General features: G+C 44.2%; 4 protein-coding genes, 2 long non-coding RNA genes and 1 pseudogene across 23 annotated transcripts; 4 read left to right on the forward strand and 3 right to left on the reverse strand.

The window, feature by feature from the left end:
- Window positions 1-240: 240 nt before the first annotated feature.
- LOC118499081 lies at window positions 241-1,566 on the reverse strand. Its single transcript, XR_004901586.1, has 2 exons — window positions 1,425-1,566; window positions 241-1,253 (listed from the first exon to the last, which is right to left on the reverse strand). It is a non-coding gene; the product is annotated as an uncharacterized LOC118499081 (long non-coding RNA).
- POU6F1 (POU class 6 homeobox 1) lies at window positions 1,247-25,561 on the forward strand. 8 transcript variants are annotated; one of them, XM_036019018.1, is made up of 12 exons: window positions 1,247-1,383; window positions 1,972-2,077; window positions 10,938-11,032; window positions 12,539-12,734; window positions 16,728-16,849; window positions 17,734-17,959; window positions 18,493-18,746; window positions 19,421-19,549; window positions 20,182-20,385; window positions 22,426-22,567; window positions 23,111-23,279; window positions 24,270-25,561. In XM_036019018.1, exons 3-12 carry the CDS (start codon window positions 10,985-10,987, stop codon window positions 24,613-24,615), a joined length of 1,836 nt encoding a protein of 611 aa, XP_035874911.1. In that variant the 5' UTR covers window positions 1,247-1,383; window positions 1,972-2,077; window positions 10,938-10,984; the 3' UTR covers window positions 24,616-25,561. The 8 variants fall into 8 exon arrangements, with proteins under 8 accessions (XP_035874911.1, XP_035874910.1, XP_028389220.1 ...); XM_036019017.1 differs by lacking the exon at window positions 1,247-1,383 and adding an exon at window positions 4,396-4,500 and having other exon boundaries at window positions 1,565-2,077; XM_036019019.1 differs by lacking the exons at window positions 1,247-1,383; window positions 1,972-2,077 and adding exons at window positions 2,141-2,431; window positions 4,396-4,500.
- On the reverse strand, window positions 8,461-9,511 carry LOC114513035 (annotated as a pseudogene).
- Window positions 25,562-37,267: 11,706 nt separating the features above from the next.
- On the forward strand, window positions 37,268-84,943 carry TFCP2 (transcription factor CP2). Of its 3 annotated transcripts, none has more exons than XM_036019023.1 (16): window positions 37,269-37,709; window positions 37,924-38,073; window positions 59,932-60,083; window positions 62,621-62,697; window positions 63,799-63,904; window positions 66,675-66,781; window positions 69,966-70,118; window positions 70,863-70,973; window positions 71,290-71,378; window positions 73,624-73,672; window positions 74,082-74,175; window positions 74,945-75,035; window positions 79,526-79,650; window positions 80,080-80,222; window positions 82,611-82,662; window positions 83,060-84,943. In XM_036019023.1, exons 2-16 carry the CDS (start codon window positions 37,952-37,954, stop codon window positions 83,095-83,097), a joined length of 1,509 nt encoding a protein of 502 aa, XP_035874916.1. In that variant the 5' UTR covers window positions 37,269-37,709; window positions 37,924-37,951; the 3' UTR covers window positions 83,098-84,943. The 3 variants fall into 3 exon arrangements, with proteins under 3 accessions (XP_028388229.1, XP_035874916.1, XP_035874917.1); XM_036019024.1 differs by having other exon boundaries at window positions 37,269-37,396; XM_028532428.2 differs by having other exon boundaries at window positions 37,268-38,073; window positions 83,063-84,943.
- A 3,144-nt stretch (window positions 84,944-88,087) lies between these two features.
- CSRNP2 (cysteine and serine rich nuclear protein 2) lies at window positions 88,088-105,861 on the forward strand. 4 transcript variants are annotated; one of them, XM_036019027.1, is made up of 5 exons: window positions 88,088-90,518; window positions 95,231-95,467; window positions 96,714-96,772; window positions 100,167-100,463; window positions 102,446-105,861. In XM_036019027.1, the coding sequence occupies exons 2-5, from the start codon at window positions 95,317-95,319 to the stop codon at window positions 103,367-103,369; spliced, it is 1,431 nt and encodes a 476-aa protein (XP_035874920.1). In that variant the 5' UTR covers window positions 88,088-90,518; window positions 95,231-95,316; the 3' UTR covers window positions 103,370-105,861. The 4 variants fall into 4 exon arrangements, with proteins under 4 accessions (XP_035874920.1, XP_028387897.1, XP_035874919.1 ...); XM_028532096.2 differs by having other exon boundaries at window positions 88,090-90,518; window positions 96,714-96,973; XM_036019026.1 differs by lacking the exon at window positions 88,088-90,518 and adding an exon at window positions 90,554-94,604 and having other exon boundaries at window positions 96,714-96,973.
- A 1,143-nt stretch (window positions 105,862-107,004) lies between these two features.
- LETMD1 (LETM1 domain containing 1) lies at window positions 107,005-115,212 on the reverse strand. Of its 6 annotated transcripts, none has more exons than XM_028532943.2 (9): window positions 114,947-115,178; window positions 114,282-114,433; window positions 112,187-112,302; window positions 111,485-111,567; window positions 109,976-110,162; window positions 109,779-109,880; window positions 109,522-109,674; window positions 108,960-109,056; window positions 107,005-107,606 (listed from the first exon to the last, which is right to left on the reverse strand). In XM_028532943.2, coding segments are annotated over exons 1-9 (963 nt in total). In that variant the 5' UTR covers window positions 114,949-115,178; the 3' UTR covers window positions 107,005-107,535. The 6 variants fall into 6 exon arrangements, with proteins under 6 accessions (XP_028388744.1, XP_028388743.1, XP_035874923.1 ...); XM_028532942.2 differs by having other exon boundaries at window positions 114,982-115,151; XM_036019028.1 differs by having other exon boundaries at window positions 107,399-107,603; window positions 114,947-115,212.
- A 170-nt stretch (window positions 115,213-115,382) lies between these two features.
- LOC118499083 lies at window positions 115,383-119,273 on the forward strand. The gene is made up of 2 exons (XR_004901587.1): window positions 115,383-115,473; window positions 119,145-119,273. It is a non-coding gene; the product is annotated as an uncharacterized LOC118499083 (long non-coding RNA).
- Window positions 119,274-134,746: the final 15,473 nt, after the last annotated feature.

Below are 134,746 nucleotides of genomic sequence, written 5' to 3' on the forward strand. Positions count from 1 at the left end.
CCTCTCTCTCTCTCTCTTTTTTAGAGATTTTATATATTTATTTTAGATGGGGGAAGAGAGGGAGAGTAACATCAATGTGTGGTTGCCTCTTACCGGCGCCTGGCCTGCAACCCAGGGCGACTGGGAATCAAACCAGCGACCCTTTGGTTCACAGGCTGGTACTCAGTCCACTGAGCCAGACCAGCCAGAGCCTTCCCCTCTCTCTAAACAAACAAACAAACAAACAAATATATTTTTTTAAGTTTCAACCATGAGAAGTAGTGATTACAGATATTATTCTCATTTTATTCTTTTTAAAGACTTTATGTATTGATTTTTAGAGAAAGGCGGAGGGAGGGAGAAATAGAGGGAGAGAAGCATCAAGAGGATGCCCAAACCAGCCAGGGACCCTCCTTTTTAAGTATTGAAGAAGTTGAATGACTTGCCTGGACTGCTAGTGAAAGAGTTGGGACTAAAACCTAAATATTGTACTCCTAACTCTTCGGTTCTCATAAATCTGACATCAGGGGCTTCTCCCCACCCCCAGGTGGAAACAGCAAGCTGACGGACTCCGAGCTCCGCGGGCCGGGCTTCCAGAGGGAGACGCCTGTGAGAGGGGCCCGGGTGTGAGCGAGCAGCAACGAACTTTCTGCAAAGGGTGCGGTGGTCTGGGGTCACCTGGTGCTACGCCCCCTCCTGCCCTCCTCCGCACTGTCTGGGGAGGGCTGAGGCTGCACTTCCTCTAACTCGGCGTGCCCACCTCACCGCAGACCCCCGATGGGGGTGGGGTGGGGCAGCCTAGGCTGCCAGCAGGCTGCCTCGATTCGGGGATCTACGTTCACCGGGGGTGCAGAGGCTCCCTCCTCCCGGGTTTCTACGCCCCTTACTCCACTTCCTCTAGGTTCTCCCAACCCCTCCGCTTTCCCTCGGTCCCAAACTCTGCCTCTTATCCCTGCCTCCTCCCCTACCTTCCTGAGCCTCCACACGAGCCAGACCCTTCCCACCACCACCACCCCAAGGCGGACATTGTGTTTTCTCCATTGCACAGAACTTTTGTCTATTTTCTACATTTCCTTGTCTTCTTGGACAAGAACGCAGGCCAGCTGCCTTCAGACAGCACAGCCCGCAGCCGCCCCCCCCCCCTCCCAGGGTGGCGGGGAGCGTTGCGGACCCGGGTCCCCGCCCTGAGATGAAGGTGGGGCACAGCTGCTCCCGGCTCGGCAGAGCGACGCCGAGTTCCCTCTCCGTTCTCGCAGAGACGTCCCGGCCTGAGGCTTGGGAAGGACACGAACTTGACTTTCAGTGTGGAGAAGGGCAGATGACTAACGCAGGGAGGGGAAGGTGGCAGCCGGGAGTCGCAGCCGTGCCCGCCCCGACCCCAGGCTGGAGGGACTGTGGCTTAGGGTCCGAGTCCGCACGCCCACGCTCACGCTGCACTCGCGCACCTTCCGAACCGAGACACGAGACGGCCTCCAGCGGTGCCTTGCAGGGGGCTGCCAGACCCGCCCCGCCCGCCCGCCCTCCAGTCCGGTCCGGGTGCGAGCCTCTGGGGGCCTCCGGACGCGGCTGGAGGCGGAGGGTCCCTTCCCCGCCCCCACCGCTGGTTTCTGGCTCCGCGATCCCCTCCCTTCCCCGCCCGCCCCCGGCGGCTGGCGAGCGCGGTGCAGCATGCGGCAAAGCTCTTTGCATAAATTATGCTCATGACGCAGCAGCTAAAAAAATCCAAGTAGCAGAAGGAGGGAAAAAAGGGGGGAGGGAAAAAGGGGGGGCCGTGGAAGGGGAAAAAGAAGAAAAATATATATACCTGACCACCCCCCCACCCCAGCTTCCCGGGCCCGCTTCCCCGGCGTCCCGCCCCCGCCCAGCGCAGCCCGCGGAGTCCCCTCCGGCTCCGTCCAGCCCGGGCTGGGGGCCCGGGGGCGGCGGCGGGTCCCGGCCGGTTTCTGGGCCGAGCCGAGCCGAGCCAAGCCGCACTGGCTTCTTTGTCTACAGGCGGCGGCCGCCCCGGGCCCCGGCCTCCCGGCCCGGGCTGTGAGATGAATCTCTAATCGGTAGCCACCAGGCACCCGGGGCGAAGGCGGCTCGGGCTCGGGCTCCGGTAAGTAGCGGGGTCCGGGGCGGGGAGGGGTTTGCACGGAGGGGGAGGGGGCCGGGCAGGGGAGGTTTCGGGTTTGGTTAATATGCAATGCCCGTAATTAGCATAATTTATATATTTATGATAAAGAGAAAAAAAATGCCGCGGGGCCGGGGCTCCAGGTTGCTGGGCCGGGCGGCCGGGAGCTCTGGGAGTGGGACAGCGCGCGGTCTCCCGCTTGGGGCCGGGGAGCCCCGGGCCGCGCCCTAGCCTGTCCGCGGACTGGCGGAGACCCCGGGAGGGGCGGGGGCGGCCACCAGGTGGACCCCGTAGGAAGCTTACACCTGGCCCCTCCCCGTTTCTGCTTCTGGAGCCCAGGTAGGGTACACACCGTAGAGCACAGTCTGCACACAGTCCCCGTGGCGACTAGGAGCGGATTCTTGCCCCACGGGAGAACCCGGACGCCTGGGTTCCCGGCGGTTAAGGTCGGCTGAGGCGGCCAAGGCTACCTGTCACAATTCTATCTGATCACAATACACCGGGAGGGTTGGTGGGACTCAGGGTTAGGGACCTGGCGTTGCTGGAAAGGTTGGAGGGTCACCATTGAGCAGAGCATGAGTACTTCATAAATATTTAATAACAATATTATTATTAATAGATCGTCATAATAATGGGCCCTATATATGCTCTCTGGGCACTCTCACCTGGCAAGGCCCAGGGGGCTCCAAGGTGCCTAGTAACCTCCACTTTAGTGTTGGGATCCCTCATTCAAATATGACCGGAAGCCTAAAACCTGCACAAAATAGCCTCAGCTGCTGGGCAAGAGAAATCAAATGCAGTCAGAAAGCCTTCCTGGGCAAATGAAAAGAAGTTCTTTGCAGAGATTTTAGCCTCATCTGCTCTTTCTGCATCCTTGTTCCAAAAGTAGAGGCCTGGTCTTCAGTTGTTCCTGGACACTCCCCGCTCCCACCCTGATCTTGGTCGTCTAAGGCAGCCCACATTGATGGACAAGCAGTGCCTTCTGCGGAGGGATTCCATGGAGGGTTCCATTTGGATTGAAGTCCTGGTGCTCCCTGTGATGTTTCTGTGACCTGGCACTTTGCTCTCTGCAGTAGAACTTCATTCATTTGTTCACTGGCCGCACAGGAATACCTACTGTGTGCCACATTCTAAACAATACAGATAGAACTTCCTCTATCATGGAGTTTTCATCTCAGTTTGGGGGACAGGCAGATCATGAACACGGAAACAGACAAGATACTATCATGTGATGTGACATGTGTATGTGATGGGCTATTTCTTCTCTTGGAGGTACTACCTGGCAATTAAAAAGCCAGAGAAAAATTGCTTCTCTAAGGGTTTTCTGCATTATTAAGGAATATAAGATTAGATCATTTGCCACTCCCCAAGATTTACTCACTATAAAGTCATAATAATCTTTTGCATTTTTATAGCACTTTATAGTTAAAACATTTTTATGCATGCTTATTTCAATTACAAATAATAGCAGCAGCAGTAACAATTACATGATGTTTGCTGTGTGCCAGGCCCTGCTCTGAGTGCCTCCCATGAATGTCATCAATTTAATCCTCACAATTATCCATGAGATGGGTAGTGTAATTTAGCCCCATTTTACAGATAAGGAAACTGAGGCTTAGAGGGCATTACTTGGGGCAGAAGTAATACTCAGCTTGGGTCTTCTGCCTTTAAACACCAAGCTCTTTCTGTGTCAAAATGAGGGACAGTGAGGCCAAAGACCGAGTGATACCCTGGGAGAAACTGGCCAGGGGAAGGAGGGCTTGGGAATGAGGAGCAGGACAGGCATGTTAGGATGGGGTTAGTGCGACCAGGGTTGTCCAGAACCCAGTACTACTTTGAAATCATTTTTGGTAGCCCAGAACTGGAAATAGGGGCAAAAGATATGAAATAGGACATGTATTTGAGGGACAGCATAGGAAACATGAGGGGGCTAAGCTGTATGATCTGATTTCTACACTATATTATATTCATCGGCTCCCTGGCGTGTACCAGGTATTACACTAGGCACTGGGCTGTGAGGATAAGTAAACACACCTTCTTGGAACTTACAACCTGGTGAGGGAACACACCTACTTTTTATTTTTCATGTTTTATTTGCCCCCTCCCTTCACCTTGCCTGGGATGAATCAAGTTTGGGCACAAGGGAAAAGGGGCAGAGGGATAAACTAACCCTAACTTTGTCCTTACAAAACTAGTCGTTACTGTTTGACTCTATATGTCTAAGATCACAAATGGTATGCTGGAGAAGGGGAAATAAAGTTGTTCACTCCTTCTCTATCACTTTCCCTAGCCCTTCCTCCCAGCCCCTGTGTGTGCCTAGCCAGCCTACCACCAGCTTGGCAAGCCACCCAGGGCTGCCCAGGGCTCCATGGTCTGAGGCCGGAGGTCTGCGAGCTACCTTTTTCCAAGTGTCTCAATCTTTGGGTGCCAGGATAGCCCCTACCGGCCGTTGTTCCACTTTCCGAGAGGAGGCAAGGTGTGGTGTGAGGAGGCATGGTGTGGTGTGAGGAGGGTAAGGGTCTGGGTCAGGTGAACACCTGTCGAAGTTTGAATTGGCCACTGCCTCTCCTGTGCCCTTGGGAAAGTCACCTGACCTTTCTCTGTCTCCATTTTCCTGCAGATAAAAATGGGGATCATAATAAGAGCACCATGCTAAGCATTTTAGTTACATGATCTTATACCATCATTATAACAACCCCATCAGGCTTGCCCATTTAATCACCATTTACAAATAAGGAAATTACACTTCAGAGGGATTAAATCAGCCGCCCAAGATGGCACAGCTATTTCATGGCCAAGCTGGGATTTGAAGCCTATACCCTAACCTATCTTTGATCCTCAACCTTCTCATCTGTGAAAATGGGGGTAATAATAGCTAATTGTCCTTAGTCCTCTGTACAATAATTCTAGGGCAAGCTCTGTTATTACTGATCCCTGAGAAAACAGAGAGGTAACTGCCCTGCTGTGGACAGTCACACTATTGGTCAAGCTTCAGTTTGTGTTTGCTCTGTGGCCTCATGAGGCTAGTGTCAGAGCTGAATAATAATAGTTCACATTTGTTGAGCCCTTATACAACTTACTATAGCACCATCCACATTTCAGATATGGTGAAGGGGGACATGGAGAGGTCAGGCCTTTGCTCAAGCTTTCCCAGCTAAGAAATGGTGAAACTGAGAGATGAACTTAGGTTCTTAACTGCTACGCTCAATTGAAATGAGATAATGTATGTAAATTTTATAATAGCTACCATTATCTGAGCACTTATTAAATGCCAGGCATTGATCTAAATTTTTTACATGCATTACTTTATTAGTAGGTGCCATCCCTCTCATTGTTACAGATGAAAAAACTGAGGCATTAAATCATTTGTTCCAAGTCCCACAGCTAACAAGTATCAAAGCTGAGATCATGAAAGAAAGCTGTCTCTAGAGGATCCTCACTTGTGATACTATGTGTTAAGGGCCTGGGTCCCCATAAACTGGCAGTGATTATTATTCTTCGCCGAGTGGGAAGGGAAATCTGTGTCCTGGGACCAGAAATGGAGAAGGGTGGGAGGACATAGAGAAAGTCCATCAGGCAATGACAGCTGGAAAGAGGTGGTGGAATGCCTGGAGTCTGGCCATTTAAAAACAGGGCAAGTAGCCCCAGCTGGTGTGGCTCAGTGGATTGAGTGCTGGCCTGTGAACTAAAGGGTCGCTGATTCGATTCCCAGTCAGGGCACATGCCTGGGTTGTGGCCCAAGTCCTTAGTAGGGGGTGCCTGAGAGGCAACCACACATTGATGTTTCTGTCCCTCTCTTCCTCTCTCCCTTCCCCTCTGTGTAAAATTAAATAAATAAAATATTTAAAAAGGAAAAAAGAACAGGGTAAGTAATAAAGAACAGGGCAAGTATACTTGTGTGCAGAAGGGCATGTGGTGTTCCTTCACACTAGGTACTAAAGCTGCATGGGCCAGGGGAATAGTGATAGGAAGGGGGGGATTCTAGGTATATTGGAAGGGAGAGCCAACAAGATTTGCTAAATGAGTAGACGAGGGATAAGAGAGAAGGCAAGGATGATGGCAAGGTTGTTGGCCCGGGCATCTGGAAGGATAAAGCTTTCATTTGCTGCGATGGGGAAAGCTGCATGCAGGCACAGCAGATCTGGGGTGGAAAGCAGGAGTTTTGTTTTCGATTCGTTGAGTATGAGATGATGTAAGCAACCTGTAGGCCATTGGATATATGAATCTAAAGTTCCCAGGTGAGGTCCAAGCAAGATTTAGACTTGGTGGTTGTCAGGGGCGGAGGGGAAGAATGAATTGTCTGCCCCGTTTTGCTCAGCCCCAGCTACCCGTCTGTACCTATCTCCTACCTATTTCCTGTGCTTGTGGCCTGTTTGAATGGCAACTCTGCAGAAGGTGAGTGGGTGCACAGTTTAAATATGAAAATGGTGTAGAGCTGAAGGTGCTGATGTCTGCAAACAAACTCCCCTGTGAGAATTATATTAAAAAGGTGAAATGTAATTTCCCCTGAAAAAAATGTGACTTGTGACTTTCTGTCAACTGGATATCAGTAAAACTAATTTCAGCTCAAGCAGCCATTCCTTGGAGTCAACTGACTTCACACAGAGTACCCTCCACCCCCCAAAATGACTGTATATTGAGAAGGTGTTTTACACCTTGAAAACCTCAGCCACATGAAATGGTAAGGGAGCAAAACCACAGAAATGAGTCTGAGTTAAAAGTCTGAATGCCATACAAGTGCCATTTTCCTGTACATGGCATAAGATTGTTCATACCTAAAATTTCATGTCTGAAACACATGTCATTCTAGAACAAAGGGGAAAGGACCACACAAAACTTCATTGGGCATCATTTCTGTACATCCTCTACCACTCTGTATGCACCTACCGTGACCCTTAACACCCTGTATTGTCCTTATGTTTTCATTTCCTTGACTGTCATGCAAGGGAGGCTATAGACTTCTTGACAAAGCTGGGGAATGTGTTTTTCCCCTATGGTATTCCCAACACTCAGCATATAGTAGCCCCCAAAATGTTTGTTGAATAAATGAAGGACAAAGCATTTCAGATTTTTCCTATGTGATCTTGGGCTATTTTAGGGGGTTCTGATTTATTCGAGATTTCCCAGTGTTCCTCTGGGTGTCTTGGAATGTGGCCCTTAGCCTAAAGCAATTCCTAAAGGAGAATGATAAATAGAACCAGGTCCCCTAACTCATCTCAGTCCCCTCCACTGCAAGACCTGGATGGTCCTGGGCCTCTGGATTTTTAGGTTTTGGCAAATGCCTCAACACCTGCTGTTCATTCCCCCCTGAGATTGCCTGCATCTTTAGATGTTAGCACAGGAAAGCCAGAGATAAATGAGCCAGCTGTTAGCCAAGCAGGGCACCTTGCCAGGTTTGCCTCAGGTTGAGTTTTCAAACTCAACTCCCTGGAGAAAGAAGGCAAAATAGGAGGCTCTGGGTAAGCTCTGGCTCCCCAGCCCCCAGCTTCCACTAGAATTGTCCAAATCATTTTTGTCATTATTTACATTTTTAAATATTTCTTCAAGCCCTGGCTGGTGTGGCTCAGTGAATTGAGCACCAGCCTGGGAACCACAGGGTTGCTGGTTCAATTCCCAGTCAGGGCACATGCCTGGGTTGCAGGCCAGGTCCCCGGTAGGGGGCACATGATAGGCAACCACACCTGATGTTTCTCTCCCTCTCTTCCTCCCTTCCCCTCTCTCTAAAAATAAATAAATAAAATCTTTAAAAAAAATAATTGAACCAAATTTATTAAAAATATTTCTTTAAATGTTGTTTTATTTGTTGTATTTATTCAAGATACTAAATTTTCATTTTAGAACTCGGTTTATAGAACCAAGCCCTAAACTGATGATCATCAGGATACCTTTACCTAAGCCAGTGATTTTCAACTGGTGTGCTGCAAGGATTTTTAAAACATGCAACATCTGACTATTTAGTCAGGAGCACTAACCTCTTTTCCCTTAGATTGTCAAATGAGAAAATGACAACAGCCCTGGCTGGCGTAGCTCAGTGGATTGAGCGCAGGCTGAGAACCAAAGGGTCACAGTTTGGTTCCTAGTCAGGGCACATGCCTGGGTTTCAGGCCAGGTCCCCAGTGTGGGGCGCGTGAGAGGCAACCACACATTGTAGTTCCTTTCCCCTCTTTCTCCTTCCCTTACCCTCTCTCTAAAAATAAATAAATAAAATCTAAAAATAAAATAAAAATAATAAAAAATAAAACTTAAAAAAATGACAACAGCCAACACAATAGCTGTTCAGTGTAAATGAATCAAAATTATACTCATTTTTTTATTGTCAGATTGGCAAAAAATATACTATATTCTTTGGTGTGCTACAGAATTTTAGAAATTAGTTTATGTGTGCCATGAGATGAAAAAGGCTGAAAATTGCCACTCTAAGCCTTAGTGTTTTTTTAATCATCTCCTTAAAATATATAAGCATCTTTTTTATTACATTGTGATTCTCAAAGATATTCCAGAGAAAAAATTATGACTTAAACACCTGTAAGTTTTTCTTCATTTCTGTTATGTCAATCAACCCTAGCAGCCCGAGCAGAGCTGCATTTCTCGTTCTCAGTCCGAGCCCCGACTGCACCACTTCTTCAGCAGCAGCCGCACGTGCAGCGGGTTGCTCTGTGGGCTCTGCATTCTGACCCTTGTAGTTTTAGCCTCTGAAGAAGGTCCTCTTTCTCCTGAACCTGCTGCACCAGTTTTGCCTTTTCCTCATTTGATTCTTGTTTGTAAAGATCCTGACTCACAAGATCTATTTGGAGACCACTGCGTGACCCGGTACCAAGTGACTGAGATTCACAGCATTTGATGTTCCAGAAGGTATTTTTCAAATACATCATTTTTTTTAAATTCACTGTCTATACGTTTAAATTTTTCTCAAATTTCAAACTTTTTGTTTTTCTGTGGAAGATGCTGGTTTCTCTGAAAAGTTCAGATTGTTTTCTTCATTCTCTACTTTAAGATGTTGTACCACTCTGTAACAGGGATTAAATGACATTCATATTTTCCTTAATCATTCTCTAAGTGTCGAATTCATAGGTTGTTTTCTTGACCTGCTTACATGGGGAGGCGGTGGACTGGCGGGGGCCTGTGGGTTAGGTAAAGTCACAGCTGAGTCTGATGGACTGTCCATCTTGGAAATCAAATCTGGATTCGCCTGTCCCTGAGCCATCCTCAGAGAGTACGGCAAACCCACACAAGGGAGTATTACCCAGCTATAAAAAGGGATGAAGTGCTGGCACATGTTACAACATGGATGAACCGTGAAAACATTCTGCTAAGAAGCCAGACACAAGGGGCCATATATTGTAAGATTCCATTTTATGAAATATGGAGACTAGGAAAGCCCGTAGGTCATAAGCAGATTAGTAGTATCCAGGAACTAGGGGGTGGCAGGGAATGGGATTTTGGGTGGGATAGGGAAAATGATTAAAATATTCCAGAACTAAATAGTGGTGATGGCTCTGGCTGGCGTAGCTCAGTGGATTGAGCATGGGCTGCGAACCAAAGTACCAAAGTGTCGCAGGTTCGATTCCCAGTCAGGGCACATGCCTGGGTTGCGGGCTATGGCCCCCAGCAACCACACATCGATGTTTCTCTCTCTCTCTCTCTTTCTCCCTCCCTTCCCTCTCTAAAAATAAATAAATAAATAAATAAATAAAATCTTTAAAAAAATAGTGGTGATGGTTTTACAACATTGTGAATGTGTTAACATCTACTGAGTTTGTATGTTATGTGGGTTTTATCTCATTCAATAAAAACACTCATGAAAAACTAAAACAATGCAGGATTGAGGAGGTTGGGAAGGGCGAGGAATCCAGATCACTTCTCTGTGCCTGGTTTCCTCATCTATATGGTGATAATAATGCCCCTAGCCTCCAGCTGGCATGAGTATCACATGAATTAGTTACACAAAATGCTCAGCACAGTAGGCACTCAAAATAAAAATTAATTGCCTACTTTTCTATATGCCTATTTGTCCCCTTTATTCCTTTTATTTCTTATGACTGTGTGGTTTGTGACTCCAGCCAGACAGCCTGGCCTTACACGGGCTCCTCCCACTCCTCACTGTATCTGACAGGCTGCTCTGCCACCCAGCTGTTGTTCTGCCTGAAGTGTGAAAGGCCACTGTGGGCCTTAGGCCACCGCACAAAACCACCTGAGCGCTGACTCTGTGGGACCCACCTGCTGAATCAGACGCTGTGGGAATGTTTATTCAGGACGAATCTGGGGCTCTGTGTATTTTAATAAGTGCTCCAGGTGATGATCGTACATATTCAAGTTTGAGGCTTTTTTTTTTTAATTTTATGTAAATTTTTTTAAATTTTTTAAATTTTAATCATTGTTCAAGTACAGTTTTCTCCCCCCTACTCCCATGAGGCTGTTTCAATTTAATGCTGTCTTTACCATCTCTACCAGGAAGTCTGCTCAGACTCCTCCCCTGAGAAGCACTCTGACACCCAGAGCGCTCCTTATCCACGTCTGAGCTTCTGAGTGTCTGGGTCAGAGTTTCCTTGGACTCTGCTGAGTATTTTCTCTCCCAGTAGATGGGGGAACTCCCAGGGACAGATGCCTGCCCCTCTCTGTCCTCTTGTCACCCTGGTTCTTCTGAGTGTAGGTTCTCCTGGGTTGCTGTAAGGAGCAAGACATTTTAGTTTTAAAGCTCTTAGAATCCTTTCTGTCTACAAATTCTTGAGAGAACTTAGCTTCTCTCACTTCCTACCATTCTATTTCTGACTTTTTGAGATAGTATGGAAATTGTATTACTGTGTCATCTCAGCCTTTGCTTTTCCCATCCCATTTCACTCTACAGGATGTGTTAGGTGTAGGTCGACCCCCACTCTGCCCTGACACGTGACCATGGATCCAGGAGCTGGTCCAGAGTCATCTCTGACTGTCAACGAGCAGGTACTTTCTGGGGCAGGAAGGGGGAGGTGTGAGGGTGATGGACCAAGGGGTATTGGAAAGTGGGAAGACCCTATAGAGCCTCCTTATTTTCTGTTTCTTACCAAAACTCATGGTCACTTCACCTGTCCAGGTGTACTTGCCAGGCAGGATTTCTCAGGGGTTACATTTGGGGGTTTAAGCTGTGACTCTAAAAAGTAAAATTGAAATATACAAACATATAAGTTTACCTGGGGAAAAATTTGAACATTGGGTAATTTGCTCCTGATTTTTCTTCTTGTTTATATATATTTTCTAATTTTTCTTCAATGACCATTTATTACTTATGTAATTTTTAAAAGAAGAAAAAAGATGAACAGTTCTTAGAATGTAATGGGCCCTGGCTGGTGTGACTCAGTGGATTGAGTGCTGGCCTGTGAATCAAAGGGTTGCCAGTTCGATTCCCAGTCTAGGGCACATGCCGGAGTTGTGGGCCAGGTCCCCAGTAGGGGGTGCATGAGAGGCAACCACACATTAATGTTTCTCTCCCTCTCTTTCTCTCTCCCTTCTCCTCTCTAAAAATAAATAAATAAAATCTTTAAAAAAAGAGAATGTAATGAGAGTGAGGTCCTTCATGAGTCAAGTTTGAGTCAGAAAGGCAATTGCTTCTGGGTGTTTATTTTATTCCCGCTCTCCTGATGGGTCACATTGTCACTTTTTTCAGCAGAGTCTCTGGCTGAATCCAGTTTTCAGGCTTAAGGAAAGTGTTGTGGGGGTGGCGGCTTCAGGCACAGGGCAAATGCAGGGAGGCCAGACACAGAGCTTTCAATGTACAGAGTGTCCCTGATGTTGGAATGGCCCGACTGGAAGCATTTTAGTGCTGGAGGTGAAGAGCGAGTGCTGGTTGTTTGAGCAAGAAGGCCGTGTTCTGAGCCACCAGCCCATGGGTACCAGCTCCAGCCCAGGGGTGTGGGGTTAGCTTGTAGGGAAATCTTGGCCTTTACCCCAGAGTTGTGGAAATAAAGGAATCATGAGCTGAAAAATTTACTCAACGTTGTGGAGCATTCATTTTCCACTGCTTTATCTTTGACAGAACTTCTGTAAGGTTTCAAGGGTCATGAGGCAGGATTCGCTTCTCGGCCCAGCTTAAGCTGGGGATACTGTGGCAGAGGACCTTGTAGACACACACCAATATCCTAGCAGCCAGAGGACACCCTTGCAAGGCTGCAGGATAGACCTTTTACCACTCCCTGAACTGAGTCCAAGAAAGGGAGCAAATGGAAATATCCCCAAATGGTTTGGCTTCATGGGACTTTTTCCAGCTAGTGTCATGCCCTGGGGCCTACTTCCTCCTAGCCTGCAGCTTGCGCCAGGCTCTGGAACTGTCACAGAGCACACAGTCCTTGGGACAGGAAGTCTGCACCCTCAGGTCTCCTTTCCTCTCTAACCCCAACCATACCCAGAGCTCTAGTCCCCAAGGGGGGTCTATATCAGCCCCTCCTCCAGCAGTGTCCCGTCCTGTCTTTGCAGGTCATCGTGATGTCAGGCCATGAGACTATCCGTGTGCTGGAAGTTGGCGTGGATGCCCAGATCCCTGCTGAAGAGGAGGGCAAAGGACTGGAAGCTGTGGCCGCTGAGGGCTGCCAGAGCAGAGGCCCTGCTGAAGCCAATGAATCTGCTGGTGAAGCTGGGCCAAACAACCCAGACTCCTCTGCAGAGGCAACTGGTACGAGGCCATTGCCCCCATCTGGCTGGGTCCCACTTGGGTCCCTTCTTGTGGTTCCCTGGCACCTAGATGGCTTTAGGACCTCATTGTCTTCCTCCCCACTGGATAGCCTTTGGCCATGATGGCCTGCACTTCAGGCCAGCTGCTAGGGCTGCCCTGTACTTATTGTCCCTAGAGCTTTAGTTCTGGTTTCAGTCACTTCCTGGGATGGGTCAGCTAAGAGAATGGGTCAGCTAAGAGGACTGAACAAATCTTAGAGGGGCCTCCTAGGTCTAAACCAGACCCTTGGGCCCTGTGCGGAGAGGACTAGACCTCCAGGATCCTGCCAGCCCTTCCAAATTAGTACCTGCTGTGGTGAAGCTGGGAAGTCCCAGAAGCTGGGGATGGGAGGGCATCTTACCTACCTGGGACTAAGAATATAGGTTAGGTAAGACCTTGCAGAATGCCAGCTGGGCTGGTGTGAGTCAAGCCTAGTGGGCTTACTTCTGCTGTCTTCCAAAGATGAGTTGAGGGCGTGAGCTTGATTCTCCTACATGGGAATGGATGTGGCTGATTCACCCACATTGCCTTCCCTAATTAACCACAGGGGGCTGTTGTTCTAGAGCCTGGGGCTGGTACCAGGCACAGATTTCTGGCCATTTCAATGAGGACACCATTTCAATGAGGGACTTTCCTCATTAACACCTTGCAGAATAGATACCTCCTTTTGCAAGAAGCCTAGGGCCTCCCTTGCCAGTTCCACCAGAACATCAGGATTCATCACCCCTTGCTTTCTGCTTATCTTCCCTTCCCAAGATTGGAGATCTGGGCTGGTGGGGGTGGGCTAAGAGAGGGAGCCAAGAAGATAACAAATGAGAATAGACAGGCTTCAGGGAAACAGCAGCTTCTCAACCAGGAAACTGCTAGACCTCACATCCATCACTCTACCTGCAAATTGGTGTGCAGACTCAACTGGGGCCCTAGTAACTTGGCCTTTCCCCTTGCCCCCTAGTAATATGACCATTTTCCCCTTGCCTGGAAATGCAGTGCTTCCATGCTGAGGCCAGAATGGGGCATTGCCTGAGTTCCTGGGGGCCAGCGCCCTGCAGAGCAGACAGGAAAGACAAGGATTCTTTCTGCCAACCACCTTTTATTCCTTTCCATTGTGGGGATGAATCCCTTTTTCAGAAAATTTGAGAGGTTTTCCAGGCTTATCCACAGTGTCTTAATTTCCCTCTTCACCCTTTTAAGGATATTCCACATCTCATTTCTTCTGGTGTTTTAATTCTGCTCCTTATCCAAACCTGCTCTTGGAAATAGATCCTAAGTCAATTATTTACACCTTAGCACGAGCGTTTATGGTAGCGTGCATCTTCTTCCAGAGGTTGGTGTTTCACGAAATTTTTCTCTGTAAAGGAATTTTAATTATCGTCACACAGGCAAGCGAGGTATTCTGATGGTACTTCCTAAGAAGCTGCTGGGTTAGATTGCGGACTTAAGGGGACCTTTCTAGATATGCAATGTTAAGAAGCATTTCCTCCTTAAAACAAAACAAAGCTAAGTAATAGAAATCTTTTTCAGGATGAAAAAAAATCTAGTGGTTTCTGGCACTCGAAATTACCTCCTAGTCCTTGTCACACATGCATGTTTTTATTGTGGCCACCGAGGGCAGACCATGGAGCGTCACACTAGCCACCGTGCTGGTTCAGATGCCCGCTTCCTTTTTGCCATAGATTCATAAACCTGTTCTGGTTTTGGCCATTGTTAGACTGTCTAGTTTTTTATTGTCATAACCAGTGCTGCTTTGAATGGCTTTGTATTGGTCCTTTGAAAAATCTTTTCCTTTGAGGTATAGTCCACTCAAATTCCTTTTGAAGAGAAATTAATTATTTATGTAGGAAGAAGTCATCACATGAAAAAGTACAAAAATCTTGCTATCGATGAGAGGCAAAGTAATTGGCTATGAGCTACTGCATGCCGGTTAAGCCAGCAAAATCAACAGTGATAAACACCAATTTGGGGGACGCTGCGGAGGAACAGGCGCGCTGCCCGTGCTTCCGCGCATTCGTCTTTCTGAAAGGCTGTCTCGCGGGAAGTGACAGGAGCTCTAAGCGTAGGCAAACTGGGATCCCTCGGTCTTACTTTGGAAATATATTTATTTTTTAAAGATTTAATTTATTTCTAGAGACAGGAGAAGGGAGGGAGAAAGAGAGGTGGAGAAACATCGATGTGAAAAAGAAACATTGGTTGGTTGCCTCCCGTACATGCACCCCCTGGGGACTGAACTCGCAACCCAGGCATGCGCAGGGACCAGGAATCAAACTGGCGGCCCTTCACCCTGCAGGATGACGCCCAGCCAACTGAGTCACATGGCCAGGGCTGGAAATATATTCTAATAAAATGAATAGTTCATTTCTTTGGATTGTAAGCTTTTATCATTCATGCTTATCATATTCCTGTTTTCACTTTCCTATTTATAATTCATTATTATTTGTCATGCAAAATGTTTTTTTAATTTTTCTAGGTTCAGATTATCCTTATCTTCTTTGATTTTTTTTTTTTTTTTTAGTAGTAGTTAGAAAAGTATCTCCCCTCCATGGGGGAGAGAAATCTGCCATTTTGTTTTCTCTTAGTATTTTATAAGGCTTTTGTTGCTGCTTGCTTGTCTCTTTAACTCCTTAAACAATCTGAATTTCTTTTACAATGTACTATGAACAGCATAGTCCTGAGTTAGCGTGGTGCCTTTCCGGAGTAAAATACAGGCTGGGAATGCAGGGCTGGAGGGTGATCTCATTCAGTGGCTCCCACTGTGGCTGTGTGCTGTGTCACAAGGGAGCTTAAAAGAAGACAGACTGAGAAGTACCAGCCACCGGTCGCACAGACAGCCTCGGGGAAGTAAAGCACAGCAGAGGGAATATAGTCAATAATATTGTAGTAACTACATGTGATGTCTGAGGGGTACTGGACTTCTAGGGGTGATCACTTTGTGAGTTACATAAATGTCTAATCACTGTGATGTACACTTGAAACTAATATAATATGGAATGTCAGCTGCAATTGAAAAATTAAAAAAAAATTTTTTTAAAGAGAGAGAGGAGAGGTGGCTGCCATCCACTCCCAGACATTCTGATTCATTAGGGCCTGGAAATCTATGCCCAGCCAGGACTAAGAGGCCACTGATCTGGTCTAATACCCATCACCCAATACCTAGACTCCTCTTAATGTCTCACCACATATAAAATAATAACCCTTTTCCTCATTGTGTGGCTTTGAAGAGGCTTCCTGGTGGAGATCCCCAGTACCTGACAAATCAGGACAGCATGAGGAAGCTATAAGCTGGATGAAAAGCTCTGGTTCATGGGAAGTTCCTTTAGAAGCTCACTGAAGCTGCTCATCCAGACTTCAGATCTCAGGGACCGGCATAGAAAAGCTCCCTGGCCCAGAGAGCCGCCGTGATCCTGAGTGTTGCAAATGCATGCCGGTTTCAGGGACTGTCCTTTTAAGGGCTACACCCTGTAGAGGCCTTGCCCCTTCCCCGAGCTAGCACCTGCATCCAAAAAGGAGCCTGGAGATGGGCTGAGCAATGGTCTAGTTGCCGGATGAGCCGAGGGAAGCTGCTCCCACTGATTCTGTCTAGCCCTTCCCTCCCAGACGTTCCCTGCAGGCCCCTCTACTGATTATGTGATAGGTCACAGTGCTCTATAGAGCCAGGAAACGAGAGACTGATACCCAGCTGTGCATAGGCCTGCATTTTCTTCATCTAAGTGTGGGAAGGAGAAGGCCTATGTTCTAGGTCTGGCACAAGGCTCTCCAGTCTCCTAGTGTCACTACCAGTAGCATTTGGGAAGCTGCCTTCTGGGCCAGGGAAAGCCAGTGATAGGTCTTGGGTTGTGCAAAAATGCAATGGGAGGCTGAGAGTTGCCACTTCAAGCGGCAGACAAGACACTCTAGTCTGCTGACCCCTCTGCTCACACCAGGCTCACTCTTTGTCCTCTCTCTCTATGCCACATGAAGTGAAGTCACTCCCAGCAATCCCTTCAAGCCCTGTCCCTGCGGTTGCCACCTTCAGCCAAGCCCCAAGCCAGCCTCAGGCATCGCAGACCCTGACGCCGCTAACTGTTCAAGCTGCCCCCCAGGTAAGAGCCACCCCTGGGACCTGGACAGAGGGCAGTGGGCAGAAGCAAGGCATGGGGTCTGGCAGCTTCACAAGGCAGGATAAGGAAGGGGCTGTGGCTTGAGGGAGGGAGGGAGTCCCCCATTAGGCACCCCTGGCCTTTCCCCTGCCCCAGATGAGGCCCACTGGGAAAAGCAGGTCTGCGTTTGCCAGGTGGTCTTGGGTCCAGCAAGGGTTGTAGAGTTACATTAACTCTTTCATGCCACAGGCCATCTGTCTATCTAATGACGGAATGAGTAACTACCCTTGTCAGTTCCTCCAGTAGGTGCCTGGAAGAGTTAATGCACTGCTCACAGTCCTTGTGTAGAGCCCAGGGGCAGCCCCACAGCACAGTGAGCTGTCTCCAGGGTCCTCAGGGAGTGCTGGGCTCCCTGTGACCTTTCCCCATACGCGCGGATTTCCAAGGCATTCATCAAGGGTAGCCTCCATCAGAGCTGCTCGGAAGCCTCTGTGGGCCCTTGACCATTTGGTTCCATCAACCCCTACCCCCGGCTCTCTGGCCATAAAACGCTGATCCTGTGGGTGAGGGCCCAGGGAAGCCTGGGGGGCAGCACTCTGCAGTGGCAGAGGCCTGCGCACGCTTGGCCATCCTGTGAGCAGGGCCGGGTCCTGTCTTGACTTGGCGGCTTCTCTGAAGGCAGATAGTCTGTCAGGCACCCCCTCAGGGTCGAGCCTCCGGCTCAGGCCAGGGCTTGTCTCTTCCCCGCCCTCCTCGGCCTTTCCCCCACTGCCCTCAGAATGCTTTGTTTGTGCTCTGCTGGGTCTGAGAGACCCAGTGTTTGCGCTGTCAATGTTGATTTTTTTTTATTTTTTCTTTTCTTTTTGAAATCTTGTTTGCTTTTGCAGGTCTTGACTCAGGAAAACTTAGCCACAGTTCTGACAGGAGTTATGGTTCCAGCAGGGGCAGTTACTCAACCTCTTCTTATCCCCATCAGTATTGCAGGTCAAGTGGCTGGTCAGCAGGGGCTGGCCGTGTGGACAATTCCTACAGCAACCGTGGCTGCCCTCCCAGGACTGACCGCCGCTTCTCCTACGGGGGGAATTTTCAAGCCACCTTTAGCCAGTCTCCAAGGTAACGGCAACTCTCCCCAGGACTGCACCTGGCCCCCCACCACTCACCACCACCATTCGTGCTCGTGGGCTTGCCATGTCGGACTCAGAACCCACGGCCTGCCCAAGACAACAGCCCTGGAGTCTGGATCCGGTGTCCCAGGCACCCAGCCGTAGAGCTGCTGCAGCACCTTGGGACTCTAGGCCGTGACACCATGCTGGCCCAGCAGGCCTGTCTTACTTCAGCCAACTGTCTAAGACTGCCCCTCTCCCCCCACGCCAGAATTCACCCCATGACCAGCCAGCCTCCTGAGAAGGACTGCAAGAAGATGCAACTTCTGGTTTCGAACCTACACATCTCCAGGCCCAAGGGAGGGGGGATGAGAGATGTTGGCCTGTGCTGCCCCCCGCAAGGATCAAGGGAGTCACAGCTGCCTGTCCCCCTGCCCCACCACCCCAGCCCCCTCTCGTTCTTGTGCCAGATCCCTTGGGATTGGAGCTGCTCTGGGCTGCGGCTAGGCATTTGAGCACCTCTGTCTCTGCCTTGCTCCATAGCAGCCGCCGTGCTGAACACCGCTCTCCCGGCACCTGTGCAAGCTGCTCCACCGGTACAGGCCTCCTCGCCTGCCCAGCCCCGGCCACCAGCTCAGCCTCAGACGCTGTTCCAGACCCCACCGCTGCTGCAGACCACGCCTGCCATTCTACCACAGCCCACTGCTGCCACTGCTGCTGCCCCCACCCCCAAGCCAGTGGACACACCCCAACAGATCACCCTCCAGCCTGCGGGCTTTGCATTTAGCCCAGGAATCGTAAGCTGCTGCCCTCACCCAGGGCTGACCAGGGATGGACCGAATCTTGGGCCAGGGGTAGAACTGGCAGGGGAGGAAGGAGATGGAGTACCAGTCCCCTGAGTGTGGCTCTTTTCCAACACATCAGCAGAGATGGGCTCCCTCTGAAGCCTTCTCCTTGCAGCTGCCAGCCCGCCCATCCCAGACCAGAGCAGACAACCTCTGCCAAGAGGGCTGGGCACATTCTCCAGAGCCTGAACCACTGGACCAGCCTTGGAGGGTGGGATGATGTCTGGGGATTGCAAACTAATGAGCTGTCACTAAGGTGGAGCTGGAGGCTCACAGCCCACTGTCAGTGTCGTCCACGGTGGCTCCGAGCTTGGCAGTGGAGCTGTTAGACGTGACTAGAATCATGTCAACCCCTCCAGCCTGACCCTTCTACCCTCCCAGGCCTGGCCTGAAAGATTAGCCAGAGTTACTCTTCCATGGCTTTGACCCCATCCTTCTTGGCCGACCCCCTGCCATCCCTAGCCCTGGATGCTATTCAGCCTGAGGACATGGGCCTGTAGCCCACGTTCCTGCATATCTGCCCCACATCCCTACCTCCCCACCCCAGTGCCTTGAGCCCTCTTCCCTCTGCCTTGGGCTTTTACTGTTGCCTCGGCTTCTGAGCAAGGCTCTTCCTCCACCCACAGATCAGTGCTGCGTCCCTCGGAGGACAGACCCAGATCCTGGGCTCCCTCACTACAACTCCGGTCATTGCCAATGCCATTCCCAGCATGCCAGGGATCAGCAGTCAGATCCTCACCAGTGCTCAGGGACAGGCAAGTGGTGAAAGCCAGGGCTGTGGGATGGGGGCTGTGGAGAAGCTGGCCAGAGGACCAGGACTCGGGCTGAAGGTCACAGAATCTCAAACAGGGTGTCAGAGTGCTGTTCCTGTCTCCCGTGTGGCAGCTCTCTGCTGATGCTGAGACCAGGCATGGGCAGAGCCACTACCTTGCCCTAGAGGTGCCCACTCTAGTTGAAGTGAATGCTTACTTCATTTTTGGAGACCTACTTTGTGGCCAAGATCTGTACTAGGTGCTTTCTCATACATCATCTCACTTCATTCTGGGTGTAGATGTACTGGGTAGAGACTTTTGTTCACATTTCACAGGGAAGAAGGCTGAGGTTCAGAGAAATGAAGCCGCACTGCTAAACTGTGGCAGAGCGGGGATCCCATGCAGGCCTGTCTGACCCCACGCGCAGACTCGTTCCTGCTCCATCACAGCTCTGCAGACAGGGTGATGGAAGCAGCCCCCACACTGAGTCCTGCACTTGACTGAGGAGGAAACTGAGGCCCATAGGGGTTAAGTGATTTGTCTAAGTCCCTTCCCCAGCCAGTGTGGGGATTTGGGTGCAGGGTGGAGCTGGATACCACCCTCGTACTGAGGGTCCCTGCCTTATTTCCTCCCAGGTTATTGGAACACTCCCGTGGGTAGTGAATTCGGCCAGCGTGGCAGCCCCGGCACCAGCCCAAAGCCTGCAGGTCCAGGCTGTGACCCCCCAGCTGCTGTTGAATGCCCAGGGCCAGGTGATTGCAACCTTGGCCAGCAGCCCCCTGCCTCCACCTGTGGCAGTCCGGAAGCCAAGCACGCCTGAGTCCCCTGCTAAGAGTGAGGTACAGGGGCCTGGGGTGGGGCTGGAGGCTGGCAGTGGTATCTGGCATGACTGCAGGCAGGACAAGGTTATATTCTCTGAAGCCCCTGGGAAAGTGGGGCACCTCCTCAAAGTTAGGGAAGGTCCAGGAAAGAAGGCTCACACGAGTCACACATACTCTGCCCAGGGAAACTGCACACGCCCCCACACACCAACCCCTTGTCCGTGTGCCCTCAGAGGCCAGTGCCTTTCTGAGAAGGCCTGGGAGGAGGCGGACAAAGCAAGCTGGGTCTTCACCAGCTCCGGGGTGAACAAACTGCTGGAAGAGCCCCGGGAGAGTCGTTCTGCACCCCTCCCTCTTCCTCCTGCACCCCTCCACCCCTCCACTCTGTGCTGTGGCTTTGATTATTCATTTCTTTGCTCATTCTAAGAGCAGTTTTTGAGTGCCTACTGTACCTCAGGTACTGAAGATGTAGAGATGAATAAGACGCCCTCCATAACCTTAGGTAGCTCAGTGCTGGAGACAGTGCAAGGCAGCCTGACAAAGACTATGAAGGGGCATTGTAAGGAAACCCAGAGGAGGGTGCTCTTGACAGACTGTGAAGTTCATTACAAAGCTTCACGGAGAAGGGACATTGAACTAACCTTAAGGGATGAGTTAGATGAGAGTCTTTTACCATTAGGAAATTGCAAGCAGTATAGGACACAGGGGTTCTCAAATGGGAGTGTGCATCAGAACCACCTGGAGCGGTCTTCAGAATGCAGACTCCCAGGCCTTGTCCCAGGCTTTCTTATTCGGTAGGTCTCAGGTGCAGCCCAAGAATTCCCCTTTATAACGAGTTCTCAGGTGTTGAGACCCATGGTTCTCAAACGTGGTAGCTGCTTCCCAGCTTTGAGAATAAGCTCTTCGCCTCATCTGAAAAATGGAAGTTACAAGAGGACCAATTGCAGAAGGTTATGAGTATGAAGGACATATTGCACGGAGGCAATTAACACTTAGTTCACAGGAAGGGCTTGAAAAATAGTGTTTTTATTGTTGTCGCCGTTAAGAGCTAGCTAGTGAGGGTTCATGGAAGGGTTTTTAGCAGGAAATGGCTGATTAAACTTGCATTAAACAATTTCCTGTCAGCAGGCGGAGCCAAGAAGTGAACTGTGGCGAGATTTGAGTCCTTGTCACCTGTTAGGAGGCAGGCAGCTTCATCAGTTCTAGCAAGAGGCAGGGGACTTGACCCCAGCCTAAGGCCCTGAGAAGCAGGAAGGACCGGGCTTCAGAGCTGCCAAGAGGTAGAATCCAGAGAACAGGACCCATCCTAGAAAAATCTGAACTTTTCCAGACGCTTTTTAAAAACACAATACTAAAATTGCTAATTTCATATAGTTATAGTTTCTTGCGATTGTAAATAATACATGACTTTACAAACATTCCAAGATCATGTGTAGTGTAGAAAAGTAAAAATGCCTTTTAATTCCACCTCTATTTTTTTCCTGGAAATTCATATGTATTTTTAAAAAGAATTATTCCATAAAACCCAGTTTTCACTTGCCTTTTTGTTTCCACTTAGCGCTATGAGCCTGAGCTCGCTCCCTGCCAGCAGTGGAGAGAGATACCTGGCTCTTTTGAATGGCTACCCTGTGTCTCCTTGTAGGGAGGTCCCCGACGTCGTTTGCCAGTTCCCTATTAAAGGATGTTTGGGCTTGGGAGGCTCTAAAATAGGTTAGGTTTCTCCTCTGAGGACAGAGATTCAAGAGCAGTTATCTCAAGGGGGGACGCTTGTTGGGGCTTTGACCAAGTGTACTGAGCCTTTTGAGCCTCGGACCTGCCTGTGCCACAGGTGGCCATGAGGCTCCAGCTTGGTGGGACAAGTTGCTGTGTGCTTGTTTCGGAGGTCATTATCATCGGGTGGGTGATAAGAAGTAGCTTCTAGTCTTGCGTTTTGATGGGGCACAAGTGGGAGTGTGGACATCATGCCTCTTTTTGCCCCTGTCTCTGATCCATGCAGGGACTCCGACCCCCTGAACTGGGCAGGTGGGCAGTAGGGGCTTGTTGGCTCTCTTCTCACAGGTGCAGCCCATCCAGCCTACGCCAGCTGTGCCCCCGCCTGCTGTGGTCATTGCCAGCCCAGCCCCAGCGGCCAAGCCATCTGCTTCTGCCCCCATCCCAATAACCTGCTCAGAGACCCCCACTGTCAGCCAGCTGGTATCCAGTAAGTGGCTCCCAGAGGAGGTTGTGGAGAAGAGGAGAGGCATTTGTTTGGACACGCTGACCTCTTTGAATTCTGCTCTCCATATAAATTTACTGGAGTCTAAAGGGCAAGGGCAGACTCGTGATGCCAGGGACTGCATTTCTTATTCCTGTTGAGCTGGATTCTAGGCATGATGAGAGTGGAGGCTGTTTTTCTGAGGAGCCAAGCCATTGACTATCTCTCCCACAGTCCTGAACCCAGTATCTCAGGGATGTGGATGACCAGTGGGTGTGCCTGGGGTCCCGGAGTGCGGAGAATGGGGAGGGTCAGCAGTTAGAGCTGGGAGAACTTGAAAATAGATCCCTACCTCCAGACAGGTTGGTCCAGGCCCCTTTCCCCCCAGTCCCGTTTGTCTTGGGGACAAGGTTAATGAAGATCTTAGGGGTGCATGGGCGTTTTGCCAAATATCCTCACCCCTCTGTACCAGGCCAGGCCAGTGGGTTAGGTAAGCAGTGATGATTATCTTCCCTCCGCACTCACCCCTGGTCCCTTCCTCTGGCCTAGAGCCCCATACCCCGAGCCTGGATGAGGACGGGATCAACTTAGAAGAGATCCGGGAGTTTGCCAAGAACTTTAAGATTCGGCGGCTGTCCCTGGGCCTCACGCAGACCCAGGTGGGGCAGGCTCTGACTGCAACAGAAGGCCCGGCCTACAGCCAGTCAGCCATCTGCCGGTGAGTAAGGCTCCTGGGCAAGGCCAGAGCCTGCTCAGGTGCCCGCTGCCACTAGGTGTTCACAGATACCTACCTGGGTATTTGACCTCATTCCTCTGCCTTGCTCCTGCCTTCTTCCAAACACGATGGCTGCTTTAAGCATAGACGTGAATACTTGGAGGAGCCAAAGACTGATCAGGTCCTTCTGAGGGGCCTCTGATGCTTATCCTCCAATCTCGAGCATTTCCCAACACATGGTCTTTATCTGGGATGCCAAGACACCCATCCACTCAGGAATCCTAGAGGGAAAGGAGCACAGCTCACAAAATTAGTCACAAAGGTGGGAACTTCAGTTCTGACTCGGCTCTCAATTGTACCCCACCAGCACCCCTACCATGCTTCTGTCTCCCCCTCATGTAAGGCATGACTGGAAGGTGATGCAGCTGGTTTTCTCTGTGCACAGACTGGTCTGGTGCCGGCACCATAGGAGGGGTAGCAGAGGGTTTCAAACAAGAGTGAGGGTGTGGCTTGGGGGCAGCCTGAGGGTCTCATTGGCCTTCCAGTTCCGCAGATACACTACGGCACCTCTCAGACTCAGCGCCACGGCGGGACCTCAGTAGTCACATCCGGGCTCACCAGGAAGAGTAGTCTGACTTAGCGGCACTGCTAGGAGAGGGTAATTAGAGGAAGACAGCACTGATGACATCCATTTGCCTCACAAGATAATACCTGAAAGGCCCTCCCTTGGTGAAAGTTCTGGAATGGTTGTTCATGTAGCAGTTGCACTGTTGTCACTGCACTGCTGGACTGAGGCCATGGGAACGGCCCCTCTGCTATGAACTGGGACCCAGGGCAGTCTGAAAAGTCTGGGTTTGCCTGAGCCGAGGCTGGGGCGGGGTGGGGGGGGACTTGGCGGGAGTGGTGAGGAGCAATACCTCTTGGAGAGTGCTCCCACCCAATGTGGAGGTAAGACACTCTCACTGTCCCTTCCTGGGCTTGGGTCACCTGCAGGTTCGAGAAGCTGGACATCACGCCCAAGAGTGCCCAGAAGCTGAAGCCGGTGCTGGAGAAGTGGCTGAATGAAGCCGAGCTCCGGAACCAGGAAGGCCAGCAGAACCTGATGGAGTTTGTGGGAGGGGAGCCCTCCAAGAAACGCAAACGCCGCACCTCATTTACCCCCCAGGCCATAGTGGCTCTCAATGCCTACTTTGAGAAGAACCCGCTGCCCACGGGCCAGGAAATAACCGAGATTGCCAAGGAGCTCAACTACGACCGGGAGGTCGTGCGGGTCTGGTTCTGCAATCGGCGCCAGACACTCAAGAACACCAGCAAGCTGAACGTCTTTCAAATCCCTTAGGGCTCAGCCCCCAGCCCTGTGTTCCAGCACTTTGTACTTGTCCCTTGGCACCCGGCTGCAGCCACGGCCGTGACAGCACCTGTCGTTCTGCTACATGTGGCTGTGCTTGTCCTGGGTCTTGAGACTCCACCGTGTGCATGCGTGTCAGTGGCCTCCCTCCCGCCCCCCACACAGTGCACACCATGGGGAGGCAGAGGAGCCTGCCGAGGGTGCCAGGCTCTGGCTGGTCATGCCGAGGGAGGGAATTGTGGTGTCACTTAAATAAGCACTTTGCTAATGTGATTTTGGAAGAGTGAATTCTGCCCTGTCTTAGGGGCAGGGCTGTAGCAGCCCCTAAGGACTGGTTATTAGCTCTTGTTTTCGATAGCATTCTCTTTCCACCCTCTCTTCTCTCCTCCTCTGTGTAAGTGTGGCAGGTATGGCAGTGTGTCCACAGGACCACAGACTCACCCCCCTTTGCCTACAGGCACTCTGTCCCCTGAAAGGACCTAAGAGACACAATTCTGAAAAGTGTGATGTGCTGCTCAGAAGGTCAGACTTGGTGTCTACCTTGACCTCAAGGTCAGAAGGTTCCACAGCCCTGGGACCAGAACATGGCACCTCCTCCCACCTCTGCCTGGTTCCTATGGAGGAAAATTGCACTAAAGCAGAACCTTTTCTTTTGTAATCCACGTTGGAAGGAAGCAACAGAGAGCTCTAGCTGTCCTGGAGTTGACCTGGATCTGTGGTAGGTCAGGAACTTAGTAAATAAGGCCATTCTTCCAGATTTTAATCTAATCTCTGTCCATGACCATCTCCTCCCAGAACGGTTGCAGCCTGGAAAACCCGAGGCCCCAGTAAGCAGACACTTTGGAGAAAAATGAGGAAAGATGTGCTGGCTCTTTCTCTTGTCCTCACATTATTCCCCAACCCCGGATCAGGGCCTTCTCAGAAGGGGCAAATTCAACAGCAAACTGGGCAGCAAGGCCTGGGAGGAAGGCCAACATCCAAAAAGAGCAGATGGCAGCCCAGGAAAGTCTCTTGTGGAAGGCGACTTAACTCTAACTTTCTTTGTCACGTTAAGCCTTGGATACTGGGGGAGAAATCTTGTTTTGTTCAGAGACTTAGACCCTGTGTTTGTGTGAGCAATCCCCCCAGTGCTCCACTGAACCAAGAAGGCCCCTGGAGCAGGACGGCTTTTGCCCCCAGAGAGGGTAACAGTGGCACTTTGGGGGTTGGCAGCTCATCCGGGCGCCTAACTGAGTGTCCCAACCCCAGTGTGGCTGGGTAACCCCTGGAACTCTGCATGCGGCTCCAGGAAGTCAGCGAGCACCGAGAGGTTTGCTTAGATGAGCCCAGCCTTGCTGTGCAGACCGTCTGTCCAGGGCCATGAGTCACGGGGGTCAGCTGCCACCCACCCCCTTCACTACTCCTGTCCTGACAGAGCCGAGTCTCTAGCAGTTTCCCTCCACTGCCCCTCACATGATCTACCCCGAGGAGGTGACTGCCCAGTGAGGGGCCTGTCACCAGCTCTGCTGGTCACTGCAGCCACCTCCTAGCCTAGCTTCCTCTAGAATGCTGTTTCCTGCCTACAACTGGTCCCTCCCAGGCCCCGCAGTGCCAGCATGGCCGCCCTCTGGGTAGCCCTGCCAGTGGGAAGACAGCTGTGTGTCAAAGTGCCACATGCACACACTCCCGCCCACTGTATTGGGACCAAGAAGCCAGCCCCAGTGCAGTGGTGGTGAGGAAGCGGGTGGGCATCTTGCCTGCCCCAGCTTCCCAGGAGAAAATGTCTCCAAAGCGGGGAGGTTCCACACCCAAGTTCAGGGTTATCAACCTGTCTCCATGAGATGAAGGGAGGGGTGTTGTAAACAAGTGTTCGGTAATAAAGTACTGGAGTTTGTTAAGGATTCAGTGATTTACCCTCCAATAAATTACAGAGATCCAGGTTCTCACCCTCAAACACTTGCGTTCAGATGTGCTTTCTTCCAGGTGGGTCACAGCCGGTATCCAGGAGTAATGGATAACCCAGGGTGTGTCCATGGCAGTGGCCACACAGTACACAGTCTGTCTGGTGTCTGGGCAGGAAAAGATAATGAACTGCTGGTCTAAATTAGGGCTGGCGTGCTTTCTCAGCTTCTCTCTCATCTAAATTTGTCTTCCCAAGGCTGGGGTACAGCGAAACCATTTTTTCCTCTGCAGGGAGGATGGCAGGTCTTCCAGAGGAACAGTGTCGGGGGTAGGATATTTGCAGACCGGATTCCCCAGGCAGGAGGGCACAGGGTGTCCCTGAAATGTGCCCGAAGCAGAGCTCACCAGCCTCAATCTCCTGCTTCCCCCTGTGGGGAACCCCCGCCCTCACCCCGGGAAGCACCTGTGGCCCTGAGGTGGGTTTTCTGTTTTGTTTCTGGAAGCATCAGACTCTGAAGGGAGTTGATGTCAATTTTGTTTTGAAAGCAGCTTTCTGGACTTAAAGCCAGAGCTCAGCATCTCCTTGCCATGGAAAGGAGGGAGAAATGACAGTTCTGGTCTCACTGTTTGCTTGTGGTTTTGTTTGTTGGTTTTTGTTTAAATAAAAGAAAGACCAAAACTTTCTATGGCCTGGTGAATTAGCCGAGACCTTTGAACCTGCGTTATGCATGGTATTTTACCTGGGTGAGGTCTGGGGAAAGGATCTGGCCAACTGGATTGAGGAATCCCTGGAACTGGAACTGGGATGAGAATCCCTGACCTTTTTTGGGTCCCTGGACACCCAGTCATCTTCCTATGGTTGGATTCCCATCTGGTCTGAAGGCCAGGCTTTGAGGCTGAGGTTCTGTCTGTCCCTGACATGGGGCCAAACCTACTGGGGGCTGGAGTGAGGGGTGGGGAGGGGAGAAACACTAGATGTCGTTGTGTGGAATAAACAGTATTTTTCTTCTGTACTGGTCTGCATGTTTTGCCTCCACCTCTCAGGGTGGGGAATGCAGGTCTTCGTGTCAGAGGCCCGGGAAGTATCAGTGAGCTGCCAGAGCGTATGGCCTGGAAGATCCCACTGCAAGAGGGTGCAGGCCCTGCAAGACCCGCACTCCCGCTTCAGAAGGCCCTGCCGCTGGCCCTCCAGCCACCCCCTTCTGTGGGGAGCAGGGTTGAGGGGATGTGCTCTTTCTCTTTCTAGACCACCCTCCTGGTACCTAGGACCTGGCCAAGCCTGCTTTTCAGCCCCTCTTCTCTGGGTCCCGACAACAGACATGTTGTGTGCGTGCTCCTAGGCTCAAGAGTGACCAACAGGCAGCTGTTTGTCAGAGACCTGGGTGCTCGGAACTCGGACATGCAGGCTGGAGTGTGTATACACACACACAACGCCCTTTGCAATGTGAGGTGGGGCCACGAGAGGGCAGAGAGGGCAGGCTAGAGGCTGGGGGCCAGGGCTGGGAAATATTCTAGCACAGAACTTCAAGGACTCTTAAAAGTAAATTCAAATCTGGCCTTCCAGGTTCTCATGAAGGTATGCCTGTCATTCATTATCGGCTGCTAGATCATTCATGATTACCTTGGTGTATACTTGATAAAATATAGATATATGGTACTAAGGGCTTCCTTTTGTGCTTCCCCAGGCCTGCAAACGTGAGGGATAGGCCTGATGCATGAGCTCGGAGCTGGGAGACCACAGCTGTCGTAGGGGTCCTCTCTGCTGGTCTACCTCCCAGGGGCAGGGTGTTTGCCACGCTCCCCTGGGGCCTGCCCCTCCCCCCTCCACCTACCTGGTGCTGATGTGGGCTAGACTCCATAACCTGAATTGGTGAGAGCAAGCCATCACCTTTGATTCCACCCAAACAGAATTTCTGTTTTTTTTAAATCTCACCCGAGGAGATGTTTATTGATTTTAGAGAGGGTGGGGGGAGAGAAAGAGACATCAGTGTGAGAAACATCGATCCCTTTGCCTCTTGTACGTGCCGCAGCTGGGGATCGGACTCACAACCTAAGTATGTGCTCTGACCAGAAATTGAACCCAAAACATTTTCATGTACAGGATGATGCTCCAACCAACTGAGCCACCTGGCCAGGACCCAAACAGAATTTCTGAGCCAGGCACTGTACTGGGTTCTAGATCATGCCCCACAACCCCAACTCTGCCCAAGGAACCATAGATGACTAGGATACTGATGTAAGGCTTAAGGATCGGAGGAGCTTCACAGCACTGTGAAATAATGGAGCAAAAAATTAGATCAAAGCCAGGACTTACTTCCGCCCAGATCTCACAACCCTAATGCTAGCTGTCCACACTAGGCTGTGACTTAGTACCCGGGCCAGGGGCACATTGTAGGTGCTTGATAAATTTCAGATAGATGACTGAATGTATTTCCTATTCTCTCCTTCAAGGAAATAGTAAGAGCTGACTTCAGGCTACGGGGTAAAAGCAGGTAGAGAAAATTCTGCTTAGCTGTGCAGGGTTTAGACTGTGACACAGGAGTGAATGGAGCCTGGACAGCAGCTGGCGGTGACTGGAGAGAGGCAGATCCCATCAGAAGAGTCAGTGGAAGCTGACAGCGCTGGCTCAGACCAGTGTGTGTGGTTTTTGGCAGTTGGCCCAGGAAGGTTTTAAAGAAAGAGAGGTGGGTTTGTGGAGAAACCATACTTTCTATTCCTAGGCTGTTCTTTTGGGTTCCTGGACCCAAATCCAACATGTGTATTTGTGTGTGCGTGTGCGTGTGTGTGTTCATGTTTGTAGGCTTCCCCGCACCAACAAGCAATTCTCAGACACCAGCAGGGTGTCCAAGAACTCAGCTCAGTTCTGACACTGTCTACCTGGAGGTAGCATCGGATTCCACAGATAAGCGTCTCAGTTCCTCCCTCCACTTCTGTTACCAGGTGAGAGCCCAGGTTATTTCCTGTCCTTCTGACCAACCTACTGCATATGGGAGGCTTCGGCTATGTCCTCCAACTCCAGACGCCAATCACAGGTTTGGGATGTTACCTGTGTTTCTGACCAAGTGGCTCTAAGTCAGAGGTTCCCATTAACCCCTCCTTGCGTTTCATTAATCTGTGAGAACTGCTCACAGAACTCAGGGAAACCATTTACTCACTGGGTTGCCAGTCTCTTACAAAGGGTACTTAGGGTGTGAACCACAGCTCGATTTAGACATACATAGGGTGAGGTCCTGAACAAAGGGGCTTCTGTCCTTGAGGGCTTGGGGCCTGGCACAATGGCCCCAGGAAGTGTTCTGGTTCCCCAACTTGGAACCGCTCCACACTGCTTCCTTTCGGGTTTTATGGGGGCTTTATTACATAGGCATGATTGATTAAGTCATTTGCCATAGGTGATTGATTTAACCTCAGCCCCTCTCTCCTCCCCAGACATCAGGAGGTGAGACTAAAATTTCCAACCCTCTTTCACTGTTGGTTCCCCTGGCAACCAGCCCCCACCCTTAGGAGCTTTCCAAAAGTCACCTTCATTAACATAAACCTAGTTGTAGTAGAAAGGGGCTTGTTATGAAAACAAGACCCATTTCACCTTTATGGCTCTGAAGATTTTCGAGAACTGAGGACAAGAGACCAAATGCTGTAACAAAAGATGCTCCCAATGCTCTTAAACTCAGAAATTCCAAGGGTTTGGGGAGATGCGAGTCAGGAACTATGGATGAAGACCAAGCATATATGAGAAATATATTTTGGTGGTGCAAGTGACCGAATAGATATGTTAAAAAACAAAACTTCAACTCAGTGAATTTGAAGATCTAATTGGCTTTATTCAGTGATTCTCAATCGAGCAGCATCCCAATTGGCACCTGGAAGGGTGCACCCAGGGACTGTATGAAATGGAGGGATTTTATGGGAAGATGGGTGCAAGGGAGCTACTAGGGAAAGTAAAGAGAGGATTGTTCTCAGGCCAGGACATCTTTTCTTTTCTTTTTTTTATGATTTTATTTATTTATTTTAGAGAGGGAAGGGAGGGAGAAAGGGGGAGAGAGAGAGAGAGAGAGAGTGTGTGAGAGAGAGAGAGAGAGAGAGAGAGAGAGAGAGAGAAACATCAGTGTGCGGATGCTGAGGGCTGTGGCCTGCAACCTAGGCATGTGTCCTGACTGGGAATCAAACCTGTGATGCCTGGTTCACAGCCCACACTCAATCCACTGAGCTATGCCAGCCAGGGCAAGACATCTTTTCTTTAGAAGAAGGAAAGCAGAAGGGTTTTTATCCTGGAGATTGTCTTGCCCCTTCTTTTTATGGGGGACAGACAGGGCCTGTATTACAAGTTAACTTACTAGTGCTTGACCAGAAAATTCCAGACTGGTTAAGGTTAATTAAGATTGCATTTTTTAGCCCTGGCTGGCGTAGCTCAATGGATTGAGCGCAGGCTTAGAACCAAAGTGTTGCAGGTTCAATTTCCAGTCAGGGTACATGCCTGGGTTGCAGGCCATGACCCCCCAGCAACCGCACATTGATGTTTCTCTCTCTCTCTCTCTCTCTATTTCCCTCCCTTCCCTCTCTAAAAATAAATAAACAAAATCTTTTAAAAAAATGTATTAAAAAAAAGATTGCATTTCTTGGAAAGTTTAAAACTGTAATTAGATCAGGTATTAAAACTAAGTGTGGTATTGTTACTGAACAGGGACCAAGCCAGAGCGGGTCAGCCTCGGGCCAGTCTGTAGTGCCTGGGTTCTTGACTGCATGCAGGCAAGACTTCACAACACAAGGCCATGTGATTTGAGAGTACTTTCATTAAAGCTGAGGACCTTGAAACAAGGAAGGTCCTAGGATAGAGGAAGCAATGGGAGAGAGACTAGGTGGGGTTGCTTTGGCTCTTTAGAAACGTTTGGAGATGAAGCGAGCCAGGATGGGGCTGCTGTCAGCCACTAGGGAGTCAGAGAAAAAGGAGTGTTGGAGACAGGGTTGGGGGGGGAGGGGCGTTTAGCCTAGGATGAGCTGCCGCTGCCCGTTGCTCCCCAGGTTGCAAGTCCCATGGGGATCCTTGGAGTTTAGGGGATGTGTACCTGTGGGGGAAGAAGAAGGGGATGGGAAGGTGTAGGTGTGCTCCCAGAGGTTCCTTCTTGAAGGTTTTAAAGGCTAGTACTTTAGGGGAGGTCTTAGGGAAGGATCTCAACAGAATATTCATCAGCTTTCCCAGGTGTTCCCTTTCAGGGTTGTGGTCCCCACTGATTGGTCAGTGCCAGGGCACAGGGTCATTAGTCATTGCCTTTGGCCTGGTATCGATCCCCCTGGTTTTGCTGCTTTTCTGGGCCTGGAGCTGAAATGCAACTGAGGCCTAGATGTTATCTCCAGGGAGGAAAGGCCAGAGGGTCTAAACCACATGGCCAGCTAAATGCCAGGGGCAGAAAGTCTACTTGGGGGCAAGGTCCGGCACCAGTTTTGCCCGTCACTTGGAACCTGTGGCTTTCTGTATCTGGCTGTAAATTGCTCAGCCAGTTTATTCAGCTGTCTCAATTTCCCCATTCCACTTACCAAGGAATTTTCCTAGTGTCTCACTATCCTGCCTCAGTATCATAGACTTTTAGTACTAATAATGCCACTATATTTGACATACATATTTCTTATAAACCACAACATCACATGTCCAATGTGCTGTGTATGGCAGTAAAGGAGGAACTCACTTTTTCTGAACTAGAGAGGACCTGGGCTGGTTCTGGGCTGCAGATGGGAGTTGAAGGGAATCTGATGTTGTCTGGAACTGTGTGGGTGAGAAAACATTTGATTTCCTTTTCTCTCAACTGCAAGGTCCTTCAAAGAACACAGGCTGGGTGGGCCTCACAGTCTGTGTGGGGTGTAAGAAAATGTAAAAACATAAAGCTAGATGGTCAGCCTAGTTTTACAGTAAAAAAAAAAAAAGCTGGCCTGGATAATGGTTTCCTCTTGTACTTAGAGAAAAACGCCCAGTGACTGGCCCGGGACCCCAGCAACAGGCACTGACTGGAGTTGGGGAGTGAGAAGGGGAGCCCTGGGTGCTGATCCAGGGAGCTCGAGCCCTCAGGTCTCTGAGAGAATTGATTTGTCTTAATAAGTAGGCAAGACAGGTGCTAGGGTCCCCTTTTTGTCAAATAATAGCTTACCCTCATTTATCACTTGCACTAGGCACTCTTCTAAGCATTTACCATGCATTATTTCAGTTAATCCTCATATCACTTCATAAAGTAAGAACTATTATGATACCCATTTCACAGGTAAGAAACTGAGGCATGGGAAAAAATGAGAAAGTGACTCAAGGTTGCTTTGCTTGTGAGCAGCAGCACCAAGTCTTGAATCCAGGTGAGCTATCTCTGAAGTCTGTGTGCTAACCCCACCCCACACAGGGTGGCACCTGGGGATTGCCATCTGTCCCAATCTTTTTGATAGGATTTCCACACACCAGGGTAAACCCTGGTTCCATCTAAACAGTCTGGTGTCAGGATTTAATCTAGGGAAAAGAACCTTTTGCAATGAGCCTTAACTTCACCTAGTGGTCTAGAAAAAGGATTTTGGAACTCTGTGCCACAGGTGCTCTGGTTATTTAGTCACATTTATTACGTCTAACAGGAGTCAGGATTTTTGTTATGGGATGAATTTATAAACACAAAAGTTTGGTTTATTGATAGATGTTGCTGGATTTCCAGGGGAACACTGGTGATCTTTTATTGGAGGCAGAACCCCCGAGGGTTGCCCCTGAAATCCCTGTTTCCAGCCATGGCATTTGGATTTCACTCTTAACAACACTGGGTAAGGGAGAGGAAGGGAAAAGTCCACTCCTGCCAGGCACAGAATTTCAAGGGACTTCTCCCCTCCAGGACGTAAATCTCAAGGCTGATCAGCACTCCAACTGGGAGAAGCCAAGGTTTGGGCCCCTCACCTCAGATTATTTTAGAATTAATTAGAATTAAGGTAAAGAAAACCTTTGTGAAGTCTTTATTTTGGTTCAGAAGTTAAATATAGGCTCAAACATTCCAAGAAGTACATGTCTGTCTTTTTCTAAATGCTTCCCAGAGGACAGAGCTCCATGAAGTTTCTAGATGTGGCACAGTCATCTCTTCCAAACATCTCATATGAGCTATTTCTCTGCATATGAAAAGACATGTATTGTCCAATATTCCTTCGTGGGCACAATTTTCTGAAAATTCAATATTCTTACCTCCACAAGCTTCAAACTCATCTCTAAAGAGAGTACATAGGAAGTAAATCTTTCTTAGGTCAGAACATCCACAGCGAGAGTACCGTGATGGCTAGATGCCCAGACTTCTGTACTGGCTCAGAATTTCAGTCAGTCAGGCTTTAATGCTCAAGCTGGGTGACCATGAACTAGCCAATTAACTTTCCTAGGCCTCAATTTCCTTATCTACAAAATTAATCTAGAAATGGTGCTTTTCTTGGAGAGGTGATGTGAGGATGAAATGAGATTATATACATAAAGCATCTAGTCAAGGCTTGGCACTTACAACGGGGCCAATAAATATGAGACTGTCATCATTATTAGTTACTATCGGCTGTATATCCCTGTGGTTTCTAGGAACTTGAACCAGCAGCAGGGAGGTATTGCTGTAGACAAAGCCCAGCTAAGAGAATCAGGGACCAGGAATGTAGTTTCTGGCTCAGCTGCTGGTTTATGTAACATTTGTTACCTACTCGAGGATACATTTTTTGTAAGTTATGAAGCATAATTATGAAACGATCACCCATGGAACTACTACTTAACTTGAGTAAACTATTACCACTGTTATTTTTAAATATTTTATTTATTTATTTTTAGAGAGAGGAGAAGGAAGGGAGAAAAAGAGGGTGAAAAATATCAATGTATGAGAGAAACATCAATTGGTTGACTCTTGCACACCTCCAACTGGGTGTTGCAACCCAGTTGAATGTGCCTTTACTGGGAATCAAACTAGCAGCCTTTTGGTTCACAAGCCAGCACTCAATCCACTGAGCCACACTAGCCAGGACCTATTACACTACTGAAGCTACTTTTGAGTTCTTTTCCTAGCCTACTCACCTGCCTTTCTTTAAAGTGACCATCTAGAACACAGGTGGCAAACACAAGGCCCGCAGGCCAAATCCGGCCCTCCACCTTGTTTCTACCTGGCAGCAGCGCCGAGCCCTCCCTTAACTGTTAAGGAGTAGTTACACTTATACAGTCCTAAAGTTACATTCGGCACTTTGAAGGCAACAACAAAGCTGATGTGGCCCCCAGTGAAAATGAGTTTGACACCCCTGTTCTAGCGTGTATATTTTAAAGAAATGTGTATTCCCCTAAATGATGATGGATTGCTTAATTTTGCTGGGTTTCGATCTTTAGAAAGTGACATTATACTGTATGAGGACTTTTGTACACCCCTACCTCATTTCTAGGATTGATTTATTCATGTCTTGCTGCTATAAAAAATGCTGCCATGAACATTCTCTGACAAGTCTCCTGGTATGTACTTGTATGTGCAAGACTTCTCTAGGGTATACATGTAGAGTGAAGTCATTGAATCACAGGATAATTTTCAGGATAATTTCTAGAGAGGTTGTAATCTACTTAATCACTCTGACTTCCCTTGGCCTGTTTCTTCATATTAAAGAAATGCAAAACAAAAACTCCTGGGAGGATTAAGTAAGAATATATGTTAAAGTGCTACTAAAACCATAACACATCATATAATGTCACTTAATGTTTTTAAATAGGACAATAATACTAACCCAATCTTTTTTTTTAAAGATTTTATTTACTTATTTTTAGAGAGGGAAGGGAGGGAGATAGAGATAGAGACAGAGAGAAACATCAATGTGCGGTTGCTGGGGGTTATGGCCTGCAACCCAGGCATGTACCCTGGCTGGGAATCGAACCTGGGACACTTTGGTTCCCAGCCTGCACTCAATCCACTGAGCTATGCCAGCCAGGGCTATACTGACCCAATCTTAACCGAGAAGTGAAAATTGGCGAGTGGGAGACTGAAGTTAACATTTACTTAATAATTAGTATTTAATAATAATTATTGGCCTCTTGGCACTTCATTTAATCCTCCCAACAATTTTAGGAGGGGTGTTATTTTCACTAATTTATGAATTAAAATACTAATTCTCAGAGAGGTAAAGTTACTTGCCTAAAATTATGTATCTAGTGATGGAACTATTGTTCAAACAAGGCATAGTTCTACCTAATAGATGTTTAAAAATACTTCGGACATAATACTTGAATACAAAGGGTTTTGATTATGACATCTTTCAGTGTCTGAGCTCAGGACCCATTCCTTTAGCCAAAGGCATATGTTTTGAGATAACAAGGGCTTAAGGGAAGAAAATATGGCTCGAAGAGATACTGACTGACACAAGAGTGAACCAAGACTTGGATGCCAGGCCTTATTAAGGAAAAAGATGGAGAAGCCTAGAGCCCTCAAAAAAAGAAGCCAATGGCTGAAACTGGGGGCATGCTGTCGACTTCATATCAACCTCTTTCCTGTAGCTCTTTCCTTTTATAATTCAATGAGCATTTTTATTAAAAAAAAAAGTCCTATTGGATGCAGGAACTGTATTAGAAGATATTTAGAACAGAAGGCTGTAAAAGGCGTCTTCTCTATTCTTTGGGAGATGGCAGTTTAGTAAAAAAGGCAGATTGTAAAAAATTCAATAATGGACTACAACGATAAGCCAATCCTTTAGCAAGTAGCCTATGTATTGTAGTGAAAAATGTCAGGCTTCGAAGTTGGTACATCAATTTAGCTCTGGCCAATTTAAGACCTTAGTCTCCACTACTTATTGATAAAATGCGGGTCACAATACTTACCTTTAGAATTATAATTCTAGATCAAGATTGTCTTGAGGATTACTGATACAGTAACAAAATTTCCCGGCATATAGATGTTGCTAAAAAAAACTATGAACATTATTATTTAATCCTCAAAGGAGGAAGGTGGAGCACGCACGGTTATCCCATTTCAAATGAGGAAATTAAATTTCAATGAGATTAAGCGATTATTCCGAAGTCACCAAACTAGTAAGTGAAGACGCAAACCCAAAGCTTGATCTTCATTAAGACCACAGCCTTTTCTTTTTTTAAGATTTATTTATTTTTACAGAGAAGGGAAGGAAGAAAAACAGGGACGTGGTAGATCTATCTCTCCGTTGCCTCTCGCACGCCGCCAACTGGGGACTGGGACCGCAACCCAGGCCGCGTTCCTGGCCTGTGAGTCAAACCAGCGACCTTTTGGTTCGCTGGCTAGGCACTAGGTCCACTGAGCCATACCAGCCAGGTCTAGACCACCACCTTTTAAAAACCATATTTTTCACCTATTTTATGCTTTCCTGTTCGAACGCATTAGGAAGAATGCAGAAGAAAGGAAGACCATGGAGGGAGTAGGGCTTAAACAAAGTCCTGACCTCCAGAGTGGTGAGTTTAAGGAGTGTTCCAGGAGCAAACGAATGTGGGTAGGCAGCGTCTGGGAAACGGCCCAGAGTCGTCAGAGGTGGGTGTGGGTTCCCTAAAACTAGAGCAGAGGCTCCACCCACGCCTTAAAATGCTGACTCGGTACCTAGCGGAAACAAATCGCAGGTATCGACGGGGAGAGACGTTTAAACCAAGACACCTGACGCACGCCACATCCCTTCCCACATCGCCCAACCCATTTTCGGGGCGGGAGGCAGTGGCGTAGTTGGCCTATCAGCACTGCCGGGGCCAACGAAGTCTCTTTTTCATTGGTGGAAGTTGGGGTGACGTCATGTTCGCCGGGCCGGCCTAGGAAGAGGGCGCCGTGATTGGTTGGCCTTGGGGCCGGGGGCGGTGGAGGAGCCTGACGACTCCGGGTGTCTTACCCGTGCTGGACTTTCCCTTTCCATGTGTCCAGGCCGTGGGGGGCCTGCAGAGGTCAGGGAGTAGGCTGAACGGAAACCTGGATTTGGTTCTAAGAGCCGTGGGGTTGACCGGAAGTGATCTTGGGGCTGACCGGAAGCAAGGCCTGGAGGGGAAAGGGAGCGTGGGTCCCGGGAGGGAGGGGTTTCTTAGCGGCGAGGGGCAGGGTGAAAAGGTGCGAAAGCGACCTGGGAGCGCCTAAGGCGGTGGGTCGCTGCTGTTGGTCTCTTTGGAAAGCAGCGAGTGACCACCACGAGCAAAAGGGGAGAGGCCAGAGAGTGGGAGTGTGGAAGTCCAGGGCTACTTCTGGGCAGTCTAGAATAATTAAGTAAAAGGGCCCTCACGCCGCTCCAGAGCGCTGGGTGGGAGGGACTTTGGAAGTCGAGGCAGCCCAGAACAAGGAGCCAAGGGTGCAGGAGATTAGTGGGGGAGGGCTTAGGGGTGGCTGGTGGGTACTGCGTGGGAGATCTTGGTTTGGAGTTTCCTACAGTCCTTGCCCCCGTTGGGTAGAATCACACTGCTCACCTTTGTGCAAGAACCAGTGTCGCCTGGGGCAAGGAAGGAGCCAGGATGGCTTGGGCTCTGAAGCTGCCTCTGGCCGATGAAGTGATTGAATCCGGGCTGGTGCAGGACTTTGATGCTAGTCTGTCCGGGATCGGCCAGGAACTGGGTGCTGGTGCCTATAGCATGAGGTGAGTGAGGTCTTCCCAGACCCTGCACTTTCTGAATAACAAAGGCAGGATAGAGAGTAGGGGTGGCGGTGGGGGGTGGCGCGCAGAGTAGTGTATAGAGTTAAAGCAGCTGTCTGCGTTTAGGGAAAAGGGACTTGTTTCTTTCGTTGCTTTGAGTTGTAAGTGTTGTGAAAGAAATGGAACACGAGATTGTAGGCAGTCAAGTCTGCAGGGTCAGTAGAAGGAAGAATGGCCCTTCATTAGCAGCCAGATAAATGTTGAGAGGCTGTTGTGCCTTGGAGAGACTTGGAGACTCGTGTTGTGTGTGTGTGTAGGTTGGACTGGACTTGTACGAAGAAGAGGCCACTTAGGGAGTTGGGGAGTTGGAAACTGGGTCTTAATGAAGAATACTGGTTGACTGCTCGTTGGAAGGAAATGTGAGACCTTGGTGAAGAAGTCCGCACGTCTGTATGTTAGCGTCCTTTTAAGGCTTTGCTTAATTCTACGGGGTTTTGAAACATAGCTGTGAAATGAAAAGTGTCCAAGAGAGCTTTTAGATACTCCTAGACCTTTCTGTATCAAGCCAAATGTTGATAATAAATAAAAGTACCCTTTGAAAGCATCACTACTCTTCCATGTAATTTATTTGCATGCATCAGCTCCTTTATTTCCCCAATACGGGTTGTTTCATATATAAGATGTGCAAGAATCATGTCTGGAAATGTTGAAATATCTGCATTTTAGGGTTAGATAGAATATAATTGGGTTTCCAAATGTATTATAAGACTTGATCTAAATAAGTCAAAAGAGGCTTTATTTTTATTGTATTTACTGAGGTGACATTGGTTAATAAAATTATATAGGTTTCAGGTGTACAATTCTATAATACATCATCTGTATATTGTGTGTTCACCACCCCAAATCAAGTCTTTCATCACCACTTATCCCCCCTTTACCCTCCTCTACCTTCCCCACCCTCCTTTTCCTCTGGTAATCACCTTAGTGTTGTCTGTCTGTGAGATTTTTTTTTCCTTAATTCCTTCACCTTTTTCACCCAGCCCCCATCCTCCTCCCTAAGACACTTTAGAACTTAACACTTTAATTGGATTTAGGGGTTTATAGGGGAAAGATGTTTTCTATGGGGAAACTGCAAAAATTTAAATCTTGTATTCTGGTACAGTATTGAGATCCTTTGAGAGTTATGTAAGGTATATTTCCTCTCTTTATCCCTGTAAAACTAAAATGAACTTTCCTTGTTGAAGGTAAATTATGAGTTACAACTTAGTAAATACTTCAGGAATCTCTGCTTACAGTTAGAATAATGAAGGCTACCTGTGTATACAATTTTTTGTGATTTTCAAGGAAATCTGAGTTCTGTCATGCAATGCTCTTGAGAAACTTAACTCTAGTTTTCCATCCTTGTTTACATAAGATAGAGACTAACTAGGTCCATAAAAATAGAGACTAACTAGGTCTGAACGTAAATGTCTGACCTTGCATGTTGGTATCTGGCATGATGTTTGACAATTTATGCTATTGTTCACACGAAGATTATCACAGCAAAGTTTGTTTTTTGTCAAGGTTATTAGAGTTTAGGATGGAGATACTTAATCATAACTGTAGTTGTTATAAAAATAGTTAACATTGTCAACAAATATTTGCGTGTCCACTACGTACCTTCTCTGCTGTATAACCTTCTGTTGATGAGTGCTGTGTTACACCCTGTGTGGTCTTCGCAGGAATTAGTAAGATTGGCTTTTTTTACACATTTAGAGTTTTTTTCCAACATCAAATCCACAAGAGTTTTCAAACATTATTTTATGTTTTCTCAAAAGCACAGTGTGCCAAATTTTTACTATTATTTTGTTTTTTCACCATTTTCATGCATTTTGCTCTTGTCACTATTCTTTTGGCTCTTGCATACATTTAATCATTTGCATTAATTTGTGTTAATTAGCTATTACTTCCCAAACTTTACTCTTCATGAGAATTATCTGGAGTACTTATTAAATGTAGTTTCCAGGGTCCCATAGTTGGTGATTATCTGGGACACAGTCCAGAAATCTGACTTTTTAAAAACAAGTTCTTAGATGATTTTGATTCAGGTGGCCCAGGAACTACATTTCAAGAAACACTGACCAGAGGAGTTTTTATAGATGGAGGTCATGGTTTTTTGCTCTTCCTGTTTCTCCTTTTAATTAGACCTTATGATTGCATTTTTACACCTTCAATTAGGGAAAATGTTCTCTTTGACAAGCATTTGTTTTGTAAAATTCTTTCCCTAATATATTTGTTTTACCCTAGTTTGTTTACTTTAATGATTTTGTTTCAAATCTGTTGATTTCTATTTTATAAAGATTCATCTTAACTGGATTCCTCTTTTTGATTCTTGATCTGCCATTATATTCAGTAATGTTCTTTTCATAAGTAGTCCTTTAATATTATTTACTTCTTACTTTTTTCCTTACATTTTAATACATGGCACAAACTTTGTGGTTAAAATAAAGGAGATTCCCTGAAAATATGCTGAGTGAAAGAAGCCAGTCACAAAAGACCACATAACATAAGATTCCATTTCTATGAAATGTACAGAATAGGCAGATCTCTAGAGACAGGAAGTAGATCAGTGGTTGACTAGAGCTGTGAGAGGGGAGGGAATGGGGAGTGACTGCTGATGGGTACCATTGTTTTGGGGAGGGGCAATAAAAAGGTTCTAAAGCTGTGAGGTTGCACAACTCTATGACTACCTGAAGACAATTGTGTTGTACATTCTAAATAGGTGAATTGTATGACATATGAATTGTATTTCAATAGAACAGTTATTTAAAAAGTAAAGATTAAATTTTGTTTTAAGATTTTACCTTTTTCTCATTTTTTAAGTTGAAGTGGAATTCACATTACTTGCAAGTAATCGTTTTAAAGCGAAGAGCTCAGTGGTATTTAATGTGTTCACAGTGTTGTGCAACCACCACCTCTAGTTCTGGTTTTCTACTTATTGCCCCCAAAGAAAACCTCTGCCTGCTCAACAGTGCTTCTCACTTCTCCCTCCCCTGTCTCCCTAGTAACCGCTAATATGCATGGTGTCTCTGAATGGATCTGTTCTGGATAGTTCACATAATGGAATCATAGGATGGGTGACTTTGTGTGTCTGGCTTCTGTCACTTAGCATAAGTTTTCAGGGTTTGTCCACATTGCACCATGTATTAATGCTTCAGTACTTCATTCTCTTTTTGTGGCTGAGTCATATGCCAATGTATGTACATATCACAATTTGTCCATTCATCTCTTAATGGACATTTAGGTCATTTCTACTTTTTGACTTCTATGAATAACGGTAACATAGCGTTGTGTTTATGAAGGAAATGACAACAGAATGTTTATAAACATTCATGTACAAGTTTCTGTGTAAACATTTTTTTTCTTTTTACTGAGGTATAATTGATGTATAACATTGTATCAGTTTCAGATGTACAATGTAATGATTTGGTGTATTTGTGAAATAGTCACCACAATAAGTCCAGTTACCATCCGTCACTGTACATAGTTACAAGAAGTATCAGCAACATTCAGATGTGCAACACATTGTCACTGACCATAGTCACCGTGCTGCCCTAGACGTGTCTTCATTTCTCGGGTATATATTTAGAGTTGGAATTGATGGGTCATATTAATGATTATGATTAACTTTTAATTCTTTGGTTAACTTTTTTTGTAATTTAAAGACTTTTTTAGTAGTTTTAGGTTCATAGCAATAGAGGATGATACAGAAATTTCTCACATACCTCCTGCCTCCATCCATGTAAAGCCTCCCCTACTGTCAACATCCTGCACCAGGGTGGTAACAGGACCTGCATTGATGAACCACAGTGACACACCATAATCACCCAAAGTCCATAGTTTACTTTGGGGTTCACTCTTCACTCTTGATGTTGTACATTCTAGTGTTTTAGACAAATTTATAATGACATGTATCCATCATGTCAATACGAAGTATTTTCGCTGCCCTAATAATCTTCCATGTTCTGCCTGTTCGTTTCCCCACTCCCATCCCTTGTAGCTATTAATCTTTTTGTTTTTATTTGTAAATGTGTTTATTGAGTTTAGAGAGAGAGGGTGGGAGGAAGAGAGAGAGAAACGTTGAGAGAGGAACATTGATTAGTTACCTCCCATACACACCCTGATTGGATATTAAACCGTCAATCCAGGTAATTGCCCTGATTAGGAATTGAACTCCCAGCCTTTTGGTGCACAGGACTGTGTTCCAACCAATTGAGCCACACTGACCACGGCTGGCAACTTTTAATCTTTTTACTGTCTCCATAGTTTTGTCTTTTTCAGGGGGTCATATAATTGGAATCGTACAATATGTAGACTCTTCTTTCACTTAGTAATATGCATTTAATATTCCTACATATCTCTTTATGGCTCCATAGCTCATTTCTTTTTAGCAGTGAATAATATTTCATTGTCTGGAAGGATTTATTTATCCATTCACAAGGACATCTTAGTTTCTTCCAAGTTTTGTCAGTTACGAGTAAAGCTGGTATAAACATCCATGTGCAGGTTTTTGTGTGATGATAGTTTTCAACTGCTTTAGGTAAATATCATTGAGTGTTATTGCTGGGTCATATAGTAAGAGTATGTTTAGATTTGTAAGAAACCACCAAAATGTTCTTCAAAGTGGTTGTACCATTTTGCTTCCCACCAGCAATGAGTGAGAGTTCCTTTTGCTTCACATCCTTGTCAGCATTTGCTGTTGTCAGTGTTCCAGATTTTGGCCATTCGGTGTGTAGTATATGCTTAATTTTTTTCAAGAACCTCCAAGCTATTTTTTTTTCAATTTAAAAAAAAGATCTTACTTATTTTTAGAGCAAGGGCTAGGGAGGGAGAAAGAGAGGGAGAGAGACATGGATCGGTTGCCTCTCATATGCACCCCAACAGGGGACCCAACCCACAACCCAGGCACATGCCCTGACCAGGAATTGAACCTGGGACCTTCTGCTTTGTGGAACAACACCCAACCAACTGAGTCACATGGGTCAGTTTTTGTTGTTGTTGTTTTAAATTAAAGCCATCCTACTGAGTCTGAACTAGTATCTCATTGTGGGTTTTTTCCCCCATTTCCTTAAAGTCCACGATGTTGAACATCATTTCATGAGCTGATTGACCATTTGAATGACTCATGTGTCTTCTCTGGAGAAGTGTCCCTTCAGTCCCTTGCCCACTATTCTCTAAATTATATTTTATTTTTCATGCCATTACAGCTGTTCCAGTTTTTCCCTCTTTACTCCCCTCCATTCAGTGCCCCGCCCCCCGCCACTTCCTCAGGACTTTGTATCCTCATGACTCTTCTGTAACAACCAATTTGTACTTCTTAATCCCTTTACCTGTTTCACCCATTCCCCCAACCTGCCTTCTCATCTGGCAATCATCAAAGCATTCTCTGTATCTATGATTTTGTTTCTATTCCACTTGTTTATTTTGTTTTTTAGATTCAATTGTTGATAGATATATATTGCCATTTTATTGTTCATATTTTTGATCTTCTTAAAGAAGACTCTTTTAACATTTCATATAATACCGGTTTGGTGGTGATGAACTCCTTCAGCTTTTTCTTGTCTGGGAGTCTCTTATCTGTCCTTCATTCTTTTTTTTTTACATTTTATTTATGTATTTTTAGGGAGGGAAAGGAAGAAGAGAGAGAGAGAGAGACATCAATGTGCGGTTGCTGGGGGTTATGGCCTGCAACCCAGGAATGTACCCTGGCTGGGAATCGAACCTGGGACACTTTGGTTCCCAGCCCGCGCTCAATCCACCGAGCTACGCCAGCCAGGGTTGTTCTTCATTCTAAATGATAGCTTTTCTGGGTAGAGTAATCTTGGTTCTTGGTCCTTGCTTTTCATCACTTTAAATGTTTCTTGCCAATCCCTTCTGGCCTGAAAAGTTTCTTTTGAGAAATCAGCTGACAGTCTTATGGGGACTACTGTATAGGTAACTAACTGCTTTTCTCTTGCTGCTTCTGAAGTTCTTTCTTTGTATTTAACCTTTGCCATCTTAATTATGATGTATCTTGGTGTGGGCTTCTTTGGGTTCGTCTTGTTTGGGGCTCTCTGCACTTCCTGGACTTTTACATCTATTTCCTTCACTAAGTTAGGGAAGTTTTCTGTCATTTTTTTCAAACAGGTTTTTAATTTCTTGCTGTCTCTCTTCTTCCTGCACCCCCATGATGCAAATGTTGTTATACTTGGAGTTGCTCAGAGGCTCCTTACACTATCCTCTTTTAAAAAAAATTATTGTTTCTTCTTACTTTTCTAATTCCGTATTGTTTTCTTCCTTATATTTAAAATCACTGATTTGATTCTCAGCTTCATCTACTCTACTATTGATTCCCTGTAAATTATTCTTTACTTCAATTAGTGTATCCTCCATTTCTGACTGAATCTTTTTTATGCTGCTGAGGTTCTTTCTAGGTTAATTGAGCAAATTTATAACCAGTGTTTTGAACTCTACATCTAGTAAATTAGATTGCTTGTCTCCATTTTGTCTAGTTCTTTTTCTGGAGTTTTTTTCCTGTGCTTTTATTTGGGCCATATTTCTTTGTCTCTTCATTTTGGCAGCCTCCCTCTGTTTGTTTCTATGAATTAGCTAGAGCTGTGTCTCCCAGGCTTGCTGGAGTGGTCTAATGTAGTAGGTGTCCTGTAGGGTCCAGTGGCACAGCCTCCCATCACCCAACCTCAGTACTCAAGTGAGTACTCAGTACTCAAGTACCCTGTGGGCTGTCTACAGCCTCCTCTTATAGTTGGTTCTTGATTGCTATTAGCACATCTATAGGAGGAATTTACCCAGGCCAGTCAGCTGCAAGGGCTGGCTGTGACCACTGACTACCAACCACCAACCTTTGACCACTGTGGAGGATCTGCTGGGCAGGGGCCCACTACACAGAGCAGGACGTACTTCAGCAGGGCCCTAATGCCTGCCGAGTCTGCCCCCTGAGGGTGTTGCTTGTGGAGATGGTTGGGTGGTGGTACTCTGATGTGGTCTGTAACTCTACTAGGTGTGCTGGCTCCGGAGCTCTTGGGAGGTCAGCCAAGGTCAGCCACTGCCTGTATTCTTCCTGGGGCTGCCTGGCATAAGCTACCTGCAGGTGGCTGCTACTTGTGCTGGGCTTGGAGGTGCCCAGGTGAGGCCAAGCTGTGAACCAAGGATTGTTCCTGCTAGTGCTGGGCCTGGGGCCACTTACCAAGAGAATGGGGCTTGTTAAGGTCAGATGCTGCTTGCTTGAGAGAATTTAGAGAAATCTGAAGCCTGAGCCAAGACAAGCTATTCATCAGGAATAACCACTGGAAACAGTTTGGGAGGGCCTGAAAGTTGGGTGGGGTGGGGTCTCAGGGCATCACCAGGGTGGGGCAAATAGCATGAGTTAGGTTGATGGATCTCAGATATGGGGCCTGTCTGCTGCCTTTGTGAGAGGTGGGCTCATCAAAGGAACAGCGGTCTCTGCCAGCACCTGTTTCTGAGAGAGGGCTGCCTCCCAGCTCTCACCCTGATGTGAAACAGTTCATTTCCTTCCCATATGCCACTGGTGCCTTTCAAGCTGTTGCCCCTGTGCTTGAGCTCAGAGGGAGTGAGTCTGAGTAAGTTCATGTGTGGATCCTTTAAGAGGAACTGCCTGGGACTCCAGAAATTTTTGTCTTCCTTGGCCTTGATTCTTGCTTTTTTTAACAGCAAGAAGTTATGGAGACTTATCACCCTGGTATTGGAACCTTGGGCTGAGGGGGCCTGGTGTGGGGCTGGCACCCTTGTTCCTCAGCTGTGACATCACTCCTGGTTTTTACCCACCATACGTGGGTGTGAGACCAGCCTGGTCGGCTTCTCTGCCCCTCCTACCAGTCTCAGTGTGGTTTCTTCTTTAGTTCCATAGTTGCAGAACTTCTATTCAGCTCAATTTCTGGCAGTTCTGAATGATGGTGTTTCTGTAGTTTAGCTGTAATTTTGATGTGGTTGTGGGAGGAGGCAACTCCTGCATTAACCTACACCGCTGTCTACACCAGAAGCCCACCTTGCCCAATTTTAAATTGGGTTGTTGTCGTCTTTGTTGTTGTGTTGTAAGTTATTTATCTATTCTGGATACAAGATCGTCATCAGATATATGCTTTGCAAATATTTTCTCCCATTCTGTAGGTCGTCTTTTCACATTCTTGAAAACGTTCTTTTTTTTTTTCCAATTTGTATACCTTTTATTTCTTTTTCATGCATTGTTCTAGGATTTCCAGTACAATGTTGAATAGCAGTAGTGCATCCTGGTCTTACTGCTGATCTTAGAGGGAAAGCTTTTAGTCTTTCATCATTGAAATTTGGATTTTTCATAATACCCTTTTAATGTTAAGGACATTTGCATCTAATCCTAGTTTGCTCTGTGTGTGTGTGTTTATGGTAAAATGCACATAATATAAAATTTATCATTTTAGCTATTTGTAAGCATACAGTTCAGTAACATTACGCACACTCACGTTGTTGTGTAGTCATCACCACCATCCATTTCCAGAGCTTCTTCGTCATCCCAAACTGCAACTCCGTACCCACTGATCACCAGTGCCCCCAGCCCCGGCAGCCACCACTCTACTTTCTGTCTGTGTGAACTTGACTGCTCCCAGGACCTCACATAATTGGAGTCATGTAAATTTGTCCTTTTTGGTTGCATTATTTTGCTTAGCATAATGTCATCAAAGTTTTACTGAGTTGTTTTGTTTTGTTTTTTCATCATAAAAGGGTGTTGAATTTTGTAGTCTTTTCTCTGTTGAGATGATTATGTGAGGTATTTCATTGATTGATTGGCTTGTGCTGAACTACCCTTGCATTCCTGGGATAAATCCTACTTGGTCATAGTTTACAATCATTTTAATGTACTGTCAGATTCAGTTTGCTAATATTTTGTTGAGGACTTTTGTGTCTTTATTCATAAGAGACTTGGTCTGCAGTGTTCTTTTCTCGTGATCTCTCCACCTGGCTTTGGTTTCAGAACAACGCAGGTTTCATAGAATGTGAGGAAGTGTTCCCTCCTCTTCTCTCTTTTGGAAGAGTTTGAGTAAAATTGGTGTTAATTCTTTAAATGTTTGATACAGTTCACCAGCGAAGGCATTTGGCCCTAGAATTTTTCAATGTCGAGAGGTTTTTGGTTGCTGATCCAATTTCATTATAAATGGTCTATTGAGACTTTTTTATTCTTCTTCAGTCAGTTTTGGTACTTTGTGTGTTTGTAAAAATTTGCCTATTTTATGTAGGTTATCTAGTTTATTGTGTATAAATTATTTATAGTTTTCTCTTATAATCCTTTCATTACTGTAAGTTTGGTAGTAATAGCATACTTTCATTTCTGATTTTATTTTTTTGTGTCTTCTCTCTTTTTTTCCTGGACAATCTAGCTATAAGTTTGTCAGTTTTGTTGATCTTTTAGAAGAATTGACTTGGTTTTTTTGAGGAGATATTTTGAGACTATGGAAATATCCCATTTTCAGACTTCCACCAGTTTGAGCATTTATTGATTATTCTTGACCTAATCAATTATCTTTATGATGGTTGCTAAAGGATGATTTTTCTAATCATATCTTCTACATTTATTAGTTGGCTTTCAAAGAGCTTTCCGTTATTTATTTATTTTTATCACTGTAGCCTCAGATTAGTTTATGCAACAGGTTATTACCAGGAAATTAGTCTTTTATTATCACTATATATTTTGATAAAATTGTTCCAGATTTGGCCAGAGGAATCCCTTCTATCTGGCTCCATGCAGAAGCCTTTTAAAATTAAGGTCTTGTTGATGCTTATTGTCCTGAGTTAACTATTAGTAGCACACTCATTTGCTCACCAAAATGTCCCTGATTGAGTGATAAATTGTATGACAAATTATGTATGATAACAGATCATGTTACTTTCCTCCAGAAAACTCTCCAATGGTTTTGCATCTCACTTTGAGTACAAGCCTGAGTTCTGGCACTGATCCCATGGACTGCCTCTCTGACTGCGTCTGGCGGCCTCACAGCCGCAGGTGCTGTGCGCACTCCCACCTCAGGGCCTTTGCGGTTGCTGTTACACTTCCTGGGGTAATAGTTGGGGGGAAGTGGAGTAGAGGGGAGAGCAAGGAAAAGGCACTTCAGTTATTCAGCCAGAACTTTCAAAAAAGAGAAAGGAAAAGTGGGAAGTATGAGATGAGACTGTACAGGTAAGCTGAGCCAGTTTAGAAAGGACTTGGGAGCCCTGGTGAGAACTATCATGATCTCACTGAGAGGCCACTGAAGCATTGTAAACAGAGTAGTGATATTTTAGATTTACATTTTTAAAGGTTACTGTGGCTGCAGATTGGAGGATAATGATAAAAAGTTAGTTATCATTGCTAAAAAGGGTTGATGCTTAGCAAATAAACTGGGTATCTTCTGCTTTGCATGTTCTTGATTCTGTATAAAAGAAAGGGAGCAGATAAGAGTTCTGCTTTGATTGCAGCATCAGAACTAATTGAGGACGTCTTGGAGGTGTTGGCTGTTTTAGAAGAGAGGGCCTTCATCAGAGTTGTGGTCTGAAGGAAGAGAAGGAGGAGGACTTTTCTAAGCCCCACACTGCGAGCATAAAGGGAGAGGAGATATCTGAAGCCTTTTACCATTTCGTAGGACTAGTGTTCTGGTACCTTTAGGATTTTCCCAGAAGTCATTATCAGTTCAAGTCTTAAAAAACAGAGAACTATCTGTGTTTGTCTTTCAGTGCAGGGAGGAATCGGGGTTAGGGAGATTCTGTGGCCTTGAAACTAGGTTTGGTACTGGGGATGGAATGGGCAAAGCAGAAGAACCCCAAAGGTGGTGAGTGATACTTCTTGCCAGCGAAGAGGGAGAGAAGCTTAACTGTGAAAGAAGAAAAAGGGGTGGCAGTGGCAGCAGCAACTGGCAGACATTTGGGACCTGCATGAGGCTTTGAGGCGTACCACTATGAGGGGCTAAGTGTGGTTTCCCTTATTCACAGGAAAACAAACACAGAAACTGTTGTTCCCCCAGTTAGGTCATATGATGATGGTAGATGTCAGATCTTTTAATACAGAAATGGGAGTTATGCTTTTCTCTCTCTCTCTCTCTCTTTTTTAAGTATTTATTTAATAATTATTTTTAGAGCTAGGGGAAAGGAGAGAGAGAGGGAGAGAAACATCAATTGGTTTCCTCTCACGTGCCCCCAACTGGGAACCTGGCCACAAGCCAGGCATGTGCCCTGACTGGGAATTGAACTGGTAACCTTTTGGGCTGAAGGCTGGCACTCAGTCCACTGAGCCACACCAGCCTGAGCGGCAGTTCTACTTTCTATATTGAAATTGTCAGATTTCCTGGATATGTAACCCATGAATACTGTGTCAGGTTGCCATTCATCACCTTGCCATTAATAAGAAGAGTCAGTAATTTCAGAAATTTAATAAAAGAGCCTAGTACTAATGATGCCACAGGTGATGTTTTCAATTAGCAGTGTTTTAATGAGATTCTTAGGCTGGTAAGAGCTAATCCTGTAATGTGGGGGGGGGAAAAAACTAAGAAAGAGCCTTGTATCTGGCAAATCTCCTGAGGTAGGGCTTTGCTGATTCAGAAGTCTTTGATTAAGCATTTAACATCTTAACAAGCTTTTTGGAAGTATCTGACATTGGTCAGATATTTTCCACTTCCAAAATAAGTAAGGCTTGCAGACAGATTTGAAATTAGAAGTTTTTAGTGACTTTCTTAGCTAAACTAAATTAAAAAACACATTGCCCAGAGGAGTAAATTGTGAATTGGCAAATAGCAGAGTAGAAATGAGGGAGATTCAAAGACTTGGGGGGAAAAGAAATTAGTGTCAGTGTTCAGTAAATTTGATAGGTACATGATGGCAACTGTTCAAACCTCTGGTCTGTCATAACTGTGCTGAAGAAATAGAATGTTTTATACCTAAAAGCACCTTCTTAAAGTATTTAAAGAATATTAAGCCCATATTGAGATCTGGAAAAAAGTTCCACAAACAGTATTCCTAAAGAAAGGCTATCAGATGACCAGTATCTCTATCAGGGGCAGCATCAGTATAAAGTCCAGATACGGTGTTTTTCATGTACTGCTCACTTGTGTTTTGATTTCGTATTCAGCAGTCTGTGTTCTGTGTTCCAGGTTTGAAGCTGGAGGGGAGTGGAGTTAAGCTCCTGAGAGCAGAGTTGAGTAAAATAGATACTAGAAACACACTAAGCCCTTTTGACTCACATCATTTTTACTGTATTTTTAAATAATTGATTTATGCTTCCTTGAGTATTAGTTAATACTGTAAGGACAATGAACTGGAATGTAGGAAAACAGTAGGTGTTTGTAGAATAGTATGATTTGTTGCTGTGGGGAGTTAGAAATTTAGATGACAGTGATACTATGCTTTGTAAAGGGATCTTACCTACAACTTGTTTATTGCTATATCCTGCTACCTACAGTAAGTAGGGCCTGGCCTGGAACACCATAGGTGCTCAAAGACTATTTGCTAAATCAATAGAAAAAATAAAAAGGTTTAGAAGGGATTTACTGATTCAATGTCAAGCTCAGTGTTTTTCCCTTGTGGAGGTCATGGAACAACTCCTTTGCCCTAACTAGTCACTTTCGAAGATGGCTGACTGAAGGCCTCTGTCAAATCAGGTCTTGGTGGAGAAAAGCAGTCATTGTAGATGACATAGAGATCAAACACATTACCTTGACTTATTAAGACACAGCACTCTAATTAAGGTCACCAACCTCTTCCTCCCAGTTCTGATTTAATTGGGATATGGCCTGGAAGGGATATTTAAAACCTTCCCTGGTGATTCTTGATACGCAGTGCAGCCACAGTTGAGAATCACTGGTGTTTACATGTCTCCCATACAAACCTGACTCCTTTAATTTAGTAAAGCAATCTGTAGGTACAAAAGATGACTCGAAAGCTATTTTATTTCCAAATATTTGCTGACTTAAAAAGCAGGATTTGGATTGCAGTTTTTAAGGCAGACTTTGGTATGAATATGTTGGCTGTTAGGTTTTGCAGAACTGTTTGTTGCTTTGCAGTGGAGAGTTAGGTACATATGAGTTTATAAATGAGAGAGTCAAAAGGGACCCAGTAAGGGTGGGTTGGAGGAAGAGTCACTTTTCTATTTGAGTACCGTCTGTGTTTACTCTCTGTGTGAGTCTCTGTGAGTATTTGTTTAGTTATTTATTAAAGTAGATAATATCCCTGTTTTTAAGTAGCTGAGTTACAGTCTGATACGGAAGGCTTGTCTTTTACTGTGTTAGTTTTTGAAATACTGGTAAATGGACTGTAAATAAACTTGATCAAATTTATTGCAAAGTTCTAAGAGAAAAACTAGAATAGTGTTTTTCAAACTGCAGATTGTGGGCGACATTTAAAAAATTTAAATAGAAAATACAAAAATTAATAAGTATTGTTTTGTTTTGTTTTAAGATTTTATTCATTTATTTTTAGAGAGGGAAGGGAGGAAGATAGAGAGAGAGAGAGAAACATCAATGTGCGGTTGCTGGGGGTCATGGCCTGCAACCCAGGCATGTGCCCTGACTGGGAATTGAACCTGCAACACTTTGGTTCGCAGCCAGGGCCTATAAGTATTGTTTTTGAAACTAGTTCCAGTTTTGTAGACACATATATATGTATCTTCTGGGCCTTAATGTAAAAATGATTTAATTAGCCCTGGCTGGTGTGGCTCAGTGAATTGAGCGCCAGACAGTGAACCAGGGGGTCACCAGTTCGATTCCCAGGCAGGGATTCCCAGGCAGGGCACATGCCTGGGTTGTGGGCCAGGTCCCTGGTGGGGGATGTTTGGGAGGCAACCACACACTGATGTTTCTCTCCCTCTCTTTCTCCCTCCCTTCCCCTCTCTAAAAATAAATAAAATCTTTTTAAAAATGACTTAATTAATGTGAATGGTATCCAGAGTTTGAAAGCCATAGGACCAGATCATTGAGAAGGTGGAGGAGAGAGGCGGCCGTCTTCACAGGTCAGGCTGATCATTGTGCGCGTCTTGTCTTCTTACACATATTTCTGTTGGTTTATTCTTTGAATCTGGCCACATAGTTCAAATTCTTTACTACTATTTCTATACCTGAAGAGTGAAAATAAGTATGCTTTATTGGCAATGTAGTTTTTGTAGCATCAGTTGCTGTTTTAAAAGGTAATATAAGTAAAGCAGTTCTGTGCTTTGTTGTTTATTTTTCCTTAAGTGCCATACTATGGCTTTTGGAATGTACCCTTTTGGGTTTTTTCTTTGTGTGAGGAATTTAATATCTTTCTTTATGTATTCAGCACTACTATTACATGTGGTTGTAAAGAATTCTTTAGAAACATTGGAACAGGGGCCTACTCCTCTATTTTATAACTTAACAAACCACCACTAAAATGTAGTGGCTTGAAACAACAATTTATGACTTCTCAGGAGCCCATGGATTGATTGTGCAGATTTGCTTTATGTGAGACATTCAAGATGGCTCACTTGCCCAACTTGCATCTGTCTGTCTCTTTGCATATACCTCAGGCCTCTCCCTTTTCACTATCTGCTCCAGGTGGTCTCCCCAGCACAGTAGCCAGACTTCTCACCTTGGAGGTCAGGGTTCCCCAAACAAAGTGCAAGCTGACAGTCCTTAAAGATTAGTTTCCAGGTCAGACCTAGCACACTGGTATTTCCTTCAGATTGTGTTTGTTAAAAGCAGTTTACCAGTCCAGATTCACCAGATTCACTGTGGAAGGAGGGCCACATAAAGGTGTGACTACGCGGAGATGCTGATCGTCCTTGGCCCTCTTTGGAGATTAGCTACTAAAGGAACATTTAGCAGCCGACTTATGAAATCTCATGCAATTTTTCTGGTACATAAAACTGAAGACTGTATTTGGATTGTCTAGATTTATTTATTTTCATTTCTTTCCAAGCTCTGTTTCACCATTTGTCCTGTTACACTTAGATAGGAATTGTCTAGCAACTATTTAGCTGTAGGTTAGGCATAAATGAAAAAGAATTTAGTGAATATAAATTGGTTAGGGAGAAGTGTGTATAGAATGGGAAAGAGATGATGCAATAAACTTTGTGTTAAACAATTAGTAAGAACTAAAAAGAGGCATCAGTTATTCACCACTGCTGAAATATCGAAGACCAAAGGAAAGAAAAAATAAAGAGTTCCCTGGGCAATGTGGCTCAGTTGGTTGGAGCATCATCCCGTAAACTGAAAGGTCCCGAGTTCGATTCTGGTCAGGGCACAGGCCTAGGTTGTGGGTTTGGTCCCCAGTTTGATGTTTTTCACATCGGTATACATCTCCCTCCTTAACCCTCTCTCTAAAATCAGTAAGCATGTCCTCAAGTGAGGATAAAAAATAAAACTAAAACAAAAGAGGAAAAAGGAAAATAAATTTGTATATTTTTAAATATTTTATTTATTTCAATTTTAGAGAGAGGGGAAGGGAGGGAGAAAGAGAAGGAGAGAAATATCAATGTGTGGTTGCCTCTCACATGGCTCCCACTGGGAACCTGGCCACAACCCAGGCATGTGCCCTGACTGGGAATCAAACCGGCAACCCCTTGGTCTGCAGTCTGCACTCAATCCACTTAGCTATACCAGCCAGGGTGGAAAATAAATTTATTTAAGAAATCGTATGTGATTTTTAGTACTTAGAGTGGTATCTGGCACCAGTAGGCACTCAATAAATATTTGAATGAATGATGGAAGCTTTTTTAAAAAATCCTCATCTGAGGAAATGCTTATTGATTTTTTTAGAGGTAGAGATGGGAGAGAGGGAGGGAAACATCAATGTGAGAGAGAAATATCCATTGGTTGTCTCTTGCATGCTCCCAAGTGGGGACCTGGCCTGCAACCCAGGCATTTGCCCTGACTGGGAATCAAACCCATGACCTTTCGGTTTATGGGATGATGCCCAACCCACTGAGACACACCAGGCTGTGTGAGGACATTTTAAAGAGGCCAGCTCTCTCAACCCTGAACTGGTCATTGACTCTCTTTATAGAGTAGATCTAACAAGATTTCTTTGCTTCAGATAAACACTCTTCATTTCCTTCATTTAACTCTTCAAATGGCATGATGTTAGGTCCCCTCAATTCTTATTTCTCTCTTAGATTTTTAAAGTCCTCTTTTTTAAAGTTCTGTATTCAGAACTAAGAACAGTACTCAAGTGTTGTCTGATTTGCAAAGAGATGAATGTCGTTTCCATCATCAGACTTTGTTTTTAATGAAACTTGATATCAGCATTTTTGGCAGCCATAGTACACTGTTTGTCTCATTAATATAGATGTTTTCTTAAAGCCCTAGTCTTTCTCATGTATATTGGACCATTTTGTTGTTTTTAGTTCTAAGTGAATAGCTTAATATTTATCCTTATTAAATCTTATCCCATTAGATATAGCTTCCTGTTCCAGCCAATTAGAATTATAGTGGTGCCTTGCTACACGTTAATTCATTCCAGAACTGACGGGTGCCAAGACCAATGAGTGCTGAATGATGAAGCATTTCTCTTGCAGGAGTTGTGACTCATACAAGTTCTAGCAAGTGTGGCAAGTCCTGAGCAAGCACTAAGTGCTGAAACGTTTTTTATTCATCAGAATACAGCGAATACAGGGTTTGATGAGTTCTAAAGCCAACAACCACCAAGGTATGACTCTACCGTAAAAGTTGATTCTTTTGCCCTGGCTGGTGTGACTCAGTTGTCCTGCAAACCAAAAGGTGGCTGGTCAATTCCCAGTCAGGGCACATGCCTGGGTTGCAGGCCAGTCCCCACTTGGGGGCGTGCATAGGCAACCAATTGCACACTGATGTCTCTCTCCCTCCCTCTCTCTAAAAATAAATTAATTAATTAAAAAAGTTATTCTCTCATATAGGGTATTAGCTTTTCTATCCCAGATTCCTGTGATTTGCATATTTGATCATCATCCTGTTCAGTGTCCTCAAGTCATTTATTTGTGAATAATATTACAGAGGACGAGTCTCTCTAGAGTCCTGTGGCATACCTAAATCATCTAGACTTACCTGTATTCTTTAGGTACAGTTGTATATCTGTAAAGCCACTTAACTGTAGCAAGATTCATGTGTTTTCACCTTGAACAGGGGTATCAAAGACTTTATTTTATACATTGCTAAAATCCAGAAATGCTGATGTTTCCAGCATTCCCTGATCAAATCATATAAAAAAAGGAAAATGAGTTAGTTTGGCTATGTCTCCTAGTGATCCCTGATGCCCTGCGTAACAACTCAAACACTATTCTTTTATTTTTATTTATTTTTTTACCAAACTATTCTTTTAATAACTTGTTGTAAGTCTTGCCCAGGTTTCATGTCAGATCACTCTAGTGTAAGGTATGGAGAACATGTGCTCCTCATTTTGAAAATTGCTACTGCACACATAAAAAGCTGATGTGACTTTGGCATTTTCAGAATCATGAAATGTGTCTTAGTTTACAGAGTGCCATCATGGGTCTCAGCTGTACATTCTTTAATTGTGGTACACAATTTCATCCAGGTGTATGTATTTCATTCCTTCACTTTTTGATAGTCTCCTTATTTATCTTGGACGTTAATCTAGTTTCCCCATATTTGGTCTTCTCTTTCTACTTTCAAAATAGTTTTTCTGTACAGGAAAGATAGAAGAAAGACAGACATACAGGAATTGAGATGTTCTTCTGTCTCTGCTCATATTAGTTAGTGATACGCCATTTACATCAAAGAGTGGAACTGTGCCTCCCTTACCTGTTTGCAAGTCTCAGCACATTCTGGGCTTCGGCTCAGGCTTGCTGCTTCTGTGTATCAGTGCCACATTTAAAAAATAGTTTCTTTCCTCTTGTATGTACTTTTCTTGTGCATATCCTTCTAATTCTGAGTTAATGGGTGAGCTTTTCATCCAGTCTTTCTAGATACTTCCACTCGTCTCCCCCCTCCTTGTCTGATAATGTGAAATTGGCAGGACTTCATTTTTGACAATCTTAATCTTTTTGTGTTCCCCTTTAGCACCTCACACCCTTGGGCTTGGGTCTGTCTTCACTGTGTGAAGCCTGTTCTTTAAGAGTCTAGGAATCACATCTGATGTGTTCCTTGTTCTTCTTCCTTGTCTATTTGGCTTGGTTGGTTTCTTTTGAGGCTCCCACCACTTCCTCTTTTCTGATGAGTTTCTTCTTGGTCACATTAGGTTTAAAATATAATTCTACTCATTTCTTACTCCTTCTGGGTGAATAGAATAATTAGCAAGGCAATTAGCAAGGCTGGCTGCTTCTTAGTTGAATGAGATTTTTCATTAGATGTTCAGATAGCAGGAATCTTTTTTATCACATTGAGACAGAAGGCTTCTAACAAGAAAGTAAGACAACTTCACCATTACTCGGCAATCAGGACATCTCACCCGCTTCATGTTAAAACTTGCAGAGCCATCTCCTCTCTTTGCCAGGTCTTCTCCCTGATCTGCTCACAAATCCAAGGAAATCAGTCTGCTTTTCTCTCCTCTTTAACTGGTGTTATGACCAGTCATTTACTGGATATTTTTTTCTTCTGAAGCTGACCTCAGAGTAGGGTGTAGTCTCTTCAGTTATTGCCCATTTATGCTTATAACATAGGGATATTGTCATGGTTTTCAAATTTTTTTGTTTTTGTCACAATGGAGTCTAAATGAGGGTTATAAATAGGGAAGTTAGAAGCTAATGGCATCTTATTGTCCCGTGTTAGTTTCTGATTTCTTTAGATGCTGTAGATACCTGTCTCCTTGCTTCTCTTACTCAAGATAGAGCTCATCAAACCTCTCCCTCTCTGTGATCTAGGCTTCTTTCTGGAAAAGGGCATTCAATAGCTTGTAGACCTGAGGGAGAAGGTTAAACTATAGTTGTGAATTGATAGAGATCATTCAGAGGCTGCCTTATATCAAAAGGGTACCATATTTTGCCATGTGTAATGTGCACTTTTGCCCAATTTCTTGAGGGAAAAATAAGGATGCACATTATACATGGGTAGTACTAATCCTGTATCTATATAAATGCTTTATTTTTTAGCAATTTTTAAATTTATTTTTTAATTTTAAAGATTTTATTTATATTTAAAGAGAGGGGAAGGGAGGGAAAAAGAGAGGGAGTGAAACATCAGTGTGTAGTTGCCTCTCGAGAGCCCCCTACTGGGGACCTGGCCCGCAACCCAGCATGTGCCCTGACTGAGAATTGAACCTGCAATGCTTTGGTTCACAGATTGCGCTCAATCCACTGGGCTACACCAGCCAGGGCTCTATATGAGTGTTTTAAATTCTTTCATTTATGCTTATGCATTAAAGGCATAACTCTAGAAAGCAATAACGATATCTGCATACAAAGTAATACCCCAGAATATGATAGTTAATTTTGTTGAACTTAATATGAACTTGCAGCAAAAGCATTTTCAGCCAACAATTCAACTAAATTAAATGAAGACCTGGCTGGTGTAGCTCAGTGGATTGAGTGCGGGCTGCGAACCAAAGTGTTGCAGGTTCAATTCCCAGTCAGGGCACATTCCTGGGTTGCAGGCCATGGTCCCCAGCAACCACACATTGATGTTTCTCTCTCTCTCTCTTTCTCCCTCCCTTCCCTCTCTAAAAATAAATAAATAAAATCTTTAAAAAAAATTAAATGAAGAGTGACGTATTGTTTATCCACGGAGTAAGATAGATTCTTGTACCTTGTATCTGTTCTTATGTTTTGTAATTATTTTTTACATAAAATTTCTTGTACCAGATGTTCAAAAATAAATGCTAAAATTCCTTTATAATACAGAAAAGTATCTGTAAATAAATAAATAATTGAATTAAAAATTAAGACAAAATTTTTTTCCTCAAAGTTTGGGCCAAAAATGTGGGTGCACATTATACACTGCAAAATATGGTAATTTATACTTCAGGGGACCACAAAGCAGCTCTTCAGAGAATCCCAGTTATATATAGGGTAGATCACTTCTGATACTGTTATGCCTCCACTCTCAGGTGTTGATTTCTATTTAGCAATGCCTATTTTAAGAATATACTCAACTTACTATTTTTAACAGGTAAGCTTTCCATATCCTTGTCTTTGATCAGAGATACTATGAGATGTTGAGAATTCTAAAATGATCACAATGTATTAGGGCTGAGTATTTGGGAGAATGGAAACCATCAAACATACAAATCCTACCAAAAGTATTTACTAAACACAGAAAAGAGAAATTCCTTCAAATAGCTTATGTTTTATTGAGTGAATTAAATACATTAAGCAATTAGAGAATATAATAAAATGCCAGATTACACATTGGTGGCAACTACTGAGAGTCCACCAGAGTGAGTTTTCTCAGCCTGCACTCAACTTACCTCTGGATGGAGCAGACTTTTCTGTATTTCCAAAATTGTTTCTGGTTGAATTTGTTACTGTTTTGGTATAAGCAGGGGCCTAGAACAGTAGGTACCAGTGACCTTTAGCCTCCATCTCTAGGAATATGGGACTGAGTGGTATTTTGTTCCCACAGCAGAGTAAAAGAAATTCAGTGTACCAAGAACATGAGTAATTCAGATATATTTGAGGTCTTTAGATCTTAGAGTCTCTGGTGAGAAAATACAGTTTTGTGTGTTTGGTTTAGCTATGCTATTCAGAGTTACTTTTAGGGGTAATTTTAGAATCAATTTTAGAATTCCAGCCTCAAATTATAGTCTTTTCCTTAGTCATGAGGGGTTAGGTGTAATGCCACATTTTATTGAAAAGACTAGGAACTGTTGCTATATATTAACCTGGCTAGGCGCCGAAATTTGAGAAGGAAAAAAAACACCCTACATTCCTAAAGGTTGAGCTGTTGCTATGTTGCGAAATCCGATTTGCTTTGATTCCTGGTAATCTTCACTAATCCTTCAAGGAATCATCAGATGTGATACATTTAAGAATGGAATAGTAACAAAGTCTCCCAAAGACTAATGTCTTTTGTTACACTGTAGCAAAAGGGGGGTGTGCGCGTGCGTTCTCACTGTCACTCTTTCTAAATATCTGATAACCGCCAGTGCTGCTAAGCAACTACCAGGTGGGTAAGGATTTGGAGAGTCTGCTGGACAAAGGGATGATTCACGCCCTGGGTAGGACAGAGCAGAACAGAAATCTGCATGAGATTTCATCATACTACTCAGAATGGTGTGCAACTTAAAACTTAAGAATTGTTTATGTCTCCAATTTTCCATTTAATATTTTCAGACTGCAGGTGACCCAAACCATGGGGGAAACCGTGAATAAGGGGGGGACTGTTCTATGAAGATACTGTAGTTGGATAGAAATAAAAAACAATCTGACAGTAATCAGAGAGGAGGAGGGAGAGGGATAATAGGGGTAATGGGGGGGGCATGGAGGAACATGTTTGAAGGACACATGGACAAAGCCAAAGGTGGTGGGTTTGAGAGTGGGAGGCAGGAATGGGTGGGGCAGGGGGGACATGGTGGGGAGAAAATGGAGACAAATGTACTTGAACAACAATAAAGAACTTAATTTTTAAAAAAAGATACTGTAGTCGGTACCTTTCTGAGAACAAGTATATTACTGAGTGTCCTAAATTGAGATTTTGGAACTCTACATACAATTTTCAGAGCCCTTCTAGGGATACTTACGTTTCCTAGAAATGCAGTTTTCAGGCACTTAGGTAGTTTTCATAGTGAGTATCTGTCTTTGCTCACAGTGTTATTGTCAGGGGGATGTCATAGGAGGTAATCTAAACTGAATGGTTGGGAAGAAACCCCACAAAGTGAGTAGTGTTTATGGTTTTACAAAGCAAATTGCAGTTAAATTTCTTCAATAATAAATCTGTTCTTGCGCCTTTGTCAGATGTTAATGAGAGTCATTTATTTGTTTTATTTCAGTGATGTCCTCGCACTGCCCATTTTTAAGCAAGAAGAGTCAAGTTTGCCTCCTGATAATGAGAATAAAATCCTGCCTTTTCAGTATGTGCTGTGTGCTGCCACCTCTCCGGCAGTGAAGCTCCACGACGAAACCCTGACCTATCTCAACCAAGGTTAGGTGCCTCCTGTGCCTTCGTCCAGTGCAGCCCTGCTGGGTCCATGACGTTTAATCGGGCACACTCCATGTAAAAGCGCATCTCTCTAGTGTGACCTGTCAGAGTCACTGGCTTGCTTCAGATATTTGAGTTTTAATGTCATATGTGATATACACCATATTCCTGGCTTCTTTTGTCTTCCTGCCCATTTTCCGTTCCCATCTCCCTCTTTTTGTCCAGTCATGTTCCCTGGTTACTGTCGGAGAAGTACTACCCTACCCAGCATTCTTGCTTATCAGTTGTGTGGCTTTGGACATGCTACTTAACCTCTTCATGTTTCAGTTTCCTTATCTGTAAAAATGAGATTGATAATACCTCAGAGAGTTGTATCAATTAACTGGTATAATGTATGAAAACACCTAGCACTATGCCTAGCATGTAGTAAAGGATTATAGTTGTCCTTATCAATACTAATAATATTATACCCTTGTATATTTAATAAACTAAATTTTATTCTTTCTTTTTTTTTTTCTTGCCTGTAAGGCAGTTTATGAATACTCCTCCTGTATTTAACAACTATCTGTCATACCTCCATAAAGAAGATATTGTGGGTGTATACAAACTTTCCTGAGATTCGGTCTCTCCTCTTCTAAGGTAGACAGGGTTTTCACTAAGTTTTACTCTATCCTTAAGTGATTTGAAAAACCCTTTCTACAATGTATCACTTCTAGGTGATGTAGGTGACGTAGCAGAAATGACAGCAGCTGACACACATTGAGCCATCGAGTGCCGGGCATTGTTTTATATGCGTTACATGTATTCAGGCATTTATTCCTCTTATAGCCCTATGAGATGGGCTACTAAATCTTGTTCTCATTTTGTGGATGAGGCAACTGAGGCAAAGATTAACAAACTTGAAAAGGTCACACAATGGAAGAACTGGGTTTTATAAAATATTTTATTTATTTTACTTTTACTTTTTACATTATTCATTTACTGTTAGACGGAAGGGAAGGTGGGGAGAAAGAAAGGGAGAAGGCCTGTGCCCTGACTGGGAATCAAACTGGCGATCTTGTGGTTAGCAGACCAGCACTCAGTCCACTGAACCACACCAGCCAGTGCAGAACTGGGTTTTAAATGCAAGGAGTAGGTTGGCTTCCCGCTACATTGAATTACTGAGGAAAAGGATCAGGGCTAATGTATGACGTCTGTCTGGAAAAAAAATCCAGCCATTAATAATATAACGAGAATGGTTTGTGTGGCATCAACGTAACCTGGCAGCCAAGGAGAGTGGACTGGAATGTGCATGTGTGAACAGTGATTTCACTGTACTAGTCAGTGGGGGTGGTAGACACCATTGAGTGAGCATGTGTACTGTGTGGCTGTCACATTCAAAATGAGCAAGTAGAGCAACAAAGCTGCATCAGATTTTGTGTTAAGCTTGAGCATTCCTCTGCGGAAACTATTCAGATGATTCAGAAGGCCGCAGCTGTGGGCAACTGGTGATTGGCAGCTTCATCACAACAGCATACCCGCTCATGCATCATGTCACATGCAGAGTTTTTAAACAAAGCATCAGATCACCCAGGTGACTCAGCGTCCCCCTACAGCCAGATTTGTTGCCTTCCAAAGTTTGGCTTTTCCCAAAACTAGAATCATTTCTGAAAGGGAAGAGATTTCAGACCCTTGATGAAATTCAGGCAAATATGATGGGGCAGCTGATGGCAATTAGGAGAGTTGTATGAGGTCCCAAGGTGCCTACTTTGAAGGGAACTGAGGTGTCATTGTCCTATGTACAATGTTTCTTGTATCTTCTTCAGTAAATGTCTTTATATTTCATATTACATGGCTGGTGCCTTCTGGACAGACCTCGTATACTTTTATCCCACACAGAATCTAACATCACTTTCAAAGCTCCAAAAAGATAAACTGCCTTTTTATGGGGTAGGTGTGTGGAGAAAGAAGAATCTTTATTCATTCAGTAACTCCAAGTCACGATTCTGTCTGAAAGATGAATACGTCCCATGGCACTGCAAGGACAGTGGTGTACATACATATCTGTGCTTGGACCATTTTCTAGCTGCCCCAACTCCAAGCTGATTCTAGACATGTGTGTCGCCTCTGGGCGCCTCAGTCTGCCTGCAGGTAAATCGTTGGGGGAGGGGAAGCATGCCACAGCCTGTGGTGTCATGGGAGTAAGGGGTTTCTCATCTTACTCCTCTGACAGCACACAGGTTCCAGTCTCCCCTGGGTGTCCTTGGGCCCACCGCACACCTTCCCTTCCCCTGAGCTGCCTGCCGGTGTCTGAAGCTTGGGTGCACCTGCTAGTTCTTCCCCCCCGACCCCCAGGACTCACACCCCTCAGCCTGCCAGCCCATCTGACAGAGCACAGTGGCCCCATACCCAGAATCCTCAGAGAACATTGCTCTCATAAAATTCAACTCGCTGCCGCCACAACAACCCACACAGAAACTTTCCTCCCAAATGAAATTTTCCTTTCTGAATTTTGAAAGTTAATTATGATGAATATAATACATGATTACTTTTTCTTCTAGGACAGTCTTATGAAATCCGAATGCTAGACAATAGGAAACTTGGAGAACTTCCAGAAATTAATGGCAAGTTGGTGAAGGTAAAACTTATCACTATGTTTCAGGATAGTCTCCTGGCTCAGTGAAATTTTTTTTGTATGGTATAAAGTAAACTTCTTGAGATCTTTACAGAAGTACCAGTGTGTTTTTGGGTACCTGGTCTAGTAGTAAGGAAAACAGAAGCTAGTGTGGATGAGTAGCAGTTTTCTTTGTCTAGACTGATGGTAATGAACTCTCAGTACAGTTGGGACAGAGGAGTTGTCAGCAGCTATAAAAGGTGGTAAGAAGGATATTAACAGGCACCTCCGCAAAGAGTAACAAAAGGCAAGTTGATAGAAACAACCTCTGCTTACTCTCAATGTTTACAGCTTATATCAGGGGTGTCAAACTCATTTTCACCGGGGGCCACATCAGCCTCATGGTTGCCTTCAAAGAGCAGACATAATTTTAGGACTGTTTAAATGTAACTACTCCTTAACTGTTTAGGAGTTGAAATTACATCCGGCCCTTTGAAGGTAACCGCGAGGCTGACGTGGGCCCTGGTGAAGATGAGTTTGACACCCCTGGTTTGTATGGGGGGTTGGCGAGCAGAGGACTCGGTGGGGTTTCATGTCCATCTGAAGAGCCAAGCTGACTGTCAACTGCATGGTAACAGTAGGGGCATGCAGACATGCCCCAGTAGGGGTCCTTTGTGTCTGGTTACCATCAGGACTGATGTTTCAGCCAAACATGGTACCAGCCAAACGATAAAGATTATATCTGGGAAATTATAAAATTTACCTTAAAATAGAGCTTGGTATGGTATGGGTTTCAGAGTGAAATAGGTAATCAGTTGCTTAGAGCATTTTCCTGATACTCAAGGTTGTGGGTTCAATCCTCGGTCAGGGCACATACAAGAAACAACCAATGAGTGCATAAATAAGGGGAACAACTAATCAGTGTTTCTGTCTCTTTCTCTCCCTCTCTCCCTCCCTCCCTCTCAAATCAATAAAAATAAGTAAATAAATAATAGAGTGAAATAGGTCTTAAACAATTTTAGGTGTATCTAGAAACCAACCGGGGGTGACTACTGCAATTTTTTGTTTATCAACATTGATTTTTAAGGGATTCTATTATCATTCGGTTTTGTTGCTTGCTTTTAGAGTATATTCCGTGTAGTGTTCCATGACAGACGGCTACAGTACACCGAACACCAGCAACTAGAGGGCTGGAGGTGGAACCGACCTGGAGATAGGATTCTTGACATAGGTGAGTTACGGGAACCTGCTGCCTAGGCAATGTCTGAGAATTGATGTTCTTTACTTGACGTTTACCTTGGTTCATAATGCTTCACGGGCTCAGTTAGCATGTATTGGCAGTGGCTGTTGCCTAGGTATAAAAAAATTACTGGTATGGTGATACCAAAAGTTGGCAAGTATGAACACTTTGTTCTCATAACAGTCATATCTGTTACTTCTGGGTGATTTTTAAAAAAAAATTTAGGTGTGGTAAAATATACATAACGTTTTAACTATTTTTAATAAGTTAAATAATCTAGTATTTATCTTTTTGTGATTAGCTTATTTCATTTAGTATAATCCTCAAGGTTTGTTTATGTAATTGTATGAGTCAGAATTTCCTTTTTATGACTGAATAATATTCCATTGTGTATAGATACCGCATTTTGTTTTCCCGTTCACCCCTCAGTGGCTGCCTAGGTCGATTCCACCTTTTGGCTATGGCGAATGAATAATGCTACTGTGAACATGGATGTACAAGTACTTATTTCAGTCTCTGCTTTCAGTTTTTTTAGTAACCACCATACGGTTTGTCCACAGTGGCTGCCCATTTTATGTTCCTACCAGAATGAACAAGGGTTCTAATTATTCTACATACATGCCAACATTTATTTTTTTTCTTTTCTTCTTTTTTTATATTAGCCACTCAAATGGATATGGAGTGGCATCTCACTGTGATTTTGATTTACATTTCTCTAATGATTAGTGATGTTGGGTATCTTCCCACGTGCTTATTGGCCATTTGTATAACTTTGGAGAAATGTGTATTTGAGTCCTGTGCCCATTTTCGAATCTGGGGGGTGGGGGTGGTTGGAATGCAGGAGTTTTTTATATACTCTGGCTGTTAACCCCACATTAGATATTGATTTGCATGTTTTCTCCCATTCTGTGTGGGTTGTCCTTCCTCTGTGCAGATAGTGTCCTTTGTTAGACGAAAGTTTTAAATTATGGTGTAGTCTAGTATATGTTTTTTTAAATTGCCTGTGCTTTTTGGGTCACACTTAAGAAATCTTTGCAAAATCCAGTGTCATGGAGTTTTTCCTGGTGTGTTTTCTAAGAGTTTTATAGTTTTAGGTTTAGATGTACATCCATTTTTTTAAGTTCATTTTAAAGATTTTATTTACTTATTTTTAGAGAAAGGGGAATGGAGGGAGAAAGAAATGGAGAGAAACATCGATGTATTGATTTTCTCTCACACGCCTCCAACCAGGATGTGGCCTACAACCCACGCATGTTCCCAGACCAGGAGTCAAACCAGCGACCTTTTGGTCCACAGGATGGTGCCTAACTCACTGAGCCGCCCAGTCAGGGCTCCAACACCATTTGTTGAAAAGACTGTCCATTATGATTGATGGCCTTGTCACTCTTGTCTAAAATCATTTTATCATATATTGAAGATTTGTTTCTGGGCTCTATTCTGTTCCATTTGTCCTTATGTCCATTTTTATGCCAGTTGCGCACTGTTTTTGATAGCTGTAACTTTGTAACAGCTTTGAAATCAGAAAGTATGAGGCCTCCAATTTTGTTACTTTTCAGGATTGTTTTGGCTATTCAGAGTCCAATAAAAAGGCACCAGGTTTTTCCCCTAAATTTCTTTTTTTTATATAATTTTTTTAAAGATTTTATTTATTTATTTTTTTTTAGAGAGGGAAGGGAGGGAGGGAGGGGGAGAGAGAGAGAGACAGACAGACAGACAGACAGACATCAATGTGCGGTTGCTGGGGGTTATGGCCTGCAACCCAGGAATGTACCCTGGCTGGGAATCGAACCTGGGACACTGCCCCTAAATTTCTTAAGTCCTTTTACTGTACTAATACCTGAGAGCTAGGCCAGTCCTTTGTCTCACCTGAAGTAAGAGGCCTGGACTAGAATCTGTGTCTCTTGGTTTGTAGTTCAGGTTTTTCTACTTTGCTACACAGAGAATTTGTTTTTCTTACATTATGGCACATAAGAGAAACGTCTTTACAAACACGCATACAATCTCTCTTCATAAATGTACTTGGAATCCCAGCATCTGTATCTTTGAACTTTAATGGGTTATTCTCTCCTATTTATACACACAGTTAAATCTAGGTGCTGTTAGTTTTACCTGAGAAAACACTGGATCTCATACAGATATCCTGATATCCATGTTACAGTTGGCTTTAGGATGAACCCAACAACTAGCACAGTGGAGTGGGGCCCACTTACTGCTTTTTGGTTATGTGCTATACAGAATGGAAAGCAAAGTTGTACTAAAGCTCATTCATTTTTGCTCACCTCTTGAGTGTAAGAAGTGTCCCTCTGTTATAGGGCTATTCGAGGACTTTTCTACTTCTGTCTGTGATGCTGTGCCTTCTGCCTCTGTTCAGATACTGTTCTTGACCCTTCTGTGGCAGTGCTCGTAGTGCACTTCTGTCAGTAACGCTAATCTTAAAACTAAGTGAAACAGACTATAGGCTACCATTTTCATGACACTAGAGCTAGTGTGTGAAGTAAGTCTATCTTGAAGTAGAATTTTGGAAAATTTAAAGAAACTTTTTAAATTGTCTCATTTTTAAAAAACTTTTTCAAGTGGAAAAAAGATACTCGGAAGGAAAGTACTTACGTCAATTTTAGCCCTATTCAGACCTTTTTCACTGGCAAAAAGAGGTTTACACAAAAATCTTGGTAACTAGGAGCCAATAATACCTGTATAAGAATCAGTGCTTTTTTATCCAGTGATACTCAGAATCATTCAGTGATTACCCTTTGTTTCTCAGACATCCCGATGTCTGTGGGTATCATCGATCCTAGGGCTAATCCAAACCAACTAAACACAGTGGAGTTCCTGTGGGACCCTTCCAAGAGGACGTCAGTGTTTATTCAGGTAAGGCATTGTAAATGGGGTTCCAGCTGTGAAGAACATCTCTCACTACCACTTTGTTTCTTAAAGGAAAAGACACATTGAGTTGGAAATCTTTACAGGTGCAGACTCCTCAACATGTCCCTGAAAGCAGTAAGGAGTTTCTGAAGTGCTCTTTTAATTTCCCCAATTTATTTGCTTGTCTCTCCCCAAATGCTTACTGACATCTGCATAATACAGTGTGAGGCAAAAGTAGGTTTACAATTGTTCATGTGGAAAATAATACAATAACTAATAAATTAATAATGCAAGAGTAAGCTGTGTTTTTGATACGGAGAACTGTAAACCTACTTTTGCCCCATGCTACATTTTGTTCTGGATGGACTATAACTTATCTAACAATTATTTAGCATTGAGATTGTCTTAATTTTTTACTATTTTTTTAGTTTAAATTATTGTTGTTCAATTACAGTTGTCTGTATCTTTTACCCCCCTCCCTAATTTTTCACTATTCTCCATAAAGTTATTTTGAACATCTCTGTACTTAAAGTTTCCTTTGCATATCTGATTATCTTCTTCAGGTAGTTTGCTTGAAAATTTTTGTCTGTCATAAGAAGAACTATTGGTTTGTTTATTGAGTAGTTCCCATGAGATGGTTACTGTGTTAAGTATAACACTTTATATATATAATTTTATTTAAGACTTTCACCAATAATCCTGTGGAGTAGGAGTAGTTCTTGAGGCTTAGAGAAGATAATTTACCCAAGCTAGTATTTGGTCATTCAAGATTCCACTGTTCAGACTTCCGGCCAAGATGGAGGCAGAGGTAGACACACTGTGCCTCCTCGCACAACCAAAATAAGGACAACAATTTAAAAACAAAATAACAACCAAAACTGACAGAGAATTGAACTGTATGGAAGTCCAACAACCAAGGAGTTAAAATAGACACATTCATCCAGACCGGTAGGCGGGACTCCGGACGGAGTTGGGCAGCTGGGTGGAGAGGGGTAGCGGCACAAAAAGCGTTGATACCGGGCGCACAAGATGGAAGCAGGCGGCAGCTGGCAGATTCCGGGCACGGGGTGGCAATGGGCAGACCCAGCAAGGCGGCAATTGTGAAGTGAGGCACGGCGTGCAAGGTGACTGGCTGACCAGGCGTTCCCACATTTATGCGCAGATAAACCAGGCAAGGCTGGGGAGCGAGACAGACAACACAACCCAGGGTCCCAGCGCTGGGAAATAAAGCCTTGAGGCATCAATTGGGGACATCTGTGGGGGTTGAGGCACAGGGAGAGACTCCCAGCCTCACAGGAGAGCTTGTTGGAGAGACCCACAGGCTCCTAGAATGTACACAAGCCCACCCATATGGGAATCAGCACCAGAAAGGTCTGGTTTGCTTGGGGGAAGCAGTGGAAGAAACTGATATCCAACAGAGAGCAGAGCAAACGCCATTGTTCCCTCTCAGATCCCGCTCCCAGAAATAGTGTCACAACCCAGCGACTGGGTTGCTCCCTCCTGGTGAACACCTAAGGCTCCGCCCCTCATACTTAACAGGCGCAACAAGACAAAAAAAAATAATGGCTCAAATGGAAGAACAGATCAAAGCTCCAGAGCAAATACAACTAAGTGATGAAAGAGATAGCAACCTATCAGATGCACAGTTCAAAACACCAGTAATCAGGATGCTCATAGAATTGGTTGAATTTGGTCGCAAATTAGATGAAAAAAACTAAGGCTGTAGCCTTAGTGGACCAGAAGGAAGAAAGAAGCAACCAAACAGAAAAGAATGAAGAAATAAGAATTCAAAAAAATGAGGAGAGGCTTAGGAACCTCCAGGACACCTTTAAATGTTCCAACATCTGAATTATAGGGGTACCATAAGGGGAAGAGGGAGAGCAAGAAGTGGAAAAGTTATTTGAACAAATAATAAAGAAGAACTTCCCCATTCTGGCAAAGGAAATAGACTTCCAGGAAGTCCAGAAAGCTCAGAGAGTCCCAAAGAAGTTGGACCCAAGGAGGAACACACCAAGGCACTTGATAACTACATTAGCCAAGAGTAAAATGAAAGAGAGACTCCTAGAAGCAGCAAGAGATAAGGAGATAGTTACCTACAAAGGAGTTCCCATCAGACTGTCAGCTGATTTCTCAAAAGAGACCTTGCAGGCAAGAAGGGACTGGGAAGAAGTATTCCAAGTCATGAAAGGCAAGGACCTACATCCAAAATTGCTCTATCCAGCAAAGCTTTCATTTAGAATGGAAGGGCAGATAAAGTGCTTCTCAGATAAGGTCAAGTTCAAGGAGTTCATCATCACCAAGCCTTTATTATATAAAATGTTAAAGGGACTTATCTAAGAAAAAGAATATCAAAAACATGTACAGTAAAATGACACCAAACTCACAATTATGAACAACCACACCTAAAACAAAAACAAAAACACACTAAGCAAACAACTAGAACAAGAAGAGAACCACAGAAATGGAGATCACATGGAGGGTTAGCAACAGGGGAGTGGGAGGAGGAGAAAGGGAAAAAAGGTACAGAGAATAAGTAGCATAGATGGTAGGGAGAAAATAGGGGGAGAGTAAGAATAGTATGGGAAATGTAGAAGCCAAAGAACTTACAACACATGGACATGAACTAAAGGGGGGAATGTGGGTGGGAGAGGGTGTGCAGGGTGGAGGGGAATGAAGGGGGGAAAATGGGACAACTGTAATAATATAATCAACAAAATGTATTTTAAAAAACGATTCCACTGTTTACATTCGCCAAGGTCTCAGACTTTATGCAGTAGCCAAACAAACCTTTTTCCCCTTGTTGCCAGCTTTCCTATTTACCATTTTCCCAGCATGGATGGTGCCTCCACTTTCTAAAATCAATGTAGAAGTCCAGGAAACTTTTACTAACAGAAATCATTTCTCTTTTATGTTAACTCTATTCTTTGAAGCAGTTAATGAATTTAATTCCTCACAGTAGTTTTTGTAAACATTAGATCTGTATGTTTACTTTGTTTGCATTTGTAAATCATTTAAATTTTCCTCAGTTCCATCATTAGAGTGTAAATTCTTCAAGGTAAAAACTAAAAGTTTTTCTGGTAGGTGTTCATTATGCTTTTTAAAGGTTTTACTGTTAGTAGTTGCTCAAAACATGGCACGGACAGGTTTGCCCAGCAGCAGCCCTGAAACCTGGACGCTGTGTCCTCCGCAGGTGCACTGTATCAGCACAGAGTTCACCATGAGGAAGCACGGCGGGGAGAAGGGCGTGCCGTTCCGAGTGCAGATTGACACCTTCAAGGAGAACGAGAACGGGGAGTATACTGAGCACTTGCACTCGGCCAGCTGCCAGATCAAAGTCTTCAAGGTATCCCTGGGCACTGTGGCGGCCTCGGAAGCTACCTTCCTCATCTCTCGCTTGTGACATTCAGTCACCAAGTCAGAAAGTCAGCTTGTCTTTTTATAAAAACTAAGAAAACTTAAGGACTTTCTTGGAGTGCCCTTAAAGCCTATTGAAGTTACAGGCTCTTCTAAAAGCTCACAAAGTTATGAAAACTTGACAGTTTTGGTTACATTTGTACTTTATCTTTCCTTATTTTGGTCGTTTTGTGTTTGTCACATGGTTAAATTTGTTCTCATCGCGAAAGATTCATGAATACAAGAGTATTCAGAGCACGAAACGGACATTCCCCTCTCACCACTCTTGCCCTGGCCCCCCAGCCTCTCCCCAGAGGCAGCTCCCCGCTGTTGCAGCTTAGGGTGCGTGTGTCCTTCCGGTCCCCTTCTGTGCTTGTTCGTGCGCATGTGCAGAGGTGTACGCACACTCTCTTTTCTCCCAAACGTAAATGGGATTACACTGTATGAACTGTTTTGAGTATTGCTTTTTTTCTACGTGCTTTAGAGATCTTTCCATGTCTATAGCTATAGATCTCTTATTCTTTTTTAACTCCATCAAACATTTAAATTTCCCAGGTTCAGATTATATGCAATGATGCATTTTGTCTTTATATCATTGTAATATATCTTTGTTTCACTTGTGACTATTTAAGTTTTTAGAAGTAATATTGTTGGGTTGAAGGGTGAGTTTAAAATAAAGTATTTCTCATTTCAGCCCAAAGGTGCAGACAGAAAGCAAAAAACAGATAGGGAGAAAATGGAGAAACGGACACCTCATGAAAAGGAGAAATACCAACCTTCCTATGAGACAACTATACTCACAGAGGTAAAAAGGATTTCTTTGGTGACAGTTTCAATCAATACTTTTTACTTTTAAGAAATATCTAATCCTTTTACAGTATATGCATATATCAAGGTATTATGTTCTAATTTACCTAAAACTAATATAAAGTCCTGTCATTTATATCTCAATTTTTAAAAAATTGCTTCCCACCTGGTCAGAACTTACTTATCCTCTTAGTTATGGGGGGATCTGAGGAATTAAAATTTACTGATCAAGATGAGCTAGTCAAGTGACAGTGTTTTGGTGGAATACTAGAGTCAGTTACACGTTTTAGTATCTGAGTTGTCCTTTGTTTCAGTGTTCTCCGTGGCCCGAAATCACCTATGTCAATAATTCCCCATCACCTGGCTTTAACAGTTCCCATAGCAGTTTTTCTCTTGGGGAAGGGTAAGTCTGGGAAATGGAATTGGCTTGTGTTTGTTGTAAATGTGTATTTTTAAATCATCATCCTAGAAACAAGATCTTTCCTAACCAATAAGTACTTCTGTTTGGTCAGTCTTCGATAGATTTATGTAGTAACTGAGGTTTGGCTTACCTTCAAAAGAAATTGAAAGAAGGGTTTTGTTTTATTTTTTTTTGTGTGGGTTTTTTTGCTGCCTAAGTCTATATAATTTGTCTCATAGGATAACTTTCCTCATAGAGGAGAGAGCACCAGAATAGTTAGCCTTTGTTGCTATAGAAAGCTCAAACTGTATCAGACAGTTTGGATCATCTGCTTGCAAGAGACTGAAAACGTTTTACGTACCCTTTTGTCTTTTTTTCCCCTCCCATTAGAAAATCACATTTATTGTTGGTTTTTAGTGATTCAGGGACTGATTTTCTGGGCTTTTCACTTCTCCCTGTTACTGCTTACTTGTGGTTCTTTCCCTTCCTGATCATACTCTCACCGCAGAGTGGTCATCGGGAACTGAAACACACATGTACAAATACTGATATCTGTTTGCTACATACTGAGAATGATCCTACCACCTAGTTGTCATCAATCTTTGGTAATCAGGGGAAGAAGGTTGAACATGATTGCTAAAGAGTGTCTTATCTCTTAGCATAGGCCATATTGAAATTTCAAGATTGATTGATTGATTGATTGATTGATTTTTAGAGAGAGGGGAAGGGAGGGAGAAAGAGAGGGAGAGAAACAATATGTGGTTGCCTCTCATGTGCCCCCACTGGGGACCTGGCAGGCATGTGCATGTTGGATTCCCTGATTGGGAATGCAATGGGCGACCCCTTGGTTCGCAGGCCGGCTCTCAATCCACTAATCCATGCCATCCAGAGCTGAAATTTCAAATAGACTATGAAATGTGTGACTATACTGTTTTGTTGTAATGTTTGTTTTCTTATTTATTTAGGTTCTGTGTTCAAACTACTTCTGAAAGTGTTTAGTTAGGGTGGCTTAAATATTCAAAATGTAACCATTAAGAATAAAGATAGGTAGAAGTTGTAGAAAGAATAGATAACTAGGGTCTTGAAATAAGTTTATCATGAAACTTGAATACTGAATTTGAATTTTGCAATTAAGGCAAAAAAGAAAAAGGTCTTTTTTGAAAGAAAAATGTCTTACTACCAGTGTAGATTACCCAGTGTACTTATAAGCAATTTAAAATATTATAGGCCTGGCTAGTATAGCTCAGTGGATTGAGCGTGGGCTGTGAACCAAAGAGTTGCCAATTCAATTCCGAGTCAGGGCACGTGCCTGGGTTGTGGGCCTGGTCCCCAGTATGAGGCGCGCAAGAAGCAACCGCACATTGGAAAAAAAATATTATATAGGGTTAAGAGGTTTTTTACCTTTTTGTTATGTATTTATTTTTAGACTCATGTTCCTCTCATGAAAGAAGTAAATATTAGGGAAGAGGGACAATCTGTAAAGCAAAAGGGAGGACAGGGAAAAACCAACTATGTAAATAGCCCTTGAATTACAAATTAGGTAACACTAATTTTTGAAGCTGCTTTAAAATAATTATTTCTTATTATAAAAATTGTGTGATTGCATTGCATTTCATAAGTTTTATTCTAATATTTTTTCTCTGTATGTTTGTACATTTATGTATTTAATGCAGTGGTAATATATTGATTACTTTCTTTTTTAAGATTATTTATTTATTTATTTATTTTTAGAGAGAGGGGAAGGGAGGGAGAGAAACACCAATGTGTGGTTGCCTCTCATGCTACCCCAACTGGGGAACTGGCCTGCAACCCAGGCATGTGCCCTGACTGGGAACCGAACCAGCCACCCTGTGGTTCACAGGCCAGCACTCAATCCACTGAGCCACACCAGCCAGGGCAAGATTACTTTTATATTCTGATATTTATTTTACATTCTTATAAATTTATGTTAAATAGTCTTTATGTCATAATTTGTCTAATCAGTCCCAATTTACTGGAATCTTGACTTTTTTTCAATGTCTCCAATAAAAAATGTTGCAAGTGACATAGTTCCTCCTCCCTCACCCTCTAAAAAGTCTTTACAATAAATGAATACATAATAGAAGTACTGGGTCCAAGAACAAGACTGTTTTATGAGAGAGCACATATTCCTTTAAATATCTAGCTTAGGACTTAGAGAGTCAAGAATGAGATGATGAACCCTAGTACGCGTCATGGACTCATCCTTTCGTTATAAATGTTTCTTTAGAAACGGTTCACCAAACCACCAGCCAGAGCCGCCCCCTCCAGTCACAGATGTAAGTTTAAAGTTAAATGTCAGCTATTTGCAATATCTAATAATACTTTGATGACTGTGCAGTTCAGTACTAGTGCCCAACTTCTAAGGTGTGTTCATTTGTTCATTAAATATTTATTGAATTTTGACTGTGAACCAGACACTATGCTATGGACCAGATATATAAAACAAGAAACATAGGACTCTTGTATTTAAGGAATTTATAATCTAGTGGGGGAAGATAAGGATGGAAAAATCCAAGGGTATCTTGCATGGTTAGAGAAGGAAAAAGAATATATAAACAGCTTACCAGCAAACCAGGCCTATCTGAGTGTGGGCGTGTTTGACTACTGCTTATCTAATAATGTAACATTTACCTTTTTTAAAGTTCAATCTATTTAGTTACCAAAAAATTGCTTTCTCTCTTTCAGAACCTCTTGCCAACAACCACACCTCAGGAAGCTCAGCAGTGGTTGCATCGAAACCGGTTTTCTACATTCACAAGGCTTTTTACAAACTTCTCAGGTTAAATTTGCCTAACCTTTTGTTTTCCCCCACTCGGGATATTCTTCTACATTCTAGGGCCTCCTGGTTCCCTGTGAGGGGGTTGTATGTGTGTGCTGTGAAATACTTAAAAAGAAAGACCTCTTAGCTTAAACTTATTTTAATTTTAAAATATTCATTTTTTACAACACTTTAAAAATGTACTATGTAATATTTTATGAAGGAGCATTTGCAGGTAGTCTGAAATTTTCTCCTGATGTCACAATATTGTATTTTATTTGCACATTCCACTTTTACTTAACACCTTCAGGGTAACCAGTCATGGTAGGAATACTCAAATGGGTAAGGCATACTTCCTGATCATTTATCATCTATTACCAAAAAATCACATCAAAATATTTCCACCCCCAGCCCCAAAAAAGGGTGAACAAGTAGTTGTGATGTAGTAGAAGCAAACAGGCATTTAGGGGAGGGCCTGGGGTTAAGGAGCATGTGTGATGCATGAGAGATGAGGAGTTTGTTGACCAGGCAGTGGATGTTTCAGGCAGGAGGGACAACTTCTCATTGGATGTCATCAGTATCATGAAAGCACAGGGTTAAGTGGAGAAGTAATTGGATGGGAATTGAGGTGGGAAAGGAAGCAGGGGTGAGGTCGTGGAGGACCTTATGCACCATGCAAAAGGATTGTAATGTAGCAGTAGTGAAGTGTCCTTGTAGCAGAGCCCATTTTAGCTGTCATTAACAAACAGAGACAATGCCTCTATCACCCATTTTCTTATATTTATTTCAGGGGCAGATTTATTGAAACTAACTAGAGATGATGTGATCCAAATATGTGGCCCTGCAGATGGAATCAGACTTTTTAATGCATTAAAAGGCCGGTATGTGATTAGTGTTAAAATATCAGTGAGATTGGATTTCAAATGGATTTGGATTCAGGGACTCTTCACAATACTCATTGCACAGTTAAATACATCTTGTCAAAACATTCTTTTTGAATCGTAGCTATGTACCAAATAAATAAAGATGAAAAATATCCTTTCTCACACTTGATTCAAGGAATTCCTCATGATATCCCATTTTTTATTTTCAGGTAGTTTTTTCATTCAATAAATATTCATTGTTACTATTATGAGCCATTTAGGCTAAAGGATACATTGGTGAGCAAAACAGACAGGGTACCCATTATCATGGAGACTACTTTCTAATGGGAAGAGAGATAAAGATATAAACAGTAAGTATTTTGGGTAGTGATAGTGCTTTGAAGGGAAACAAAACAAAACACGAAGGTTCTGGCCTATGGAGTACCCAGGCTTTGGTTAGGAGAGATCTTTCTGGGGTGTGGTTATGTAAACTGAGTTATGAAAAGACTGGCATCTATGAGGTCATACCAGGGAAGAGCTTTCTAGGCAGAAGGAACAACAGATATAAAGGCCCTGAATCAGTTTTAGCTAGAGAACAGATCAATCTTAAGGTTGGGTAGGAATTGCTTAAGTGTCTGCTTACAAATATTATTTATAATACAAAGAATAATTTGTAGTCCCAATTTGTGATTTCTAATTTCCAGTAGGTACTAGTAGTATTGATGGAAAAAACATACAGGTTGATGCCATAGAACCAAATCAGTGACTAAATAATGAAACAGTCTGTGAACTGTTTGTGTTTGTGAACATCACAAGAGTTATTAGGTGGGCCATAAACTTGGAAAATTTTAAGAGGTGGAATTCAAGGTTTAATGATTTAAGGAAAAAGAATGGATCTTTCATGTTTTTTTAAAGATTTTATTTATTTATTTTTAGAGAGAGGGGAAGGGTGGGAGAAAGAGAAAGAAACATTGATATGTGAGAGATACATCGATCCGTTGCCTCTCACATGCCCCAACTGGGGACCTGGCCTGCAACCCAGACATGTGCTCCAATAGGGAATTGAACCTGCAACCTTTTGATTTGCAAGCTGACACCCAATCCACTGAGCTACAGCCAGGGCTGGGTCTTTCATTTTAAAATGTATTATCTAAAGAACATTTAGAAATAGGGAGTAATGAGGACTTCTGGCCAAGATGGAGGTGTGGGTAGATACACATTGCCTCCTCACACAACCAAAAGAAGGACAACAACAAATTTAACAACAAAAAATAGCCAGAACTGCCAGAAAATCAAACTATATGGAAGTCCGACAACCAAGGACTTAAAGAAGAAACATACATCCAGACTAGTAGCAGGGGTGGAGACGGGCAGCCAGGGCAGAGAGGACATGTGGCAAGGTGGCTGCTGGACTACTGAGTGGGTGAGGTGGCGGCTGGCGGTCCCACATTTATGTGTGGATTAACCTGGAGGAAAATGGGAGAGCAAGACAGACCGCACAACCCAGGGTTCCAGCATGAGCAAAGAAAGCCTCAAAACCTCTGGCTGTAAAAATCTATAGGGGTTGCAGTGGTGGGAGAAACTCCCAACTTCATAGGAGAGTCCACTGGGGAGACCTGTGGGGTCCTAGAATGTACACAAACCCACTCACCCAGGAATCAGCACCAGAATGGCCCAATTTACTTGTGGGTAGTGGGGGAAGTGACTGAAAGCCTGCAAGTGCTGAGCAAGTGGCATTGTTCCTTCTGGGACCCGTCACCCACATATAGTGCCACAAGGCAGTGAAGTGGGTTGCCCTGCCCTGGTGAATACCTAAGGCCCCAGTCTTTACAGTGTAACAGCTGTGCTAAGACAAAGAAATATGGCCCAAATGAAAGAACAGATCAAAACTCCAGAAAAAGAACTAAGCGACGAGGAGATAGCCAACCTATCAGATGCAGAGTTCAAAACACTGGTAATCAGGATGCTCACAGAAATGGTTGAGTATGGTTGCAAAAGAGAGGAAAGAGTGAAAGCTATACAAAGTGAAATAAAGAAAAATATACAGGGAACCAACCATGATGGGAAGGAAGCTGGAACTCAAATCAATGATTTAGACCAGAAGGAAGAAATAAACATCAATCAGAACAGAATGAAGAAACAAGAATTCAGAAAAATGAAGAGGCGCTTAGGAGCCTCCGGGACAACTTTATTAAACATTCCAACATCCAAATCATAGGAGTGCCAGGAGGAGAAGAGGAAGAGCAAAAAATTGAAAACATAATGGAGGAGAACTTTCCCAATCCCTCAAAGGAAACAGACTTCCAGGAAGTCTAGGAAGCTCAGAGAGTCCCAAAGAACTTGGACCAAAGGAAGCACATGCCAAGACACATTACATTACTCAAGATTAAAGATAAGAAGAGAACCTTAAAAGCAGCAAGAGAAAAGGAGACAGTTACCTACAAAGGAGTTCCCATAAGGTGATATCAGCTGATTTCTCAAAAGAAATCTTGCAGGCAAGAAGGGGCTGGAAAGAAGTATTCCAAGTCATGAAAGGCAAGGACCTGCATCCAAGATTATCATATCCAGCAAAGGTATCATTTAGAATAGAAGGGCAGATAAAGTGCTTCCCAGATAAGGTCAAGTTCAAGGAGTTCATCATCACCAAGCCCTTATTATATGAAATGTTAAAGGGAACTTATCTAAGAAAAAAAAGATCAAAACTATGAACAGTAATATGAGAGCAAACTCACAACTATCAACAACTGAACCTAAAACAAACTAAGCAAACAACTAGAACAAGAAGAGAATCACAGAAATGGAGATCACATGGAGGGTTATCAGCAGGGAGGCAGAGGGAGGAGAATGGGGGAAAAGGTACAGAGAATAAGAAGTGTATGTGGTAGGTATAAAATAGAGGGAGGTTAAAAATAGTATGGGAAATGGGGAAGCCAAAGAACTTATATGTATGACCTATGGACATGAACTAAGTGGGGGAATGCTGGTGGGAGGCGGGGTGCAGGGTGGAGGAGAGTAAAGGGGAGAAAAAATGGGACAACTATAATAGCATAATCAATAAAATATACTTAAAGTAATAGGGATTAATAAGATAATCAGATCAAGAGGTAATTAGATACAGTTATCAAAAGTAAGAACAGAAAGAAAGCTTACGCTATTTAGGAGAAAGCAATGTTGGAAATAAGACTCTCCAGTTTATTATATTGGTATTTTTAAATAAAAGGTACACCTTGAGCCCTGGCCAGTGTAGCTCAGTTGGAGCATCATCCCAAATACCAAAAGTATAAAGGTTTGATTTCCAGTCTGGTGACATACCTAGGTTGTGGGTTCAGTCCCTGGTGGGGGCACATATGGGAGGCAACTAATCAGTGTTTCTCTCTTACATCGATGTTTCTCTCTCCCCCTCTCTTTCTTTCTCTCTCACTTTCTCCCCCTGCCCCACCACTCTCTCAAGTAAATAAATCTGTTTTGTTTTTTTAATGGCCCTGGCTGGTGTGGCTCAGTGGATTGAGCACTGGCCTGTGAACTGAAGGGACGCTGGTTCAATTCCCAGTTAGGGCACATGCCTGGGTTGCGGGCCAGGTCCCCAGTTGGAGGCACCTGAGAGGCAACCACACAATGATGTTTCTCTCCTTCTCTTTCTCCCTCCCTTCCCCTCTCTGAAAATAAATAAATAAAACATTTAAAAATAAATAAACAAGTAAGATATATCTTGAATGAGACATAAAACAATGGCTTGTACATTTTGAATATACATGGGTCCCTGATTTATGATGTCTCTCAACTTATGATTGTTCAGCCTTATGATGGTGCAAAAGTGATATGCAGTCAGAAACTACTTTGGTTTTTGAATTTTGGTCTTTTCCTGGGCTCAAGTGATCAGTGGTATAGTACTCTATAATGCAGAGCAGCAGCAGTGAGCTGACTTTGCCCACCTGTAGGCTCATGTGAGTGATTCTGATCATGTTTAAGAGAGGCTGGGCTAAGCTATGATATTTGGTAGGTTACGCGTATTAAGGCATTTGCAATTTACAGTATCTTCAACTTACAATGGGTTTATCGGAACATAACCCCACTGTAAGTTGAGGAGCATCTGTATTTCTAACCTTTTACATCAAAGGTTGCAATCTCAGATAACTACAGAGGAGACATGTAAATGAGAGACAGTCGGGGTCTAGGGTGTACTGAAGTATGCATACCCCAAGTAAGGGGGACAGCTGATTGTTTTCTTCTAGAATGAGGGCTTTGGATTGCCAGATCTGATTGTTGAAGAAAAGCCAAAAATTCAGAGGTTCATATGATGTCTCCTGTTGGAAGGAATTCATTTAAGCGCACACACATGCACACACCCAGTGGGCAGCTAATAAAACACAGCAAGTGAGCTGCATTGGCTCATGGGCTGCCAGTTTTCAGCCCTTGCATTGTAGTGTTAACGTAAGTACATAAGTTCTCCCTTAAAATGTGCTTACCATGAAAAGTGTGAAACTAACAGTGTTTTTTTTTCTCCTTAGGATGGTGCGTCCAAGGCTAACCATTTATGTTTGTCAGGAATCCTTGCAGTTGAGGGAGCAGCAACAGCAGCAGCAGCAGCAGCAGCAGAAGCATGAGGATGGAGACTCAAATGGTACTTTCTTCGGTAGGTCATGCTGGACAGGCCAGGACAGATGTGAAGAAAGGGGAAGAGGTGACTACCAAGCATGTATGATAGGAATTTCCCAACAGTGGATTTAGAATTTGCTAGAAGTAGTGGTAATAGCTAACATTTATGGAGTTCCTCATATGTGCTAAGCACTATTCTCAGCACTTTTTTACATGTTTTAATTTTTATGACTAGTGTCTCCTCTTTGTAGTAGATTTTATTGTATCTCCAGCATTTAGGTGAGGAGAATGAGGCTTAGGGATGTTAAGTAACTTACCCCAGGTCACACAGTAGCAAGTGGGTGCGTCAGGATTTGAACTCAGGATTGACTGAGTCCTTCAGAAAAGTGGGCGTTTCTATTGATCACAATACCTCTAAGAGCAGATAGACTTTGTGCTGACTGCCGCTGTTCTCTCCCTCTTGCAGTGTACCATGCCATCTACCTAGAAGAACTGACAGCTGTTGAACTGACGGAAAAAATTGCTCAGCTCTTCAGCATTTCCCCTTGCCAGATCAGCCAGATCTACAAGCAGGGGCCAACAGGAATCCATGTGCTCATCAGTGATGAGGTAGATTTTCAGTGCAGCTGAATCGTCAGATGACAGTTGATTTATCACGGCATGTGACAGGGGCAAGAGCAGTTCTATTGAGGCAGGGTGCTTTGTTTTCTAGACCAGAGGTTCTCAAACATTTCTACTTGCTTACCAACTAAAATAATTTTTCAAAAATGTGTATCCCCTTGCACATTTTTAGGGACTTAAAATTTTTTCTCTTTAAGTTCAAATAAAGTGGCAAAAGATGTTACTTCTGGGCATATTATTTGACATTTAAAAATGAAATGGTTGCACTGGCCAGTATGGCTCAGTTGGTTGGAGCATGATTCTGTGACTGAAGAGTTGCAGGTTCAATTCCCAGTCAGGGCACATACCTAGGCTGCAGGTTTGATTCACGGTCCAGGAGTGCATGGGAAGCAGCTGATCGATGTTTTTTTTTTTCTCTCTCTCTCTACCCCCTACCTTTCTCCCTAAAAGCAATGGGAAAAAATGTCCTCGGGTGAGGATTAAAAAGAAAAATGAAATGATTGCTTCCCTATTCTAACTGTATTCCATGAAACCTAAATACAAGAGTGATTTAACAGAATTTTTTTTAACTTACTCATTTTTAAAGAGGGGGGTGGAAGGGAGGGAGAGAAGCATCGATGTGTGAGAGAAACTTCTACTGGTTGCCTCTTGAACATGCCCCAACTGCGGACAGAACCCACAACCCAGCCACCAGCCCTGACCAGAAATTGAGCCCAGCAGCCCTTCCTTTTGTGGTACAACGCCTGACCAACTGAGCCACACTGGTCAGGGCCAGAAATTTTATAGACTGTCTTTGTTTCCGTGAATTAATATTTCCATTCACTTCTCATAGCATTTTTATCCTTGAACTTTTTTATTAATCATTCTACTATATTTCACTGAAACAAAAGTTTGTTTCACTAAAAATACTTGTTTCAGTAAAATTATTTCTTCTGACTAGAATTAACACCATAATTATGCAGTTGATTAAAATGTCAATGTATATGTTTTGATGAGTAATAATTAAACATTAAGAAAAAATTTATTAGAAGTGCATCTATTAATGAGATGGATGGGATTGTTTGATTTTGATTCCCTACCCCCTGTCCCGCACACAATTAATTCATCTATAAGTGATTACTGCCTATTGATTGAAATAAGAGTTCGGCATCAGTTCCATCTGGTTATTTTCCTCAAGATACAAGTGCTGTGGAACCTGATTCACATTTATTGACTGACAGCAATGGATTGAGTTTTGCTATGACATCATTGCTGGATCCTTTTTTTTGAACTTCTGAGTTATGTGCCAAAAATTACACAATGGTGGTGTCACAAATTATTTTGAATCATCTATCATTTGACAGTTTGTAATTAAGTCATTCCAATTCTGGTGAAAAGAAGAAATTGGTAACCATGTCACCCCCCACAGAGAATTTGCTACCTAGTCATTAGAGTTTACATTTGCAGTTAAACTTGGGCATTCTGAGAGCATATGGGAGACAGCCAATCTGATCAATGTTTCTCTCACTCGCTGGAGGCTTTTATACTCCAGGGCAATGCATTTTAGGATTCCAGGAGGGTAAAATTCATGCCTTTATTTTATAGATGGGAAAAGGGAGTTTAAGAAGGGAAAGTGGGAAAGGAAAACAGAAGAATCTCAGGCAGTTTTAGGGGAAATTAGATACGGAAGTTGGAGAACTGGAAGTCAGTTCTGTCATATACGCCTCTCAGTGTCTGTGTTCCCCTTGGAAAGTCTTGGGGTTAACCCAGGAAAATGTATACTCCAATTTTAAGACAACTGTTTTACAATACTTAGTTTAAAAAAAGATTTTATTTACTTATTTTTAGAGAGAGGGTGGAAGGGAAGGAGAGAGGGAGAGAAACATTTATTGGTTGCCTCCCGTACATGCCCTGACTGGGGACTGAATGGGTAACCCAGGCATGTGCCCTGACTGGGAATCGAACCCATTACCTTTTGCTTTGCAGGACAATGCCCAACCAACTGAGCCACACCAATCAGGGCTAGACTACTTAGTTTCTATTTATTTTTTTAAGATTATTTATTTTTAGACGGAGGGGAGTAGGGAGAGAGAGGGAGAGAAACATCAATGTGTGGTTGCCTATCACACGCCCCCCTGTTGGGGACCTGGCCAGCAAACCAGGCACGTGCCCTGACTGGGAATCGAAACAGCAACCTTTTGGTTCATAGGCTGGTGCTCACTCAATCCACTGAGCCACACCAGCCAGGACTAGACTACTTAGCTTTTAAAACTTAAAAACAAAACAAAGCAAAAGATTATTTTTCACTTAAATCTATGTAAGAAAAAGCCACATAAGCATAGTAAATACAACAAACCAAAGCTTTTAATCAAATTTTTTTGCTTTTTTTTTTTTCAGATGATACAGAACTTTCAGGAAGAAGCCTGTTTTATTCTGGACACAATGAAAGGTAATAAAGTAGTAAGGCAAACATTATTTTCTAAGGAGTTTAAGAGCTTTTTTCGTAGAGGGGGAAGGTATGAGCCACCATATTTGAAGTAGAAAAAGTAACATTATTAGAGTTTGTTCCTTTGTATAAATTGGCTTCTCGTCATTATCAGAATAGACAAAGTGTAACTAGTGACTCTCTGCCGTTGTCTTTCACCTTCCGTGGACAAATGAGGAAATGGAGGCATGTTGTTTTTATAATGGATATTTATTATAAGTATTCTGTGATCATCAATAAGTATGCTGCTCTTTGCCCTGCCGTTTTTTCCTTTTCTCAAAAGAACCTTACTGTACTTTTTTTTCTCCTACTATGTTTTAAAGGTGACTAAAGATAATCTTCTTTCTTTTCTGTTTTACAGCAGAAACCAATGACAGCTATCATATTATACTGAAGTAGATGTGGGGCATTCCGTCCTCAGTGGCTGCTGCTTCCTTCACCTCTGGGAAACCCCCCTGGAAGGGGTTGCAGATGGAGAGTTGAAGGTCTGCGGGAACCTGGCCCATCTGACTGTGTTGGGGGGAGCGCAGGCCACAGAGGCAGAGCCCAGCCGTCTGTGCGGGTCTGGGCTCTGTGGCACACAGACTACGGCCCGACATGCCTTTCTGCAGCTGTTTCTGAGTTACAATTTCTGGACCCTGTTGTTGAATATCAGTGGAAACTCCACAGCATTTGGGGTGTATGTAGAGCATAACAATGATGATAACTGTGTGATGTTTAATGGAAAGATGTTAAATTTTGTGATACGGAGCTGTGTGATTTTTTCTAATATAAAAAAGTGAACATCTATATTCATAAGACTAGATACTCAATTTCTTTTGCATCAAACATGTACTGGCTTTTTACCATAGTCAGCCCCTGAAAACCTCATCAAAGAGAAATACTGAGGTAGACTAGAATTTTTCCTTTGGTTCCCCTGTAATACTGTCACTAAGAGTAATTTTAGCTAACATTTATGGAGCATTTATTTGTGCCAGGCAGTGTGATAAATTCTTTTAATGGATTATCTTGTTTAAATCCTCTTAATAATCCTATGTGAAGTAGGTGATAATGATTCTTCATTGAAGATGAGGAAATGGAGACTTGTAGTGGCTAGACAGCTTGCTGAGCAGCGGGCAGCGAGCAGGTGGTGGTGTGAAAAGCCAAACCCAGGCAGTCTGGGTCTTACTAGTCCCCACCCAGTGCTGCCTCCTGTGCAGTCCTTGTGCTTGCCATCATTTCTTACTGTGGCTCTTCTGGTGAATAGGACAGAACACTGGGTGAGAACTGAGTATCTAACCACTGAAAGGGACAAACCATACCTAAATAATGATGCACAAATCAAAACGTACAGAAAGTAAAAACATAGGTGCTTTGTAAGCATCATTAGTTATCAGGTCTTAGCATTTGAGGTGGTGAAAACTAGGGATTTTCCATAACTCCTCAAATTCACTGTTCTTGGATGACCTCCTCAAAATATTTATTAATGAGATAGACTAGCCCCTCCTTTCTCTTTCCCCTCTCTGCATTTTCTCTTGGTGTAGGAAGTTCTTTTATTCGTTTAGTGTTCTTTAATTTAAGCTTTACAAAAAATTCATTCTGATCCCATTCACATTCTTACCATATATTTTTGTTATTTCTTAAAGAATGACTGTGTGTGTGTTTACATGTGTAAGAATCTGGGTCTTTCTTTTTCACATGTAAAGTTTTATCCAGAAATCCCTTTACATATTATGTTGAAGTGAAAAAGATAACATTCAAAGATTATGTATTGAATTTGGGTCTGTGTGTGTGTATGTGTGTTTTTAAAGCATTTGATAAAATTTAAATGTTTTTATACAGAGGTTTTTGTTCATTAAAATCAACCTGCAACACAGTCTGATTTCTTTTGGTTGGAAACAAGTTGAAAACTTTGGAAAATTAGGTCAACTAACTTGTTTAGAACTGACCTGGGCAACTTGACATCATAGGCCAAAATAATTTTTTAGTGAATGATTACCGTATGTCTCGTCTCCGCTTTAGGGGAATTTTCTAGTTACACCATGTTTCTAGGACTGGTTCTCAGCTTCAAGGAAGTTGCTCTCTCAGAAGGCTCCTGTTGTGTTTTGTTTTTTTCTATCCTGTCTGAATAATGTTAGGCTAGGAGGGTTGGACTAGATGACTTTTAAGGTCCCTTCTAAGTCTGAATCTTGACTCATGTTGACTGCAAATGCACATAGAATTCTATTAATATATTTACTATAAATTCACACTTACTATTTTTACTTGGCATTAGGGGTCCTTTTTTAGAGTAGTCTTCAAATTTATAGAAATAAATTTATACAAGTTTGTAGTCACAGGTCCTTAAATTAACCAGAAAATCTCTTAGGCTTTTTTTTAGGTTCAAAAATACTTATAGTGCCAATACTATATAATTGGTAAGAATTGGTATAGTGCTAAAACATTGTGCTTATTCAACTTCCTTTAAAAATTGTATCTATTCGCTATCCTTCCAATTTAATGAAAATTTAAAACTTGCTTTTTCTTCATGAAACTCATGCACAAAGTGTTAAATGCAAACAATAAAGAAAGCTGCAACTTACTACTTAACTCCTAGTTTCACTCTACAGAGGTCAACAGTGAAAAAAATTACTCCCCCCATGTCTGTCTGTCTGTCTCACGCACACACACACACACACACACACATACTCAGATGGGCTCTTGTTTTACCAATGATCTGCAATTTGCTTTTTGTATTTATGTAACATAGCTTGAACCTCTTTTTCTATTAGACTTCATAGTACCACATCATTCTTTCTAAAAAATGGCCATACCCTGTGGATGCCTTTTAGGTTAGGTCCATTGGAACATGCATCTTCATAATATTTTTTGCAGATATTTCTAAGATATTTCTAGAGGTAACATTTGCTGGCTTTTACCTTTTAAAAGAATGTGACAGTAGATATTTAAAATAGATAGTTTAGCCCTGGCTGGTGTGGCTCAGTGGACTGAGTGCCAGCCTGCAAACCAAAGGGTCACTGGTTCAATTCCCAGTCAGGGCACATGCCTGGGTTGCAGGCCAGGTCCCCAGTGGGGGGCGAGTGAGAACAACCACACATTGATGTTTCTCTCCCTCTTCCCTTCCCTTCTCTCTAAAAATAAATAAACAAAATCTTTATAATATATATATAGTTCAATATTTCTGTCAGAGGGAGGGTATAGAGTATGAGAAGGAGAATGTTTAGGTTTTAGACCCTCCTAAGAGTAGAGTAGTGTCCTGTTTGACTTAGCATTTTCTGTTTCGTTCCCTTGAAGGTAATGGGTTCATCCAGAAGAATCTGCCGTGTAAAGACTTGACAGTTAAAAAAGGAGCTACTGAGAAATAAAAAGGGGGAGTCTTTACAGGGCTCTAAGGATTGAGTGCAAGTCACTACATGAAACATGTTCAGTGAACAATACTAAAATTGTTTTCCAGTATTATGGCACAAGAACTTTGCCCACATAAAAGATTTCTTTAAGAAGTCATTTAAAGGGAGGAGAAGTGGGAATGGTCATGCTGTCTGGAAAGAGATTATAGTACAATGAATACAAGACCACTAGAGTCTGGAAGCCCTGAGAAAGTGAGGTCCGCCTGAGGGGCATGCGTTCTGACTCCTGAGGGCCAGGGGCCGTCAGACACGGCGTGTTGTGAGGCTAGATCGCGGTCTCACCACTGAGTTGGGGGAGCATGGAGAAGCATGGCGAGGGAAGAAAGTGTGGCATAATGGAACTAGCCATTTCTAATTTATGCCTAATGAAGGAGTGTTCTGAAAACCCTTGGTATCCCCAAATATCCTGAAAGGCCTTTGTGTAGGGTTGCTGCAGAGATGTGGCTGCCTTGCAAACTACTGTGAAGGATTAAGTGGAGCTTCTGCTCCATTTTTGGAAGTGATGCGAATTTGGGGTGCAGATATTTGAAGTCAGGACTGAGCTTCCTCCTTCCCTGTAGGTTTTTTTCTCTGGTCACTACTTAACAATTCCATATAGCTTGGGACTAGAGAGCTACAGTAGAGCCATTTTATCATTTTTCTGAATATTTAGTTTCCCTGGCTGCAGATGGTTCCTCTGGCAGGAGTGTCCAACCCACGTGGCCCAGATGGCTATGGATGCAGCCCAATACAAAATCGTAAATTTACTTAAAACGAGATTTTTTTGTGATTACGTGTCATAGTGTATTTAATGTGGTACCCAAGACAACTCCTCTTCCAGTGTGGCCCAGAGATGCTAAAAGGTTGGACACCTTTGGTCTGTTTGCCTCCGCTGGTCTGTCATGAGAACTCCACAACCTCAACGGAAATGGCACAAACACCCCACCTACCTGCATAATTTATACAGAGGGGGGCAAAAGTAGGTATACAGTTGTGAGTAGTACTAGAAACAGTTTATTCTTGTATTGTTAGTTATTAATGATTGTATTATTTTCCATATGAACAACTGTACACCTACTTTTGCCCCACCCTGTACACCATTTCATGTAGAGTAATCGTACATCATTCTTCTTTTAAAAATGCTGTATTTTCGTTGGTGTGAGCTAAGGCTTTTCTACTAGAATATTTATTTTTAGTTTATGATTAGACTTTTGTTATATGAACTCCAAGGCTTAAATGAGGAAGAACTCACTACCACTGCGAGGTAGAACAAGCTGGAAAAGATGGCCTTTATGAAGTGAGATCAGTGCCATCGGTGCTTTTTGTTGTCTGTATCGTTCATACATTATTTCTCTCTCTCTCTTTAATCACTTAATGACCTTGTATTTTTACCTTTGGCTTTAAACTTCCATGTGTTTCCACTTCCTCCTTTCTCTTTTTTCAGTTTCCCTATTCACGTCCAGATCTCTTTTGTGTTGTTCCTTGTGAACACAGGCCTATTCAGCACGTCACCTTGGAAATTGCAGCAGTCTAACATTTGCCTTCTCCAATTCAGAGATTTAAAGGTTATACATGAATTAAAATTTTCAATTGGATTAATGTCAGTTATAAGGGAACTTGCTATTTAAAATATTAGTGTATTATTTATTGCATTATTATACTATTTTGTACTGCATGAGGTCTTTTGGGACATGCATAATAACCCATTTACCTATTAGGTGAATCTGTGTTTTATATATTTGCATAAGATGAGGTGCACAGTACACAGTCCTTATTTTATATTTAAAAGAAAAATCCTCATCTGAGCTATAGCCAATGAGGTTTATCTGAGGTGCAATTATTGCTAATCAAAAATCCTCATCCGAGGATAAGTTTATTGATTTTTAAGATTTTATTTATTTGTTTTTAGAGAGAGGAAGAGAAACATTGATCGGTTGCCTCTCACCCGTGACAGGCTACAACTCAGGCATGTGCCCTGACTGGGAATGGAACTGGCAACCTTTCGCTTTGTAGGACAGTGCTCTAACCAACTGAGCCACACTGGCCAGGGCAGTCCAGGTAGTATTTTGACTAAGCTAGAGCTTATTGCCAAATTGGATTCTCCTATCTTAAAGAATAACTTTGCTTTGGCTGTCATATAGTTTGGTATCATTAACCAGCAAAGTTTGGGCACTGAGGTGGATGGTACCCCAATAAATCTCCATGACTGCTCAAACTCTGGATGTGTAGGCCTGTGAAACCTTTTTTAGCCTGCCCACGTGACTTTTAGACTGTTTTTTGTTCCTCATCCCACTGAATCACAGAGTGGTCTGGGGCCTTCTCTTCCTTTTCGTCTTCTGTGTCCAGGGAAAACAGAGTCATGAACATTTACATAGCACTGACTGTGTTATAAACATTTGATACTTTATTAACTATTTAATCTTCACAAAACCCTGTAAGAGTCATACTATCATCTTTATTTTCCAGATGCAAGAGCTGTGGCACAGGGAAGTGACATACCTTATTAAGGGTCACACTACTAGTGAGCAGGGGAGCTAGGGTTTGCTCTTAGGCCATCTGGCTCCGGGACCGACTGCATGTTGCATCACACCTAAATTTCGGCGGTAGGGAGATGACCATTACATGGTACCCTGAGGACTGCTTTTTCTGTGATCTGCTGCTGTTTCATTTTGCAGTATTGTTTCTTAGCCTCTTAGAGTCTCTAATGTCACCTAAGGGGGAAGAATGGAATTTGTGGCATTTTTCCCAAGCCACCCAACCTCTAGATCTGGCTTCATGGTTCTTGGTTGCAGTGGAAAGTTAGGCTTTGGAACCAGCCTAAGCTGAGTTTAAGTCCTGCCATCCATCAATTCAATATTCAGTAAATATCCACTGAGCTCCTAAATGTCAAATACCTGGCTTTGTAGTGGGTACTGACCACACAGTAAACAGAACAATTCCTTTCTCTCATGAAATGTAGTCAAGTGAGGGAAAAGTGGAAAACAAATATATGTCAGGTGGTAAATGCTCAGAAATGCAAGGCAAGAGGATAGAGACTAAAGGGAAGCACTATTTTATTTGTTTATTTATAATCCTCACCCGATGATATGTTTATTGGTTTTTAGAGAGAGGGGAAAGGAAAGTGGGGGTGAGAGAAACATCGATGTCATCCATAGGTTGCCTCCCCTAAGTGCCCCCACAGGGGGATCTCAGTCACAAGGTAGGCATGTGCCCTGACGGAGAATCAAGCCTGCAACCTTTCAGGGTACAGGACGATGCTCTAACAAACTGAGCCACCGGGCCAGGGCAGGAGAAGCACTATTGTAGAAATATGGTTAGAGATGGTCTTTGATAAAGGGGCATTTGAGCAAATATTAAATGAGGGCGTGTGTGGCTAGCTGGTGAAATAATGTGCCAGGCCCTGAGATGAGAGCATGATTGTCCTGCTGAAGGAACTGCAAGGAGGCCAGTGGGCCAGTGTTCCAGCAGAATAAGGGTAAGGGAAAGCAGAGGGAAACAAAAGAGGACATAGGACTGGGGGAGCTGGAGGGAGAAGTGGTGCCTATCTCTTGTAGGGTATTTTATGTCCAGGAAGAGACATGAACTATTCTGAATGAATGGGAAACCAGTCAGGGTGTTCTTGACAAATAACAGATAACTTCTGAGTTTTCATTTATACCATCTTAAAAGTGAGTTGCAAAGTTGTGAAGATCAATGATCATGTAAAAATAATTTTGAAAGAAAACAATCAATCCGTCAATACCTATCGAGATAACTCAGTATATTGCTTGTATTTTCTTCTCCATACCTTGGGCAAGTTGCAGCACGTCATGCCGCTTAAGATTAAGATATCTCATGAACGAGCAAAAGAGGATTATGTTCTTTTGTAGGCATGGGAGTGTGATTCTGTCAAAAGGAAAAAGGTAGTTTTAGAGGAGAATTTGTTTAGTCATTGAAGCTCTGTAGCTGAGTGTCTACCCTCTTCAAAAGGCTGCAGCCGCGCCTAACTCGGTTTCCCAGGGTCCGCTGCTGCACAGACGCCGCCTCCTGAGCCTGTTAGCTCGGAGAGTTTCGGCTTTGCGCTGGTTACCGCCTCCAACTCCCAGCATGCCGCAGAGCGTGGGGCCTGGACGTAGACTCCATTTCCCAGCCTGCCCCGGGCCTTGGTCAAGACGTGCCGGCGCCTATAAGAGCCAGGGCTCTGCGGCCACAGCCTATTGTTAGCCGGAGCCGGGGCGGTTCTGGGCGGCTGCTGCCGAGGGCTCCCGAGTTGCCGGAGCCGTCCGCCCTCCGCCGCCTGCCGGCCGACCTGCCCACCCGCCCTCCTCCCTATCCTGTGGCCCTGGGAACTCCCCGACCATCGCTGCAGTCCCGGGACTCGCGCTATCCTCCTTCCTTACCAGCGGGCTAGGGCGGCGGCGGCAGCAGCGGGGGTGGCAGAGACCATCACGGGAGGAGGCAACTGCGGCGGGGCCGGTAATGGGCCTGGGGGTGGCGGGGCGGAGGGTGCCGCCTTGTCTTTTCTGGGGATCGGCCCTCAGACGGCGGTGGAGGAGTGGTTACCCCAGAGCCGTGCGGATGGAGGGGTCAGAAATGCTGGCGGCTCGGACGAGAGCGGTCGGGGGCGGGGAGCTAAGGCGCCGTTGGGAAGGGGAAGAGTAGGGAGAGGCGTGGGAGCGAGCGGCACGGAGATCGCGGGCCCGGACTGTGGGGACAGCTTGAGGGAGACAGATGGACGGCTTGGAAGCCGGCACGATTGCGGATGAGGGTTAAGTTCGGAATGGAGTGGAGAAGATGTAGGATGGAGGGAAGTGCAGGAAGGGGAGGGAGAATAGAGGAAAATGTGGGAGGAGTGGTTGGGAATTTTTGAGTAGCAGGCAGGAAGGGATGGGAAACTGGGCAGGGGCTGCAGAAGATAAGAATGAGCGGGAAGGTTAACGGGAATCAGAAAGAAATGGGCCCGGAGCTGAAGGATTCAGCGGGGTTCCATTAAGGGGAACTGGTGACTTGACATGTCCTTTCAGCTCAGGTTCCTGATGTGTCTCCCATTTTTCTGGCGTTGTGTGGGAAAACGAAAGCATCACTTGCCCTGGTTGCTAGCTTGATCCTTTTCACAGGCCCAAACACGCAGCTGACTGCCATTCATCCCCTTTAGTGCTATGGTCTTGATTCATCCTTTTAAGGGGGGTTAGAGTGGCATTGTGTCACAAAACAGTTCTTCAGTATGAAATGTTAGAAGTTATTCCCAAGAGACACAGTGACCCCTTGTCCTACAGTTTTCAGTTCAAGGTAAATCCATGGTTAATTCAGATTTTCCTTTTCTGCCCTGACTTTCCATCTTGCAAATCTCCAAAGCCAGAAGGATGCTGGTGTGTGCCAGAGTTATAAATGACTGGATATCCTTGAGAGTTAATGGTCCCTCCTGCATCATGTTCCAGTTCTTCCACGGAGATCTTGCTTGTGTCCTCCTTATGATGGCGCTTTAGGCACTGGAAGCCAAATTTTGACTTTGTGTCGGTGAACCGGGGAACACCAGGGAGTGTTGGAGGGGGACTTCCTAGACATACCTAGTTTAAAGGATGTTTTCACTTGAGTGCATTAAAAGTTCATGATCCTGGTAATCACAGGGACACATAGAGCCATGAAATTCATAGTGTTTAAGAATTAACCACAACATACTGTAAAAGGAGAAATAGGACAGGTCATCTTATTCAGGTTGATCATAACACTTAGAAAGCTTTCCTTCCTCTGACCTAGCTACAAATGGTAGCCCTGGTGATCTTAGTAGGGATTTTGCTCCCTTAACCCTTGGCAGAAGGTTGGGTTCCAGCGGAGAGGCTTTCTCCTGTGAGATGTATACTTTGTCTTATTTTGCATTCATTTAGGAGAGAGGCTTTTATTACCTAAACTTTGCAAATATATTTTGCATCCACAAAATTTGGCAGGGGTGCATTCCGGTTTTGGAGGTTTGTTAAAGGAATCGTGATGTGCCTGAAAAGGCTTAGATCTAGTACTAAAATGCACATATGCGTATATATCTATTTTGTTTGGTGCTAGCCTGATACCCTCTACATACTGTGAATACCTTTGGGAAATGTTCAGCTAGAAACATTTGAGAGAAGACCGGAAAGCATGTAGCCAGAAAGTGTCAGTTGACCTTTCATTTCACTGGCATTTAAAAGCTTTTACAGAGGTTTGCATTATTTTCTCAAAAGCATTTGTTGTTTGAGTTGCTCATTTTGACAGTTAACTGTCAGTTATGGCCTGCATTGCCAGTCTCACCTCGATTATTTCTGTATGGGGTCAAGTGCTGGGAGTATAACTTGTGTTTCTCAAACACATGCATTGATTCTCTGCCAGGTGAGAGGTGGGAATGACTGGTTGCTGATTGTGGTTTGAAAGGAGACTGATTTGATAAATTGGAAAATGTGGAACCTATTCTAGTTGTTGCTGTTGCAAAGGAAGATCTCCACAGGCCACCGCGGAAGTGGATGGGAGGTTTGTTCTTGGTGCCTAGTGAACATTTCTGTCTAACAAGTCAAGTTCACAGCAGAGAGTTGGACAAGGAGAGCTGGGTTGAAATTTAAAGTTATATTGGTTGTCAGGACAGAATCGGTGGATTTTTTTTAAACAATGGAGTTAATTCAGAGAATGTGATGCTAACAGATCAAGCTAAGTCAACATACACGTTGACACATAGAGCCATAGATGATTATTCTCAGGCATTTTAAAGAAAGTATTTTTCTCCTTTGTTTCACATCTTTTTATCTTCTCTTCTTTATCTACTTCCTGTGGTTGCCCAGAAGCCACTATTCCAGCAGTGGAAGGGGAGAGGACACAGATAAAAAGGCAAAGGGGAGTGGGACTAGCAGCCAGCAATCCTTGCCGCACCAGAGTGCACAGAGATTAACCTACCAGAAATGATACCCCTGAGGGCAACTGGGTGAAGATGGGAGAATTTTGATAATAAAGATGATTTTGGACCAAAGCCAATATCATGTAGGGCTCACAGAGAAATATTCAAAGGGAATCCACACTGCCAGAAGCAAAGGGATACCCAGGAAAGAACCAGAAGTGCATATTTGCTTCCAGTCATGAATCTCTGAGTAATTCCAGGCTGAGGAAAAGACCACTTTCCTAGTAGCAACGCCCCCTGGATCTCAGTTAAAATTGAAGCTGGACTTGCACCTTTCCTGAGGAAGCAGAATTTGGAGCTCAGTTTGACTTTTCGTGTGGTTGATAAGGTTTTTAAGTCGGGAAGAAGAATTAAATTCAGTAGTCAACATTATTCTCTTTTTTTAATCCCACCCATATAAGCACTCAATTGCAAAGGTTCCTCCCCCCTCCCATAATAGAATGGAATGAGAAATTTGTTAATAGCTATCTTTAAACACAGCAGTATTCTTAACCCATAAAAAGACCTTGGCTTTCTCCATTCTTACCATGTCCTAGGAATGTGACCTCTGATGGCAAGACCAGTAACCTGAAAAGCAGAATTGAAAACTAATATAATAATGCATGTCAACTGTAATTGAAAAATATTTTTAATGATTTAAAAAATAAAAAATGATACTTTGGACTCATTTTTCAATTTAATTACGATTCTTTCAAGTACTTGATTACTTTTTTCCCCTCCCTGGCCACATTTATTTCAGGAATGCGCTTGTCTGAGACCTATATAGCTGAGGTTTCTTAGATCCCTCTTGTGACTTAAAACGGCAGGATTTTGATGAGCTCTAGATAGATAGATACAGAAGTGTCATTTCTAAAGTACTTACTAGATCTGGTTCACTATGCAGAGCTTGTCCAAGAGCACGCAGATTGCATCTAAAAGACATAGTCCAGAAAAACAGCTCTGTAGCAGGCGTCTCTTGACACCACAGTATATTCTGGGTAGCTGCTGCTCTGCAGTAATGCAGCCCTGTCTTTCTGGGCAGTGTTGTTATTCCTGCTGCATAATTAGCAACTAGTGAGATCATAGTCTGGGGAGATTCTGGCATTACTGAGGCAAAGCAGGGAGGCCTCTATCATCACACGTGGCTCTGGCTCTGACAGCATTTCTGTCGAGCAGATTTACCTCCTTGGGAACTGACGTCCCAAGACAGAGGAGAGATCTGTATCCAGGCTCCTTGGTTCTGTGACAGCTTGTTAAAGACACTGCCTGCCATATAGATGTAACCAGAGTAAATTGTCACTGCTTTTGCTATTGTTTCCCCCTTGCCGGTTTCTTCGCAGAGGGCGAAGGTGGGAAAGCTGAGTTTTCCTTGCACAGAGGAAGGTGATAGACCAGCAGAGCCCTGTTTTATGGAGCAGTATGAGATTGGGAAAGGTTCTGGGTTTTGAACCAGTGCAGATTCTAATCTTCACTCCATTGTTTAGAACCAAATTTGACCTTTTTAGGAGCCCGGAGAGACACTTTATACTTGTGAAGACCTGGGTAAAGCGTTTCCCTGGCTGCTGCTGTACTTTGAAATTGAGAGCCTGGAGCAGTATTTCCCAAAGTGTGTTCCAAGGATCATTTGCCCCCTAAAATACTCTGGAAAACAAAGGTTCCCTAATCAGGTGTGTGAAGCGCACTGTGTTCTGTTTTCTTCTACTCCTCCCCATGCTCATTAGCATATTAAGCCTCTAAGAGGTCCTCCCATAAGCAGTTTTCTAAACTATTTTAACATGACAGTCCTATTTCCATGTAAAAGCTATTAATATCCATTGGGTAAGTTTATTCCATATGTACACTTTGGGAAATGCCAGGCCATATCTTCAGTAGGAAAAATAATTGGATGTAGCCTAGGTTTGGGCACAGCCTAATTCCGCTGTTGATCCCCAGTCCCTCCCGCTGGCCCCTGGGGGAGCTCTGCCGTGTGATCAGAGGAGCAGCTCCTGTTAGGCCCCAGCTAATGAAGCCTGGAGCCCAGCTGGCTCGGAACCAAGGGCCTTCGCTCCACTGGGAAAGGTGCTACGGTTACTCATCTCATTATTCCGAGAGTGACTGAGACTGGAGGGGCCGAGGGGAACCAAAAGTAGGAGAATGTTGGCGGGAATCAGGAGAGAAATGACCCAATCTGGAGAGCCCTGACATCAGTGCTTAGCTCAGGTGCTTGCTTTCTTCAGTCGGAGAGCTTGATTTATAGACTCGGGAGGGGTCTGTCTTAGGACAGGAATGCTGATTCCTCTTTTCCCCTGGGCAGAATCCTAATGCACCTGGCTAGCTGGTGGTGAGCGGGGGCTCTGGGGCCAACGCGGTGGGCTCCCCAAGGAAACCCCTTTGAAACCAATGGATGCATTCACGGGCTCGGGTCTCAAGAGGAAGTTTGATGATGTGGATGTGGGCTCATCAGTGTCCAACTCAGATGATGAGATCTCCAGCAGTGACAGTGCTGACAGCTGCGACAGCCTCAATCCTCCTACAACTGCCAGCTTCGCACGTGAGTGAGCCACTCCCCCACCCCACGCCACCCCACCCCACCCCTGCACCCAGTCCCCAAGCCTCAGAGCCCATTGGCACTTTGAGACAGCTGCTGCTAACCAGCTTGGGGGTTTTCCCTTAGTCATAATCTTTCCCATTCTTAGCTCAGCCTTGCTCTTTGGAGGACCCCGTTGCTCTAATATTGTAGACTTAAGTCTGATTTATTCTAGCTGGTTTCACTTGTGTTTGGTTTGTGGGTCCCCGGAATGGGCTGAATGAAAGTGAAGGAGGAGAGGAGTGCAGGATTCTGCCCTTCCCCACTGAAGTCCCATACAGTTCCATGATACCATAGCTCCAGCAGGACACAAATCCTGACTGCCTGCTCATCCAGGGCAACTCCAGATTTTTTCATCCTTATGGCTCAATTATTTTCTTGGAAAGAACGTCTGATACTATAGATCAGGGGTTGCCTGTGGGCCAAATCTGGCTCAGTGCCTACTTTTGTAAATAAAGTTTTATTGGGACACATCCACACCCATTGTCTGATTGCTTTCATGATACAATGGCTGAGTCGAGTAGTTAAAACAGAGTGCTGATGATCTGCCAAACCTAGCCCTGGCTGGTGCGGCTCAGTGGATTGTGCCTGCAAACTGGAAGGTCACTGGTTCAATTCCCTCCCTTCCTCTCTCTCTAAAAATAAATAAAATTTAAAAAGCCTAAAACACATACTAGCCTGTTACAGAAGTTTACTGTCTCATTATACAACGTTGTCTAACAGAATTTTCTGTTATGAAAGAAGTGTTCTGTGTCTACACTGCCCACTATGGTAGCCATTAGCCATGTGTAGTATTGAGCACCTGAATTGAGAATTAGTGTAACTGAGGAGCTGAGTTGTAGGTGTTACTTCATTTTAACTAACTTTTATTTAAATTGATGTATGTGGCTGGTAGCTGCTGTGTTGGACGGTAAAGCTATATAGGTGGTTTTTATCCTAAGAAGATTACCTAGAAATCCTCTTCCCGACTGACGTCTAAAAATAGATTTTGCGGTCTGTTTGGGTGCAGTCATTCTGGAGGCAGTGCTGTGGACTAGCTGATGCCCACGGTCCCTTCCAGCTCTGCATTTATGACTTGAAAATCAGCAGTGTCTCTGGGTACAGGGAGCACCTTTGGAGGAGAGTTGAGAGCCTAGATAGATGAGAAGGAATAAGGTCCCCAAACAGGCTGTCTCTGGGTCAATAAAAGCGCTCTGTGCTCCCTTCGCAGCCACCTCCATCCTGAAGCGGCAGAAGCAGCTGCGGAGGAAGAATGTGCGCTTCGACCAGGTGACTGTGTACTACTTTGCCCGGCGCCAGGGTTTTACCAGTGTGCCCAGCCAGGGCGGTAGCTCTCTGGGCATGGCTCAGCGTCATAATTCTGTACGCAGCTACACGCTCTGTGAGTTTGCTCAGGAGCAGGAGGTGAACCATCGGGAGATTCTTCGTGAGCACCTGAAGGAGGAGAAACTCCACGCCAAGAAGATGAAGGTGCCTAGGGGGTCTGGGCTCTGGTACTTCCCCTGTGCCAAAATAAAGTGGGAAACCGTCTAGGTCTATTGATTTTTTTTTTTTTTTTTTTTTTTTTTTTTTTTTTTACTGTTGCCCTTGGCCTCCAGATCTTTCTAGAGAAGAGGCTCAGATTTGGAATCAAATCTCAGTCTGAGACACCCTTCTTTTGTATCTTGTGGGGAATCTACCAGAGATAGCAAAATGACTTCTCTGGAATTCCCTACTCTTGCCCTCTCATTGTTTTTTAAAGGTTTAAAATGTGAGTACTTGAAGGCATTCAAGTTTGCTCCCCCAGAACCTGAGGAAAGACAGTGTTTCGGTTCCTTGTCAGTTGATTATATCTGTTGCCCGCATGCACAGGGTGGGTTTGGATCATTTCCATTGTCCGAAAGGATCCTACTGGTTCTGTAACCCCCATCATCTCTAGGTGACAGTCTTTGGGTATAAACAACAGCATTACTGAATGGCTATTTTGATTGTATAATCTGCGCCTGCCGCTGGTGTGGCCCTGGCTCCTCAAGTGCGGGAGGAGAGCGTGCCTGGAAGGGGCCTGTCTCAGATGGTGCTGTGTAGCCACCCATTTGCTCTCGTAGCGCTGCTGGACACTCTACAGCCGTAGTTTCCACCAGTCTACAAAAATTGCCCCCAGAGTTTCTAGTTCCAAATTGGGAGAACACTGCTTTAGGCCTGGCCGAGTTTCTGGTGGGCCCATAGTAAAACGGTGGCTACACTGTTTCCAGGGCTGGGGGTGAAATCCTATTGAGACAACTGCGGTGTCGCAGGGCTGGAGGACTGGTGGCAGAGGGTGCAGGCTAACTAGATCCCTGCCTTTCTCCCTTTGGGAGCTCTGTGTCTGCTTCCCTCAGCCTGCTCCTAAAGCCTTACACCTGTTCTCCTAACTGGAACGACATTCAGGCTTCCCTTTCGTCTGTCTGAGGAATTCCAACACTGATCCCGTCCCCTTCCTGCTGCTATAGCAACAGCTGGGCAAATATACACTGTTCTCGTCATCTGCAGTGAAGGCTTCCCTCTCCCCAGGAAGAATCCCTCTCCTAAATCTGGTAGATGAATGACCTGTGAGAACAGGATGTTATGTTCTGTGGCCTCCCACAGAGGAGGTCCAGAGACAAACCCAAGGCTTAAGGTACAGGACTCCTGCTTGTAGCAGGTTAGTGCGCAGCAGCTGTGCTGGCATCTAATACAACTTTCTATGTCAAGAGGAAACCCTTTGCCCTCCCCAAGTCTGGTTTACTCTTTTCTTAGAACTTTTTCTATCTTTACACTCCATAGGGGAGGCAGTTGCCCTCAAAAATATATATTCTGGCCCTGGCCGGGGTAGCTCAGTTTGCTACAGCATCGTCCCGGTACGCCAGGGTTGCAGGTTCATTCCCCAGTCAGGGCACATACAAGAAACCACCAATGAGTGCGCAAATGAGTGGAACGACAAATTGATGTTTCTCTAAAATCAGTAAAAAACATTTTAAATTAAAAAATATATTCTCTATCACCTATATGCCATCTAATATTTATTTTCCTTTTGGGCTGCCACAAGAAAAGAAGAAAGGAAAAAGTTGGTGGTTCTCTGCAGCTTTAGTTGCCAATAATTTTTCTAATATTTTTATTACCTTTTTTGCCTTTTATCCACATGAAATTTATTATTATGAATAGTATAATTGGAGATCTAACTTTTTAAAGAATATTCAATTGTCCCAATACCATTAAATTATTAGAAAACTGACAAATGATATGAAAGTCACCTCTATCATGACATATTAAATTTTTATATATACATGGGTTTCTTTCTGTTGCATCTCTAATCTCTTGAGAGGATAGAAGGATCGAGGGTGATTGGGGAGGAAGCCAACCCAGGTGAAATAGACAGGAGCAATCCTAAGGTCTGCGGCAAGACCCCTGTAGTTGGTACAGAAATAATAGACTGCTGTGGCTGGCATGGTTCAGTGGATTGAGCACCAGCCTTCGAACCAAAGGGTCACTGGTTTGATTCCCAGTCAGGGCACATGCCTGGGTTGCAGGTCAGGTCCCCAACAAGGGGCTCATGAGAGGCAATTGCACATTGGTGTTTCTCTCCCTCTTTTTCTCCCTCCCTTCCCCTCTCTAAAATAAATGAGTAAATGCAATCTTTAAAAGAGAAGAAAAATAATAGGCTAAGGAATTCTCAAAAGGACCACTTTCTCTCCTCATTTTTCTACCAGCTCCCTGCTAACAAGCAAACGAACAAAACAGGTATGTAGCCTGTTACCCAGCTCTCTTGCATCACATCTCTCCCAGGAGTTGTTCCTTTACCAGCACCACTCCGTGGCTGTCTGACAAAATAAGCCAAACCCTCCAGTAGCTTGGCTTTCTTCCTGCTAGTAGCTTTCAGAGCCCTGGGGATTGTAAGGCCTCATTTTCTTTACTTGAATTCTCTAGCAAGTTTTCAAAACTCATTGAGCTATGGATTGTCTTCAACTTGTCCTTCTGCCAGGATTCCCTTTTCCTGACTGCCTGTCTCTCCTAGCCCAGAGAACCCAGATCTGCCTGTAGATAATACAGTCAGTATCACACATGCCACCCTACCTCACCTACAACTTTTCTTAGAAATTAACTAAAAACAGATTAGAAAGGAGAAAGAATGTGCATACGTTTTTTTCTAGACCATGGGCTGGAAGCAAGAGTTTGACAGCCATAAATAATTTTCTCATTTTTCTCCTTCCAATAAAATGAAGCTCTTCTGTGTATGAATAGAGAATTGTTCACAGTGTGGGGATGCAGACTCATTGACAAGGACATGGTAGCCTTGTACTACCCTCCAATGCACCTGTCTCCAAAATGGTTTTGTGTCCTTCTGGCTGCAAAGTGAAGGGTATAAGGCTTCCTGTTTTCCTGCTGTAGATTAATCCTCTTGACCTACACTGTCCAGTATGGTAGCCACACATGGCTATTTATACTGAACTAAAATCAAGTAAAATTTAAAATTTAGTTTCTCAGTGGCACTAACCACATTCACAGTGCTCAGGAGCCACGTGCTAGTGGCCCCTGTATTAGACAGCACGGGTATTTCATAGTGCAGAAAGTTGAGTTGGATCCTGCTGCTCTAACCCACGCTAGCCTGGGAGGAAGCTCTGGCTGATAAGGCCCCAGAGGCTAACCTTTCCTTCCTGTCTCTTGGCAGCTGACCAAGAATGGGACAGTGGAGTCGGTGGAGGCCGATGGCCTGACACTGGATGATGTTTCCGATGAAGATATTGATGTGGAAAATGTGGAGGTCGATGATTACTTCTTCTTGCAACCTCTGCCTACCAAACGGCGACGGGCCCTGTTGAGGGCTTCTGGGGTGCACCGCATTGATGCTGAAGAGAAGCAAGAACTTCGAGCCATCCGCCTGTCACGGGAAGAGTGTGGTTGTGACTGTCGACTGTATTGTGACCCAGAAGCGTGTGCTTGTAGCCAAGCTGGGATTAAATGCCAGGTCAGTCCACATTGGCCTGAGGTGGCGTATCTGCACTATAGTCGGGGATGTGGTGTGGGTGCCCTTGCAGCGGAGACACCTGTTATCTCATCTGTGTTTTATACAATGTCTCGGGGGCATAAGCAGCTGTCAGCAAATGGAAGAATGGGGGTTAGTAAATGTAACACTTAGTAGCTGTTCCCTAAATAATGACTGGTCCATTGAGAGAAAAGGAAGCAGAGAAGTAAGGTAGGCCTTTAGATTTTATCTCGCAGACACTTATTCACAGTACCTCTATTTCAGTTTTATAAAAACCAAAAGAGTCCTTGGATCCTGTCATCCAGGATCACACTTGGCCTGGCAGAGCTTAAATTCATAGTGTCCTGAAAGGTAGAATGCATCAACCTCCCGCTGGCCCTCGGACGGCCAGCGTGGAAAATGCATTTCAACTGAAAACAGCAGTACCATCCTGAAGAGTGAAATGTATCTGGAGCTTGTATACTGAGGATATGGATGCTGAGTCCTTACAGTTGAACCTCTCCTGACCAACCTTTTCTTATTTTTGGGTAGGTATCGTAGATCTAAACAAATACTGCTTTTCAGAGTGAAGTCCCACAATGAATCAGTCTACTACCCACAGACCTGAGGGCAGTCCCAGTGATTAGATGGTCCCTAAGCAGTGAAATGGAGAGCTCTTTAAGCTGACGTCATAGGAAGACATTGTGTATTTGAATATACCAGCTTGCTCATTTCTTTTTGCTACTTTTTTCCCTCTTTTGGGGGACTCAAAAAGGAGAAAAGGGGCCTGGCTGGTGTTGCTCAGTGGTTTGAGCGTGGGTCTGCAAACCAAGGGGTTGCCCGTTCAATTCCCAGTCAGGGCACATGCCTGGGTTGCAGGCCAAGTCCCCAGTAGGTGATGCAAGAGAGGCAACCACATGTTGATGTTTCTCTCCCTCTCTTCCCTGCCCCAGTCTCAAAACATAAATAAATAAAATCTTAAAAAAAAAAACACCAACCAACCAATGAATGCATAAATGAGTGGAATGACAAACTGATGTTTCTCTAAAATCAGTAAAAAATGTTTTAAATTAAAAAATATATTCTCTATCACCTATATGCCATCTAATATTTATTTTCCTTTTGGGCTGCCACAAAAGAAGAAAGGAAAAAGCTGATGGTACTCTGCAGCTTTAGTTGCCAATAATTTTTCTAACATTTTTATTACTTTTTTTTCTTATTGCTTATCCACATGGAATTCATACCAGCCCGCGAAAGGTTCGATTCCCAGTCTCAGGCTGGTTGCGGGCCAGGTCCCCAGTGTGGGGCACGCAACAGGCAACCACACATTGATATGTCTCTCCCTCTTTCTCCCCCCTTCCCCTTTCTAAAAAATAAATAAAATCTTTAAAAAATTTTTTAAGGAGGTAGAAAGCATCTTTTTTCCAGATATCCCTGGTGTGAAATTTATCTTGGTTATTGCCTCAGCACCAGCCCGATCAGCCATCGGGGGAAATGCAGCAGGTGGAGTTTCCCCAGAATGTATTTGTCTGGACCAGCCAGGCGCCCTACTCCCTTTCCCTGCCTGTCATCGCAGGAGACGAGGCTCAGACCCCAGACTGTGGTTTCCCCAGTAAACCCAGTAACTTCTGAAGCAGTATCTGAGACATGTAAATTTCTTTTGCTTTGAGAACTGTTGGTGCTTAGGTATCTCTGGACTTTTGAGCTAGGAAGCGCCCTCTGATAAGACTTCTGTCCACTTTTTGTTGAAAAGAGGAAACAAAGCCCTAGAGAGAGAACAAAGCTGCACTGGGATTCAAACACGAGTGGCTTGCTAACTACTGTCTGGTGCTGTCTTAGTTCACGCTGCATGTTGCTTTGAATTGGCTATCTCTTAGAAAGAGACCACAAGTCCCAGCTGCTTGTTTTTGCCAGCTACTGTCTCCTGTCACCTTTGTTAAATCTGTTGGTCTCTCCTCACCTCAACCTCCCTGTGCCTTCCCCAGGTGGATCGCATGTCCTTTCCGTGTGGCTGCTCCCGGGATGGCTGTGGGAACATGGCTGGGCGCATTGAATTTAACCCAATCCGGGTCCGGACTCATTACCTCCACACCATCATGAAGCTGGAGCTGGAGAGCAAGCGGCAGGTGAGCCGCCCGCCTGCCCCAGATGAGGAGCCCTCGCCCACCACCAGCTGCAGCCTGACCGGAGCGCAGGGGTCTGAGACGCAGGACTTCCAGGAGTTCATTGCTGAGAACGAGACGGCAGTGATGCACCTCCAGAGTGCGGAGGAGCTGGAGCGGCTCAAGGCAGAGGAAGACTCTAGCGGCTCTAGTGCCAGCCTGGACTCCAGCATAGAGAGCCTGGGTGTTTGTATCCTGGAGGAGCCCCTGGCCGTCTCCGAAGAGCTGTGTCCAGGCCTGACAGCTCCCATTCTCATCCAGGCTCAGCTGACCCCAGGCTCCTCGGTCCTGTGTTTTACCGAGAACTCGGACCACCCAGCTGCTTCAGCAGTGACCAGTCCGTCCTATTTGAACAGTGGGCCCCTGGTCTATTATCAGGTGGAGCAGAGGCCAGTCCTGGGGGTGAAAGGAGAGCCTAGTACAGGAGAAGCCCCACCGTCTTTCCCCAAGGAGAAGGATCTCAGTGTCTTCTCTCTCCCTGTTACCTCACTGGTGGCTTGTAGCCCCACAGACCCAGCGGCCCTCTGTAAACCAGAGGTCGGGAAAACACCCACTCTAGAAGCGCTAGTGCCCGAAGATTGTAACCCTGAGGAGCCGGAGAACGAAGACTTCCGCCCCTCGTGGTCCCCCTCGAACCTCCCCTTCAGCACGGACAGTGAAGGAAGCTGTGTGGTGGAGAAGACCTCGCAGCAGGGCGAGGACCGGCCCCCTGAAGACCCTTCTCTGGAACTTCCTCTGGCAGTGTGACATGCAGAGAGAGATTCTGCCTCTTACCCTTCTCTATTTATTCCCTTATTTTATCTAACACCGTTTCAGAACAAACTGTAGAAGCAGCTGCTGCTCCTATGTTATTTTATTGGGGTCTTTGGGGAATGGGTGGGAAAGGATTGTTTGTACAAGTATTTTTAAAAGGGTTAACAGAATCAAGGAGACCAGCCCCAGCTTGATCTGGGGATAGTCTTGGGGCAGAGGCTGCACAGTGCCCAATACTGCGCTTTCTGGGCCACTGGAACAAAGAACTAGGATCTCACAGGAGAATCTAGGTAATTCAAGCAGCTGTTCTTTATGTAGGGATCAGAATACATAATTTGAACAGCATGGCAAAACCCCTTCTCTCCTGAGCTCCAGGGCAGGGTACAAGCTCATTTTTCTCGGTAGCTACTCCGATATCCCATTTTGGTGTGTTGTAACAACCGTTGGAAATGTTGCCTGGAGAGGAGGGGGTAGAAGGGCCTCTGCCTCTGTACAAAACCTCTAGGATTTATAAAAATTTAACCTGGCCTCCCCAGTCCCCCATTTGGTAAATAAGTTAATATTTGACATGTTTGGTGTTCTCTGACTTGTTCCCCACACTGGGGATTCCTGGTTTGTAACTTGAATTGTTTCTTTCTCATGTTCTTAGGTACTAGGGTTTAACTCATCTGTTTGTCTCCCCTCCCCACCCTTGGCCTGCCTTGAAGAGCTAGATTGGCCAGGGACGTGGCACAAAGAGCCCGAGTCTTCTGTGTGTGTCTAACACTAGCTCCATCAGGCCGCTCTAGGCTGGGCCCACGGAGGCGTACATGGAGCGCTAAGTGTATCCAAAGGAGGCCGCAGGAGCAGACGGCAGCTGCAAAGGTGTTGACTTTGTGCCGTGCTTGCTTTCAGCCAGGCACCACCCTCCCCCCCTTGGGAGATTTGAGCTTTAAAGGAATATAGGATGTGGCAGTCTAAGGTCACCAACCAGTTTTGGGTTTTGTTTTTTTCCTGTATCTACCCTGGTGGTCCTTCTTGGATATACGGGGTTGGAGATTTATACCATTCCAGTTCACCCCCAAGAGCTACAAATATTTATTAGACCCCTCCATCTTGATATATAAAAATTGGAAGTGAAAAAAAAATTGGATGCCAAATAAATTCTTAAATGCTACATACAACTTCCACATTCCAAAGAATTCAAGTTCTGCTGACCCCCTCCGAGGTCTAGAGCAGGACTCAGACCCAGTTCTTACCTCTGCCTGGGCACACGGCTCCTGCCCCTCTCACGTCCAGCTTTCGTTCCTGCGTGCGCGCCACTGAACTCATCAGCAAGGTTATCTTTGCTTTAAAATGGAGATAATAGGGAGCAAGACACTCTGCTCTAGCATCCTTTACAACATGCTTTGCTGGTTATGGTTCATTAACCAGGGTAGAACAAAGTGGAAAACCTTTCTTGATGGGGGAGATCACTGTTCCTGCTTATCTTGCTCATAAAGCCTCTTCTTGTGGGACACAGACCCTGGGGTCTTGGAGCAGCCTTCATGTATGTTCCAGCAGCACTTCACCTGTAAAATCGCTGAACTGAGCCTGACAGGCCTTGTACTTAACACGCAGACATCTTTTAACCCACCCGCCTCCCCGTTCCTGGCGGGGAGGGTTCTTAGTTAAGTACATGGGTCCTTAACACTCCCCATCCTCTAGCCTCACGAGACAGAGTTGAGAGCCTTACGTACCTGAGATCTAGAAGCTATTCCAAACCAATCTGCAACCCTCCCCACCCCGCACCTTAGACTGGTCCCCTGAAATACAAGACTGAAGCTTGATTGGAAATTGGACTCTGTGGAGAAGAATCTGTCTGAAAGTTTGTGTTGGAGGGTGTGCTGTAAACATTCCCTCCTTAGGAAGGGTTCCCACTCTAGGAAGTGTTTCCAGTTGCTCAGAGACACATTAGCCTTTGGGATCAAAGCAAGATTTTGAGTCTAATTTATTAAACTCATTGCCAACCCCCATGATGATGACTTTTCTGAAGAAACTAGTTTTCTTCATCTAAACCCTTCATTAGCTCTACAATTCTGACTCACACTGATCCTAAGCTTTTAAATGCTAAGTGTTAACATTTAGCACTAACTACGTTGTTAAGCAAAGGGCCTTTTCTACAACCTGGTCCATCTCATTTCTGGTGCTACCTGAGTTGGACACAATTAGAGCTCATGGTTGCTAGAAAAGCTAGGCCTCTGGTCACAGAAGCAGGGCTTCGTGGTCACTGAGCTTTGATCCTGCTGAGTCCAGGCCTAGATAAAAGAAACGACTTCTTATTGCAACTCATTATTCTCCAATCTCCTCATATACTATACACAGGTTGTATTTTCAATGTGAATCCAAAGCTTGTCTGGTTCTCTGAAAAAAACTTTTTTTTTTTTTTGCCTTTTAGGTCCTTTACATTGTGATAATGCTGTATTTAAAGAGAATATTTAAATGTAATATTAAAGAAATATTCAAAAGAATGGTGTGTTATTCTTTATCTCGGCAGGCCACAATCCAGTTACTTGTTAGAAAAAGGATACTTCTCCAGCATTGTATATGAAACTAATTAGGTCAGTTAGGGATTAATGTTAATGATAGAAGACTTTCACAGTGGAAAAATAGAACATTCTCTTTGGAGCATCAGGAGTGTCACTTGCATCATATGCCCTTAGCCCCTCATCAGCTGAACAGGCTCGGATCCTGCCTGGCTGGAGTTTTTCCCTGTCTGCAGTCCCTACTCTTGGGGCCCATTTTCAATTTCATTACTTTTTTTAAAGATCTTATTCATTTTTAGAGGGTAAAGGAGAGAGAAAAAGAGGGAAAGAAACATCAATGTGTGGCTGCTTCTCACATGGCCCCCACTGAGGACCTGGCCTAACCCAGGCATGTGCCCTGACTGGGAATTGAACCAGCGGACTGTTGGTTTGCAGCCTGCGCTCAATCCACTGAGCTACACCAGCCAGGACTCAATTTCATTACTTTATATAGAGAGAGAGAGAGAAGAGAGAGTTTTTCTTTCCTAGCTATTTAAAATCCAGGAACAGAATCAACTTCAAATCAGTTCCTCTGTAACTGCCATCCCATCAGAAAGTTCTATTCCCACCAGTTATCTCCCCATTAGTTAGGTTATGCGTCTTGTAAAGGAGCCTTAGCAAAATGATTAGAGTATGCACAAGTAATTCCCAGCAATTGATTTCAGACCGTCTTTACTTGGGTTTAAAAACAGTACTTCATGCATTCACAATAAGTTACTACAGGTCACTGATGGACATACAGAGACAAAAGCTAACCCCAACTTACTATCTTGATGCAGACCTCTCCTGGCCTCCCAGGCTGGGTAGTAACTAGTACGGGACGGGTTTCATCCACGGCCCAAAGAAGGCAGCCACTGTAGGTGACAGTGGGAAGGCTGCAACACAGTGGAGGTAGCAAAGAGTTTAAGATCCACAGGGATTGTAGCACAGCCCGGAAATTAAGACAAGGGTGTGAAGGCTTTAAACCCCAGGGAAGGGGTCAAGAAGCACTTGTATTTCCTTTCATCTTTTCTATTCAAATGTTCCCATAAGTTATTCACTAAAAAATGAAAAATGTAACTTTTTCCTATTCAGGAAAAAAGTTACAGTGGTAAAAGGATTTGAGAAGGAAAGAGAGGTTAGTTACCCCAATGAAGGGGACAAAAAAATTTCCTATTTTTGGTCACCTCAGGGTTCAGAGGAGCATCAGAGAACATGTGTGTAACCGCTCCAGTGTAAGTGGCGCTGTCCCCTCACCAGCCAGAAACCAGCTTTAACAAAAACACTGCTCAAAAGAAGGTCGCAGTGCTGGGCCCTAGGCCAGACGAGGACTCCCACCTGGGGCAGACGCTTCCTAGGATCTGCACTAAGCGTGTCACAGTAACAGCCCAGTACAGTGGCTGCTTCCACTGCCAGCTAATTCCAAGGGAGTTGGGAATGACACCTCACGTGGGCCACCTCTGTAAGAGGGTTTGTTTCAGTTCCAGCTCCCACTTGGGTGCCGCACTGAAGCCCGTGGCACCCGCTCCTCGGCCTCTCACACACCCAGCAGTGCACACGGACTGTGCTGACAAGTGCTGCTTGGTCCCACGCTGCGGTGCTGTGACGGCAGGACAGTGGCATCCGCTCCACGTTCCCTCAGCGCCTCGTCCCAGTGTAGTTGATGGAAAGCAGGACCACGTTGTGTAGCAAAAGGGACAGCTCAGCTTCTGAAAACACCATCAGCATTAATGGTTTGGCCAGGGAACAGCTCGCCTTCCAACTGCCTTGGTTCACAGGACTGGAAGCCAGAGGCAGGAAGCCGGGTGCGGGAGGTGTGACGTAACAGGCTGTTGTCCTCCAGCTCCCCTGCGTTGTTCCAGTCCCTGCATGGTGTGCTCTCCTCTCCTTCCAACACAGACCCCTATCTGCTCACCCTCATGTCTTTTTTTTTTAGAGGGGAAGGGAGGGAGAGGAAATGAACATGTGAGAGAAACGTTGATTGATTTCCTCTAGCAGTTCCCAGCCAGGGAATCTGACTGTAACCCAGGCATATAACTTGGGAATCGAACCAGCAACCTTTCAACTCACAGGTCGGCACTCAATCCACTGAGCCGCACCAGCCAGGGCTTATCCTCGTTTCTTGACTCTCCTGTGACAGCAGCAGAAAATTCAGAGATAGCAACGGTATTAAACACCACTGTCACCCTTGGGATTCTTCTGGTAGAAGTTAGTGCTCTGGGGATATTTCTCAGCTGGGACAGGATTAGCAGACCTACCTGATATTCACAGGCTTAGGAAACATCAAGACCTAGCCAAAGGTTCCGAACAGGAAACCCACCAGCCTAATACTCATCTTAGATGCTTATTGTTTAGCCAATTGAGTGGTTTTGTTTTGAATCTGGATACCTTTAGCCTAGTACTTCTCAACTTGGACACTTCTGCTCTCCCCTCCCACCCGGGCATTTGGCAACGTCTGAAGACGTTATAGGTTGTCAGAAGTGGGGCGAAGGGTGGTACCACTGACATGTAGTGGGTAGAGGCCAGAGATTTTGCCAAACACCCCATAAAGCACAGGACAGCCTTCACAACAGAGCATCGATAGTGCCGAGGCGGAGAACTGCTTCAGACAGGCATGCACTCACGCCTGTGCTCCCACCGTCCCCACTGTGCACTCGCTCGTCTGGTGCGGTCCATTTCATTACCTGCTTAACCCCTGTAGGCTAATGAGCTTGTGCCTTCCAGTTAGACATATGTGTGAGAGAAGGGCCTCACAGTGCTCAATAATTAAATCCAAAATAGCCCTGGCAGGCATGGCTCAGCGGATTGAGCACCAGCCTGTGAACCAAAGGGTTGCTGGTTTGATTCCCAGTCAGGGCACATGCGTGGGTTGCGGGCCAGGTCCCCAGTAGAGGGCACACGAGAGGCAACCACACAATGATGTTTCTCTCTCTCTCTTTCTCCCTCTATTCCCCTGTCTAAAAATAAATAAGATCTCTAAAATAAATAATTAAATCCAAAATAATCTTTGAATAAAATACAAAAATTACTTGGATTTTGGTTATGCCAGAGATCTGCCTTACCCTTCAGGTTACAGGAAATCTGCAGCCATTCCGCCAGCCAAGTCCGACACCTCTCTTCTGCAATAAGGGTAGAATTCAAGCCACGAAGATAACAAGCCTGCAACACTCGGGAGAGAAATGGTCCTTAATAATCACAGAGCAAGTGTGTCATGGAAGTGTAACCCCACAAATAACCCAAAATCGCCTTGAAGTAAGTTACAACCTCATCCCAAGAAACCTTTCTCCATGGCAGTTTGAACTAAGATGACAAGCAAAGAGGCCTATAGACGCTAGAACAGTAGATCTAAGGTGTGATGGCCTCGATTTCTGAAGGGCCAGAAGAAACATAAACCAAAATTACTATGGGCAATTTCTTCCCAGTACTTTAAGTTCACTGAGGAAAAAAAAAAAGATCTAGAAATGAGGTGAGAGGATGAAGAGCTTGAATTTTGCTATAACAAGCAAGACAACGAGCTCTTCTTTTTTTTTTTTTTTTTTTTAACGAGCTCTTTCTAAGCTCCCAGCCCTGTGAACTCGAAAGTCCACCCAGGGTGGAGGGTTGGTACTGCAATCAGGCTCTCACCGATTTCACTTCCTGCGAGGTCAGCTGGCTGATCCCCAGCTTTGCCAAAGCCTTGTCCAGCTGGTGAATCACAGTGGTGTGAGTCTTTAAACGGTGTCTCAACAAGGCAGATGGCAGGTGAGGCGTGAGAAGCATAGCTCGACTCAAGGCTTTCTGTGACACAACAATATAGGACGAGAAAGTTAACACAGCACCAGTGCAAGCAAAGACCTGAAGCAAGGTGAAGCTGTGGGAAGAAAAAGCCTCCGAGTACTCACCATTTGCAAAGTAGGGAGCTGGTCCATGCCCAGAGGACGCTTAGAGAAACCCTCTCTCAGAGCCAGGATATCCTGTGCTGCCGGATGGGTACCGCGCTGCATCTTGGGAGAGGGTGAGAGAGGTAAGAGATAGGTGGCTGTTGCAGACTGATCTCACAAGTTTCCCAGTTTGGAACAAGGGTTAACTGGAGGAATACCTTGGTGCACAGCTCTGTCATGTGCCACCGGAGTCCTGCATCAGAAATGTGGGGGGTAATTTTTTCTAAATAACAGAGGATTTCTGGGTGGGACTGCTTCCGAATAGCATGATAGATCTCTAAGAAGTCAATTTGTTGCTTTGGGGTCCAGAAATGTTTGATCAGTAGTTGCCTAGGAAACAGATACCTGAAAGGAAAAGGAATCACACAGTCACTTGCTGAAACTGGCATCTTTCAAAGCCTTTGGCAGATGTGAACACAAGGAAGGGGAGGTGGAGACCCTGTCTCCCTACCACACTGCTCTTTCTTTGCAGATGCTCTCGGACCAAGGTTTAGAGACGCAGTGAAGCACAAGGCCGAGCTGCACTGCGGAAGTTCTGTGAAAGGAAGCAGCAGTGGAAAAGGAGTGCAGGCAGCAGCCAGATAAAATGACTCCTTTGAACCAACGCTAGTGAGAATGTTGGACACAGCTGGACAGAGTTATAGAGCTGGACACTATGTGATGCTGACAACCTCAACCAATAACGCAGTCTTCAGGTGTATACAAAGTAGAAAGGGCAAAATTGCTTTTAATTTATTTCTCTACCTGTGCAGTGCTTTTAAAACATGGCCACAAATTCCCTGGCACTCCTCTTATTGAGAAGTGATGTCTATGTCCCTTTTTAAAATTTGGGTGACTGACTCAGCCAACAGAAGAGAGCAGAAGTGTGTCTTTGTGACCTCCAAGCCTGAGGTACAGCGGTTTCTCTGGCCCATGCAGATTCTTCCTTGCTGGCACACTCACTCCTGGAGCCCTGAGCTCCCACAGGAGAAGTCGCACTGCCCTGAGGCCACATTAAAGGGGCCACAAGTAGGCACTGTGGCTGACAGTCCCAGTCTTCCAGCCACCCCTGCGAAGGCACCAGACTTGAGAGTGACTTCAAACCACCCCGACTAGTACCTTCACCGCTGTTAACGAGGGACCTCTGTCAACACCACATGGAAGAGAAATGTCCATCACCGATCTGACCAAATTCCTGACCCAGCAAATCATAAAAATGGTGCTTGTTTTAAGCCATTAAGCTTTGAAGTTGTTTGTTGTGCAGCAACAGACAACATGCAAAGTCATAATCTAAAAGTGTCATCTTCAGAGATAAAGTAATAGATTTACGTTTTCAAAATATGAAATGCATTTCTCTCCTGAAGAAAAAAATTTGTCCCAAACTGCTATGTCTCTCTGGGAGTGGGTTACTGCCTCTAGGGATAATGAAAAAGGTCGTTATCTTATTTCACATCATGTAGGGGCAGCTCAGAGACAGGGAGAGTCCAGGCCACCTACACTTACAGCTGTCCCAGTAACCCAGGCATTCTGAGTGGCTTTTATGAACCTGGGGCTAATGAAAAGACTGGAGCAGGAAGTTTGATAACTTCTGCCTAGCCGCTGAATGGAAAGTTCTCCTTAAAATAATTTGTGATTTTTTAAAATCTATAGACCTTCAGTATGCTAGGGAGACAGAAGTCTGTACTCACATTAGCAAGAAGACCAGGTAGTTGGCAAAGGGCGGAATGGAAATAATACCTAGGAAGAGACACTTGGTGACGTCTTGACGGAACTATGCAGAAATAAACACAGATGCAGTTTCAGCCCACATTCTTAACACAGTGGCCACCCCGCCACCCCACTGTGCGGCCAGTGTCTATAGCCCAGCCAAGGGTCAAAGTTATTTCTGTCTACCTGTAGCTGGTAGGTTCCTTAAAGACAAAAGCCCTGATTAATTTACTTTTGTATCCCAAATATTCTCGAGAACGAGGCCTGACATTATACCAAATCCCTCAGTAAGTTCTTCCTGAGCTGCAGAATGGGTCCTAGAGTCTTACTCTCAGCTTTGAAACTACTCATCAAGTCACCACCAAATATCACTTTCCTGCTGCCTTTTGGATCCTTGCAGATTTCTCTATGTTCAGAAACAAATTAGAGTTTACTGTCTATAACTTTTATTCAGAAAATGTGCCCAAAATTCTATAGAGCTCTGCTATGGATGGCTACAACTTTGAAAGAATCCAATTTTGGCAAATAATCTGATGCTCTCATTTAATTCAATACTTTAATCTCATGGCAAAGGGCAAATGCTTAGTCAGTGGTTAACAAAATAGAAAAGAAAAAAACTTGAGATCTTGGTTAACTTTAATTACCGCACCATGAACTTCTGGGTACCTGCCCCTGGCCCATACCTGTCTCAAATGCTCCATCTCCCGGTATGAGAGTTGATGAAACTTTATATTGTGCTTCCACATGTTTGTCTTTATTCTTTTAGTCTTTTTGGCATCAGCCCAAATCATCTGCAATCCTGCCTCATTGAAGCAGAGGACAGAGTGTGACATTACCCCAGTATGAAGCTTACCACAGCCTCCTATTCCAAGCCCACCCACAACACACACGTTTGTCCCTCCCCAACACTCCTCGACATTAAAATTTCCATCTAGGTCACTTGAAGCTCTTGTGAGGCCACCCTACATGTCTTTTCTCATCCTTTTTCCCACAGCACATCACTTCTCTTCCAGCCAAGTGGGCCTTCTGCAATCTACTATGGAATGGTCTCTCTTTTCTGCTTCATTACTCAATCCCATTTTAAAGCAAAATGTCAAAGCTCCCTAACCTCAGGAAGTCTTGTCCAATCAACTCTGTGTATTCCCCAACCAGAAATTAACTTATCTCCTTTCTAGAACACTTTTATAATTACTGTAATGCAACATATTTCTATGATTGCATTTTTCTCTTCATTCTAGAATTCTTACATTTATCTAGAACATTAGTTTTTTAAAATGCTTTCCTACTTATGAAAGAAATAATATATGTCTAGGTTGGCTCCAAAATAATACAGAAGCATGTGTATAAATGAAATAAGATGGGAAGTTGTGAATTAATTGCTGAAGTGAGGTTGAACACACAGAAGCCCATTGTATTATTTTCTCTACTTTTGCATATGTTTAAATTTTTCCATAATAAAAGGCTTAAAAACAAAACAACCGCCCTGGCTGGCGTAGCTCAGTGGATTGAGCACGGGCTGTGAACCAAAGCATCGCAGGTTCAATTCCCAGTCAGGGTACATGCCTGGGTTGCAGGCCATGGCCCCCAGCAACCGCACATTGATGTGTGTGTCTCTCTCTCTTTCTCCCTTTCTTCCCTCTCTAAAAAATAAATAAGTAAAATTAAAAAACAAAACAACCAAAATACTTTCAGACCCTTTTCTATTTGATCCTAGTTACAAACTGGCAGCTGACAAGGCAGCCTTTCTTATCTCCACTTTACAATTAAGGATAAGTCATTTGCACATCCACACAGCTAGTAATAATTATGATAATATTCAGAGCTGACAGTGTGGCATTTATTGTAATTGGTATTATGGTAAAAGTATAGGGTATAATAATAGTTATGGCTACATTTATTGAGCCCTTACTATATCAGGCCTTATCTACTTTACATGTGTTAATTTAATCTTCACAACCATAAGGTCACACAGGTAGGTTTCATTATTATCCCCAAAAAACACAAATGACAAAGAGGTTAAGTAAGCTCAATCACACCGCCAGTGACAAGCAGGGATTTGAATCCAGGCACTCTGGCTCCAGAATAGACACTTGGCACTATACCATCTCCTAGTAATTAGCACAGCTCTGATTTGAACCAAGACATTCAGAAACCAAGCACTGCACAGCTATTTCCACAACATGCTAACTAGGATAAGTTTGTAACAAGCCTCAAACCACATTTCCTTATGGGCCAAGTCAACTGATAAATCACAGGGCAAGTCTGTGCAGCCACAGACCCCTGCTGCTGTGCATGGCAAAGAATTTCTACTATAGTTAAGTGTGTGGTTAAGAAAAGTACAAAAATACCTATATTCCCACTGGATATTGTTAAAAGTTGTTTCTCATAATACTTTTCTTTAATTTTTAAAAACTTATTAATTTGAGAGAGGGAGGGAGACAGACATCATTTGTTTTTCCACTTATTTGTGCATTCATTGGTTGAATCGTGTATGTACCCTGAGGGGAGGGGCGTGTTGAACCTACCCTAACCAACTAAGTGTATAGGGATGATGCTCTAACCAACTAAACTACTCCACCACACCCTCAAGAAGTGCTAACTTAAAAGATTTATTTTAACACTCAAATAAAGTGTTTGAGTGTTAAACACTCAAGCATTTATGAAACATAAGACCCCAGCTCACTCTCCCATAACAAAACCTGCAAATTATCTTACTTTAACCCTCTGACATTGCCCAAGAGCTAATTCTAGTGATTTCTATTTCAATTTTAGTTTTACCTTTCATGAAGGTTGTGTACAGGACATAGAAGCGGGGGAAATGACGATCCAAAAAACGATGGTACTTCCCACTAATCACTTTTGTCTTAGTCACCACATAAGAGATTAAGCTCTTCACATCTGCCTTTGGAGAAAGGTGAAGCTTTGAAGACCTACAAGGAGGATCAAAGAGACTATCTGGGAACCAGTCCAAGAAGCCTCTTCACACCTGCGTCCTTAATGTAAAACACAGGCCTCATAGAATGTACACTAAAACCTCCGAAATACAAGGAAGACCTAGGGATCAAGAGGAGATAAGCAATCAGACTGAGAAAAACAAATGAGGCAGAGGAAAGGCTAAGCAGGAAAGAGCGTCCGGGAGTGGCAAGAGTCCGGAGGGAGTGCGCAAGGCCTGAGGCCAGAGCAGGAGGATAAAGCCAGACGGGTGGGGCCGAGGTAAACAGCGGTAAAACCTGAGTCAGAAAAGGGAAGCTGAAAAACGAACTAACGGCGCTCCGGGAATTCTAAATAGGGCTCTAAGAATTCAGAACGTCAAGAAGCCAGGTCACTAGCGGGGATCGGGGTGCGATTTCTGAACAGAATAAAAATCCCGAGGCCAGAGAGTGGAACCCTGACAACTAAGAAACAGCATGCAAGGAAGGATGAGACACTAGAAGGGCCTGTACATCAAAAAATGCTTTTCCTTCTCCAGGTCCCTCACCGAGGGGCCCCCCAGGCCAGTCCAAAGCGAACAAGTTGCAGCCTCCGGGTGACATAAGGTGCGGGGGTGACCGCTGAACCCCACAGAGCAGTCCGAGCCCAGCACACCCTGGAGAGCGCCATCTTCCCAGTGAGGGAGGGGGCAAAAGATGTTTTCTTCAGGTCGTAGTTCGCAGTACGTCGCGTTCGTTTGACAACGCATGCGCCTTCCCTGGGTGCTGATTGGTAACCGTAGACCGCTCGCCTCCCGCTAATCCAGCTCCTACGAATGCCAAAAACTGAGTACGGAAGAAAGGGTCGGATTGGACGCAGCCAGTACTTCCTAGTTTAAAGGCGCCGGAAGCGGGCTATCCCAAAGGGAGCGAGTGTCCTGCCAGTGGTAGGGTTTGTGATCTTGAGGACGTCCTCTCTTCGAGGGCCTAGTGACCCCTCTCAATTCCCTAGCGCCGTCCGTGCCCTCTCTCCGTACCCCAGGCTTTGGGGCCTTAAGGCGGTAGGTGCCCGAAGTCAATTTGGCAGTGCCTGGCGCCACGGCGCCTCCTGGGGGCTGGGAGGACTCGCGGCATTCTCTAGTGGTGACGGTTTGACTGCTCTGGGAACTGGCCATTTCCAGTTACGGTCAGGTGGCCGGAGGCCTGGGAGCGGGCTCTGTGCAAACCAAGTCTGCTTTTTCCTATTGTTGGGTTCCCCGGATTAGGTTTGTTGGAAAATATCTCTCCTTAAGCACCTCCTGCAGACCCAACTTGGGCTTTAAATGTCACTTTCCTGAGAGGCTTTCTCTGACCAAAGTACACACATTTTCCCCCCATCACCCCGTGTATGTTATTTATAGCACTTAGCACGTACGTCGTTTATACATTTGTTTCCTTGTTTGGCCTGTTCCCGGAACGAGATTGAGGGCAAGCGTCTTGTCTTATTCACTGCTATACCCTACCCCTAACACTAGGTGCCATACCTGGCACGTAGTAGGTGTGCAATAAACATTTTAAAATGAATTAATTAATAGCTGAAACTGGAAAAGATTCCCAGAAGTGGCACATAGCTGCCTCCAAGAGTTGAGTCTTCTTGAGTACATTATGAATACAGGATGGGGCAAAAGCAGGGTTACAGCCGTTTGTATGGAAAACAAATAGTAATACTGCAATAATACACTGTGTCACATACACACCACCCTAAACATACTTTAGTCCTGCCCTGTATTTACTCCCCATGAAGGATAATAGAGCATTCCGTTTGGAAGCAGAGGCTGGAGTCTGGCGCTTTAGACCACTCGACCATCCTGACAAGCACCCATTTGGAACGAGGAGATCTTCGTTCAAATCTTAGCACTGCCACTTCCTTTAATATATGTGTAACCTTGGACGTGTCACTCTAACTTTGAGTTTGTTTCCTTTATAATAGTACCTATCTTATAAGAGTTCTGTGAAGATCTAGGAAGAAAATGGTTGCGAGCGCACCCACAGCTGTAGGAGGCTTTCTGGGTCACAGAGCTTTCTGTCAGTGTGGGCTATGTACGATTGTACCACTCGTGCAGTCAGCGGAAAAGTTCTGTGCGTGGGCGGCTGTCTGCAAGTGCTAAGTGGGAGGGTTACAGAGTTGACTAAAAAATGATCACTGCCTTCAGAAAATTTCCAACTCCTTTCAACTGCTATGTATCTCTTGAGAATGTTCTATGCCCTGGCTGGTGTGGCTCAGTGGATTGAGCACTGTCCTGCAAAGCAAGGGATCATGGGTTCCATTCCTGGTCAGGGCACATGCCTGGGTTGCGGACCAGGTTCCCAGTAGGGGGCACGTGAGAGGCAACCACATATTGATGTTTCCCTCCCTCACTTTCTCCTTCCCTTCCCCTTTCTCTAAATAAAAAGAATGTTCAGGTCTAAAATTCTAGAACACCCCTGGGAAGAAGGGGGTTAACATCAGAATTTTGTGAAGGAGATGGGAATGGAAGGAACTGTGTGGGAGGACAGAGTAGAAGAAAGGCATTCCATACAGTGAAATAGTGTGGCAGGAACATGGGAATTCATTCATTTCTTCCTCAAATATTTATGATTTAGTGCCCCTCAGCCCAATACACACACACTAAGTCTTGTTGGTTTTGTCTTCTGTTTCTTCAGAGGAAACATCCAGTTTCCTTTTCTTTCCTGTGCCATGGATCTAGATGACTAGAGTAGCTTCCTTACTGGCTCCCTGTCATCTATTTTGGCTTTTCTCCAACCAGTTCTCCATACCGTAGCCAGAGAAAGCTCTTGAAACTGCAAATCTAAGCTTGTCACTTTCCTTTAAAACCTTTCACATTTCCTCGGACTCCAAGGATAAAATTCAGGCTCTTTAACCTGGCCTCCCTTCCCAGCCTCACCCCATGTCTCATGTTATCCCTTTCTCCTTAGCTTTCTATGCTAAGAAATACTGGCCTTTCAGTTCTACCAAAGGCCAAGCAACTTTATACCCCTGGGCTTTTGCACTTGTTGCTCTTTGCCTGGAGTTTCTTTCTTCCTACTAGCCTTCTAGCTTGTCTTCCAGCTAGAAATGGTAATAATAGCTAGCATTATTGAGCAGACACTATGTGCCTTCATTGTTCTTAGTGTATTAAGAATATGTATTAAGTCGATCAGTCCTCACTTCATGAGGTAGATACAATTGTTAGCTCCACTTTATAAGTGAGGAAAGGGAGGTTTTAAGTAACCTACTCAAGATCTGGCCCTGCCTGGTGTGGTTCAGTGGATTGAGCACTGGCTTGAGGACTGAAAGGTTGCTGGTTCAATTCCCAGTAGGGGCACATGCCTGGGTTGTGGGCTAGGTCCCTGGCCTGGGCCTAGGAGAGGCAGCTGACTGATGTTTCTCCCTCCTTCCCCCTTCTCTAAAAATAATCTTAAGGAAAAAAAAAAAAGACATGAGTCAGCAGTTGGAACCAGACAAACTGGGCACATGAATTACTGCTACTTGTGTGTAAATAGCACTCTTACTGGAAACTCTTAAGCCCGCAGAGTTAGGTTTCCCTTCAACTTGTCTTGTAGCTATCTATACTTATCCTTCACAGTACTTAAAATGATCATAATTAACAGTGGCATTATACATTTAATGACTGTATTCCCCATTTGATTCTAAGCTCATTGTATTTCTGGTCCCTAGCACAGTCCCTGGCACAAGAGGTGCTTATTAAGTATTTACTAATTGAATAAATATCTTATATATCAGAGTATAAGGTAATGTTTTTCCTCTCAAAATAATTCCTTAGAAAGGAAATTGCTTTATCTTTTGTGTTCTTTCATTCACTAATAAATAGATAATTAATTAACTAATTTTGCAGTTATTGACTATCTCCCCCAGGTCTACTTAGGATAGTTTACATTATAAAATGATTGAGAGATTGTTTGGAATTTCTAAAGTGAGGCAGTACCCTTTGGGGCCTCATGTGAAGATTAGATTTGCTTGCGGACCTCAAGTGTAAAGGTTAAAGATAGGGATTTGATTTGAAAGGTACTAGGGAATCACAATGCATTTTGTCCAAAGGAATGATAAGATGAAGGCAATGTTTTACAAAAATTACTCTGGAGTTAACACAGATTAGAGTGGGAAGAGACTGGAGGTTCAGGATGTTGATAAACTTATTTTATAAAGATCTGGATAAGAGATAGTGAGAAACCACCAGACTGCCCCCAAATGGTGACCATCTTTAAGTGGTTCCAGATTTCTGCTGCAATCAGTGGGAACCGGATTTGAGCTCCCCAATCCCATATGTCATTCAACTTGTTGTCACCATTTGCTGTTGTTCATTTGGCAGACATTTGAGGGCCTGCTCTGTAGCCCTTCTGCTAGGTTCCAGGAAAATGTCAGGGCCTTTTGCTCCAAAAGCTCAGAGGTTTAGTACAGAAGATTGAGGTGCTTCAGCCCTGGCTGGAGTGGCTAAGTTGTTTAGAGCATCATCTCAACACACCAAGGTTTTGTGTTGGATCCTTGGGTATGACATATAAAAGAATCAACCTTCTTTTGCAACTTATGCAATGAATGCAACTTATGCAATGAATGCATAAGTGAGTGGAACAACAAATTGATGTCACTCTCTCTCTTTTTCTCCCCCTTTGTCTAAAATCAATTGATAAATTAAAATTTAAAAAAAAATTGTGCCTCTCTCACTCTCTCAGTCTCTCTTGCTCTCTCCACCAGGTGAGGGCACTGTGAGAAGGCAGCAAGCCAGAAAGGCCATCAACAGAAACCAGCCCTGGTAGCTTCCTGATCTCGGACTTCCTGCATCCTGGACTGAGAAAATAAATGTCAGTTGTTTGAGCCACACAATCAATGATACTAGTCCTGGGTTTATTTACTTAATTATGTATTTTATCTTAGGTTTAGGACTCAAATACCTAGAAGGGCTAGCACACTCAAAGCAGATGAGATACAAGTAAAACAATGGGGTGTGCTGAGAACGTGCCCCCAGGGAAGATGCCCTGGGCACTTCATCACATTGTGTCAGAGCCTCCAAATTTTTAGGTAAAACCAGAAATTCAAGTTTGTAAGGGTTAGCAACTAATTTTAAAAGATTTTAAAAGGAAAAAAATAATTATGCTATCATACGATAGGTGCTGTAACAGGAAAATGTCCAAGGTACAGTGAGAGTTAAACAAGGAGCAGTCAATTGAAAAATCCTGGTGGTTATGGTGGTGCGTCTGCATGAAGAGAAGTCGGGTGTGAGCTAGATCATGGAGGATAGATTGGAGACTGACTGGCAGACAAGTATTGTGAAGAGGGCTTTTTGGAAAAGAGGAACGGCATGCACGAAGATAAGAAAGACTGGAAAATTCAGGGAAAGATAAACCTCATGCTAGTACAGACAGTAACTGCAGTGATTTGCCACTTTCAGATACTAATTCACTCTGAGTTTCATGGGCTGTTTGGGGGCAGGTTATTCTTCCGAAGAAATTGAAAAAAAAAATCCCAGGCTGAAAGAATTTTAATAACCGATGGTTTGTATTAAAACTTCTTTTTTTTTCTATTTTTAATATATTTTATTGATTATGCTATTAAAGTTGTCCCATTTTCCCCCCTTCACTCCCCTCCACCCTGCACACCCTCTCCCACTGACATTCCCCGCCTTTACTTCATGTCCATGTGTCATAAGTTCTTTGGCTTCTATATTTCCCATACTATTCTTGCCCTCCCCCTGTCTATTTTCTACCTACCGTCTATGCTACTTATTCTCTATAAGTTTTCCCACTCTCTCCTCCTCCCACTGTTGCTAACCCTCCATGTGATCTCCATTTCTGTGGGTCTGTTCCTGTTCTAGTTGCTTAGTTTCTTTTTGTTTTTATTTTAAGTGTGGTTGTTAGTAATTGTGAGTTTGCTGTCATTTTACTATACATGTTTTTTTATCTTCTTTTTCTTAGATAAGTCCCTTTAACATTTCATATAATAAGGGCTTGGTGATGATGAACTCCTTTAACTTGACCTTATCTGAGAAGCACTTTATCTGCCCTTCTATTCTAAATGAAAGCTTTGCTGGATAGAGCAATCTTGTATCTTTTTTTTGTTATGTGTTAAAAATGTTTTAAAAGAAAAAGAACAAAGAATATTATAATATTCATCTACATAACTACCACTCAAAATGAATAAATGTCATACCTATTTTCTCCCAAGCCCATTTCCCTTTCTTCCTTTAGGTAGCCCCTTTATATCAGTCCATTTTTAATACTTTGAATATACACGAGTATATCTTTGAATTTTTTATAATAATTTATATTTAAGTGAGGTCTGTCCAGAAGGTATCCAGCCATGTAATATGAAAAATAGAGACATTTATTGAAAAAGATACAAGATATAAGAAATGTTGTGTATAGAACAATGACACCTCAGTGCCCTTCAAAGTAGGCACCTTGGGACCTCACACAGTTCTCCCAGTCACCATCAGCTGCCCCATCTTATTTTCCTGGATCTCATCAACAATCTGAAAAGACTTCCCTTTCAAAGGTGATTTTAGTTTTGGGAAAAAGAAGAAGTCACAGGGTGCCAAATCTGGGCTGTAGTGGGCCTGAGTCACCTGAGTGATTTGATGTTTCACCAAAAAAACTGTGCATGAGATGTGATGCATTAGTGAGGACGTTGTTGTGATGAAGCTGCCAATCACCAGTTGCCCATAGTTATGGCTTTCTGAAACATCAGAATAGTTTCTGCAGACGAATGTTCAAACTTAATGCAAAATTTGATGCAGATTCATTGCTTTACTTGATCACTCATTTTGAATGCATCGGCCACACAGTACACATGCTCACTCAACAGCATCTACCACCCCCACTGACTAGTACAGTGAAGTTGTCATTGTTCATGCATGCGCATTCCAGTCCACTCCCCCTGGCTTCCAGGTTATATCAATGTCATGCAACCCATACTTGTTATATTAATGGCTGGACTTTTTCTGGACATACCTTGTATAAATAAATAATATATGGTATTTCAAAAAATTATTTTTTAACCTCACCTGAGGACATTTTTTCATTCCTTTTAGAAAGAGAGAAAGAGAGAGAAATATTGATGTGAAAAAAATGTTGATCAGCCCTGGTTAGTGTGGCTCAGTGGGTTGAGTGCCAGCCTGTGAACCAAAGAGTTGACAGTTTGATTCTCAGTCAGGGAACATGCCTGTGTTGTGGGCCAGGTCCCCAGTAGGGGGCATGTAAGAGGCAGCCACATATTGATGTTTCTCTCCCTCTCTTTCTCCCTCCCTTTCCCTCTCTCTAAAAATAAATAAAATCTAAAAGAAGAAGAAGAAGAGAAAGTTGATTGGTTGCCCAATCAGAGATCAAACCTACAACCTGAATATGAGCCCTGACTGGGAATTGAACCTACGTGACTTTTTGGTCTATGGGACACTGATCCAACCAACTGGGCCACACCTGCGAGGGCTATGGTATTTCTTTTAATGTTTTGAAAATTCAGGGAGCACTCCTGCACCTTTCCCTTCCCCTACAGGCATGCATCTCCTAAACTAAGGCATCCTTTTTCTCTGACTGTCCGGTGAGCTGACAGCAGCCCCGCCTGGGCTCACTTCTTTCCCATAAAGTTTCTAGAGAGCCAAAGCAGCCCCGCCTGGGCTCTCTCCTGTTGCTTCTCCTGTCCTAGGACCTTCTTTGTTTCGCTGCCTCAGCTTTAATAAATGTATTCTCTAAATAAATAAATAAATGACACACACACACACACATACATATTTGGTTTTGTGTGGCATTTTTCTGTTTTGTTTCCCTCAAATTTGTTTTCAGAATTCATCCATATGATGCTGTAGACCAAGTCCATTAATTTTGGCTCCTGCTTGGTGTTCCATCACACGAATACACTCTGATTTGTTTATTTGCTACATTTACATTGCTTTCAGCATTTCATTATTACAAACATTACATTGCAGGGAACATACTCAAAGATGTCTCCTTGTTCTTAGGTATAAGAGTTTTTCTTAAGAAACTTAAGCAGTGTTTTCAGAGTGTTTTTTAACCATAACTCATAGTACACACATTTTATATCAAAACCCGGTTCATATATTTCACGTTCTATTTCATTTTTGTAAAATGCTGGACATGACCCACTAGACTGAGTGCATGAGCCACTAATAGGTGAAAGAGCACACTGCTCTAAGGCAATAGACTTTCTGGAGCAAAGGATATATGTGTTTTCAACTTGCGCAAATCTCATCAAGTTGCTCTCCAAAGCAGTTGTATCAGGTCTTACAGGATATGAGAATCCTCCTAGTTTTCCTGCATCCTCACTATGGAAGAAAAGGGGTGCTGTAATAAATCTAACCAAAAGCAACTTCACAGGGCGATCTGACCATAGATTCCCAACTAGGCCGGTCTGGGGTCGTCTTGCCTCAAGCCTATAACTTCTTTAGTGAAAGTGTTTTAAGCAAGTCCTGCCCGCTGTTCTCGTGCATCTAGGTTAACACACGCCTTTGAAAAATCAGAAGTAATCATCTTTTCCAGACCCCTCCAAGGCAGAAACACTTTCAAGGAAGCACATAATCTTGTTAACTGTCCTGTGCCTGGTTTTCTCTCCCCTTCCTGCAATCTTCCTGAAGATCCCTCTTTAACGACAAGTGCATAGAAGAAACTGCAAACTGGCATTCTCCAGATCACTCGAGATCTTGCTTCCCGGCAATTGTGGTCAGTTTGGCTCAAATACACTCAGGTTTGGATGTTTCTTGTGTGAACATCACCGATGCTTAAAATGGTCAGACTTTTAAATTATTGCTAACCCAGCAGATGTGCGATCAAGCTCATTGCTGGTTTACTTTGTATTTCTCTGATGGCTCGAGAGAGTTGATTTTTATATGTGTTACTGGTTCTTTGAATTTCTTCTGGTAGGTCCTACATTTTGTCCATTTTTCTATGGGGATGTTTATCTTCTTTATTGTCATTGGTTTGTAGGAGTCCTTCACAGATGGTAGGTACCAATCTTTTTCTGACATACATGTTTGTTGAAGCTATCTGCTCCCTGTCTCCCCATCTGTTGCTTACAATTTAACCCTGTTTAAGATGTCTTTCATGTGGAAGTTTTTAATTTGTTATAGTATATTTTATCAAAGTTGTTCATTATGATTTCTGCTTTTTCATAATGTGCTTGAAGACATTCTGCCTTAAGAGCATAAGAATATTTATTCTATATTTTTTCAGATAATTTCAAAATTGTTTTGTTTTATAACTTTAGGTCTTTAATTCACATGGAGCAGATTTTTGCCTGTTCCTTTTCTGTCTTCTGAATTTCTGGGTTCCCTATTTGACTTTTTACCACTTTTCTTTCTCTACAGATTATTTTTGGCATTCTAGGCATCCTACGTCCTCCAAGTCTTTTTCTTAGAAACAACAGAATGGGAATATAAATAAGGCCCAGGCTTAGAAAAGCAGCAAAGATGAGGTAGAGGGAGTCACTGGGAGGAACCTTGGCAAACACCGATATGCACGAGTGGTCCCTCGTCCTTCACAACCGGAACCTAAGGATCTGGAAGGGCATTATCCTCCTGTGGAGAAAAAAGAGTGCCTCAGAGGGCTGGCCCTGAAAGAAAAGAAGTATAGACTTCTAACAGGATTTTTTAAAAGATTTTATTTGTTTATTTTTAGAGAGCGGGAAGGGAAAAAGAAAGAGAAACCTCAACGTGTAATTGTTTCTTGCACGCCCCCTACTGGGGACCTGGCCTGAAACACAGGCATGTGCCCTGACTGAGAATCGAACCCACAACCCTTTGCTTCACAGCCCGCACTCAATCCACTGAGCCACACCAGCCAAGGCATTTTTGTTTTGTTTTGTGTTGTTTACCTCTGACAGGATTTTTGTGTCCTACTTTTAAAGCCCTTCCACATCTACTGTTTTATTTTACTTCTCTGTCCTACCTGCAAGCCCTGTGAGCTTCCTCTGAATTTTACTAGAAGACTGCGAACTGAGGCACACAGAATTGTACAGAAGTTGGTGAACCTAAATGAGAACCCAGGTCTCCTGACCATCACACTGACCGGGTTCAGGTGAGGCCAGCTGAAGCCAGTTTGAGAGAAGACCTATAAGAGGGGAGAAGGTTATCTTCAGAGGAGCAATATTCTAAGGACAAGAAACAGCCTTTGATTTTAATGTGATCATCACAGACATAGTCATCTGAGAAAGCTTTTATGGTGCCTGCCAGCCATAGCAATCAAGGTAAACACTGAACTAAATTTAGAATGCATTATTCATGAACGCGGTCTAAGAATTTACAGTCTATAAAAATTAATATGAACAGATAAGGACATGTCCATATGACAATAAAAACGGTTGACTGAGACAGGGAGCATGAGCAAGAAGCTAGGAAAATTCCTGGGCCAGTAGAATGGGGAAACTGAGACAAGAAAATTAAACAAGAAGGCCAAACAGTTTGAGCAATTTACAGCCAGCTAGTGAATCACAACACCTTATCCCCCCTAACCAAGCACTCTTGAGAATAAATGGTTTACACCTCTCCTCCCTGACCAGAGCTTACAAAACCTCCCAGTCTGGCCACAGGCCTCCCAGGAAGAGAAGAGGAATTCTAACGCAAACAGAGGGACAACACTGGAACAAAGGAATCAGTTTGGGAAGAAGCTGCGGACTTCCCTTTCAACTCCTGCTCCCAAATTCCCAGTCTCTTCATATCAACTTGCTTCTGAAAGCGCAGGGTAAGGTGGATGTTAGGGATTTAACTTGCCACCTTCTCAGACTGCTGGCCTCTGATTTTAACAAACGCACAATTATAATCCAGTCCTTGCCTCTGCTTTCTGGCTAAGTGGTGACAGGCAGCACCAGCCCTGGACTCGGTTGCCCTCCGGTTTCAAGACCAATCTAGCTACTGCGGACAGTAAAGAATTAACATCAAACAAGTCAGAAGTCAGTGCAATTCAAAGATAAGGGCATCAGTGGGTGCAGAGCAGTGTTTAATAGGGATTGGTTATAGGGGTTCCAAGTTCAGGGAAACTGATTAGGGAGGGCGGGTCTCTTGCTTTCTGACTTTTTCCACTCCTTTCCACGCTCCATGCACATGCCCCACCCCAAGCTTTTACTCGTCCAGGTAACATAACCCTTGCTAAGGCTTGAGGTCAGAGGAATTTTTACTTTACGTTTGTCTTTGGCTCTGCCGAAGGAGACCTTTACCCAGCATCAGCAGGAACCACCCTCCAAAGCCACTTTGTGCTGTCTGGCACGTCCTCAGCAATTAGAGCAAAAGGACAGAGGTAAGGAAAGTCCTGGGGAGGAATTTTCCCCACCCAGCTTTGCAGGGTCACCCAGGATCTCTGCTGTAAGTCTTGATGTTTCTAAATGTACACGTATTGCTCCAGGGGGAAGCTATTGCTCAGGTGTTTTTGGTTTTTTTTTTTTAGTTTGTTAATTAATGTAGAAAGAGGAAGGGGGACAGAGAGAAACATCAAATTTATTGTTCCATTTACTTATGCACTCATTGGTTGGTTCTTGTATGTGCCCCAACCAGGGATTAGACCTTGGTGTTTCGGGATGACGTTCTAAACCACTGAACTCCCCAGCCAGGGCCACATCTCAGGGCCTTTGCACTTGCTTTTCCCTCTGCCTGGAAGTTCTTTCCCAGATACGATTCACGTGACTTGCTCTTTCACTTTGGTCAGATTTGTGCTTCAAAGTCACCAAGAGAGGTCTTTCCTAACCATCTCTCCTGAAATAGTGTTTATCTCTCAGCTCTGGCTCTTGCTGTTTCTTACTTTGCTTTTTAAATTTATTTTTATATAAAATTGATCACTTTCTGACATATACTAATTGACTTCTTTATTATTTGTCTCCCCCGTAGAACGTAAGTTCTCCAAGAGCAGGAATTCTGTGTATCTTTGATCATTGCTACATTCCAGTGCCTAGAACGGAACCTGGCACATAGTAGATCCTCAATGCTGTGTTTAGTAAATGAATCAAATGAAATAGAATATATGTGTTTGTGTGTCCTTCTTTAATGTTGTATGATGAAGTTAAATAGACGAGACCAAGATGTCTTTCTAAACTAATCATATTCAGCTTTATTAACTTGGTTATTCTGAATCTCTGACTCCTCCCCCTGGAGAAGACTCCTCCCCAAACTCTTTTGCAGTGTAGGTGTCTCAGGCAGGGCTGACTGCACCCCCTAGCTCCAAGGCTCCGCTGCGGTCCTAGGCACACATGACCACTGTTTTTGGTTTGGAGCTTGGTTCATGACCCAAGCTAGGTATCAGACAGGGCCCTCCTTGGGAGTTTTGCTGAAACAATAAGGAGATACTCTATGTGCTAGCTGGGAGGATCACGTCACCCTTGCGCAGGTGGTGGCCCTCATCCCAGCATGCAGGGAAAACCTGTCTGAGAATGAAACCTCGCTGGTACTGAAGCAGAGCCTGGAATGAGAGAGTTACAAAGAAAGAGACAGGTGGACAGCATCCTGGTGGTATTATCTCAGTCCCCAGACCCAGCGCTGCCCAAACTAGCTATACCACTGGGTTCCCCAGTATGTGAGTGATTCAGTTCTCCTAGAGCATAACCAGTCTGAGTTGGGTTTCTATCACTGGCAATTAAAAAAAAAAACAGGCCTAACGCACATTTAGCTGTATAATTTGTACTACATCAATTTTCACTTTATTAACTGACTGAACATGTAGGTTTTTTTAAAGATTTTATTTATTTTTAGAGAGAGTGGAAGGGAGGGAGAAAGAGAGGGAGAGAAACATCGTTCAGTTGCCTTTCATACAACCCCAACCTGGGACCTGGCTGGCCCACAACCCAGGCACGTGCCCTGACCAAGAAGTGAACTGGTGACCTTTTGGTTTGCAGACTGGTGCTCAATCCACCGAGCCACACCAGCCAGGGCAAACATGTAGGTTTTTACCTAAAACTTTTCAACCTTTTTGTAGTTTATGGAATAACCTTGAATATATGTATCACTTAATTTTAACATAATTACGTGAGGCAGGATATTCTTTTGGTTAAACTGAAGCTCAAAGACATCAAGTAATTTATCCAATGTCACACACCTAATGAATAGCAAAGAGAGAACTCTAATGTAGGTCCTCTGGCTCTAAATCCAAGGACTATTCTATGGCTCTTCAGCTGCTTTCCTAATATTTGTAGAATTTCTTCATGAGTTTATTTTTTTCTCTCTCTCTTTTAAAAAGATTTTATTTATTTATATTTAAGGGAGGGAGGGAGAAAGAACGAAAGCAAGAGAAACATCAATGTGTGTTTCCCTCTCGTACACCCCCTGCTGGGGACCTGGCCAGCAACCCAGGCATGTGCCCTGAGTGGGAATTGAACCAGTGACCTTTCAGTTCAAAGGCCCACACTCAGTCCATTGAGCCACACCAGCTAGGGCTCCTATTCCATTTTTTTTTTTTCAATTCTGATTGTGACTCACTAAATTGATATCATACTAAAATAATGTGTTGAGGCCCATTCTGAAAAGCACCACTACAGGTCACATACACATAAAGTCAAATCCAAGCTATAGCTCAAACCACAAATGTTTACTGAGTGCTAATGATATCCTGTGTATATGGCTAGATTCAGTGGATGATATAAAAATAATGTATAGCTATCTTTATGAAGCCCACAATCTAGTGGCAATAATTAGGGAATAAAATAATTAATGAAAGGAAAAATATGAATCAAAAAAAGCACAGAGATTCAGGAGCAGAGAAGTCGCACCCTGTGAGAATCAGGAAAGGCTTCACAGAGCAGGTGGCATTTGAGTTGGGTCTTGACGAATGGACAGGACCTGCCCTGCCAGGTGGCTGAGTTGGTTGGAGTGTCGATCCCAGGTCTGTGCACTTATGAGAGGGAACTGGTCAATGTTCTCTCTTTTTCTCTCTCCCTCCTTTCTCTTCTCTCTCAAGATCAACAAACATATCCTCAGGCAAGGATTGAAAAAAAATGAACAGGATTTCAATACTAGAATTATGGGTGGAGGTAACAGCAGGAGCCCAGGCACGGGGCTAGATAAGCCTAGGGGATGTTCAGGAAAGGGAGAAAATGAAATTTGACTGGAATGAAGGGCTTCCATAGCGATGGTGTGTGTAAAACATCCTCCTCGTGGCATGAGGTAGGCACTCAGTGAATGTGAGCTCCCTTCCCCTTCCTTTTCCTTTACTCTCTAGGCAATCAGGAGCCGGTGAGAGTTTCTAAGTGGGAAGAGAAATGATCAGATTGATCAGGGGATGTGGGGGTTGGAGCAGTGGAAGACTGAGCAGGAAGGTGGCAGCTGAAATAGAAGGAAGCAGACAACTGACCTTGTGCAGGTAGGCTATGGGGACTGGCAATGTTTGATGTGAGGGAGGGTCAGGAAACCATGAAGACTTTCTTGAGGACAGAGGAGGATACTTTGGGATACAGTAATGCTGACTTTCTTCCTGGACACCCAGGGAGAAAGTCCAAGGGGCAATACAGCTTAGGGAAAGAGGCTCAGAGAGTGGACTTTGGGAATCATTGTCAAGAAGGTGAAATAGCTGTGAAGGGATTTTGCCAGCCCTGGAGGCCTCCCTGAGGGTACAATAGTGAACAGGACAAAGTCCTGGCCCTCGAGGAGAGACACAAACAAACAGCAAAGCAATTCAGTGGGATAGTGCTACAGGAGGGGGAAGAATATAGTGAATGGAATATCATCTGTCATAGGACTACACCTACAGCAATGCTGCCTTGGCCCACTTCTTTTTTTTAAAGATTTTATTTATTTACTTTTAGAGAGAGTGGAAGGGAGGAGAAAGAGGGAGAAAAACATCAACATGTGGTTGCCTCTCGTGTACCCTCCTCTGGGGACCCACCCTGCACTCAGGCATGTGCCCTGACTGGGACTTGAACCTGCAACACTTTGGTTCTCAGGCCAGCACTCAATCTAGTGAGCTATACCAGCCAGGGCATCCATTGGCCCACTTCTATCATTGTGACTTTTACTTCTCATGTGGGTCCATGCAGCCCTGTGTGGCTCACTTCTGTCCTACCTTTCTAGAGGGCCAAAGCAGCACCACCTAGGCTTTCTCCTGTTGCTTCTTTTCACTTAAACCCTCCCTTTGTTTCACTCTCCTCAGCTTTAATAAACATACTCTCAAAATAAAAGAAAAGGGTGTAGGAGGAAGAAAAGTAGCAATCAAAGCAACGAGAGAGAGAGAGAGAGAGAGAGAGAGAGAGAGAGAGAGAACGAGCGTGCAATTCAAACAGAACTATCCAGAGAGCCCAGTATGATGGAGGCCAAAGAGAGTTGGAAGAGGAGTGATACAGTATTTTAAATGTGGAGAAAGATGAAGTTACTGGGTTCTGACTGTAGATGGCCAATGATGACCTCATGCAGCTCACAAGAAAGCAATTTTCAGGGTGGATCACCAAGGGTAGAATATTAAGTGAGTGTTGAGGCAGTAGAGCAAGTGCAGAGCTCTTTTTTCAGGAACATTGGTTTCAGGTTACAGGAGGGAGAAGGGGAGCTGACTCTGAGACAGGGGCAGTAGGTTCATCCAGAACGGTCCTGGGATGAACACTAAGGGAAGGGAAGCAAGCAAGTTTGCGCAGGGGAAGTCAAGATGTGATGCAGGACAAAGGCTTGGCCAACCTTTAGACCTGTCCCTGGCTGGGGTGAGAGGGATGAATCCCCACACTCCCACACAGAGCGGCCGCCCTTCAGTGTGGGCTGCCTGAGAAAAGGGCACAGCGTGACAGCCGAGGACCCTCTGCCAGCAGCCCGCGCCCACCAAACAGCAGGGGTGATCAGCTCCACACTTTCAAAGGGGCTCCTGCCTGTGCCCTGCAGCCTTCGTCACGGGAATAGCCTATAAAGCTAGTAGGGTAAAGGGAGGATGGGCTTTAGGACAGGTGAACTTTGTAAGTAGATACATCAATATAGATGAATACATCCTAATTATTATTCTTTATTGATGACAGCCATAATACTTTAAAAAATGGGTTAATACAGCCCTGCTCAGGTAGCTAAATTGGTTACAGCGTTGTCCTGATACATGAAGGTTGTGGGTTCAATCCCTGGTCAGGACACATACAAGAATCAACCAATGAATGCATAAATAAGTGGAACAACAAGTTGATGTTTCTCTCTCTCTCAGAATCAATTAAAATTTTTTTAAATTGAATTATACATCTATGGAACACCTATGTATCTGGCCTTTGTTAATACCAGCTGTACAAATATAAGATAATCTGCCCTGCCTGGTGTGGCTCAGTGGGTTGAGTCCCCACCTGTGAACCAAAAGGTAGCCAGTTGGATTCCTGGTCAGGACACAGGCCTGGGTTATGGGCTGCGTCCCTGTTTGGGAGTGTATAAGAGGCAACTGATTGATGTTTCTCTGGCACACTGAGATTTTTCTCCTTCTCTTTCTCCCTCCCTTCTCCTCTTGCTAAAAATAAATACAGTCTTTCAAAAAATAAAATATAAGGGGACTATATTTGTATAGAAGGATTTCTGGTACCAAGAATTAACCAATCAGATGCAAACTTATTATGCCATGTGAGCAATCAAACACAAATTATATGAGCTATATATATATTTATGGTTCAAGACAGGGCATTCACACCAGACAGCTATTGTTGGGTTGGTTGTTGTCATTTTTTATTTGACAATGTAAGGGAAAAGGTCAGTGCTCCTGACTAAATAGCCAGGTATTACATGTTGTAAAATTTTTTGCAGCACACTGGGTGAAAACTGCTGCTGAAAGAAGTTGTGCTTTCCTTATTGTGCATCTGTACCACCCAGCCTATACCTGGTACATAGTAGGTATTCAATAAATACACACGGAATGAGGTAGTGCTAGAGCAGGGTGAGAAATGCTCCGGTAGCAGACAGGCCCTGGGCCTACTGCTGCCTGCAAGATTCCGAGATTCCGGGAAGTGTCACAGGGGAGGAGTTTTCCAGGTACAGAAGGGGGAGGGGTGGTAGCAGTTAACCCCAGGCAGTTGTGTCAAGGAAAGCAAAAACATGAAAAAGAGTACTTGGAGAGTGAGTGGAAGGTAAGCACGAACGGAGAAACCTCCTGTTTAAATAAAGGGCACATATGATACAGATACATATTAATACAGATACATAATATCTATACAGAAGAGTTGGTTTTTGTGGTAACGTGGAATGTTCAGTGAATTTGCATTCATAGGATTTTACGAGAGAATTTTTCAGCTAGACTTGAATGGAAGGATATTGTTTTAGGTGGACAAGATAGAGGCAGTGTGATATGGTAGTTGAGTGCTGGTTCTTAGATCTAATAGATTTATGTTCAAAGTACAGGGGTTGAATGGAGCCACCACAAGATACACCTTAGTGGTCTGGGGGTTATTTTGAGCTAAAGGCCACCAAGATCCTGCAGGCTAAAGAGAAACTTCTGTTTCCCCAGCCCCCTTAACTATCTAGAAAATTTAAAACAGGAGCCTGGCCCACAGTGAATTAAAAACAGAACTGGCTTTTCACTGTCTCTGTGGCAGGACAAACTGGCTACTGAACCTGCGCTCTCCCTGCATGGACCTCTGAAGCCCCGAGGTGCACTACCTCATCCCTTGCTCTGGACCTCTTGTGTATGTGGGGTCTCCAAATCTCTTGTACATGTGGGGTTCCCACAAGTATGTACATATTCAGTTAGGTTATTTCCTATTGTTAATCTGTCTCATGTCTATTTGATTATTAGACCACCTGAAAGAAGCTTGAGAGTAGAGGGAAAGATTCTTCCTCCCTTACAAAAGCCTGGCTCTATTGTTACCAGACAGGGGCCTGGCCCTGAGTGGTTCTGCCTGCGGCCAGCTGTAGTGTGTGGGTTTTTGCCGTCACATAGGAAAGATTTCACAACACAAGTCCTGGTGACTATGAGGATGCATTTATTAAAGCTGGGGACAATGAAACAAGGAAGGGCTTATCATAGAAGCAACAGGGGAGCCTAGGCGGGGCTGCCTCACCTCACTGGGAAGTTAGAGAAAAGGGGGCTTTGGGACAGGTTCAGGGGATTAGCCTGGGACAAGCTGCCTTAGAGTTTCTGCAACATATGGCTAAGAGAGAAGTGGGGGAGAAGGGAATGACACAGACTGCTCCCTGGAGGGAGATCGTGGGCGCTGGGTCTTTTGTCTTGAGCCTTTGATCTCTTTTTTGCAGGCCTGAATCTTAGGGGAGGTCTCAAGGGAGGGTTTCAGCAGAATATTCGTCAGTTCTCAGGGTGAGCCCTTTCAGGGTCATGGTCTCTTCTGATTGGTCAGTGACAGGGCAGGGGGTCTTTTGTCATTGGTTCTGGTCTTTGCCTACCTGGTTTTCCTTGTTTTCTGGGCCTGGAGCTGAAATACAGCTGAGACCTAGATGTTATCTCCAGGGAGGAAAGGCCAGGGGAGGAGGTTACCCTGGAGATGACGTCCTTGTTTTTCCCAGTTTTGTTCCCTGCCAGGCATAGGGGCCTTCTGCCCTGGTGACAATCTGCTCCTGACTATAAATTGCTCAGCCATCTGTCTCAATTTTCTTATTCCATTCACCAAAGAATTTTCCTATTTTCTCACTATCTTGTCTCACTATCACAAACTAGCTGTGTGTCCTTGGACAAATTATTTAGCTTCCCTAAGATTCAGGTTCCTAATTTGCAAAACAAAGATTATAGTTCCTGCCTCCCACATTCATTGTGAGGATTTATTCATCTTTTTTGGTGGGAGTGGAGACAGAGAGAACCCCTAATTTTGCTGTCCCACTTATTGGTGCGTTCTTTGATCCTTGTACGCGCCCTGACCAGGAATCAAACCTGTGACCTTGGTGTATCTCGACAATGCTGTAACCAACTGAGCTACCTGGCCAGGGCCTATTGTGAGGATTAATTCATGTTTGTGACACATTAAATACTGCTGGGGAGGAAAAAATATCTTCTACTCTTCAAGGTTCTTCTGGCTGGACTAAGAATCAAAGTAACAGAAGACAGATTAGCAAGAGAAAACCCGAGACAGTAAAGGGGTAATATCTGCACTCCGACTTGACGAAAAGATCTTCATCTTAGAGGCCTATGGCTCCTTGTGTTCAGGCAAATTCTTTAGTTAAAATTAACCTAAACACATCTTTAAAGGGAAGAATGTAAGATGATAACATCTTTCTTAAATGCCATATTCTGCAAAACAGTTGTTTTATCAATTAATGGTAACTAGAATATTTGTACAAGCATTATTTTTACAGGCCCTTTGGGTGGTCCACTGACCACAGAAAATATCTTGTGACCACCCAGGATCAACTGCCACCAGATGTCAATAGTGAGACAACTGACTTCATCCTCATTCCCAAGCCCTACGCCCACCCCAAGAGCCCTGTAAAAGCCATCAGCAAGAACCCCTTGGGAGCCTGACTTCTCTTTCCTGGTCAGCTCCCTCATGCACAAGCTCTTTGCAACAAACTATCTGCTTGACTTGTACTGAGTTCACTGCTTATTTCTATGGCATTGAATCTCAAGAACCTGGCATTTAAGTCTGGTAACATTACTATGTGATAACTAAGGACGTAGAAGGCGAGAGCGGAGTGTGTATGTTGGGAGTGACTGCTGAGTAAAGGAAACAGTGGGGCTACAGTAGTCGCATTGTCAAATCCATTCCTATTTTTGGAATCCCTAAACTAAAATAGGGCTTTTCCCTCCAACATTTTAGTTGGTGATTTTATTTAACTTCTTTCCTGTGAAGAAAGACAAATTGGTGGCCAGTCCAGTTTTGCCTCAGGGCACTTGTCTGAACAAGGACAAAAAGGCAAGATCAAGTTGTAATGATAGGACAGTCAGTGCTTGGGGGGGGGGGGGGTGTCCTGGGCAGAAGATCCCAGCCTGGTTTCTTCTCCTGACTCCATGACTGTTTCGAGTAGAAACCAGAGCCACTGGCTGGAAGCCAACCTTTATTAATGTGAGTTAATTCTTCCTTTTCTTTTCCATTCTAAGGTATTTATTTCTATCACATTTACTTGCATATATTTTTTATGATACTAAGCAGACACCCTCTTTCCTGTTAAGACCAACCCAAAATGCTTCAGGTAAAGTTAAGGGGTTACATACTTCAAAAATCCAGTGAAGGGGTGGAAAAAAGAATAACTACCAGGCATTTCTCCAATGGACCTCAAAGTGAGAACTGCTTGTGCTCTAGTCTCTGGGAACTGTAGACCTGTGGTGTTCCGATTACCCTGGGGCTGCGTTTTCTTTTTTTCTGTTACCTTGAGTCATTTGCCTTTGAGATTGACATTCACATCTATTCACAAAACTAAAATGCTTCAGTGCTACCAAGCTAAAAATAAAAACTGATTACAAAACTTACCTTAATTCTGTCTCAGATTCATT

Source organism: Phyllostomus discolor, chromosome 2 (genome assembly GCF_004126475.2).
Source record: "Phyllostomus discolor isolate MPI-MPIP mPhyDis1 chromosome 2, mPhyDis1.pri.v3, whole genome shotgun sequence".
NCBI lineage: Eukaryota > Metazoa > Chordata > Mammalia > Chiroptera > Phyllostomidae > Phyllostomus > Phyllostomus discolor.

Coding starts and splice junctions, on each gene's coding strand:
- POU6F1 (XM_036019015.1), top strand. CDS start 12,315: ATGGGACTTTTTCCAGCTAGTGTCATGCCCTGGGGCCTACTTCCTCCT. Junction 12,735..16,727: donor CTCCTCTGCAGAGGCAACTG/GTACGAGGCCAT, acceptor TGCCACATGAAG/TGAAGTCACTCCCAGCAATC. Junction 19,550..20,181: donor TCACCAGTGCTCAGGGACAG/GCAAGTGGTGAA, acceptor ATTTCCTCCCAG/GTTATTGGAACACTCCCGTG.
- TFCP2 (XM_036019023.1), top strand. CDS start 37,952: ATGGCTTGGGCTCTGAAGCTGCCTCTGGCCGATGAAGTGATTGAATCC. Junction 73,673..74,081: donor CGCCCCCTCCAGTCACAGAT/GTAAGTTTAAAG, acceptor TCTCTCTTTCAG/AACCTCTTGCCAACAACCAC. Junction 80,223..82,610: donor ATGTGCTCATCAGTGATGAG/GTAGATTTTCAG, acceptor TTTTTTTTTCAG/ATGATACAGAACTTTCAGGA.
- CSRNP2 (XM_028532096.2), top strand. CDS start 95,317: ATGGATGCATTCACGGGCTCGGGTCTCAAGAGGAAGTTTGATGATGTG. Junction 96,974..100,166: donor TCCACGCCAAGAAGATGAAG/GTGCCTAGGGGG, acceptor GTCTCTTGGCAG/CTGACCAAGAATGGGACAGT. Junction 100,464..102,445: donor AAGCTGGGATTAAATGCCAG/GTCAGTCCACAT, acceptor TGCCTTCCCCAG/GTGGATCGCATGTCCTTTCC.
- LETMD1 (XM_036019030.1), bottom strand. CDS start 115,103: ATGGCGCTCTCCAGGGTGTGCTGGGCTCGGACTGCTCTGTGGGGTTCA. Junction 114,455..114,981: donor CTGGCCTGGGGGGCCCCTCG/GTGAGGGACCTG, acceptor GTTCCCAGATAG/TCTCTTTGATCCTCCTTGTA. Junction 112,303..114,281: donor GTACACAACCTTCATGAAAG/GTAAAACTAAAA, acceptor TCAATGAGGCAG/GATTGCAGATGATTTGGGCT.